This window comes from Microcaecilia unicolor, chromosome 3 (assembly GCF_901765095.1).
Source record: "Microcaecilia unicolor chromosome 3, aMicUni1.1, whole genome shotgun sequence".
NCBI classification, from domain to species: domain Eukaryota; kingdom Metazoa; phylum Chordata; class Amphibia; order Gymnophiona; family Siphonopidae; genus Microcaecilia; species Microcaecilia unicolor.
In genome coordinates this window covers 4,760,266-4,904,444 of record NC_044033.1, presented here as the reverse complement: position 1 = coordinate 4,904,444, position 144,179 = coordinate 4,760,266, and the positions used below count along the sequence as shown (strand labels likewise).

Below are 144,179 nucleotides of genomic sequence, written 5' to 3'. Positions count from 1 at the left end.
CATGTTCTAAGGATCAACATTATGTGCACTTTAAACAAAACTATACTTAACGCACTGCGTTAAAAAGTACTGACAGCACTTCCTTTTTATGTTTCAACGGTTTTTATTGATGACAAATCAGAAAATACAACTTTACTATAACACATTAATAACATGTTTAACGTGAACACCACAAGTATATAACTTTGTTGAAGGTCATCAATCCTTTACCTTAAACCCCTCCCCCTTCAACTATTTATTGATGACACGCCTGATTATACATGACATACTGTAGTCTCCCAACTCTAAAAGGCTAACAGTATATAACTTACACATTATAATCCATCATCAAGCTTCCCCATTCAGCCTACCCTCCTATACCCCCTCTCCCTTCCCCCCCCCCCCCCCCCCCCCCCATTAGAACCATATTACGATATAAGGACAGACAATGCTCTAGTGGCTTCAAGTCAGATGCATCTCATATCCATCTCAGTGTTCAGCTGCGATGAATACACAGCCCATAAGTAGTAAACTAGAGGCACCATCATTGGCTTTGAATTAGTACTAAGATATCCTAATACTCCACTCACCTCCCTGAGTCAGAGCAGAGGAGCCCGTGTTCTGATGGCCCCCTCTCTTACCCCCAAGGAGTCTCTTGTAATAAGTACTTTTAGAAATAATACAGATAAGTTTTAAATCCCTCCCCTCCCCCCCCCCCCCCTGCCTAAGCAACTCCTGTTCCCAAAAATCAGGGACGTCAATCTATTCATCACGTGCTGCTGAGGTGTGACTTGACAGTACACTGAGTTTATTAAGAATAAAATTTCGGGCTTTGGGAGACACCACATTGATATAACTTATCCACGTTAAGTAAAAATGTTTCTGTGTTTTTAAACTAATCAATGCGTCTTGAAGCTCCATCAAAAGCAAGGCGTGAAAGCGATTACGCTATTGCCAGTACGAGGGGGCCCCCTCAAGAGTCCAATTTGCCAGGACGCATTTCATACCGACCAAATAGGCCTTATGAGCAAGAGCACTCTGATGAGCTGTTCCTCCCACTACCGGTGCTTGGCAGCCTAGTAATATACATTTTGGCAATTGCCTTACCTGAAAGCTCCCAGACCGTCCCAAAAACCTAGTTATCTTAGTCCAAAAGGCCTTGATAGCCGAACATCGCCAAAAGGCGTGAAAGAAATCATTTTGGGACGCCCCACAATGAGTACAGCAAGCTGACTCCAAATACCCCATGTGACAAAGGCGTGCTTGCGAGGTGTATGCTCTATAAATCACTCTTGCCTGACATTCCCTAAGTTCTACACTCCGTACCCATTTCCCAACCCCTCTCAGACCCATCAAAAGCTCCTGGATCGAAACCTCCCTCTGTATGACAGCACTTCCTTTTTAAGAAAACTTCACACTTAACAAAATTATGCGTTTTCACACAAAGTACTGCATTTTTAAAATCAATACTGCACGCACTTTAAAGCAAAGCAATGTGTACTAACGCAATCAAAGTATGTTCAACATGTGCTCAGAATATGTAGTTAAACAATACCATCCAGGTTTGGACGGCTTCCTAAAGGAAAAGTCCATAGACCGTTATTAAATGGACTTGGGGAAAATCCACTATTTCTGGGATAAGCAGTATAAAATGTTTTGTACATTTTTGGAATCTTGCCGGGTATTTGTGACCTGGATTGTCCACTGTTGGAAACAGGATGCTGGGCTTGATGGACCTCTGGTCTTTCCCAGTATGGCAGTACTTATGTACTTACCTATTAATGAGTTCATCCTAAAAGATTCTGCAGCTTGCAAATAAGTCTAGTGTTGCTCCAGTTGTAACAAGATCACCCCCGATCTCCTCCCTGCACATTCGGTACCCAGTCAATTGCAAAGCGTTTCAAACCTGTAAATATATGTTGATGAATAATACAATATGGTACTAAAGGTGCTTCAAGCTATATTGACGTTCTGCCAATCTAGTCTTCAAAGAATGTGACATGTTGCCCATATAGATCCCCTCACATGGACACAAGTTGATGTGCACCATAAATAAATTACAATTAGTAAAAAAATTGCAACTTCTATCTCTTCTGGTCATTTATAGAAGAAGATAACTCCAAGCTGCACTTCCTGTGGTCTTAAGTGTATTTTCATACTGCTTGACAATAAATAGAGAAAAAAAATCTTTATCAAACCAATGAAAGAAAATGTGAGCCTATAATTGTTCTATATAAGGCTTGACTTTTGAGGTTATTTTTTCCTCTTTTTTTTGTAGTAGTCAATTACTGTGATGCAATTCACAAAGTGAGCAGAGTTTTTACTATTGATTTGATTGCTCTGCCGAGCCTCTGGCTTTAATTTTATTAGTGTTGTGTATACCATGACCGTATTAAACCTCATTTCTAAGCCAGTCTAGGTGGCATTGAGAGATAAGCCTGGTTTCTGCAGAGAGAGAGCAAAAGACTTTGGGCCCAATATTGAAAAGCTCATGCAGCAATATTCAGTGGCACTTAAGTGGGTAGTGGTGTTGAATATTGCCTGTGCCTAAGCATCGTTGGTTAGTGCCAGGGTGGTCCGAGGTGCTTAGCAAAATATTCAGCCCAAACTGGCTAAGTACATAAAGTTTGGATAAGAAAAAGACTCCTAATTTTATCTGCTGAGTTAACCGGCAGTGGGCTGAATCTCAGCTAGTACCCAGTTAGCTTCTGAGAACCCATAACTAACCATAACACAACACCCTTCCGACCTTAGGCAGAATGTATCTCTTTACAACTACTTGATCAAATCCTATTGTCTTCCTTGACTACTTGTAACACCAAATTTATATTTATTTGTATCACCAAATGTATACTCCATCCTGTATGGCGATGCCACAACAGGTCTTTGTAAGCCACATTGAGCCTGCAAATAGGTGGGAAAATGTGGGATACAAGTGAAATAAATAAATAAATGATCGCACATACCTTGATGATGTGGTCCGGCATTGACTAGCTGGTATTAATTCAGCCTGCACCTTATAAGCAGCTTAAAAACCACTGAGCGCTGCAGTCTGCGTATCTTCCCCTTTCTCTTTTCTCGGCTTAGTGTTTATTTTAAGTCCAGTTCTGGGTAGAGAACCCCATAATCCAGTTGTAAGGACATGCTTAATATTTCTAGATGGAAGGGGATTTTCTGCTATCGACCAGGTGTCCTTGACTGGTCAAAAGACCTTGAAGACCAGAGAGTCTGATTATAATTCAATTACAATAGCAAGTACTATATTACTATAAATTGCGATTTTTAAAAATTGATTGACGAAAAGTATACCAGTTATAAAAAATGAAAAAAATTATTTGGAAGTATTTACTTATAAAATCTACAAATAAGTCAAAAACTGAGAAAGGAAAAAGCCTCAGTTCATATTTCTCTATCATAGGCATAAAAATCTCTCCAAAAGCTATATTTTAACATTTTTTTATCATTTTATTTTTCTCTATGTGCATCTCTTAAATAATGCCAATAAACATGGCTTTTATCTTCTATCTCTCTCCCAGTCTTTCCGACGATGGCCAGTGTGCTGTACTTCACACTGCTGCTTCAGGGAGGTATTGAGACTCCTGAAGAAACTTGTTCTCTTAGCAGAAATATAGCTGACACTTAACTGACATGTTAACTTCTCAGTCGTGGCATATAAGTAAAACAAAATGGCACAGCAGTTTAAAAGCTCTTCTCGTTAACAGCCAATCTCCACTTCTCCTGTATCCAGTTGGCTGTGTCTCCAGTTTAAAAACTATTGGCTGCAAGGGAATCATCCATACTTTAGTAACAATCAAACTAGGGCTTAGTTAGAGAAAAACCTGTCAACCTATGGATCTTTATTTTGCATACTTTAAAGCTTCTCACACTGAATAAGCTTTAAAGTATGCAAAATAAAGATCCAGAATTGTTTATACTGCTGTAGGATCTTTTTGCAATTACATAGTAGATGACGGCAGAAAAAGACCTGCACGGTCCATCCAGTCTGCCCACGAAGATAAATTCATATGTGCTACTTTTTTATTTGTACTGTCCTCTTCAGTGCACAGACCGTATAAGTCTGGCCAGCCCTATCCCCGCCTCCCAACCACCAGTCCCGCCTCCCACCACCGGTTCTGGCACAGACCGTATAAGTCTGCCCTATCCTCGCCTCCCAACTACCAGTCCCACCTCCCACCACCAGCTCTGGCACAGACCGTATAAGTCTACCCAGCACTATCCCCGCCGCCCAACCACCAGCCCCGGCACAGACCGTATAAGTCTGCCCAGCACTAGCCCCGCCTCCCAACCACCAGCTCTGCCACCCATTCTAGGCTAAGCTCCTGAGGATCCATTCCTTATGCACTTAGCTAATAGAACTCTCTTCCAAGAAAAAGCCACCTATGAATTTGTCTCCAGAAGGCCTGGACACCACTGCAACTCTAGAAGGCATGAAAAAAGGAACTGTCCTTCACCTGACATTTGGAACACTGTCCAAACAGCTTTAGAAGCCTGCAATTGTGATATATATGCTTTTTGGGCTATGCGGAATTGACTCTCCTGGAGCTCAGCACTAAAAACCTGCTTTCGGATGGCTGCAATTAATTTGGAAAAGTCCACCCCCCCTCCAGACCATACCCAAGGTCTCTGCTCCATGCCTCCCCAAGAGGGCCATACTCTTGCAGAGGGAGAAGAGAAACCAAAGCACAACTAAAAATGTTGCCTTTTTAAAATTCCCAAAGCTTCCGACTTAAACCCATTTGTAAGGCTGACTGATATATGCTGGCATAATAGTGGTGCAACTGCAGGTAAGCAAAGTAGCCTCTGTGAGTTAGAGACAGTCTACTGGAGCTCTAAAAAAGAACAGAGCTTGCCCTCATTGATGAGATGCTCAAATTCGACCAACCTCTAAAGAGGCCATACTCCATGCCCGGCGTGAAATCAGCATTGCCCCCACAAGGCACCAAGTCATTAAAAGTAGAGTTAGAGTCAGAGTTTTTTCTCAGTCTCCACCTGCTGGTAGGCGTGCACAACCCATCAGTCCAATCCTGGTCCGGTCCGGAGGGACGCTAAGGAAGTAGAGTTTTGATTCCAAAAACATAAAAGCTCTTTCCAGATGCTTCTTAAGGGTTGCAGCCCCGAGTTCCAGTTGTCTCCGCTCCCTCCGGAGACAAAATCCCTGCATTACTGGGTCCCATCGGATCTCCATGATAACAACACCGCCAAGTAGGAATGACACTGCTCACCGGAAAATCTCCTCAAAGCAAGTTTCTTCAACATCTGCTGGCGAGTCCATTATCGTCAGTTAATAGTAGCCTATAGTGGGAAGGGGCTGCTGGAGCTCAACACATTGCGGCCATCTTGGCCAGCAGCTCTACCAAAAGTCAGAAAAGTACGTATTTAAAAAACATAGTAACATAGTAAATGACGGCAGATAAAGACCAGTGCGGTCCATCCAGTCTGCCTAACAAGATAAACTCATTTTACATGGTATGTGATACTTTATACCCGAGTTTGATTTGTCCTTGCCATTCTCAGGGCACAGACCGTAGAAGTCTGCCCAGCACTGTTCTTGTACTAAACGTTCTGACGTCAAGATACATGATTATAACAAAGCACTGCTACTACTTAACATTTCTAGAGCGCTACTAGGGTTATGCAGCACTGTACAGTTTAACAAAGAAGGACAGTAATCTGTAAATTGATGTTGTTTGTCAATATAATGTTGTACTACATCAGATAAAACTCCTCCTATTAGCCTGACTATTTTGACTGAGATGAAACAAAATCGGTGTACAGTTGTCCCCTGTCTTATCTATAAGAACTTTCCCAAATTAGATCACAAAACAATAATGAGAATCTTCATCAGTGACTAAATATTCATAGGTATTTCCCAAAGCAGGCAAATTAGTAGACAAATAATAACATTTAGAAATAGAAGTAACATCACTATTAGTCAGTGATAGTACCTCCTTAAAATATTTGCAGAGCAAAATCTCTGCAGACAGAATGTGACATAGGAAAATTTAAAAAGTCTTAAGTTTTTAACTCTCATCTGATTGTCCAGTATCTCCAGTTTCAATGTGTAATATAACTGTTTTTACTGTGTTTACCCCAGTTGTCTGCATGATTGTCATCCATTTCTCTAACCAAGTAATATATCCTTCCATATCTCCCAGTCAACTATTCAAATCTAACAACTTACAGTGGGGGAAATAAGTATTTGATCCCTTGCTGATTTTGTAAGTTTGCCCACTGACAAAGACATGAGCAGCCCATAATTGAAGGGTAGGTTATTGGTAACAGTGAGAGATAGCACATCACAAATTAAATCCGGAAAATCACATTGTGGAAAGTATATGAATTTATTTGCATTCTGCAGAGGGAAATAAGTATTTAATCCCTCTGGCAAACAAGACCTAATACTTGGTGGCAAAACCCTTGTTGGCAAGCACAGCGGTCAGACGTCTTCTGTAGTTGATGATGAGGTTTGCACACATGTCAGGAGGAATTTTGGTCCACTCCTCTTTGCAGATCATCTCTAAATCATTAAGAGTTCTGGGCTGTCGCTTGGCAACTCGCAGCTTCAGCTCCCTCCATAAGTTTTCAATGGGATTAAGGTCTGGTGACTGGCTAGGCCACTCCATGACCCTAATGTGCTTCTTCCTGAGCCACTCCTTTGTTGCCTTGGCTGTATGTTTTGGGTCATTGTCGTGCTGGAAGACCCAGCCACAACCCATTTTTAAGGCCCTGGCGGAGGGAAGGAGGTTGTCACTCAGAATTGTACGGTACATGGCCCCATCCATTCTCCCATTGATGCGGTGAAGTAGTCCTGTGCCCTTAGCAGAGAAACACCCCCAAAACATAACATTTCCACCTCCATGCTTGACAGTGGGGACGGTGTTCTTTGGGTCATAGGCAGCATTTCTCTTCCTCCAAACACGGCGAGTTGAGTTCATGCCAAAGAGCTCAATTTTTGTCTCATCTGACCACAGCACCTTCTCCCAATCACTCTCGGCATCATCCAGGTGTTCACTGGCAAACTTCAGACGGGCCGTCACATGTGCCTTCCGGAGCAGGGGGACCTTGCGGGCACTGCAGGATTGCAATCCGTTATGTCGTAATGTGTTACCAATGGTTTTCGTGGTGACAGTGGTCCCAGCTGCCTTGAGATCATTGACAAGTTCCCCCCTTGTAGTTGTAGGCTGATTTCTAACCTTCCTCATGATCAAGGATACCCCACGAGGTGAGATTTTGCGTGGAGCCCCAGATCTTTGTCGATTGACAGTCATTTTGTACTTCTTCCATTTTCTTACTATGGCACCAACAGTTGTCTCCTTCTCGCCCAGCGTCTTACTGATGGTTTTGTAGCCCATTCCAGCCTTGTGCAGGTGTATGATCTTGTCCCTGACATCCTTAGACAGCTCCTTGCTCTTGGCCATTTTGTAGAGGTTAGAGTCTGACTGATTCACTGAGTCTGTGGACAGGTGTCTTTCATACAGGTGACCATTGCCGACAGCTGTCTGTCATGCAGGTAACGAGTTGATTTGGAGCATCTACCTGGTCTGTAGGGGCCAGATCTCTTACTGGTTGGTGGGGGATCAAATACTTATTTCCCTCTGCAGAATGCAAATAAATTCATATACTTTCCACAATGTGATTTTCCGGATTTAATTTGTGATGTGCTATCTCTCACTGTTACCAATAACCTACCCTTCAATTATGGGCTGCTCATGTCTTTGTCAGTGGGCAAACTTACAAAATCAGCAAGGGATCAAATACTTATTTCCCCCACTGTATCTGAAGTCAACAATCTGAACAACTGAGCTATGACCTCCAGTCTTGGCAGCCATTTTGAGATTGGAGTTGGCATGGGCAGGAGTGGCTGGGGATTGCTTCTGCCCCACTAGACCACCAGGGCTTCTAAGGTAGACCCAGGGAGGGCCTACGAGTGGTGGGAGGGAGGCACTTGTGCTTCAGAGCTCTCTGTCAAAGAGCCTGAGGGGGCCCACTTTTGGTTTCAGTTATTTTCTACTTCTGAATTCAAGAAAGCATGGGAGAGGCACAGAGGATCTCTAAGGGAGAGGAAAAAAATAGTAGAAATTAGTTTGTATGGATGGGCAGACTGGATAAGCCATATGGCTTTTATCTGCCTTCATTTTGTGTTTGTGTTCAGAAAATAGCAGAAACATGGGACATCCTAGTCCTTGACCTTCCCAAGAAAGTTGTGACAGTGCCTTTTAATATAACCTTAAAATACTCAGATGAAAGTGTAGGAGACTCCCCTGTCTTATATCCTATCAGTAAGAAGGTTTTTTTGTTTGTTTGTTACATTTGTACCCGCGCTTTCCTACTCATGGCAGGCTCAATGCGGCGGGCAATGGAGGGTTAAGTGACTTGCCCAGAGTCACAAGGAGCTGCCTGTGCCAGGAATCAAACTCAGTTCCTCAGTTCCCCAGGACCAAAGTCCACCATCCTAACCACTAGGCCACTCCTCTGCTCCAAAGGTTGAGTCCTTGTATAGAGTTCAGAAGGCAACAACTTCTTTACCATTCTGTGGCAGTTAAAATCAGTTCTCAAAAGATCTTATTTCCCACATAATGTTATACTAGCTTTTCATGAGCCAATAGATGCAAAGCATCGTGCACAAATTGGATGCGCTTGCAGAAATTTCTTGCAAAAATACCATGCAATTCCATTCCCTCCAATTTCTGCGCATCAGCTCTTCCTCTCTCTGATCATCACCTGATCACCTTCACACTTCATCGCCCTCCCCCTCAGTCCCGCCCAACTCTAACCACTACTTTCAGGAATCCTCCAGGCTGTCGACCCTCCCACCTTATCCTCTAGTATCTCTAATCTCATCCCTTCCATCATGTCCTCCGACTCTGTCAACAAGGCTGTCTCTGCTTACAATGCAACTCTTTCCTCTGCTCTGGACTCCCTTGCACCATCCACCTCCCGTCCTACAAAGCGTACTAATCCCCAGCTTTGGATGACCCCTTGCATCCGATACCTTCGCTCCTGTACCCGATCTGCTGAACGCCTCTGGAGGAAATCTCGCATCCATACCGACTTCATTCATTACAAATTCATGTTATCCTCCTTCCAGTCTTCCTTATTCCTTGCCAAACAGGACTATTACACCCAATTGACTAATTGTTTCGGCTCCAACCCTCGTCGCCTCTTCGCCACCCTGAACTCCTTCCTCAAAGTGCCCTCCGCTCCCACCCCCCTCTCACTCCTCAATCACTGGCTGACTATTTCCGCAACAAGGTGCAGAAGATCAACCTTGAATTTACTACCAAGCCACCTCCTCCTCTTCACCCCCTAACCCACTCCCTCAACCAACCAACCCAGGCCTCCTTCTCCTCTTTTCCTGATATTACCGAGGAGGAAACCGCCCACCTTCTCTCTACGAAATGTACCACCTGTCCCTCTGATCCCATCCCCACCAACTTACTAAACACCATCTCTCCTACTGTCACCCCCCCCTCCATCTGTCATATCCTCAGTCTCTCTCCACTGCAACCGTCCCCGACACCTTCAAACATGCTGTAGTCACACCACTCCTCAAAAAACCATCACTAGACCCTACCTGTCCTTCCAACTACCACCCCATCTCCCTCCTTCCCTTCCTCTCCAAGATACTTCAACGTGCTATCCACAGCCGTTGCCTTGATTTTCTCTCCTCTCATGCCATCCTCGATCCGCTTCAATCTGGTTTTCGCCCTCTACACTCGACAGAAACAGCACTCACTAAAGTCTGTAATGACCTGTTCCTCACCAAATCCAAAGGTCACTACTCCATCCTCATCCTCCTCGACCTGTCCGCCGCTTTTGACACTGTCAATTACAATTTACTCCTTACCACACTATCCTCATTTGGATTCCAGGGCTCTGTACTCTCCTGGTTCTCCTCTTATCTCTCCCACCGTACCTTCAGAGTTCACTCTCATGGATCTTCCTCTACCTCCATCCCGCTCTCTGTTGGAGTTCCTCAAGGGTCTGTCCTTGGACCCCTTCTCTTCTCAATCTACACCTCTTCCCTGGGCTCACTGATCTCATCTCATGGTTTCCAATATCATCTCTATGCTGACGACACCCAACTCTATCTCTCCACACCTGACATCACTGTGGAAACCCAGGCCAAAGTATCGGCCTGCTTATCTGACACTGCTGCCTGGATGTCCAACCGCCACCTGAAACTGAACATGGCCAAGACCGAGCTCATTGTCTTTCCACCCAAACCCACTTCTCCTCTCCCTCCACTCTCTATCTCAGTCGATAACACCCTAATCCTCCCCGTCTCATCTGCCCGCAACCTCGGAGTCATCTTTGACTCCTCCCTCTCCTTCTCTGCGCATATCCAACAGACAGCCAAGACCTGCCACTTCTTTCTGTATAACATCAGCAAAATTCGCCCCTTCCTTTCTGAGCACACCACCCGAAATCTCATCCACTGCCTCATTACCTCTCGCCTTGACTACTGTAACCTACTCCTCACTGGCCTCCCACTTAGCCATCTATCCCCCCTTCAATCCGTTCAGAACTCTGCTGCGCGTCTTATCTTCCGTCTGGACCGTTATACTCATATCACCCCTCTCCTCAAATCACTTCACTGGCTTCCGATCAGGTACCGCATACAGTTCAAGCTTCTCCTACTAACCTACAAATGCATTCAATCTGCAGCCCCTCATTACCTCTCTACCCTCATCTCCCCTTACGTTCCTACCCGAAACCTCCACTCACAGGACAAATCCCTCCTCTCGGTACCCTTCACCACCGCCAACTCCAGGCTCCGCCCTTTCTGCCTCGCCTCTCCCTATGCTTGGAATAAACTCCCTGAGCCCATACGCCAAGCCCCCTCCCTACCTATCTTCAAATCCCTACTCAAAACCCACCTCTTCAATGTCTCATTCGGCACCTAACCATTATACCTCTATTCAAGAAATCTAGACTGCCCCAACTTGACATTTCATCCTTTAGATTGTAAGCTCCTTTGAGCAGGGACTATCCTTATTTGTAAAACTGTACAGCGCTGCGTAACCCTAGTAGCGCTTTAGAAATGTTAAGTAGTGGGCAAAGGGAAACAGTGTGGAAAACACATGGTTTCAGCAACCTATGATATTTCAATATGGCATTGAGAATTTCTGTGCTGTGTCGGAACTAGGAGACTCCCAAGTTACTTAACTGTAGCAGATCTTCTTGTGGACAGCAGGATAGAAGTATCTGCATACCTGCCCACCTCCCTGAGGAGCTATCTTCTGCTGTGAGCTGTGTTGATGAGTGGGGGAGAAGTGTCCTACACAACAGTGATGAGCAGGAAATAGCATGCATATGAGGTGAGACCTCTCAGAAACTTCCAGAATAAACTGAGCTGCAGAAGCATTTCCGCGTTGTTGAGCTCTGTCAGATGATGTCACTCGTTTGTGAGGATTGACATCTTACTGTCCACAGAGAACACCTGCTATAAGTAAGTATCTTGGTTTTCCTGTCCAAAAACCAGCACTGCCAAAGTGCCTAGACCGCTCCCTCCAAACTCTGCATTTGGATCTACAAGCTGTGGCTACTGACTCCCTTGCTCAAGCTAAGAAAATATCCAATTAAAATTGAAGATTTTAAAATTTAGGGAATGTACTGAAGAAGTAGAATTTTAAGCATTTTGAGTTTTCAAAAAAAAAAAAAAAAAAGGCCGTTTACCACCTTTTTGAAGAAATTCACTCAAGGAGAAGTGTACAGCAAGAACAAGTCAAACTTAGGCAATAAACAATTACAGCAATAAAAATATTAAAATTACAATACAAAGTATGGCACAGTATATATTATTACTTTGAAAATATTTTTATTCTCCGGAAAAACCCAGAAAACACACAATAGTCACCAGATGTATACAAATGCAACATATGGTATAATGATACAATGAAAGTATGCATTATTACAATGTCAACATAATATGTAATAAAACATTTTTAATAGGTAGTACAGGGTGTAAGCAAAGATGCATCATAGATAAGATAGAGTAACAGAAAATAAGGGGACTAATTTAAAGAAAGTTGCACACAAAGTCAGAAAGGTGCTTCAATATTAGCTAGGGTAGGAGTGGATAAACGTCCTAGAAACATGCAGAAACCATGCAGGTCTTTTTCTGCAGTCATCTACTATGTTACATTCTTGTATCCTTGGTGTTGGTGGCTGAAAGGGCTGCTGTTGACTGCTGAACTTTAGTGACTGGGGGCACAGGCCAGATATTTTCAGCTAGTAGGGCTCGGGGATCCCTGCCACTTCCGTGGGTGCTGTACCTAACTGTTGGATTGGCCCAGGCCACCCCTGGCTATGTCCATGAAGAGTGGACATCTTTAATTTAGAGGTGGTGGTGAAAGACGCATCTTCTGATTAGTGGAGACTGCAGGGGCGTAGCCAGACACCCAATTTTGGGTGGGCCTGGGCCCAAGATGGGTGGGCAGAAGAACTCTGCCCTGTCCCACAACTGATTAGGGGTCTCTCGCCTGCATGCCATATGGTCTCTCAAACATCCCCCCTCCCCCACATACCTTTTAAATAGAAGATTTTCACTGCTCATGTTGGTCCCCACAGCCTTCCCTGATGCAACTTCCTGTTTCCACATAGGCGGGAATACATCAGAGAGAAGGCTGTGGGGCCAGGGGCATAGCCAGACATCCAATTTTGGGTGGGCCTGGGCCCAAGATGGGTGGGCAGAAGAACCCCACCCCGTCCCACAGCTGATTTGGTCTCTCCTCTCGCCTGCATGCCATGTGGTCTGTCAAACATCCCCCTCTCCCGCATACCTTTTAAATAGCAGATTTTCACCGGCAGCGAGCAGCAACTAATATACACTGCTCGTGTTGGCCCCACAGCCTTCCCACTGATGCAACTTCCTGTTTCCGCATAGGCGGGAATAAGTCTGTGGGGCTGGAGTGAACGGTATGTATCAGTCGCTGCTTGCTGCAGGTGAAGATCTACTATTTACAAGGTATGCAGAAGGGACAGTTTTCAGCCGGTGGGACTTGGGAATCCCTGCCAGCCACATCATAGGTGTGCTGGTTCTGGGTGGGCCTGGGCCCACCCAGGCCCACCCTTGGCTACGCCACTGTGTGGGGCCGGTGCGAGCAGTATGTATCAGTCACTGCTCACTACAGGCAAAGATCTGCTGTTTACAAGGTACGCAGGAGGGACAGCTGTTGGGAGTTTTCAGCTGGTGGGGCTTGGGAATCCCTGCCAGCCACATCATAGGTATGCTGCTACTGGGTGGGCCTGAGCCCAAAGTTGGTGGGCCTGGGCCCACCTTTGGCTACGCCACTGGTGGAGAGATGTTATCCCCTGGATTTTAAGTCATGTTCTGGATCTGAACATACAACTTAGTTAAGCCAATCAGCGCTAACAATTGCCAATTAACAAGCAGTTATTGACACTGATATTTATTAGAATTTAAGCACATAACTGTCTAAGCATATTCTGTAATGCAATGCTCATAAATTCTAAGTTGCATAGTTGAAAACTGCCTGCAACTAAGTTTAGTCATGCAGATGAGTGCTCAGCCTAATCTATAAACCGCACAGAAATTTAAGCTTATTCTATAAAGTACGCCTAAATTTAGGCATACTTTATAGCATATGCCTAGATGTATTTAGTTTCTGTGCTGATTTTTTTAGTCATGATATATAGAATCTAGTTCTATGTAACTACAGTACAAAGCATGGTTGCCGTATCTAGAGTACTAGAAGATGCTGTGAGCTTTGGGACAGTATGAGTACATTAGTCCTTAATTCAGAATCTCGTTCAAAGCACACTAAGTACTATGTTGGACGAGAATGGACAGTATAAGAGATGCACCAGCAAATATGGAACAATTGTTTTTGACTGAGTAGACAGTTGAAGACTAGGTACAGCATAGTGGAATGAGCTAAGTATATACAGTATATTTTTAATAGCAGCATTGGAAAGTACTCTTAGAAAGCAAGAGGTAGAATTGAATGAATATTCATATGGACATTTGTATGAATACCTATCATTGATTTGGACTCATGGTAGTCATATGAGGAAGATGTGATATTGCCCTCCCTGGATTTACCATGGACCTATACTTGCAAGTATAACATTTATAGTAGCACATACTAACAGAGTATAGGGCTCGACCAATATTGTTTGAACCAATATTTGTAAAATGCCACAGGGATCCTTTATATTATCCACTGTCATTTAACTTTTTCACTAAAAAGCTGTCTTGCACAGTAGAGCATCTGCTAATCTTTTCTGAACATCCTTAGGAAGCCAGATGGTCTCAAATCAGGCCGATCTTCAAGATGCAGTTTCTAAAACATCATATGTGGACTGCATAAGCTGCTTTCTGCCCACCTCTGCCAACAGTAGAAGAGGAAAGGGGAGAGAGACAAAAGAAAATAGATACACAAAATTGGAGGTTGTCACTCCAGGATCAAGTTCCTCTGGTGCTTGTGACAGTTAAGGCTACCTTAAATAAATGGGCTTTTAGTAAGGCCTTCAAATGAGAGGGGGACCGATCGGAATGAAGAGGGCAGGGAAGAGCTTCCCAGAGGGATGGGACCAGACAGAAGAAAGCAGAGTGGTGGGTAGATTCTAGACTTTAGAAGTGAACAGAAGAAACAGAAATATGGAAAGCAGAGGAGGAACAGGAAGTAATATAAGGGAAGATCAGGGAGTTGAGGTAAGAGAGAACGAATATAAGGAGCCAGTGATGACATGCGAGGAAAGGAAAAACATGGTCAAAGTGGTAGGTGTGGCTAAGAAGGCGAATTGCAGTGTTGTCAGGGTGGCTTGGGGGTTCTAAATGTCAACTTTTTTCCATCACTAGTTGTCTGATAAGTGCTGTCCTCACTTGGATTCCAGGGCTCTGTCCTTTCCTGGTTCTCTTCCTACCTCTCCCTCCGCACCTTTAGTGTTCACTCTGGTGGATCCTCTTCTACTTCTATCCCTCTGCCTGTCGGCGTACCTCAGGGTTCTGTTCTTGGTCCCCTCCTCTTTTCTATCTACACTTCTTCCCTTGGTTCATTAATCTCATCCCATGGCTTTTCCTACCATTTCTATGCTGATGACTCCCAAATCTACCTTTCTACCCCTGATATCTCACCTTGCATCCAAACCAAAGTTTCAGCGTGCTTGTCTGACATTGCTGTCTGGATGTCTCAACGCCACCTGAAATTAAATATGACCAAAACCGAGCTTCTCATTTTCCCCCACAAACCCACCTCCCTGCTCCCCCCGTTTTCTATTCCTGTTGATGGCTCTCTCATTCTCCCTGTCTCCTCAGCTCGAAACCTTGGGGTCATCTTTGACTCTTCTCTCTCCTTCTCTGCTCATATCCAGCAGATTGCCAAGACCTGTCGTTTCTTTCTTTACAACATCCGTAAAATCCGCCCCTTTCTTTCCGAGCACTCTACTCATCCACACCCTTGTCACCTCTCGTTTAGACTACTGCAATCTGCTTCTTGCTGGCCTCCCACTTAGTCACCTCTCCCCTCTCCAGTCGGTTCAAAACTCTGCTGCCCGTCTCATCTTACGCCAGGGTCGCTGTACTCATACTACCCCTCTCCTCAAGACCCTTCACTAGCTCCCTATCCGTTTTCGCATCCTGTTCAAACTTCTTCTACTAACCTATAAATGTACTCACTCTGCTGCTCCCCAGTATCTCTCCACACTCGTCCTTTCCTACTCCCCTTCCCGTGCACTCCGCTCCATGGATAAATCCTTCTTATCTGTTCCCTTCTCCACTACTGCCAACTCCAGACTTCGCACCTTCTGTCTCGCTGCACCCTACACCTGGAATAAACTTCCTGAGCCCGTACGTCTTGCCCCATCCTTGGCCACCTTTAAATCTAGACTGAAAGCCCACCTCTTTAACATTGCTTTTGACTCGTAACCACTTGTAACCACTCGCCTCCACCTACCCTCCTCTTTTCCTTCCCGTTCACATTAATTGATTTGATTTGCTTACTTTATTTATTTTTTGTCTATTAGATTGTAAGCTCTTTGAGCAGGGACTGTCTTTCTTCTATGTTTGTGCAGCGCTGCGTACGCCTTGTAGCACTATAGAAATGCTAAATAGTAGTAGTAGTAGTAGTAGTAGTAGTAGTAATAAGGAAGGCTAAGAGGGACTTCGAAAAAAAGATTGCGTTGGAGGCAAAAACACTTTGAGGCATATTTTCAAAGCACTTAGCCTCCCAAAGTTCCATAGAAACCTATGGAACTTAGCCTCCCAAAGTGCTTTGAAAATATGCCTCATAGTATAAATATTCTTAGATATATTAAAAGCAGGGAGCCTGCAAAAGAATCGGTTGGACCATTAGATGACCGAGGAGTAAAAGGGGCGATCAGGGAAAGACAACATCATCATATAGCTGACAATTGATCATATACACTATCCACAGTTTTTCATAAGGTTAGTAGGTCCATTTATATGTATTTTATTTAGATATTTTATCTTATATTTAAAGTTTTTTTTAAATGTCCATATATATTTGTTTTTGCAACTATATATATATATATATATATATATATATATATATATATATATGGAAAATTTTTCTTTGCTTTCTGCGATATATTAAAATAAGTTTATTAATGTGAGTATACATGTTTTAAACTGCATACAACACTGTTCTGTGCATCATTGTTCAGAATTTCGTAAAGATATATACATATATCTATACAAAATTAATATGTTTATTTTAATAGTGACATCTTTTTGTAGTTTATATATATTTTTAGATATGTTTTTGTATGTGAAATTTTGTACATTTTTGCATTTTTATATGTGTATTCTTTTGTATACATGTGTTTACATAATTTTTATATAGTATATTTCATTTTATAAACTCCTGATGAAGGCGTGCTTTGGCGCCGAAACACAGCTGTGTCGAGTCAGAGTCAAGTTTGTCAGTGCTTAATTTGGAATAAAGATTTGATTTTTTTTTATATATGTCTCCTCCGGTTCTTTGGAAGAGCCTAACTTTCCTACTCCTTGCTTTGTGCATTTCCTTGTGTAGGAATTCGGTGTACCTCCACCCTTGTGGTGGTTCTTCTCCTTTAGAAATTCAAATAGCAACTACATTCCATGCTACCAATCCCAGGGCAAGCGGTGGCTTCCCCCATGTCTGTCTCAATAACAGGCTATGGACTTTTCCTCCAGGACTTGTCCAAACCTTTTCTAAACCCAGATAAGCTAACCGCTGTTACCATATTCTCCAGCAGTGAGTTCTAGAGCTTTTAACTATTCGTTGAGTGAAAAAAATATTTCCTCCTATTTGTTTTAAAAGTATTTCCATTTAATTTCATTGGGTGTACCCTAGTCTTTCTACTTTTTGAAACCTCCAGCCCTAATCAAAACACAATAATGAATAATACAAGAGGCTTTGACAACAGTTACAGTTAAGCCTCTCGGGTGCTGCTCTTATTGGTTAGTCTCAATGCTGAAAAAGCATTTGACTATGTGAATTGGGACTCTCTCTTTTTTTTGTGTTGAGTTATGTGGATGTTACGGGGTGGTTTCTACAAGCACTAAATGGCATTATATACCTCCCCTCAAGTGGCCATTGGTGAATGGAATGCACTCATCGTTCTTTCTGGTGGCCAGGGGTACGAGACAAGGTTGCCCCATTTCACCTTTACTGTTTTTACTATATTTAGAACTTCAATCCATTCTTAGAGACCCAGAGGTAATAGGTATTAATCTTCCCCATCTTTCAATTAAAGTTCTGGCATTCACAGACAACCTTTTGTATATGCTGGCGAACCCACAGCATTCTTTACCTAATATATTAGGAACTATGCAGGAGTTTGGATAATATTCAGTTTTCCATCTTAATTGGAAAAGTCAATGGCGCTGCCAATTCAGTCATCTTTATAGACTAATTGGGAGGGGGTGTTTCCTCTACAATGGGTGGATAGTCATTTGAAGTATTTGGGTATCTTTATTCCATCTAATTTGACTCTTTTGCTTATGGTTAATCTTGCCCCTCTCTGGGCTTCCATGAAATTGATGCTTTGGATGTGGCAGGACTTGCCCGTCTCTTTAATGGGCCCAGTATAATATGATTCTTGTCCCTAAGTGAACATATATAAATTGTAAATTCTTCCCCTATTCTTACTTCAGCAGGAAGAATGAACTTTGCATAAAATGGTCACCAAATTTCTGTAGCGGAGCCGTCGTCCCCAACTCCTGATGTCTCAGACCTATTTGCTTCATCCACAGGGTGGCTTGGGGGTTCTAAATGTCAACTTTTTTCCATCACTAGTTGTCTGACATCTCACAGATTGGTTTCATGGCACTACTTTTTTCTCATGTACGGCCGTGGAATGGATTCTTCTGGACAGCCACATCATTTGTTTGACTTCATGCATCACCCCGGCAGTGAAGACTCCATCCGCTTTTGCCCCTGTCTTAGTTCTGCTCCACCGAGCACGGCGATGACTGAGTAAATTCTTTCACTTGAACCCAACTGTATCCCTGTTTTTACCATTGTAAGGTAATTTAGCTTTTCCAGTGGGGAGTTCTTCCCCATCTTTTCTCTGGTGGAAGCGAGTGGGACTCTACTACCTCTTCCACATAATCGAGGAGGATAGTACACCTCGCCCCTTTGCCGACCTACCGGCTGACCATGGACTCCCTCTCACTGACCAATTTACATATATACAACTTAAACACTACACCACAACTCTCCCACGGTCTTCCCTATCAACTGCGGTGCGGGAAACACTGTGCCCAGTTGAAAACTTGTTTGTTGAGTGTTTACAAATTTACAGTTTACGTAGATATTAGGAAACTGCAATTTAAGTTCATAATGCAACTGCATATTTCTCCTCATAGAACATTTTGTGCCACATTGTGACCAGTGGATGATTGCCCTAAGTGTGCAGGTAGAGGTGCACATTTCGGCCATATGTTTTGGTCATGTCCAACCATACGGCGTTTTTGGATTTAGATATGTGCACGTGTGTTGCAATTTTGGCATGCAACCTGGACTCCTAGACCTCTTTTATTATTTCATGTGTTTCAGTTAGGGGGCCTGTGCCAGCTGGTATGAAAGCCTTCCTCAAACATGAAGTTCTTTGGGGAAAAAAACAATTCTGAAAGTATGGCTTTCCTCGACTCCACCGACTATTCAGTACTGGAGAGCGGGTCTGATTACTCTGAGTAAGCTCTTTGAGCAGGGACTGTCTTTCTTCTATGTTTGTGCAGCGCTGCATATGCCTTGTAGCGCTATAAAAATGCTAAATAGTAGTAGTAGTGTGCTGGAGCGCAAGGACATTAGGGACTTGGCTTCTGCTCGAGGTGACAGGTATCTTCAGTTGCGGTCACCCTTTTGGGACACTCTAATGTCATTGGCCCGGAGCCATATATTGAATGGCTAAACCACCAGACAGAACTGCAACTGAACGGTTTTATGTTGGGGGGGGGGGGGTAGAGGATTGGGTATCTGGGAGGGGATTTTGTTGATAGTATCTTGTCGTCAATTTTTGCATTTTACAATAAGAATGATTGCATTTCTTCATATCTCGTTATAGCAAATTCAGATTAGCTCCATTTCCAAATATTTATCCATAATAAGCTAAATTTGGCCCATGATGTGTCCAATACCAGTAGCTGAGCTGATAAAATACTCCTGGAAGAAGAATCAGGCTGTTCCTGTTACACAAAGACAATCTGAAGGTATGAACAGGCTGAAGCCTGGAATAAACTTATAAAAAAAGGTACCGATTGGAAACACTTCATTATATCTGAATATTGCTCGCAGCACTGTCAGCTCCATCACTGTATAATGGAAGGAGCTTAGCACATGTATCTGTACAGATGGGCTCGCAGCCTCGTCCCTCTCTGTGTACCATGCGATGTGCTCCCTCTAGTGTCCTATGGCAGAATTGCTTTTCCTATCATAGCTTTTCATAAGTGCTATATAAATATATAGAAATAAACGTACAGTGTCAGTCCTCGGCTCACAAAGTAAACAGGATGTACAGAACGACTGCGTCCACATTTTTTCTGTAACCCTTATGTGACAAATGTGTATCATTATTTCACCATTTACCTCACGATATATCTAATTATCCACATACAACAGGCCAGCAGTCAACAGAAATGATCTTGTGAGGCCAGGGAAGCATGATGTGTTTGGTTTAGTTACTGACCACTGAAGAAATGTTGATATATGTAACGTATGCTACTGGTTTTTCCTGGTCATTTAAAGGGCTTGTAAAAGAAGTTTCACATCCTTGCACATTTTAAAGTTCTATTGTCTAAAAAATACAATTAAAAATGCATTAAAGTGGGAGTTTGTGTCACTGATCTTACCATAGACTGTACACTTTCACTGTGAACAAAACAATTGCAGAAATATTCAGAAAGGAATGACTACGTGTTTCCGCTTCTTCCCATAACAAACACAAATTAGCTCCATTTCTACAAACTGCATTAACAAGACCCAGGATCATGTTAGAGGCCACTTATATCTAATCTATTTATTTCTTCAACAAAGCTTACAACGAAAACCCCGAACTGTACTAATCCACCTCTGAAAACCCATTGTTTAATATTCCTACTAAATTCCTTCCTTCTACTTCTTCCCCTAATTAATATCTGCACAACAATAATTGTACCTGACATCCAGGATTAACTGTTTATAACAAAACTATGTAAGCCACTTTAAGCCTTTATTTATTTATTTTATTTATTTTTTGTCTATTAGATTGTAAGCTCTTTGAGCAGGGACTGTCTTTCTTCTATGTTTGTGCAGCACTGCGTACGCCTTGTAGCGCTATAGAAATGCTAAATAGTAGTAGTAGTAGTAGCCTGCAAATAGGTGGGATAAGGTGGGATACAAACGCAATCAATAATAATCACAGCAGCTAAGCCGATCTGAATACCTGCTATGGATGAAGAATCAATATGTTTGTGTTGTATGAAGTGAATGTGAAGCAAAGGTCTAAATATACCAAACAAGGAGTAAATGAGAACATCTCAGTGTGTTTGAAACCGAGAAAATGATGGCAGGTAGAGACCAAATGGCCTGTCAAGTCTGTTCATCCATACCAATGACTAATCGCTACAATCCCTTCCTCTCCCTTAGAGATATTCTGTGTTTGCCCCATGCTTGCTTGAATTCAGGTACCCTTTCCATAAAGAAGTATTTCTTAGATTAATCCTTTGTCCCCTTTCACCTCTATCCAGAGCTTCCTTTCAATTGAAAGAGATGCCTCCTGTGCGTTTATGCTTGTATGGTAAACGTCTCCATTATATATCCCTTTTCTCACCTTTTTTTCTACACATTAAGATCTTTAAGTCTGTCCTATTAGGCTTTGACAAAGACCATTGTAGTAGCAGCCCTCTGGACTGACTCCATCCTGCTTATATCCTTTTCAAGGTGAGGTCTCCAGAATTGTATACAATATTCTAAATGAGGTCTCACCAGTCTTTAACATCACCTCTTTTTTCCTACTGGCCATTCCTCTCCCTATGCACCCAAGCATCCTTCTAGCTTTCACAGTTAACTTTTCTACCTGTTTGGCCACCTTAAGATCATCAGACATTTGGTGTATGTAGTTGGCCGAGAAGCCAACGGGGCAAATTTCTGGAATTAATCAAAATCCCCCCTAAATGGGAGGGACGATACCAGGGAACATGAGCTGGGTTTAGAGTGTTGTGAGACACGTTAGTTTTACCCTAGTTATGATGTATTGGTGGTGGTGTTGCAGTCACATATGGTCACTCCCAGGTACCACTCTTCTTTTGTGCACAGAACTGTTGGGTTTCTGCAGCCCAAATACATGACCCTACATTTTTTTAGCATTAAATCTTAGCTATCAGATTCTAGACCCCCTTTCAAAAAACACAAAGACCAGGGAACACTCAATGAAATTACATGTAAATACTTTTAAAAACAGGAGGAAATATTTTTTTTACTCAGAGAATAATTAAGCTCTGGAACTCATTGGCAGAGGATGTGGTACCAGCAGTTAGTGTATGTGGGTTTAAAAAATGGTTTTGACAAGTTCCTGGAGGAAAAGTCTATAGTCTCTTATTGAGATGGACATGAAGGAAGCCAATGCTGGCCCTGGGATTGGTAGCATGGAATGTTGTTACCAATTGGGTTTCTATAAGAGGTCTTGTAGCTTTTTTTTTTTCATTTATATCTGATGCCTATTTGCCCTTTTATGAACATAAGTGATTTAGGATCTGCCACGAAGTCCACTTCTCCTTATTTCTACTCTTGATTTTTATGCTACTACTACTATTTAGCATTTCTATAGCGCTACAAGGCGTACGCAGCGCTGCACAAACATAGAAGAAAGACAGTCCCTGCTCAAAGAGCTTACAATCTAATAGACAAAAAATAAATAAAGTAAGCAAATCAAATCAATTAATGTGAACGGGAAGGAAGAGAGGAGGGTAGGTGGAGGCGAGTGGTTACAAGTGGTTACGAGTCAAAAGCAATGTTAAAGAGGTGGGCTTTCAGTCTAGATTTAAAGGTGGCCAAGGAAGGGGCAAGACGTAGGGGCTCAGGAAGTTTATTCCAGGCGTAGGGTGCAGCGAGACAGAAGGCGCGAAGTCTGGAGTTGGCAGTAGTGGAGAAGGGAACAGATTACTACTATTATTTAGCATTTCTATAGCGCTACAAGGCGTACGCAGCACTGCACAAACATAGAAGAAAGACAGTCCCTGCTCAAAGAGCTATGTAATAAAAGTGAGCCAAGTATAGGACAATCAAGCCATTGTGACATCACTGATGAGGTTGGCTCTTATTGGTGGCCTGAGGCATTATGACATCACAATATCACCTCTGATTACAAGAGACTACTACTACTACTATTTAGCATTTCTATAGCGCTACAAGGCGTACGCAGCGCTGCACAAACATAGAAGAAAGACAGTCCCTGCTCAAAGAGCTTACAATAGACAAAAAATAAATAAAGTAAGCAAATCAACTCAATTAATGTGAACGGGAAGGAAGAGAGGAGGGTAGGTGGAGGCGAGTGGTTACAAGTGGTTACGAGTCAAAAGCAATGTTAAAGAGGTGGGCTTTCAGTCTAGATTTAAAGGTGGCCAAGGATGGGGCAAGACGTAGGGGCTCAGGAAGTTTATTCCAGGCGTAGGGTGCAGCGAGACAGAAGGCGCGAAGTCTGGAGTTGGCAGTAGTGGAGAAGGGAACAGATAAGAAGGATTTATCCATGGATCGGAGTGCACGGGAAGGGGTGTAGGGAAGGACGAGAGTGGAGAGATACTGGGGAGCAGCAGAGTGAATACATTTATAGGTTAGTAGAAGAAGTTTGAACAGGATGCGAAAACGGATAGGGAGCCAGTGAAGGGTCTTGAGGAGAGGGGTAGTATGAGTAAAGCGACCCTGGCGGCAGATGAGACGGGCAGCAGAGTTTTGAACCGACTGGAGAGGGGAGAGGTGACTAAGTGGGAGGCCAGCAAGAAGCAGATTGCAGTAGTCTAAACGAGAGGTGACAAGGGTGTGGATGAGGGTTTTGGTAGAGTGCTCCGAAAGAAAGGGGCGGATTTTACGGATGTTGTAAAGAAAGAAACGACAGGTCTTGGCGGTCTGCTGGATATGAGCAGAGAAGGAGAGAGAAGAGTCAAAGATGACCCCAAGGTTTCAAGCTGAGGAGACAGGGAGAATGAGAGAGCCATCAACAGAAATAGAAAACGGGGGGAGCGGGGAGGTGGGTTTGTGGGGGAAAATGAGAAGCTCGGTTTTGGTCATATTTAATTTCAGGTGGCGTTGAGACATCCAGGCAGCAATGTCAGACAAGCACGCTGAAACTTTGGTTTGGATGCAAGGTGAGATATCAGGGGTAGAAAGGTAGATTTGGGAGTCATCAGCATAGAGATGGTAGGAAAAGCCATGGGATGAGATTAATGAACCAAGGGAAGAAGTGTAGATAGAAAAGAGGAGGGGACCAAGAACAGAACCCTGAGGTACGCCGACAGGCAGAGGGATAGAAGTAGAAGAGGATCCACCAGAGTGAACACTAAAGGTGCGGAGGGAGAGGTAGGAAGAGAACCAGGAAAGGACAGAGCCCTGGAATCCAAGTGAGGACAGGGTATCGAGAAGTATGCTGTGATCGACAGTGTCAAAAGCAGCGGAAAGATCAAGAAGAATGAGGATGGAATATTGACCTCTGGATTTAGCCAGTAATAGGTCATTGGAGACTTTAGTAAGCGCAGTTTCGGTTGAGTGGAGAGGGCGAAAACCAGATTGTAATGGGTCAAGAATAGCATGTGAGGAGAGAAAATCAAGGCAGCGGCGGTGAACAGCACGCTCAAGTAATTTGGAGAGAAAAGGAAGGAGGGAGATGGGTCGGTAATTAGAGGGACAAGTAGGGTCAAGTGAAGGTTTCTTAAGGAGAGGTGTGACCACAGCATGTTTAAAGGCAGCAGGGACAGTCGCAGTGGAAAGTGAGAGGTTGAGAATGTGACAGATAAAAGGAATAAGAGTAGGAGAGATGGCATTAAGAAGGTGGGTGGGAATGGGATCAGAGGAACAGGTGGTACATTTTGAGGAAGAAAGGAGAAGTGTAGTTTCCTCAATAGTAACTTCAGGAAAGGAGGAAAGGGAGTGAGGGGAAGGAGAGAGAAGGGAACGGACTAGTGGAGGGAGAGCTGGTGAGGTAGAGAAAGCAAGGTTTATCTTTTGAACCTTGTCGTGAAAGAATTCAGCAAGGGTCTGAGGAGATAATGAAGGGGGAGTTGGGGGAGGGGGCACCTTGAGGAGAGAGTTCAATGTGGTGAAGAGAAGTCGAGGATTAGAGCCAAGAGAGTTGGTCAGTTGGATATAATAATCCTGTTTGGCACGTAAAAGAGCAGATTGGAAGGAGGTCAGCATGAACTTAAAGTGTAAGAAATCAGCAAGGGCCCGAGATTTCCGCCAGAGGCGTTCGGCGGAGCGGGTACAGGAACGTAGGTAGCGGATATTAGAAGTCAGCCAAGGTTGGGGTTTTGTACGCCTTACAGGGCGGGTCATCAAAGGTGCAAGAGTGTCTAAGGCAGAGGATAGAGTATTGTTGTAAGAAGAAACAGCATCGTTGATAGACGTGGATGGTGCCACAGTAGAGAGGAGGTTTGAAACATGGGAGGATAGAGATGAAGGGTCAATATCCTGAAGATTCCTAGATAAATTAGATAGGATAGGACGGGACTTGGAGGGAGGAGATTTAAGTGTGAAAGTTATAAGATGGTGATCAGAGGAGGGATGATCAGAGGCAAGGAAACTAGAAGGTGAACAGTTGGAGGAGAAGATGAGATCAAGACAGTGACCATTTTGATGAGTGGGGGAGGTGGAGCATAGTTGGAGATTAAAGGACGACGTTAAAGCGAGTAACTTGGAAATATAAGAGTTGAAAGGATCATTAGCAGGAATATTAAAGTCACCAAGGGTGAGAGAGGGGGAGGAAGGATCATGGAAGAAGGCAAGCCAGGCGTCAAAGTCACTGAGAAAGGATGAAAGGGACTTATCGGGGGGACGATAAATGACCGCTATTCGAAGAGGCAGAGGAGAGAAAAGGCGGATAGAGTGGACTTCAAAGGAGGAAAAACAGTGAGATTGAGGTGGAAGAAGGGGTTGAAATCTGGAGGAGGGAGAGAGAAGTAGTCCAACACCGCCCCCACGGCCAGCAGGGCGAGGAGTATGTGAAAATAGATAACCGCCATGGCACAGGGCTGCGACTGAAGCAGAGTCATCAGGGCAGAGCCAGGTTTCTGTTATGGTGAGCAGATGGAGGTGACGCGAGATAAAGAGGTCCTGGATATAGGGGAGTTTGTTACAGATAGAGCGGGCATTCCATAGGGCGCAAGAGAAGGGCAGAGAAGAGGAGGGGAGTAGAGGAATAGAGATGAGGTTAGAGAGGTCACGGTGAGATCTGTAGCGTTTGGATAATACTTGGTGAGGAGGGCCAGGATTGGGATTGATGTCACCAGCTGAGAGTAAGAGAAGGAGTAAAAGAGAGCGGAGGAGAGTAGGAGAGGTGTGGCCACGAAGGCGTCGAAGGCGAGAGGTATTTAGGTGGAATGGGGAAGGCAAAATGGAGGGAAGAATGAGACGGAGATTAAAAGCCAAGAGGGAGGAAGAGGGTAGGAGAGAAGGTGAGGTGATGAAGTCAATGGATGGGAAGTGAGTTCCTGTAGCGGAGAGAGGTAGGGGGTGAGGGAAAAGATTAGGAAGGGACAGAGCTAGGAAGAGAATGTGAATAGGGGCCATGCAGAATAAAGTGCATGTTTTCTATCCTCTTTTTCTCCCTTTTTCCTTAGTGTACTAATTGGGTTTCTGCCAGGTACTTGTGACCTGGATTGGCCACTGTTGAAAGCACGAAACTGGACTACATGGACCATTGGTCTGACCCAGTATGACTATTCTTATGTTCTTACCCAACAGCCCTTCCATAGTAATGTTCAAAAAAATGTATAAAAAAACCAAACAAACATAAGTACACAAGTATTGCCATACTGGGAAAGACCAAAGGTCAATCGAGCCCAGCATCCTATTTCCAACAGTGGCCAATCCAAGTCACAAATACCCGGCAAGATCCCAAAAATGTACAAAACATTTTATACTGCTTATCCCAGAAATAGTGGATTTTTCCCAAGTCCATTTAATAACGGTCTATGGACTTTTCCTTTAGAAAGCCGTCCAAACCTTTTGTAAACTCCGCTAAGCCTTTACCACATTCTCTGGCAACGAACTCCACAGTTTAATTACACGTTGAGTGAAGAAATATTTTCTCCGATTCGTTTTAAATTTATTACATTATAGCTTCACCGCATGCCCCCTAGTCCTAGTATTTCTGGAAAGCGTGAATAGACGCTTCACATCTACCCCTTCAACTCCACTCATTATTTTATAGACCTCTATCATATCTCCCCTCAGCCGCCTTTTCTCCAAGCTGAAGAGCCCTAGCCGTTTTAGCCTTTCCTCATAGGGAAGTTGTCCCATCCTCTTTATCATTTTCGTCGCCCTTCTCTGCACCTTTTCTAATTCCACTATATCTTTTTTGAGATGCAGCAACCAGAATTGAACACAATATTCAAGGTGCGGTCGCACCATGGAGCGATATAAAGGCATTATAACATCCTCATTTTTGTTTTCCATTCATAGTAACATAGTAGATGGCGGCAGAAAGAGACCTGCACAGTCCATCCAGTCTGCCCAACAAGATAAACTCATATGTGCTACTTTTAGTGTATACCTTACCTACATAAGTACATAAGTAATGCCACACTGGGAAAAGACCAAGGGTCCATCGAGCCCAGCATCCTTACATAGTAACATAGTAGATGACGGCAGAAAAAGACCTGCATGGTCCATCCAGTCTGCCCAAGACAAACTCATATGTGTATACCTTACCTTGAATTTGTACCTGTCCTTTTCAGGGCACAGACTATATAAGTCTGCCCAGCAGTATTTCCCACCTCCCAACCACCAGTCACGCCTCCCATTACCGGCTCTGGTACAGACCGTACAAGTCTGCCCTCCCCTATCCTCTCCTCCCAATCACCACCCCCTCTTCCCCCCACCTGCTCCGCCACCCAATTTCAGCTAAGCTTCTGAGGATCCATTCTTTCTGCACAGGATTCCTCTATGCATATCCCACGCATGTTTGAACTCCGTTACCGTTTTCATCTCCACCACTTCCTGCGGGAGGGCATTCCAAGTGTCCACCACCCTCTCCGTGAAAAAATACTTCCTGACATCTTTTCTGAGTCTGCCCCCCTTCAATCTCATTTCATGTCCTCTCGTTCTACCGCCTTCCCATCTCCGGAAAAGATTCGTTTGCGGATTAATACCTTTCAAATATTTGAACGTCTGTATCATATCACCCCTGTTCCTCCTTTCCTCCAGGGTGTACATGTTCAGGTCAGCAAGCCTCTCTTCATACGTCTTGGAACGTAAATCCCATACCATCCTCGTAGCTTTTCTTTGCACCGCTTCCATTTTTTTTTAACATCCTTCGCAAGGTACGGCCTCCAAAACTGAACACAATACTCCAGGTGGGGCCTCACCAACGTCTTATACAGGGGCATGAAAACCTCCTTTCTTCTGCTGGTCACTCCTCTCCCTATACAGCCTAGCAATCTTCTAGCTACGGCCACCGCCTTGTCGCACTGTTTCGTCGCCTTCAGGTCCTCAGATACTATCACCCCAAGATCCCTCTCCCCGTCCGTGCCTATCAGACTCTCCCCGCCTAACACATACGTCTCCCTTGGATTTCTACTCCCTAAGTGCATCACTTTGCATTTCTTCGCATTGAATTTTAATTGCCAAACGTTAGACCATTCTTCTAGCTTCTTCAGATCTTTTTTCATGTTTTCCACTCCCTCCGGGGTGTCCACTCTGTTGGAAATCTTGGTGTCATCTGCAAAAAGGCAAACTTTACCTTGTAACCCTTCGGCAATGTCACTCACAAATATATTGAACAGAATCGGCCCCAGCACCGATCCCCGAGGCACTCCACTACTCACCTTTCCCTCCTCCGAGCGAACTCCATTCACCACCACCCTCTGGCATCTGTCCGTCAACCAGTTCCTAATCCAGTTCACCACTTCGGGTCCTATCTTCAGGCCGTCTAGTTTATTCAAGAGCCTCCTGTGGGGAACTGTGTCAAAAGCCTTGCTGAAATCTAAGTAGATGACGTCCATAGCACGTCCTTGATTTAATTCTCCTGTCACCCAGTCAAAGAATTCAATGAGATTCGTTTGGCACGATTTCCCTTTGGTGAAACCATGTTGTCTTGGATCTTGCAACTTATTGGCTTCCAGGAAATTCACTATCCTTTCCTTCAGCATCGCTTCCATTACTTTTCCAATAACCGAAGTGAGGCTTACAGGCCTGTAGTTTCCAGCTTCTTCCCTATCACCACTTTTGTGAAGAGGGACCACCTCCGCCGTTCTCCAATCCCTCGGAACCTCTCCCGTCTCCAAGGATTTATTAAACAAGTCTTTAAGAGGACCCGCCAGAACCTCTCTGAGCTCCCTCAGTATTCTGGGGTGGATCCCGTCCGGCCTCATGGCTTTGTCCACCTTTAGCTTTCCAAGTTGTTGATACACACTCTCTTCCATGAACGGCGCTTTATCCACCTCATTCTCAGGTGTACTTTTGCCAGTCCATCTCGGTCCTTCCCCAGGGTTTTCTTCAGTGAAAACAGAACAAAAGTATCTATTTAGCAAATTGGCTTTTTCGTCATCATTTTCTACATAGCGTTTTGTTGTATCTTTTAGTCTCACAATTCCCTTTATAGTCTTTCTCCTTTCACTAATATACCTGAAGAAGTTTTTGTCTCCCCTCCTTACATTTCTAGCCATTTGTTCTTCCGCTTGCGCCTTCGCCAGACGTACCTCTCTCTTGGCTTCTTTCAGTTTCATCCGGTATTCCTCCCCGTGTTCCTCCTCGAGATTTTCTATATTTCTGGAACGCTAACTCTTTAATCTTTATTTTCTCAGCCACTTGCTTTGAGAACCATATCGGTTTCCTTTTTCTCTTGCTTTTATTTACTCTCCTTACATAAAGGTCTGTGGCCCTGTTTATTACTTCTTTTAGCCTGGACCACTGTCCTTCCACTTTTCGTATGTCCTCCCAGCCCATCAGCTCCTTCCTCAGGTATTCTCCCATTTTGTTAAAGTCAGCTCGCTTGAAATCCAGGACGTTGAGTTTAGAGTGGCTGCTATCCACATGAGCCGTTACATCAAAACAAACCGTTTGATGGTCACTGTTTCCCAGGTGTGCAGCCACTTGGACATTTGACACACTATCCCCATTGGTGAGCACCAGATCCAACGTGGCTCCCTCCCTCGTGGGTTCGGTCACCATTTGTCTGAGCAGAGCACTTTGGAAAGCATCCACAATCTCTCTACTTCTTTCCAATTTTGATTTGTATCTGCCATTTTCAGGGCACAGACCGTAGAAGTCTTGCCCAACACTAGCCCCACCTCCCAAACACCAGCCCTGCCTCCCAATCTCGGCTAAGCTTCTGAGGATCCACTCCTTCTGAACAGGATTCTTTTATGTTTATCGTTTTCATCTCCACCACCTCCCGTATCTACCACTCTCTCCGTGAAAAAATACTTCCTGACATTTTTCTTGAGTCTGCTCCCCTTCGATATCATTTCATGTCCTCTAGTCCTACTGCCTTCCCATCTCCGGAAATGGTTCGTTTGCGGATTAATACCTTTCAAATATTTGAACGTCTGTATCATATCACCCCTGTTTCTCCTTTCCTCCAGGGTATACATGTTCAGGTCCGCAAGTCTCTCCTCATACGTCTTGTAACGCAAATCCCATACCATTCTTGTAGCTTTTCTTTGCACCGCTTCAATTCTTTTTACATCTTTAGCAAGATACGGCCTCCAAAACTGAACACAATACTCCAGGTGGGGCCTCACCAACGACTTATACAGCGGCATTAAAACCTCTTTTCTTCTGCTGGTCACACCTCTCTCTATACAGCCTAGCAACCTTCTCGCTACAGCCATCGCCTTGTCATACTGTTTCGTTGCCTTCAGATCCTCAGATCCTATCACCCCAAGATTCCTCTCCCTGTCCGCACCTATCAGACTCTCCCCACCTAACACATACGTCTCCTGTGGATTTGTACTCCCTAAGTGCATCACCTTGCATTGAATTTTAATTGCCAAACCTTTCCTAATAATACCTAACATTCTATTTGCTTTCTTAGCTACAGCACCACACTGAGCAGAAGGTTTCAACGTATCATCAACGACGACACCTAGATCCCTTTCTTGGTCCGTGACTCCTAACGTGGAACCTTGCATGACATAGCTATAATTCGGGTTCCTCTTTCTCACATGCATCACTTTGCACTTGCTCACATTAAACGTCATCTGCCATTTAGACGCCCAGTCTCCCAGTCTCGTAAGGTCCGCTTGTAATTTTTCACAATCCTCCTGCGATTTAACGACTTTGAATAACTTTGTGTCATCAGCAAATGTAATTACCTCACTAGTTACTCCCATCTCTAGGTCATTTATAAATATGTTAAAAAGCAGCGGTCCCAGCACAGAGCCCTCGGGAACCCCACTAACTACCCTTCTCCATTGAGAATACTGTCCATTTAACTCTACTCTCTGTTTTCTATCTTTTAACCAGTTTTTAATCCACAATAGAACACTACCTCCTATGCCATGCAATATTCTGGCAGGGGCTTCAGAGAGGGTCCAGCACTTGTCTTCCTTCCCTCACAGCATCATGTGACTCTTGTAGAACCCTTTAAAGAAAATGCTCAGATTAGGCTTTGGATTTACTAGGGAAGTGACTTACTGTGAACTTTTTTCCCTGGATACTGCTGTGATCATAAGCTGAGCAGTCTCAAGAAACAAAAGTAGGAAAAAAAAATGTCAAATGCCAGTCAGGATATTTCTGACTTCCAAAAAATAAGCCTTTTCCTATGGCTCAGTGCACTCTGTGGAAGGGTCACCATCAGGGAGCTGGTGTATGATGTAGCCAGGCGTGAAAGCACCACTGGCAGAAGGATGTGTTCAGCAGCTGTGATCACCACAGGCAGCAGTGCTTGCAGGGTCAGAACTCACAACGCAGTCTGGACCAGCTGTTCACACTGCTGGCAGCGATGGAGAAGAACTGCAGAAATTCAGCCTCTGAATAAGCAGATGCAGAACTCTGACAGGAAGACTTTTGGGGTTTTTTAACTTAGACTTCTAGCCTCATTTACTAAGTTCTCTCCCCCATTCATCAGAGAATTGGATAAAAGTCCTACTAAATCTTGCTCTCTATCTGTGACTGGTGATAGCCAATGTGAAAGAATCGGAAGTCTGAAAAGAAACCAGAGCATATGGAGATCAGCAGCAGTCTGAGAGTTCAGAGAACTACACCCAGATCCCAGGAGATGAATTCTTATTGCAGGGCTGAACCAAAAAGAAGGAACCTAAATCCTGCTGTTCAGGCTGGCATGTCTGACTGCCACAGAATCTGATTATTTCTGAAATATCACATCACCAACCTAGTTTTCAAAGCTTGCCTTCCTACATGCTCCTACCTAAGGGTGCTGTGAGATACTGGATAAATGCAGGTTTGCATGAATATCACTGTTCAATCTCTTGGTACATCTAGAGATTGGCCACTGTTGGAAGCAGGAGACATGGGCTAGATTGAGCATCGGTCTGGTCTGATCCAGGAGGGCTCCATTCTTTCACTATTCCCCTAAGTATAGATGTAAGTGAATGGAGGACACAGTAAAGAATTAACTTTAAAAGCTGTGACAGGCTACAATATATTAATTGTAAAGAAAGTAGAGCTGCATTTTGATTAAAAATTTTAATCACACAATTAAAGGTATTTTATTTATTTCCCACTGCAGCTCATTGTGACTCTGGGCAAGTCACTTAACCTTCCATTACCCCAGGCACAAAATAAGTACTTGTATATAATATGTAAACCACTTTGATTATAACCACAGACAGGCGGCATATCAAATCCCATCCCTCACTCCTACCCCCAGATCCAACATCTGTCCGTTTCCTTCCTCTCTTCTTGCTCCTCCCCTCATGACAGAGACACAAACTTGGTGGTGAACACACCAACTCTTCTTGTGGCTTTTAATTTAATTTTAGGCATTTATAATTCATCAAGTTCAAGGTACTTTCTCTGCCCCTAGAGGGCTCACAATCTTGTTTTTTTATACCTGAGGCAATTGAGGGTTAAGTGACTTGCCCAGGGTCACAAGGAGCTGCAGCGGGAACTGAACCCAGGACGCACTAACCATTAGGCCACTCCTTTGGAAGCTCACTGCCTCAGTCTTAACGTCCATCAGTGTTCAGACTTCTCCCCCCACCTAGGGTTCAGCATCTACCCCCCCCCCCCCCTCTCAATACCCTACCTTAAAGGTGGTCTTCTGCTGTTCCTGGGAGTGGCAGCGCTGCACATATGCTGCCCAAGAAGGTTTAATTATAGGAGATGGCATGAGCCTATCTGGGCTGAATGCAATCAGCGGAGTTTGCCGCCATGTTGGTTTGTCCAAAACAATAGCAAACTTGTGAGGTTTATATTGTTTTATTAAACCTCCTTGGTTTTGCATGCTCTGTGTTAGGAGGGGATGTAAGAGGAGTTGGGGGGGGGGGGAGTTTTTGAAGGGTCTGTGAATGGAGGGGTTTGATGTTTTTGTCAGTGCTCCAGAGCTTGCCTTGTTGTTTGCAATGCTAAATTGTTGATTTCAGTGCTGCACTATATTCCTTTATTTTTGTTAAATCTCAAAAAGACATTTATTAGAGAATGCAAATTGCAAATTATATGAAAAGTTGATACACATATGCAAGTTACAAAATTGGTTTCCTTCTAACATTTAGCATCTAGCACATAATGAACATTCATTCCTGTCCATCTGATGTGATTAGACTCCAACCGTCAGATGCAAAGCAATTTAACCAGGCAGGAAACGCTCCTGCCTGGTTAAATCACTTGTGGGCAGACTCAGGACTAATGTCAGGAAGTATTTTTTCACAGAGAGGGTGGTGGATATGTGGAATGCCCTCACGCGGGAGGTGGTGGAGATGAAAACGGTAATGGAATTCAAACATGCATGGGATAAACACAAAGGAATCCTGTTTAGAAGGAATGGTTCCGTGGAATCTTAGCAGAGATTAGGTGGCGACGCCGGTAATTGGGAAACAAAACTGGAGCTGGGCAGACTTCTACAGTCTACGCCCAGATCGTGACTGAATAGATAGGGATGGGCTGGAGTGTAAATTTTAAGGGGTTTCGATGTTAGCTTCAGAACTTAGTACAAGAACAGTGCTAGTCAGATTCTACGGTCTGTGCCCTGAGAAAGGCAGGGACAAATCAAACTCTGGTATATATATATATAAAGTATCACATACCATGTAAAATGAGTTTATCTTGTTGGGCAGACTGGATGGAACGTACAGGTCTTTATCTGCTGTCATTTACTATGTTACATATAGACAAATCCTCCTGTCCATGCCTAGCCTGGTAGCTCGATGTCGATTTACAAGGGCTATCTTTTTCCTGCTCCCAATCTCTTCTCTTCCATCGGGCACAAACCCCTTTAGGGCTGTCCTCTTTCTATGAGTGCACCTTGCTGGGTCACATCCCAGCCTTCAGCAGACGCTTTCCTGCTCTAAGTCCTGCTCCTGGATAGGACTCCCCAATCCAGGGGCATAGCCAGACAGCAGATTTTGGGTGGGCCTAGGCAAGAAGTGGGTGGGCACCACCTCCCCCCACCCCCAAAAAAAATATCTCAGCTGGTCTGGTGGGAAAATGCTTCTCTCCACCTTGGCAGTCTGCAGCAGGCATGCGCTGAAAACTGAGCATGTGCAGGTGCCAGTATCGTGGAGAGCAGCGTTCGTTACTATCAGGGGGAAGTCTTCAGCTGGCAGAGCTTGGGATCCCCACCAGCTACCGCTAAATGTGTGCTACTGTTGGGTGGGCCTACAGTGGTGGAAATAAGTATTTGATCCCTTGCTGATTTTGTAAGTTTGCCCACTGACAAAGACATGAGCAGCCCATAATTGAAGGGTAGGTTATTGGTAACAGTGAGAGATAGCACATCACAAATTAAATCCGGAAAATCACATTGTGGAAAGTATATGAATTTATTTGCATTCTGCAGAGGGAAATAAGTATTTAATCCCTCTGGCAAACAAGACCTAATACTTGGTGGCAAAACCCTTGTTGGCAAGCACAGCGGTCAGACGTCTTCTGTAGTTGATGATGAGGTTTGCACACATGTCAGGAGGAATTTTGGTCCACTCCTCTTTGCAGATCATCTCTAAATCATTAAGAGTTCTGGGCTGTCGCTTGGCAACTCGCAGCTTCAGCTCCCTCCATAAGTTTTCAATGGGATTAAGGTCTGGTGACTGGCTAGGCCACTCCATGACCCTAATGTGCTTCTTCCTGAGCCACTCCTTTGTTGCCTTGGCTGTATGTTTTGGGTCATTGTCGTGCTGGAAGACCCAGCCACGACCCATTTTTAAGGCCCTGGCGGAGGGAAGGAGGTTGTCACTCAGAATTGTACGGTACATGGCCCCATCCATTCTCCCATTGATGCGGTGAAGTAGTCCTGTGCCCTTAGCAGAGAAACACCCCCAAAACATAACATTTCCACCTCCATGCTTGACAGTGGGGACGGTGTTCTTTGGGTCATAGGCAGCATTTCTCTTCCTCCAAACACGGCGAGTTGAGTTCATGCCAAAGAGCTCAATTTTTGTCTCATCTGACCACAGCACCTTCTCCCAATCACTCTCGGCATCATCCAGGTGTTCACTGGCAAACTTCAGACGGGCCGTCACATGTGCCTTCCGGAGCAGGGGGACCTTGCGGGCACTGCAGGATTGCAATCCGTTATGTCGTAATGTGTTACCAATGGTTTTCGTGGTGACAGTGGTCCCAGCTGCCTTGAGATCATTGACAAGTTCCCCCCTTGTAGTTGTAGGCTGATTTCTAACCTTCCTCATGATCAAGGATACCCCACGAGGTGAGATTTTGCGTGGAGCCCCAGATCTTTGTCGATTGACAGTCATTTTGTACTTCTTCCATTTTCTTACTATGGCACCAACAGTTGTCTCCTTCTCGCCCAGCGTCTTACTGATGGTTTTGTAGCCCATTCCAGCCTTGTGCAGGTGTATGATCTTGTCCCTGACATCCTTAGACAGCTCCTTGCTCTTGGCCATTTTGTAGAGGTTAGAGTCTGACTGATTCACTGAGTCTGTGGACAGGTGTCTTTCATACAGGTGACCATTGCCGACAGCTGTCTGTCATGCAGGTAACGAGTTGATTTGGAGCATCTACCTGGTCTGTAAGGGCCAGATCTCTTACTGGTTGGTGGGGGATCAAATACTTATTTCCCTCTGCAGAATGCAAATAAATTCATATACTTTCCACAATGTGATTTTCCGGATTTAATTTGTGATGTGCTATCTCTCACTGTTACCAATAACCTACCCTTCAATTATGGGCTGCTCATGTCTTTGTCAGTGGGCAAACTTACAAAATCAGCAAGGGATCAAATACTTATTTCCACCACTGTAAGTGGGTGGGCCCTGGCCCACCTGTGGCTACGCCACTGCCCCAATCCCACCAGAGCTCTTGCTCCGTCTCCAATTATTATGAGAACGGCAATAACTGCTCCTTAATTTCTGCCCAATTGTAAATGGTGTTCCAGGATCCACCCTTCTCCCTCCTGGTCACTTGGCAGGGGCTTTCAGGCAACCAGCGAGAGATCACTAGGTACCCTTAGCAGAGGCAAAACCAAGGACCTCTTCCCCCTCAAAATCTCCTCTTTTATTATCCCTTAACTCCACCTCCCTTGTCACTCTTCTCTCCAGGGGCACTTCTCTGCATTTTGTTTCATAAACCCTTCCATGGGCTGCGTGTCCTCCCACCCACGGACTTCCCAGTCACTCCCCTCAGTGACTTTACCTTTTCAGTAATCACAATTCAACAGGGGATTACACTAAGAACCACTGGCATCAGCAGGGATTCACATCCATATCCTGTGCCAGTCCTGCGTCTCTCCCTCTGCCGTAATCCACCCTCACAATGTCACTTCCTCTTTCCTCTCTGAAGGGATGTGGCAGAGGAAAGCCTGTTCTGAATCACTGCTGCTGCCTGCAGTTCTCAGGTAGAGCAGAGAGGGCAGGGGAGAGGGCTCAGAGAGAGGGGGAATTGCAGGGTCATGGGCGGAGAAGGGACAGATGCCAGATCTGGGGGTGGAGGAGAGGGAGAGAAATGCAGGAGAAAAAAAAGGGGGGGCCTTGGAAGGACCCACCCATGTTAATCTGGACCCACTCAAAATGGCAGGTCTGGTTACATCACTGCTCTGAGCCACTAGCCTGCTGAGCACTGAAGCACAAGGAGCTGCTGGAATCATAATGTAACCAGAAAATAAATATTTTAAAAAAACTTAACTGTTAGGGAGTATCAGTGAGTCTGTTCTGCAATAGTGTCACGCGCACATCCACAGTGGGAAAAAATCCTGATGGCTCCAGGGTTCTGGAGCTTCAGGAACACTGTACCACCAATTCTTTAATTATTAAAAAAAAAAAGGGACACTTGTTTTGATCCAGGAAGGGTCTTAAAACAAGTGGCAGCATTTTTAAAAAATTAGTGCAATCGTGCATGCACGAATCGCGTACATATGGTGCACTTTGAATTTAATTAAGCCCAAAGTACGCTGGGAAGTGAGGGGAAGCTCTCTGGTGACCTTATTGACACCCTAGTGGTGCAAAAAACCATGCACGTGCAGTGAGGTAACTGGAGACTCTACACTGACACTTGCAGCTTAAAACAAGTAATGTTAAGCTTTGAAAAGTGTTTGCAAAGTTAGGAAATCAGGCCTTTTTCAGTCTGTGATGGAAGTTTACTTCCGATTAGCTTGTGTTTTAAGTTGGGTGGTCAGTCCTTCTGACAACCACCCAACTTAAAACACAAGCTAATCAGAAGTAAACTTCCATCACAGACTGAAAAGGAACAGAAGGGCACACGTCCCTGTAATTTATCCAGTTGCAAACTATGCCAAAATATTTCACAGGACCCCACAGTTACCCACAAAGGAAAAATATTCAACATAAAGGGATCTTTCACTTGCTCATCTTCCAATGTGGTATATATCATTCAGTGTAAAAAATGTAACGAAGGATGCTATATTGGAGAAACAGGCCAGATGCTTAAGACAAGATTCAATTTACATAGACATCACATGAACAATACTGGTGCCAGTAGGGCTCCCACCCCTGTTGGTCGGCATTTTACAGGACCAGGACACTGTACCAGTGACTTCACAGTGAGAATCCTGAAAGGTAACTTTAAAACCATACAAGAACATAAGACCTTTGAAGTCAGAATGATTGAATATTTTAACACCCAACAGAAAGGACTTAACAAGGATCTGGGGTTCCTAGCCCATTATAAACCATAAAGCTGTATGTCTCTGTTGATCACCCCACCCCTCACCTATCCACACCCATCCTGTTAGAATATCAATGATATGCTTTGATGTCCCCTTGCATACCTCCGACCCACCCCCATCCTCCCACCCTGTCAGACTGTCATAGTAATGCTTGAGTGTTTTCACTTATATACACTGTCAGCTAGCACATTTGCTTATTTCTGATCTGAGGAAGAAGGGCAACCTTCGAAAGCTAATCAAGAAATGTATTAAGTTATGTCCAATAAAAAAGGTATCATCTTATCCATGTTTTATTTTGTTTGATTTCTATTGATAACCTGTTTTAAACCCCAAATCTTTAAGTCACCAAAACACAGAGCAAAAATAATGTTCACTTACCAGAGAAATGTCTTCTCTCAGAACTCCTGCAGGGCCATGGCATACATTACTGTCTCTCAGCAGAGCAGTATACTTTACTTGTTTCTGGTCTGGTTCCCAGGGCTACAAATGTAGTTTCTAACAGCTACTTGGGTCAACAATAAATTGAGCTTGGCTTACCAGACTGTAACAGTACCAGTTGGACATGACTGTTTCCCTCTGGGCCTCCTTAACCTAACAGTGCCCCTGGCTTTTATACTTCCTGGGCCATGCCCTTATGGCTTCACCCGTCCTCTGTCACTTCCTTCTTGGGTGGGACCACGGGTTTTAAGGTGGCTGCGACACTGTGAGGGAGTGCCAATAAGGGGAAGTGGCTGTGTTCTATAAATTCCCTCACAAGTGGTCATATTTATATTTTGACAAAAATAATATTTATTTATGTATTTATTTTTTGTTGTTCATTATTATTTATTTATTTGGATTTGGCTCACATCTTTTTCAGTTGTAGCCCAAGGTAAGTTACATTCAGGTACAGTAGGAATTTTTCCCTGTCTGTGGAGGGCTCACATAGAATGTTCAAATATTGTGCAGAAATATATTTTACTTTTTATACAGATTTCCCCTAGGAGTAATTATTGTACCACAGTTCCCTTGCCTATTATATGCCTAAACTATATGCTTAAGGATTTGTCAGTACTCATAATATGTGCTTTCAGAAATATAATTGCTTGGCTTGTAAAATGAAATCAAATAAATAAAACAAATTATATTTTGCAGGTAATATTCAAATGATTTGTCCAAGTTAATTTTGGGAGTTACCCAGACAAATCGTTGGTTTTGAAATTACCCGCTGTTATAAATTTTGTTCAGCTAATAGGCTGGCCAGGCAAAATGTATCTGGATAAGCAGAGACGGCCCTGCTTTGATGTGGTGGTAGGAACAATAACTAGAGCGAGAATCTCAACACACAATATTCAAAGTGATTTAGGTTACATCGTGTTCAGTGGGCCGACCACTGATATTCAGCTGTACTTAACAGAGACGCGCTGATAAATATCAGCTAAGACTGCAGAAAGCAGATCGTGGCAGTGGCGTGGCATTCCAGGGATGAAGTGGGCGGAAGCAGGAGGTATGCAGGTACTGGCTCACGTAGCAAAGCAACCTGTTAGGACAGCTCAAAAGGAGGACCTAACTTTGGTCATTAAGGGGCCCCTAAAAAGTGGCCTGCGCTATCCCCAGCCCGGGTCTTTCCCAGGCTAAGGCCACTTTTAGCGCTGTCAGGAAATGGCCGATTTTTCTATTTCAGCAATAATGGCCAAGCACTAATTTTCCCATTAGAATGCGAAGCACTTACTGATATACCGATACATAGTAACATAGTAGATGATGGCAGAACAAGACCCGCACGGTCCATCCAGTCTGCCCAACAAGATAAACTCATGTGTATACCTTACCTTGATTTGTACCTGTCTTTTTCAGGGCACAGACCGTATAAGTCTGGCCAGCACTATCCCCTCCTCCCAACCACCAGCCCTGCCTCCCACCACCGGCTCTGGCACAGACCGTATAAGTCTACCCAGCACTATTCCCCACCTCCCAACAACCAGTGCCGCCTCCCACCACCGGATCTGGCACAGACCGTATAAGTCTGCCCACCACTATCTTCGCCTCCCCACCACCAAACCCCTCTTCCTCCCACCAGCTCCACCACCCAATTTTATAGGCAGTAAGGGCTGACGCGCTGATCATGTGCTAATCAGTGAAAGCAAGGCAGTGTTAACCGATTAACGCAGAACATACCAACTCTCCGCCCCCAGAGCCACCCCGGCGGACAAATAAATTGGATAATGAGTTTCAGTTTCGGCTTTGACCAAAACTAGTTGATAAGTTTCGGCTGTAGTTTTGGTTTCAGCTGAAAGCTTTCAGACCGTTCGGGTAGCAGTTTCAATTTTGGTTGGCCTCTAAAGAGAAATCAGGGCAGCTTCTTGGGCCCTGCGCTTTGAAGGGCCCCACATCACCACATTAGTCTGGGTTCTCTAATTTCGCTTCCTGAGAGCACCAGTGGGTTGGCATTTGCTACAGCTCAGACATTTGCAGCAGACTTGAGCTACAAAACCCCCTTCGCTCCCCCCCCCCCCCCACTCCCTCTGGCTCTTAGAATCTGAGGGAGGAGGTTTCTTGCTATTCAATCTGAGGGAGGCCCCACTCCTGCTGATTCTGCCTGGAACCTATGCTCTACTAGGGTCAGACCTGTTCAAGTTGCACTCCTGAATGCTTCTGCAGTCTTGTTTTCCCCTCAACAGACCTCTTGCTCTCTAGAGCTGCTAGTTATCTACCTATGCGCTGCTGTTAGCATCAGCTAGCCCTGAGTCGGAGAATCTCTGGTACCCAGTGGCATGTCTTGCTTCCATGGAAACTGGGTAACTGAATCCTCATTACCTCATTCCAAAGGGCAGACATAACTAGCAGGAGAATGAGCCCTGTGGGGCAGTTAATTGCCCACAGTGGTATGTAAAGTGCTTCGGGGAACCAGGGATTCACCAGTATGGCAGACTAAGAAATGATCTGTAGTACAGTGGGAATCATTCCCTGCTCTCTATCACAAAAAGAGTTTGATGCTTCTTAAAAACATGAGAAATATTTATTTTCTGTATTTATTTATATAGTAAGGTTCTTATATACTGCCTACATGCCTCCAGAGAAACAAACAAACCAACCCAGGAAAACAGCTGCAAAAGGAAATTCTTAAATTTGAAGGATCTGAAATGAAGAGGATGGCTATGACTAGACCATGAAGGGATTACGAATGAGCAGGGAGTATTTAAAAAGAAAGAGGGGGAGGGGAGGGGGGAATAATAGTAACAAGGGGTTCAATCACGGAATAACGTAAGGTGTTACTATTGGAAATTATGGTTTGAGTTTAACGTAACATGCTATTGTTTCTTTCAGTGTGCATGGCAAAAGTGAAGGTAGTAAGGGGGGGGAGGGGGGGGAGGGGGGATAAGAGAGGGTACTGTTATAAAAACAAAAACTGATGATAGCAACTTAAGATTAATGTACATAAGAACGACAGTTTTACAACTTATGTATGTTCTCTAATGGATGTGTTACCAGGTGAAATCATCAATAAAAAATGTTGACACATAAATCTGAAGGATCTGGCTGAGAAAACGTAACCTGCAACTACTTCTCTTTGTAATTCTATTTCTCACTGTACATATGGTTACGAACGTCTGTTCTCTGCTCTCACCTGACCTGCGTTCAGCAGCCAAGATGGGAAGAAGTACCTTTTAATTTTTTGTTTTGTTTTTAAGAATGAGCAAAGAGGAGCAGGTGATGATCACTGTAAGACTTCCCAGTGTTTCAGTATTATAGTCTCAGGTAACCCACCACAAAATACACAATTTAAAGCTTTTGCATTGAACTATTTGTTTCTCAAGGTGGGCTTACAATCTATGGGCATAATACTAAGCTGCATTATGGCAATAAGGTGTGTTAATGACCAATTAATAAGGGTAGATTAGCAATAACATGCATTATAATATAAGCCAATAATGCAGCTTGCATTAAACTTTGCAAGTTGTGTTTATTCATGGAAAGTTAACACCTCCTCCACAGATGTCATTAACTTCCCCCCAGGAGCACAGGAGTTCACTAGTGTACAAGCCATTGCTTCCAGGGATGGCCTTAAACGGGTCAGCATGGGAGCAAAAAATGCACCCTCCTCTCCTCTCCCCATAAAACAAGAGTTTCCCCTCTGTACCCCCTCCCTGCACACCTTGTGAAAGAAGAGTGTCCCTTTTGAGCTCCCCCTGGCACCCACAGTCTCTGAGAGCTAGACTGGGGCCAGATACCTGATCATTCATGCTAAGTGGCTGCATTTTCAAAAAATGGCAAACTGCCGAATAAGGGAGTGTCTGCTCCTACCTCTCACTGGACATTGGGGTACCCCATTAGAAGGCAGGGGAACCCACAGGGATAACTCATTTCTTTTACAAGGGTCAAGGGTGGGTGGTAGGCCTGGGGAGGTATAGAATGCAAGGGGGCAGAGGCTACTGTGGAAATACAGGCAGATGTAAAAGATAATGAGCTGAGTTGGTCCTGATATTGTACGTACATCACTACAGGAGGGAACACACAGCACTGTCCAAATGGGGCAAAGAGATAACATAGTTACAGAGGCAGAACATACAGAGTACAACCCTCATATATTATTTCCCTCCCCATGTCAGATTTGCACACAGTAGACACGGGAACTAAATGCAGAAGATAATGATCTCAAGGGTCATATGTGCAGGTGGAAGTGTGTAATTTTTAAAGCCATATATCCAGGATATTGGTCTGTCTGAAATCTGGAAAAGAAAACCAAAGGGGCTAACTAATATAGTAACTGTACCTGATCCAAATTGAATTAATAAAGAAATAAATGTCCCGGTACTAGTTGATGTGGTCTAAATAACATATATTTTAATTAACACAAGAATCTGAGGGAACGGCACAATTTAGGGGGTGGGTGAAGTGCTTCTGTGTATGAAGGAAGAGAGGGACTTGGGGGTGATTGTGTCTGATGACCGTAAAGCTTCCAGTCATAGCCAGAAAGATAGATACTTGGGTGCATAAGGAGAGGAATGACCAGCAGAAAGAAAGAGGTGATGGTGCCCTTGTATGCTGCGACATCAGACTCCGAACTGGATTCAACAGCTTTCAACCGCAGCACGGCCACGGAGGATGAAGAAGAACTTTAAAGAACTCAGGTCGGCTGGCGGGGGTTGGGGTCCCCCGCCAGCTGAAGAAATATTTTTAAAGGCAGCGGCAGGTGGAAGCGGACCTCGGCTGGCGGGGGTTGGGGTCCCCCACCAGCAAAGGTAAGCAATGGCAGCGGGGGAGGGTTGACGGTGGTAGGGGGGTCCAGGGCAAAATCTGCGGGGTCATGAGGTCATCAAAGAATCTGACGATCTTCAGGATGAAGCTGATCTAAAGAATCTTGGGAGATCAGATTTGCCAGATTACTTTGAGGATGCTTAAAACTGGTCAAAAAAAATCGTAACGGCATATGAAGGCATCCACGTTTCCAACCAGATATGTGGAATGTGTAGGAAAGAACAGTTGACGGTATTCCGAGAACAAATAACAAGCTAGAAGAGTAGCACTGGGCATTCCAAACACAGATTGACAGTCCCCATCCATCTTCAGATTTCTTCTGGCTCTTCAACGTGAAGAAGGACTTCAATACACGTTGTATACAAGAGTTTATGAAGGCCATTCATACAGTCAAACATTAAAGAAATACAAAACCCCCTGATATTTAAAGCCACTTAACCGGCCAGGAACAGCTCTTTGGCCGGTTAAATGTCACCTAATCAGCTATCCAGCAATATTCAGCAGGAGATAGCCAGTTACCTCCCGCTGAATATTGCCAGTTAGCGCTTTGCGGATAACCAGTTATATCGCACAATATAACTATCCTCCAATATTCAACACATTGCCAGCTAAGTTTGACGGCCAAATTAGGCTGCCGATATAGCAGGAATATCTTTGGCTAGTTTAAAATTAACCAGCCAGTTCCGAATATTGGCTTGGCCAGTTAAATTTAAATCAGTCAGGAAACACCTGGATATTCAATACTGGTCACCGAAAATGGCCCGGTATTGAATATCCAGGCTGACCGCCAACCGCGGGAGTTAGGCTCCCTCCCGCGGTCTCAATATCGGGCCCTAAATGTGCAAATTATTAAACTGATTGAAAATTATTCTGTGAACAATACTGTCTGCAAATGTTTTTAGCTAGTGTTGTTTATAACATTAGTTTGAATGTGTAAAGTTAAGTAATGTATCACAATATTTTCAACATAGAGTCAGTTTTTGGAAATAAAGTTTTAACCGTACAGTAAAAATGTAGTGGATTATTCTGAATATTTGGGGGTAGTTTATTTGCTATACTTTTAAGCGCTTGCTAGTTTGGCATGTGATATTTGTGACCTCAGTGAAGTTTTACAGGCTTTACAGTGCGCAGTAAATAAGACACATGCTTAACTGCCGCAGTTGCAAAAGTTGACGCATGCTCAATTGACATGCACATAAATGGCACAGTTGTTTAAGTATCGCTCACATAAATGTTGCACACTAAAATGTTGGAAGCTTGTGTTGGACAATTGGAGGCATTCCTAGGAGTACACTAGGAGCACTGCCCACTCCTTGGATATGCATTTTCGGTATGCACTACAGCATGATGTGAATAAGTCTCCCAGGTGTTGATATCATCTGTCTATCAACAGCACTTCCAGGATGCTGTTTGTTCTTCCCGCACAGCTTGTGTGCATGTTTACATTCTGTTTTGCATTGTGCTGACAGCATACAAACTTAAAGCAAGCAGCAGCTTCCTGCCCAGGTTCCCGTAATCTTTGTTCTTATAAGTTATTTATTGAATGGGACCCATTCCCTCCAGGCTCCTTGAGACCTGCCTGGCTTCATGCCTCAGCCCAAGGTATGACCCTTGACCCTAATGGTCAATTCCAGAGCCCCTGGTCTTTTTGGCTATTCGTTGTACTTCTCCCTGTAGTGCAAAAATCTCCATCTTGGGTTCAGAAAGCAGAAAACTCAACAGCCTTTCTTTCCCTCTCTTCTCATGAAACTCACATCATTTTCTCAGCAGTTATTTCAACGGAGTACCTCAAGGATCACTATGATCACCAATACTCTTCAACATAATGATGATTCCACTGGCACAGTCCTTATCCAATCGAGGCCTTAACCCATTCATTTACGCAGATGTTACAATCTACATCCCCTTCAGACATGACTTGACAGAAATAACCAATAAAATCAACGATGGCCTGAACATCATGGACTCCTGGGCAAACTCATTCCAACTGAAACTGAACACTGAAAAAACACATTGCCTCATCCTCTCCTCTCAACATAACAAGTATAAACCCTCAACCATAAATACCCCAGGACACGCCCTCCCTACCTCAGACAGCTTGAAAATACTTGGCGTCACACTTGACCGCAACCTTACTCTCGAGAGCCAAGTAAACTCTGTAATAAAGAAAATGTTCTATTCAATGTGGAAGCTCAAACGACTAAAACCTTTCTTCCCATGAGAAACCTTTCCAAACTTAATACAATCAATGGTCCTAAGTCATGCAGACTATTGCAACGGAATCTACGTGGGATGCAAAGAACAACTCACAAAAAAACTCCAGACCGCCCAAAATACAGCAGCCAGATTGATATTCAGCAAAACACGATTCGAAAGTGCCAGACCCCTTCGAGAAAAGCTGCATTGGCTCCCTCTCAAAGAACGGATAATCTTCAAAATCTGCACTTTAGTCCACAAAATTATATACGGCGTAGTCCCACGATACATGATAGACCTTATAGATCTACAAGTAAGAAACAGAGTCGGATCGTCAAGATCATACCTAAACCTTCACTACCTAAATTGCAAAGGACTGAAATACAAAATAACTCACACATCCGGCTTCTCCTAGATAAGCGCACAACTATGGAATGGCCTCCCAAAAGTGGTGAAAACAATCCATGATCACCTGAACTTCAGGAAATCATTAAAAACCAACCTCTTAAAAAAGGCCTACCCCAACGACCTCACGTAAACCTTTTCACCCAGGAACATAACATGACTAATGATCGTACTGGACATCACGCAATCTTCATCCCTTCCGATCCTCCACATATACCTCATTCGATCACTATACAACCTTGCATTCGTTATCAACTGACTGGGCAAACGCCTTTGACAGTACTATGTAAGCCACATTGAGCCTGCAAATAGGTGGGAAAATGTGGGGTACAAATGTAACAAATAAATAAAATAAATAAACATACATCTGTTCAGTCATTCAGCATCCAGCCACAGTCAGTCAGCCGCTGAACAGCATTCATTTATCTGTTCTGCAGAAATAATTTATTATTTGTATTGAACCAGAATCAGTGCTGCACTCTTGGAGTCATTTATTTACAATGTTCCTTGTTTATATATTTATAATAAACAGTTGGAAATTAAGGGACCTTTTTACAAAGCATCAGTAAGGCCAAAGCGGGCTTACCACACAATAACCCAGAACTATTGCTGGCCCAAAGCGGCCGCCGGCAATAGTTCCGGCTTGAGCGTGTGCTGGAAATTGTTTTTTTTATATAGCGCGGCACTAACCCGGTGGAAATCGGGTATCATGCGCATTGCCCAGTTACCACCGGGTTACCATGGGAACCCTTATTGCCACCTCAATGGGTAGTAGTAAGTGCTCCTGCCGTATTGTCACACAATAAGAGTTATCTTGCCACATAGCCATTTTTTTAAGGGGCTTTTTATCTGCTGCGGTAAAAAGGGCCCCCCCCCCACTACCATAGGGCACTTTTCCCGGCAGCTTATTTATTTATTTATTACATTTGTACCCCGCACTTTCCCACACATTGCAGGCTCAATACGGCTTACATAGTAAATTACAATTACAAGCAGAAAGTTTTTAAAGAGAATATATGAACTATAGTAAATGTAGTGAGAGTGGGGTTTTGAGGAATAAGTGAATTAAGTGTGTCAGGGCAAACAATGTAGGAAAAGCAAAAGGGGATTGGGAGGAGTAGGAAAAGATAAAGGAAGAAGAGATTGGGAAATATAGTCAAGGTGTAAAAATCATAGATCGAAGTTAGGAGGAAGAGTTTAAAGTTAAGTAGGGTCAGCCGGGTAGGCTGTCTTGAAGAGATGGGTCTTGAGCATTTTCCTAAAGGATAGATGGATATAAAAGTTAAACACAGTGGAGCCGCAAGGACTCAACAGGAGTGTGGAATACAATGCTTATTTCTAGTGGTTTCTTTGGTACTGGGGGGTTTGGACCCGTTCCTTGTTTTTGTGAATGGAAGCTCCCCTGAGTTATGGGATGGTCTCGTTGTATGTACGTGATCGATCAGCTGGGTTCGACTGGCTCTTTAAATTGCAGGCATCTTTTAAGTTCCCAGCACCCTCTTTGAGCCAGTGATGGTGGAGTGTAAATCCTTGCATATATTTTGATTCTTCCTGAAGCAGCATTGACAGTAGCGAAACAAGGCGCTCTTGTTGAAGAAATGCTAAGAATGATCAAGGGGAACCAGCAGTGCACTGCTTTCTGTCAGATGGTGAAGTTTGTGTTGAGCAGGGCTGGTCAAACCCAGTAAGCGGGGTAAGCACTGCAGGGGGGCGCCTGCCTTCAAGGGCGCTGCTGCGCCGCCATACCGCACCACCCTTGGGGGTTTAAATCTTTTATTTACCTCTGTCCCAGCGGCTGCGTCATTTCAAAGCCCTGCGGGAACGAACTCACAAAGGGAGGGAAGGCTACAGACCGGCAGGGCTTTGAAATGACGCGGCCGCTGGGATGGAGGTAAATTAAAAAAGACTTAAACCACGCAGGGTGGCAAGAAGAAAAAGGGGGATGGGGGAGAAGAGGGTGGGCAGGTGGCCATAAATGGGAGGGGGATGGGGGTGAAGTAGAATCGCTGGACAGGGCAGGGTGGGAGAAGAGAGAAAGGGGGGGCGCCAGAGACCCTAGGACCGGCCCTGGTGTTGAGCTACATCGGGAGATGCATGGAGAGGTATAGGAGCAGCAGTGATAAGTAGTAGTAGTAGTAGTTTCAGCTAACTGTTTTTTTTTTGGGGGGGGGGGGGGCTGGCCATGCTCTTTTGCTTTTTCATACATGTTCCTTTGATTTGCTACATTTGACATTATTAGCAGTTAGCGTTCTTGCTATGTTCTAGCTTGATATTCATATTTAGATTTAAGGATTAGTGGTATTTGTCAATAATTCTTTGTATGTTCATGGAATCCTGTTCAGAAGGAATGGATCCTCAGAAGCTTAGCCAAGATTGGGTGGCAGAGCCGGTGGTGGGAGGCGGGGCTGGTGGTTGGGAGGCGGGGCTAGTGCTGGGCAGACTTCTATGGTCTGTGCCCTGAAAAGGGCAGATACAAATCAAGGTAACGTATACACAAAAAAAAGTAACACATTCACTTTGTTCTATTGTAGTGCAAGAGGGTTGTATTTGTTTTTTTAAATCAGTAGATTCTCTCCACTATTTGGGAATTTTTTATGCTGATTCTTTCCCCCCCCCCCCCCCCCCCTTCTTGGTGTTTTAAAAGCTGACCAATGATAATATCCTACTCCCATGTAAGATAGTGATTGTTGCCGTAACTTGTGTATTTGTCCCTATCGGGAGATTTGAGGTCTTTTTGTTCAAAGTTAAGTTTGATCTGAACAAGTGAATGTGATACAAAGGTTCAAACTATTTTTATGTAGCTTTTTCAATATACAGATATGTAATATTCCATAAAACAAACAAATGCAGCCGTTTCTTCTCAATATATCTTACATTTAATAAAACCAATTCAATCCAAACACGCTTCCAATTATGCTTTACAAGCAACTAGCCATATTGCAAAGATCTTTTAAGCAACGTCTTTAGTTATCATGACAAAATGCAATATTCAAACAGTAGTAAAAGAAAGGGAAACATCATAGTCTTGTCTTTACTATTGTCTATCTCCACTCTACACCTTGTGTATAAGAGGTGACCAGATGGATACAAACATGTCTTGCTTCTCTCTCAGCGTCCTTGTGGTTTATTTTTTACATATCATACTCTCCCTGGTTTAGCTATCCCATCATAACTTGCATCCTCTCATAATGTCCATATGTCTTGCATGCATCACTCTGGCTGCTAGGAATAAACATATTGTTAATTTCCTTCCCCTCCCCCCTTTAAGATCCCATCTTCTGCCTATCCCAGGAGGGATAAACTAAGGGCTTAATAGAATTTCAGAGTCAATAATCCACTCTATCCCTTGGTGCATCTTAGCCCAAGAATCTATAATGATGGCACACTCCCACTGCATATGAACAGAATTCTCATCCACTTTTTCTCCAGAATAACGGAGTATTTAAACAATCCATAGAAAATAGTAACATAGTAACATAGTAGATGACGGCAGAAAAAGACCTGCACGGTCCATCCAGTCTGCCCAAGATAAACTCATGTGTATACCTTACCTTGATTTGTACCTGTCTTTCTCAGGGCACAGACCGTATAAGTCCGCCCAGCAGTTTTTCCCGCCTCCCAACCACCTGTCCCGCCTTCCATCACTGGCTCCGGCACAGACCGTATAAAAGTCTGCCCTCCCCTATCCTCGCCTCCCAACCACCACCCCTCTTCCCCCCACCTGCTCTGCCACCCAATTGTAGCTAAGCTTCTGAGGATCCATTCCTTCTGCATAGGATTCCTTTATGCACATCCCACGCATGTTTGAATTCCGTTACCGTTTTCATCGCCACCACCTCCCGCGGGAGGGCATTCCAAGCATCCACCACCCTCTCTGTGAAAAAATACTTCCTGACATCTTTTCTGAGTCTGCCCCCCAATAGCTTTGTAGGGCTTAAATATAATCTACAGACTAATTTATATTGTGTTTGCCTATAATCTCTCACAAATGAGGAAATATATGCATAGTTGTATATTCTTTCCCAAGGGTCTGACCTAGCTTGTCTCTCAGCCTTTATATGTGCGTAGTGACTGCAGCCAAATTTGACTAATAGTAACTTACACAGTTTTAGTGACAGTCCTTTTGTGAGCACTGGCTGCCTGGATGTCTTACCACCATCTGAAACTAAACATGGCCAAGACTGAGCTTCTTATCTTTCCCCCTAAACCACCTCTCCCCTTCCTCCATTTTTTATCTCTGTGGATAACACTCTTATCCTCCCTGTCTCATCAGCTCGTAACCTTGGGGTCATCTTTGACTCCTCTCTCTCTCTCTGCAAGTATCCAATGGACTGCTAAAACCTGTCATTTCTTTCTCTATAACATCACCAAAATTCATCCCTTCCTTTCTGAGCACACTACCAAAACTCTTATCCACACTCTTCTCACCTCTCGCTTAGACTACTGCAACTTGCTTCTCACAGATCTCCCATTAAGCCATCTCTCTTCCCTTCAATCTGTTCAAAATTCTGCTATATAACGTATTCCACCAGTGTTGCTATGCTCATATTAGCCCTCTCCCTCAAGTAACTTCATTGGCTCCCTATCCATTTCAGCATACAATTCAAACTCCTCTTATTGACTTACAAATGCGTTCACTCTGCAGCTTCTCAGTACCTCTCCACTCTTATCTTTCCCTACATTTCTCCCCGGGAACTCCATTCATCGGGTAAATCTCTCTCATCTGTACCCTTCTCTACTGTCAACTCCAGAATCCGTTCCTTTTATTTTGCTGCACCATCTGCATGGAATAGACTTCCTAAATCAATATGTCAAGCTCCAGCTCTGGCCTTCTTCAAATGTAGGCTAAAAGTCTACCTTTTTGAAGCTGCTTTTAACTCCTATTCACTTGTTTAGTACTCATGTCAAATGAATTGAAGCGGTGCAAAGAAAAGCTACGAGAATGGTATGAGATTTGCGTTATAAGATGTATGAGGAGAGACTTGAGGACCTGAACATGTATACCCTGGAAAAAAGGAGAAACAGGGGTGATATGATACAGACATTCAAATATTTGAAAGGTATTAATCCACAAACAAACCTATTCCGTAGATGGGAAGGCGGTAGAACTAGAGGACATGAAATGAGATTGAAGGGGGGAAGACTAAAGAAAAATGTCAGGAAGTATTTTTTCACAGAGAGAGTGGTGGATACTTGGAATGTCCTCCCGCGGGAGGTGGTGATGAAAACGGTAACGGAATTCATAGTAACATAGTAGATGATGGCAGAAAAAGACCTGCATGGTCCATCCAGTCAGTCTGCCCAACAAGATAAACTCATGTGTATACCTTACCTTGATTTGTACCTTACCTTTTTCAGGGCACAGACCGTACAAGTCTGCCCAGCAGTATTTCTCACCTCCCTACCACCAGTCCCGCCTCCCATCACCGGCTCTGGCACGGACCTTATAAGTCTGCCCTCCACTATCCTCGCCTCCCAACCACCAACCTCTCTTCCCCCACCTGCTCCGCCACCCAATTTCGGCTAAGCTTCTGAGGATCCATTCCTGCTGCACAGGATTCCTTTATGCACATCCCACGCATGTTTGAATTCCGTTACCGTTTTCATCTCCACCACCTCCCGCGGGAGGGCATTCCAAGCATCCACCACCCTCTCTGTGAAGAAATACTTCCTGACATCTTTTTTGAGTCTGCCCCCCTTCAATCTCATTTCATGTCCTCTCGTTCTACCGCCTTCCCATCTCCGGAAAAGATTTTTTTGCGGATTAATACCTTTCAAGTATTTGAACGTTTGTACCATATCACCCCTGTTCCTCCTATCCTCCAGGGTATACACGTTCAGGTCAGCAAGTCTCTGCTCATACGTCTTGGAACGCAAATCCCATACCATTCTTGTAGCTTTTCTTTGCACCGCTTCCATTTTTTTAACATCCTTCGCAAGGTACGGCCTCCAAAACTGAACACAATACTCCAGGTGGGGCCTCACCAAGGACTTGTACAGGGGCATCAACACTTCCTTTCTTCTGCTGATCACACCTCTCTCTATACAGCCTAGCAACCTTCTCGCTACGGCCACCGCCTTGTCACACTGTTTCGTCGCTTTCAGATCCTCGGATACTATCACCCCAAGATCCCTCTCCCCTCAGTACCTATCAGACTCTCACCGCCTAACACATACGTCTCTCGTGGGTTTCTACTCCCTAAATGCATCACTTTGCATTGAATTTTAATTGCCAAACCTTAGACCATTCAAACATGCATGGGATAAACATAAAGGAATCCTGTTGAGAAGGAATGGATCCTCAGAAGCTTTGTGGAGATTAGGTGGCAGAGCTGGTGGTGGGAGGCAGGGCTGGTGGTTGGGAGGCGGGGCTAGTGCTGGGCAGACTTCTACAGTCTGTGCCCTGAATATGGCAGATACAAATCAAGGTAAGGTATACACAAAAAGTAGCACATATGAATTTATCTTGTTGGGCAGACTGGATGGACCATGCAGGTCTTTTTCTGCCGTCATCTACTATGTTACTATCCAGCTTATAATCGAAAGTGATCGCTGGCCATCTTCCGACACAAATCGGGAGATGGCCGGCGATTTCTTAAAAGCGGCGAAATCGGTATAATCGAAAAGGCATTTTTGACAGCATCGCCACTTTCCCGTCACTTCGCCGGCGAAAGTTCAAGGGGGCGTGTCAGTAGATTAGCGAAGGCGGGACATGGGCGGGCATGGGCGTGGCTGCCAGATGGCCGGCTTTCGCAAATAATGGAAAAAAAAAAGCAGTCTTAAGCAGTATTTCGCCGGGTTTACTTGGTCCTTTTATTTTCACGACCAAACCTCAAAAAGGTGCCCTAACTGACCAGATGATCACTGGAGGGAATGGGGGATGACCTCCTCATACTCCCCCAGTGGTCACCAACCCCCTTCTATACTAAAAAAATAAAACTAAAAACGTTTTTTGCCAGCCTGTATGCCAGCCTCAAATGCCGTACCTACCTCCATGACAGCAGAATGTGTTGTATCCTCCGACAGCCTTTCCCTGGTTGCGATGTGGCTCTCGGGTGAGTGTGACACCTTTTCTGTTAGGTGCTCTGCAGAGTCACATTAGCAATGCATTGTGGTGGGTGTAGGGTACTGGGCTCTACTCCCATGGTGCTTTTCCCCCCTGCTAACTGGGTCAGAGTGTGCCCTGTTTTGTTTCCTGTTGTAGTCCATGCGGTAGTGGCCATTTTTGTAAGCCAGTTTTAGTTCCCTTTCCTGTGTTACCCACGTTACAGAATGTAGTTCTTACATGAATGGTGCTGAAAGAGGGCATTGTACACCATTGTGCCAGCTCTGACCTACTGCTAATCTTAGTACCAGGGGACTCTTTGCCAGTGAGGCACAACCTTATTAGGAAAAGTATGGAAAACAGGTGTGAGGATGTTATAATGCCGTTGTATCGCTCCATGGTGCGACCGCACCTTGAGTATTGTGTTCAATTCTGGTCGCCGCATCTCAAGAAAGATATAGTAGAATTGGAAAAGGTGCAGCGAAGGGCGACTAAAATGATAGCGGGGATGGGACGACTTCCCTATGAAGAAAGACTAAGGAGGCTAGGGCTATACAGCTTGGAGAAGAGACAGCTGAGGGGAGACATGATAGAGGTATATAAAATAATGAGTGGAGTGGAACAGGTGGATGTGAAGCGTCTGTTCACGCTTTCCAAAAATACTAGGACTAGGGGGCATGCAATGAAACTACAGTGTAGTAAATTTAAAACAAATCGGAGAAAATTTTTCTTCACCCAACGTGTAATTAAACTCTGGAATTCGTTGCCGGAGAAAGTGGTGAAGGCGGTTAGCTTAGCAGAGTTTAAAAAGGGGTTGGACGGTTTCCTAAAGGACAAGTCCATAAACCGCTACTAAACGGACTTGGAAAAATCCAAAATCCCAGGAATAACATGTATAGAATGTTTGTATGTTTGGGAAGCTTGCCAGGTGCCCTTGGCCTGGATTGGCTGCTGTCGTGGACAAGATGCTGGGCTCAATGGATCCTTGGTCTTTTCCCAGTATGGCATTACTTATGTACTCTGATCTGCAGTTAACTGTGAGTAAACATGGTTATTTCAAGAAAGGACTTTTTCAGAGAGATTAGTCTTCAGGTGTGAACTGCTGTGCCAAAGTTATACAGCAGCAATAAGTCCTAGAGGCTGTATGCAGGTCCCTGGAGCAAATTTAGTGGGTGCAGTACATTTGTGGGTCGTGGGTTTGGGGGGCTCAGCTCCCAAAGTAAGGGAGCTATGCACGTGGGAGCTTTTCTGAAGTCCACCGCAGTGACCCCTAGGGTGGCTGGTTGGTGTCCTGGCATGTCAGGGGGGCCAGTGCACTAAAAATGCTGGCTCCTCCCACAGCCAAATGCCTTGAATTTGGCCAGGGTTTGAGATGGCCGACATAACTTTCCATTATCGCTGAAAAACAAACCCGGCCATCTCAAACCCGGCGAACTCCACGGCATTTGGCCGGGCTAAACCATATTATCGACAAAAAAAGATGGCCGGCCATCTTTTTCGATAATACGGTTCCGGCCAGCTGTAGCGCCTCCGCCACAATAGATTGCCGGCGAACTATTTGGCCGGCGACGTTCGATTATGCCCCTCCACGTCTGTTTTATAATTCCCACCTTGAGTAATTCCCTTATCCCTTATTTGTCCTGTTTGTCTGTCCTAATTAGATTGTAAGCTCTGTCAAGCAGGGACTGTCTCTTCATGTTCAAGTGTACAGTGCTGCGTACGTCTAGTAGCACTATAGATATGATAAGTAGTAGTAGTAGATGCAAGAGCACTGAACAATATTTATTTTCTCAGAGTAGATGTATGCTGTATAGTAGCCTTATTGATAAGGAATTGTCAAAGTTAAAAATAGCCAAAAATATGTAAAAGAATACCCATTTTCTCCTTTTGTTCACTGTTAAAGACAAGAATGTATTATGAACAAACAGAAAGAATTCTTGTACTTCCCAATTTTTTCCTGACTGCCCGTAATATATTTAGAAGGAGAGAAAGAAAAGGATGCTTATCTGCCATGAAGGAATTTCCATTAAGGGGGTATCAGCAGATCAAGTGTTTAGAGGAAAATTTACTAATTTAGATCTGTTAGGGTCTAATTCATTTTGACCGATTTAAAGTGACAAAGACAGAAAATAATTAACTCTTGACAGATCAGTAACTTGATTTAATGTTTAGAGCTCCCGCTTTATATCCCAGAGGTTACTGTGGGTAATAGAAAGAGGTGGTTATTTCTTAGTTCATGTCACGTTTTCACAACAGGAAACGGGGTTATGAGCCCTTGGGCCACTAGCGAGGAGTGGCAGTGGCAGGCAAAACCACCCCACACCGAAGACTAGGCAAATCTCAGGCAAGCAGTTAGGCTTCACCTGCACTTGGCCACTTTTCACCCAGAGTTGAGCTCTGGACTTCAGGTGGCCGGCAGGACTTGCTGGACAGGGCAGGACTGGATAACAGCAAGCAAGGCAGCACAGGGACTGAGGGTCAGAGGGGAAAGGGAGGAACATGGGCAGCAACGCAGGAGACTGGGCAAGGAAGGGAAAGCTAAAGGGCAGAACAGAAAGCTGCAGAACAGCCACTAAACAGGGAACAAACACTGACTAACAAGACACAGAACTAAGAGCTGCAAGCAGCCCCAAAGCCAGAACACAGACAAACAGAAACTAAACATAGAATTACAAACAAGAAACCAGGCAAGGAAAGCAAGCAAACCTAAACACAGACTAACTAGAAACAGGCAAGAATCTCAGGCAACAACCGGACTAGCAGAAGTGCAACAAGCACCAACATACCAGGGCCTTAGACGCAATGCAAAGGCAGAGAGGATTCAAATGGCTAATAAGCCCAGCAGGCAGCTGAGACTCAGGTGCAACAATCACCAGGCAACTAAGGGTCGGGCAGCCTGGAAGATCCGGACTGGACTGAGCTGAAATCTGGAACGGGAGACAGCACACCAACAATCTAATACAGCCAGCACACAGAGACAGAGACAGAACTAGCTCACAAAGAACAGACTGAAGCCAGTTCAGAAGCTGACCACAGGAAAAGGTGAGTCTGAGAGGGGTCACGGCCACCGACGTGACAGTTCAGCTAGAAGTAGGAAATGTACAGAGAATTTAAGTGCCATAATGCATGATGTCATTAGCAAGGTTGAGTATGATTTTCTTTTTATAGAGAGTTTCTATGTAAATGCTCAACCTTTATTTAACAAATCTCAAATTTGAAATGATTTGATAGGTAATTCCCAGATGGAGTTGATGCTTGTTATAGAAACTTGGGTCCTAGATTTTAGTTCCCTACATATTATGCACTGCCATCCATTCGGTTATAAAGTAATTAATTGCCCAGGCAAGGTAAAAAGGGGGGAGGGCTGGCTTTGATCTATAGGAATTTTTTCAGTATCAAACTGGGTCAAAAGGTTTAATGATCAGAATTTAGAATTTATGTTTTGCCAATTACAGGGAAATATATGTAGAGATATTCTGGGGTTACTTTTAATCTAATGTCTGCCAAGTAATTTGAATCAAGTGCAACAAAAACATTTTGAGGTTATTTCACATTATACTACTGAGAATCAGTTGGTATTATATTAGGGGATCTGAATTTACATCTAGAAGATCAAGCTGATCCAGTAGCACGCTCTTTTGTTAAGTTTTTAGTTACTGCTAATTTAGCTTTAGGACCAATTAATTCCGCCCATGGTAAGGGCCATGCCTTAAATTTTACTGCTTTTTATCTAGCTTTTCCAAGGAACCCTTAGTGGACCATTATCTTTTGAATTTTTTTTGTGAAGATTCCTAAAGTTCTTAAAGCCTGCGTTTGCTGTATGTAGTTTGCCAGAACCCCAGAAATTCTGGTAAAAAATGGATTGTATATTAAATAATCAAATTACAGATCCTATATTAAAGCTACAGAATTGGAATTTGGAATAATCTTCCATTTCAGTTCCGAACATTGCCATCCTGTTATCTTTTCATAAAGCTTTAAAAACATACCCTGTTTCCCCGAAAGTAAGACATCCCCCGAAAATAAGACCTAGTAGAGGTTTTTCTGAATTGGTAGATTTAAGGCCTCCCCCGAAAGTAAGACCTAGCAAATTTTTGTTTGAAAGCAGGGCCGCCGAGAGCCGGACAAGGCTGCCCCCAGGCCGCCCCCCACCCACCCTCCGTCGCTCCCGGAACTAACCTTAAACGCCTCCTTTCACCTTCGCAGCAAGCAGCAGCAGGGCAGACCTCTCCTTCCTTCCATGCCCCGCCCTCGCGGACGTTACATCAGGCGAGGGCGGGACATGGAAGGAAGGAGTGGCCTGCCGTGCAGCTGCTTGCTGCGAAGGTGAAAGGAGGCGTTTAAGGTTAGTTCCGAGAGCGACGGAGGAAGGGCGGGCCAACCCCGATGTTTTCCCGAAAAATAAGACAGCCCCTGAAAATAAGACCTAGTGCATTTTTGGGGGCAAAAATTAATATAAGACAGTGTCTTATTTTCAGGGAAACATGGTACATGTTTTCTAAGACTTAATTGTGGCCAATAAACGTACTTGTTATTGTTTTAAAATTATGTACTATGACCCCATCCCTTGTATGTAGTATGGCTCCATAAGCTTGTATGTAGTATAGTATGTGTAGTACAGTACAGTATACAATCCATTTTTTTACCAGAATTTCTGGGGTTTTGGCAAACTACATATGTGGCTGATGATCACTATCTGGGCAACCACCCAGACATTGGAAACACTTCCTCCGCTTGTGAGCACTCATCCAGAGTGACCCTTCCCCCATGGGTTCTGTCATCATTTGTCTGAGCAAGGCACTTTGACAGGTGTCCACAATCTCTCTACCTTTCTCCAATTCTGCCAACGGGACATTGCAATCTACGTCAGGCAAGTTGAAATCTCCCAGCAATAGCACCTTCCCTTTCATTCCAAGCTTATGATCTCTTCTATCAGATCCTTGTCCAGCTTCTCCATTTGTACCAGAGGGTCTGTAGATAACACTGTATAGATACAGGCTCCATCTTCTCTTTCCAGGATGATCCATATAGCTTCTTCCTTTTCCCAGGTTTCCTGTATTTTAACTGCTCTGATATTGTTTTTCATATACAGTGTCACTCCTCCACCTCTTCGGCCCTCCCTATCCTTCCTAAAAAGATTATAGCCCGTTATGGTTGCATCCATCTGAACACTTCCTTCTAAACACTTCCTTCTTTCTTCCCTTATCCAATTTCAATACTTTACTAATCGTACCTAATATCTTGTAATGACAATATCATAACAAAATTATGTAAGCCACATTGAGCCTGCAAATAGGTGGGATAATGTGGGATACAAGTGCAATAAATAAAATAAATAAATCCCATTTAGGAGAATCATTGAACCATTTCTCAGTAATAGCAACAATATCCAAGTTTTCCTCAAACATCAGGACTTGCAAATCTTGAACATTTTTACTTAGACTACGAGCATTTGTGCTCTTTGCTTTCCATGTGATAACTCAGTTTGGATGTTTTTCTATATTTATATGACCTTTCCCTCTGCCATCATGTTTTTTTTCTGGGGGTGACATTCTGAATTCCCTTGTTTCCTTTGTCATCCCCACCCTCTAGTTTAAATGTCTAGAAACATACTATTTGAATTTGTCCCCAAGGATCCTTTTTCCTGTTGCAGAAATATGTAGCCCATCATTACAGTACAGCCTATTATTTTTCCATGTACTGCCCCATCCGTCTATATATCTAAAACCTTTTCAAGCCACTTATTGAACTCCTCTGTCTTATGTAGTCTTTCCTCTCCCTTCCCATATGTAGGAATTACTTCAGCTGCAGTTCGTCCCTTCCGAAGCTGCTGGAACGCTCTCTGTGCTCTAAACTTGCTATTGTTGGCCAGGTCATTTGTCCCCAGATGGATTACAACATCAGTATTAGTATCCTTTCTCTCTTCTCGGATCACGTTCAGTATTTGGTGGGTACTTCTGGTAGCTGAGGATCCTGGAAGGCATTTCACTAGGTTGGGTCCTTTGAACTGTGTTCCTAAGTTAATGCCTATATAATACAGTATAATATAGTACATATTACAGCACTGTATATTGTATGCTACAGTATAATATATAGTACAATATAGTAAAATATAGAATACATTATATAGTATAGTACAGTATATTGTATGCTTATAGTATAGTACAATATATTATACTACACTATAGGATAATACAATATATAATAAAGTACATTAAGGTGCAATACAGTATAGTGTAGTATATACCGCATTCAGTTCAAGCTTCTCCTTCATACCTACAAATGCACTCAGTCTGCTGCCCCTCATTACCTCTCTACCCTCATCTCCCCTTACATTCCCACCCGAAACCTCTGTTCACAGGACAAATCCCTCCTCTCAGTACCCTTCTCCACCACCGCCAACTCCAGGCTCCGCTCATTCTGCCTCGCCTCACCCTATGCTTGGAACAACCTTCCCGAGCCCTTACGCCAAACCCCCTCCCTGCCCATCTTCAAGTCTTTGCTTAAAGCCCACCTCTTCAATGCTGCGTTCGGCACCTAACTCTTTCAGGAAATCCAGAATGCCCCAATTTGACTGCCCCTATCAGACTGACTGTTCACGTGTCCTTTAGATTGTAAGCTCTTTGAGCAGGGACTGTCCTTCTATGTTAAATTGTACAGCGCTGCGTAACCCTAGTAGCGCTTTAGAAATGTTAAGTAGTAGTAGTATATAGTACAGTACAATATACTGTACGTTACAGTATAGCATATTATATAGTATTGTATAGTATGGTACAGTATACTTTAATAAAATACAGTATATCAAGTAGTATCATATAGTATAGTACAGTATATAATATAAGATAGTACAATATAGTATGGTAGAATAGGTATAGTCCAGTGTATTCTATGATACAGAACAGTAGAGTAATATAGTATAGCATTGTACAGTATAGTATAGTATATGCTACAGTATATATTATAGTACTGTATAGTATATAGTATTGTAGCAGTACAGTATAGCATATTGTAAAGGGGGGTCCGCTTCCTCTTCTTGGGTGCAGCCAGCAAGCCTGCGGGGCTCCCAAGGTTCCAGGACAGAATACTGGGATTCAGGGCCAAAGTATTTTATTATCAAGGCAATTTCATACCAAAAATCATAATATATTCTTCAAAAGAAAAAGGTGCAGTCCTCATAAGATAATCTTCAAAAGAAAAAAAGATACAGTCCAGGTCCCCAAATCCCTCAGCAAACACTTAGCTCCTCAAGACCTCAGGGCATTAGTTTTCCCTTCCCCCTCCTTCAGAAGGGTTTAGTAAGAGTTCAGCACACTTCCAATACAGCACAACAGTTCAGAACAAATCCTCATGGACAGTCTTTGCACATCAAACCAATACCACAAATCACCTGCCTTTTCACAGCACAGAGGGAACCCTGTAAGGAGCAGGGTTGGCAGTTTCTCCCGCATCCCAGTGTGGCCTCCTCCACTGCCTTCAAGTGCTGGGCAGGGCAACACTTGAATTATCCCACTCCATGGTAGCTGGCTCCTCTCCCTTAGGCAGCCCTAGTGGCAAGCTACTTCCTTCCTCCACATACTCCATGGAATCTCTCTCTCTCTGCATCTCTCCTCCCTTCTGCTGACTGAGAGCCTCCAGGAAATCTGCTCTCCCCTTCTCACAGCTGGGGGGAATTATATACTGACGGCGATGCCACGGAAACAGAGCTGCATCCTTCCCTCTTCCTCTAGTGGGGAAGGGAGTAAAAGGCTCACCCTACCTCCAGTCATTGCTCCCCCTGCTGGGGCTGGGAATCCATTCCATCTTTTTAGGACTACTCTCATTCTTGCAATGACTTCTGGGACCCGTAATTCTGGGCTCAACTGCTTCACTGAGGAATCTCTAGGGCTTGCCTTGTCACAATATACAGTAAAGTACATTATGATATGGTATGGTACAGCATGTAGTGTACCATAGTATAGTGTAGTACAGTATATTATCCAGCTTATTTTTGAAAGAGAAAGACGCCCATATTTCGACCCAAATCGGGAGATGGGCGCCTTTCTCTCATGGGCGCCCAAATCGGTATAATCAAAAGCCGATTTTGGGCACCTCCAATGAACAAAGTTGACGGGGGCGTGTTGGAGGCGTGGTGAAGGTGGGACTGGGGTGTGTTAATCAGCCGAGGAGAGATGGGCACGCTCGGCCGATAACGGAAAAAAAAGGGTGCCAGAAGGGAGAATTTGGGTCACTTTTTTTGGACCCTTTTTTGTCACGAACAAGTCCCCAAAAAGTGCCCCAACTGCCCAGATGACCACCGGAGGGAATCGGGGATGACCTCCCCTGACTCCCCCAGTAGTCACTAACCCCCTCCCACCAAAAAAAAAAAGAACTTTAAAAACTTTTTTTCCCAGCCTCAAATGTCATAGCCAGCTCCATCACAGCAGTATGCAGGTCCCTGGAGCAGTTGTTAGTGGGTGCAGTGGACTTCAGGCAGGTAGACCCAGGCCCATCCCCCCCCCCCCCCCCCCCCCACCTGTTACACTTGTGCTGCTAAATGGGAGCGCTCCAAACCGCCCCCAAAACCCACTGTACCCACATCTAGGTGCCCCCCTTCAGCCATAAGTGCTATGGTAATGGTGTAGAGTTGTGGGCAGTGGGTTTTGGGGGGATTTGGGAGGCTCAGTACCCAAGGGAAGGGAGCTATGCACCTGGGAGGTATTTTAAATTTTTTTTTTTACTTTTTACAAGTGCCCTCTAGGGTGCCCTGTTGGTGTCCTGGCATGTGAGAGGGACCAGTGCACTACGAATCCTGGTCCCTCCCATGACCAAATGCCTTGGATTTGTTGCTGAAAACCGATACCGCCCAGCTCAAATCTGCCCAAATGTGATGCATTTGCCCGGCACAAACCGTATTATTGAAACATAAGATGGACGCCCATCTTTTTTTAAAATACGGTCTGTCCCACTCCTTCGCATACCCATCCTCAGAGATAGGTGCCCATGGAGATGGGTGTTCACATTTGATTATGCCCCTCCACATGATATAGCATATAGTATAATACAGAACAGTATATTACATGCTATAGTACAGTATAGTAAGGTAACAGTATAGTATGGTACAGTATACAGTATAATATAACATGATACAGTAAGTTATTGTCAAGATGAGGCTATTGTGAAGATGAAGCTCCCACCTCAGGATCCCACGTCCCTCTTTCACTCAGGGTGAGCTGGTTCTCAGTATGCAGATTTTATGCAAATTATTCTACTACCCCTTTCTGCTCAGGGTGACCTGCTTCTCAAAGGCAAACACAATCAGGTCTCACCAACAGGATATTCTCTTACAAATCTTTTATTCCCCCTTCCTGGGGCACACTTCTTCCAGCTTAAAACACTTTTACAAGCTTAAACAGTCCTTCCAGCTTAAACATTTCTTCCTAGTCAGTTCAATCTTCCAGCTTAAGCACCTGGACACTCAGTCCTTCCTTGTAACATGAACACCCCAGTCCTTCCTTATAACCCGGACACACAGTCCGTCCTTGTAACCCACAGTTCTTATACCTGGCACTCTAGGGCCTTCTTACCCCAGCCAGCTTCCCTGCTTTGCACACAGTTCACCACCAGTCCAAAGGGCTCAGCCAGTACTTCTCATGGGGATCTCCTGCTTCAGCTACCAGCTCTCTTCTTCAGCTGCTAGCTCCCCTCTCCCCCTCACCACTCAGGTGGGGTATTAAGTGTTTAATGGCCAAACAGGACCCAGCCCATAACCTGCTGCACCTGTTTCCACCTCCAGGACCCTCCCCGGTCCTAGCGACCTCCAGCTATACCTCCCCTTACTGGCTCCCTTCAGTGACTCACCCAGCCCTTCTCCCTGGACATTTTAGGGGAACAGCGCCCTCGAGGGGCCTAACCAGGGTAGGACAGCCTCTCCCTTCTCACAGTATGTAGTATAGCTTAATACAGTATAGTACGTATGGTACAGTATAGTACAATATAGTACAGTATAATATAGTACCATAGAAAAAATGTAAAAGAATACATGCAGTAGCCCCCTCCTGTGGTCTAGTGGCCTAGTCAGGACAAAAGCGATGTCCCCATGTTGAGAGCAGTGTCAGAATGGGTATGAGAAACTGGGGGCTGCTCCTGTCCCAACTGTACCCCTAGACCACCAGGGATTGTAAAATAGTCCCAGAGGGCAACTCCTGTTCAGGAGAGGAGGGAGGGATGGAGACAAATGGGACAGAGCACGCATTTTTGGCTTTCACTGAAAATATATGGTCATTTTCAACCATGGCCAAAAATTAAAATAATTTTTTGGTTGAAACCAAAACCAGGCAGAAAAAGGTTTTGGACTGGTTTCGGAGCTATAACTGAAATTTGGTCTGCCTCTAATTTGAATATATATATATATATATGCATGATGTGCCTTAAGTGCCCAGGCACCTTTTATAAGATTACTTGTTTATGTATCAAGCCAGGATCCCATCTGAAGTTCACTTCGTTCCTGCAGCAGTGGCTCACAGAAAAATACTTTGCTACCCTAAGTATGGCAGTCTTCTGATGCATCTCCAAATGTGAACATGTTTGTTCTGCTTCCCCTACAGGCATCACCAGCCTTAACTTAATCCTACCTTCCTTGTCTTCCCAAGTATATTGCTTCAACTATTTATTCAATTTAATAATATATATGGATTGAACCCTTACAGAAAAACAAATAAATCAGTTTAAGAAGAATTACCATTCTTATTGCTGCTATCGTCCCCAATCAACTTACTATTAAAATTACCCAGCCTTTAAAACTCATTCCTAATCACTTTACTAACAGTTTATAACTTCATTTATACAACTGCTGTACAAGGATCATTATATCATCCATGTACATGGATATTTTATGGTCTCTGATCCACTGGGATTATATCTTTATTACTATGTACTCTACACGCACATGGCTGAACACAGCTGGTCAGGCAAAAATAAAACTAAGTAAAAAAAATAATACAAGAAGCAGTGAAGGGAAGAACACAGAGGCAATACTGCGTGGGAAAGGCAAAAGCCAACTATGAAAATACTATTACTACTACTACTACTACTACTATTTAACATTTCTAAAGCACTACTAGGGTTAAGCAGCGCTGTACAATTTAACACAGAAGGACAGTCCCTGCTCAAGGAGCTTACAATCTAAAGGACAAATGTGCAGTCAGTCAAATAGGGGCAGTCTAGATTTCCTGAAAGGTATAAAGGTTAGGTGCTGAAAGCAACATTGAAGAGGTGGGCTTTGAGCAAAGATTTGAAGATGGGTAGGGAGGGGTCTTGGCGTAAGGGCTCAGGAAGTTTATTCCAAGCATAGGGTGAGGCGAGGCAGAATGAGCGGAGCCTGGAGTTGGCGGTGGTGGAGAAGGGTACTGAGAGGAGGGATTTGTCCTGTGAGCGGAAGTTACGGGCGGGAACGTAAGGGGAAATGAGGGTAGAGAGGTAATGAGGGGCTGCACACTGAGTGCAATTGTTGGTAAGAAGGAGAAGCTTGAACTGTATGCGGTATTTGATTGGAAGCCAGTGAAGTGACCTGAGGAGAGGGGTGATATGAGTATGGAGAGTAGGGTTAAATGGTCAGTATTCTCAATGGAAAGGAATGGAAATGAGGATGTTATAATGCCTTTGTATCGTTCCATGGTGCGACCGCACCTCAAATATTGTGTTCAATTCTGGTTGCCGCATCTCAAAAAAGATATAGTGGAATTAGAAAAGGTGCAGAGAAGGGCAACAAAAATGATAAAGGGGATGGGACGACTTCCCTATGAGGAAAGGGTGGCTGAGGGGAGATATGATAGAGGTCTATAAAATAATGAGTGGAGTTGAATGGGTAGATGTGAAGCGTCTGTTTACGCTTTCCAAAAATACTAGGGGGCACGCGACTTTATATTTAAACGATTTTTATTAGATTTGCAACAAATATAATCAAAGCCATACAAGGCTCTGCAGTTAACCTTTAACATATCTCAAACTGATTATACAACCATTTGTCAATAAACTTATGGCATTTATACATGTTATGATACAGCCTTTATTTTATTGCTCTTATCCCATTTATCCTTCCCCTCCCTCTCCCTCCCTTCCTCCCACCCCCCTCACGACCTGGGAGTTATTCATTGTAATCTATGGATTATCCTTCATTTAAGAGCAAACTTCGACCTCTCTGGCTTAGATTTTTCAGATAAGGCCCCCAAACAGCCAAGAACGTGACTCTCTTGTTCTTTGAGAGCCGGGCTTCCCTAGTCTCCCAAGAAGCCATCTGGTGCAATTGATTCCTCCAGTGCCAATATGCTGGAGGATCTTTGCTTGTCCAGGACTGTAAAATACATTTCCTGGCTAGTAAACTCATCTTTCTGAGCAATATTGTTTCAAATTTATTTTGCCCTCTGAAGGCCCCGGGGATGTCCAAAATCAACTGCTCCGCTGTCCCCAAAATCCAAAGCCCCAGTCGCTCCTTCCAAAACCTTCGGACCTGTGCCCAAAATCTTTTTAAGGTGGGGCATCTCCAAAACATATGCAACATTGTGCCAAGGTCTTTTCCACATTTAAGACACATTGGTCTCCGATTCTCTCCCATATGGGCTAATTGGACTGCAGTTATATATCCCCTGTGAATACAACGATAGGCACATTCTCTTAAGCGAGCATCAGCTACTAGCAAAGGTATTCTTGCTATTGATTTAGTAATGTCCCATGAAACTACTCTAGTCCCTAGTTCTTTTTCCCATGCGCTCTTCAAATTGCTATAATCTCTGGGGGGTCGCCATCCTGATATTGTTTTATGGAGCAGGGATATCGTTGGTTCATTTTCACCCAAAGAGTGAAAAAAATTTATTACCCTATCCCCCATCCGAGTTCTCAATGGGTCTCCCGGGAGAGAGGCCACATAATGTCGCACCTGTCTTAAGGCAAATTTATTACCCCAGGAATCCCCCACTTTCTCCAGTATTTCTTCTTCTGTAAGGGGCTGCCCACCTCCATCCGCCAGATGTGCCAGATTGGAAATCCCCTTCTTTGCCCAAGCTACAAAGTATCGGCTCGACAAGCCTGGTAAGAATTCACAGTTTCCACGTATGGTTAATAGATCTGTTACTTTAGGGTCTCCCCCTAGGTGTCGTATAAGTACTTTCCACATCTCCCTGAGCGGTCGCAACAGCACACACCTACTGAGCCCTTCTGGTAAATCCCCTGCTTTGTGATGTAAGAGTGAGAATAATTGATAAGGTTCCCAGAGTGCCGCCTCCAGCACAGTGGGGGTGTATCGTTGTGTGTCCAAGCACCAATCTCCCAGATAGCGCAATTGGCATGCCTGGTTATATAGTTCTAGATCTGGCATACCCACCCCTCCTCGACTCCAAGTACCTACTAAGGTCGTGAAGCGAATTCTTGGTTTTTTGCCCCTCCAGCAAAACTTTGATGCTAATTTATAGAAATTCTGTAAGTCTTTTCTTCTAAGCCACATCGGGATGGTTTGCATTACGTAAAGCCACCTAGGAAATAACACCATTTTAATCAAATTCACTCTACCTAGCATTGATAGTGGTAGATCCAGCCATCCTTGTAACACCTTCTGAGTTTCCTGCAGCAGCCTATTGATGTTAAGGTCATACAGCCTTGCTGGATTTATGGGCATCAGGATTCCTAAATATTTGAAAAAAGTTTGTGCTTTCCTCAAGGGAAACTCGCCTCTCCACTGTTGCCATACTTCCTCCGAAGAGGCCAGAGCCTCTGACTTCTCTAAATTTAAACTAAGGCCCGCATAATCTCCATATTCAGAGAAGATCTCCAGCAAAGCCTCCAGAGAGTTCTGGGGATCTGATAAGTGAACCAAAATATCATCGGCAAATGCTGCCGCCTTAAAGACCTCTCCCCCTATTGATATCCCCGCTACCGCCTGTTGCTCCTCAATGTCTCTCAGCAAAGGGTCCAAAGTTAAGACAAATAATAGAGGCGATAGAGGGCAACCTTGCCTAGTTCCCCGATTTATTTCAAAATCTCTAGTTGTTATTCCATTGACTGATATTCTGGCCTTCGGTTCTGCATATAAAGCTTTTATCCCTGACAAAAATCTATCCGTGATTCCATATTTCTGAAGAACCGCGTATAGAAACTTCCATTTTACTTTGTCAAAGGCTTTTTCAGCATCAAAGCTTATTAACAAAGACTGTTTCTTTCCTCGATTTCTGGCCTCTAATGATGCCAGGACTTTGCGGACATTCCTCGTAATTTTCCGTCCCCTCACAAACCCCACTTGGGAGTCATGTATAAGTTTCGGCAAGAATCTTGCTAATCGGTTTGCTAAAATCTTAGCCATCAATTTCACTTCATAATTCAGGAGCGAAATAGGTCTATATGACTCAGCTAGCTCCGGATCCTTCCCTTTTTTTGGAATTACTATAATACAAGCTGTATTTAGATCCGGAGGCATCCTTTCCTTCTCTATTAGAGTGTTAAACATTGCGGCCAAGGGTTCTGTTATTTCTTCTCCCATGATTTTATAAAATTCCGCTCGGTACCCATCTACTCCCGGCGCTTTAAGTAGTTCACTTTGGTTAATCGCCAGATACACCTCATCTGGCGTGATAAGTGTGTTAAGCCATTGCCCTTCTTGGGGAGATAATTTTGGCAATCTGATCTGATCTAGATATGAACCACCCTCTAGGCCATCATCAGGTGGGGCCTCATATAGCCGTTTGTAATATTGGTAGAAATTCTCACTTATTTCCTTATCCGTATGAATTTGTTCTCCCTGTCCCTTCTTCATAGTCAAGATCCTAGCTTTGCCCTGTTTAGCTGCAATCAAGCGCGCCATTAAACGACCGCACTTGTTTCCATGCTTATATAACTGATATTTGTAATATGTTTGCGATTTCGCAGCTTTATAATGAAGTATTTCATTTAATTTCGTCTGTAAAAGCATTAAGTGCTGTCTATTCTCGGTGGAGGCCTGTTGACCATACCTCCTCCGAGCTTTACACACCAATTGACTTAGTCTCAATATCTCTCTATTCTGAGTTTTGCGTTTATGTGCTGTGTAGCTGATAATCTCTCCTCGAAATACTGCCTTAGCCGCCTCCCAATACAAAACTGGATTTTCCGCATGTATGACATTATGTTGTTTATAGTCTTGCCAACTCTGCTGTATAACAGCCTTAAAACTCTGATCTCGGTATAGCTCTGCAGGAAAAACCCATCTCTTTTCCCCTCCCTTCTCCTCTTTGGGCGCCCAAATCATCTCCACCCAGGCGTGATCAGATATCACAGCTGCTCCTATAACCGACTTCGTCACTGAACTAAACATCTGTTCTGAGATCAACAGATAATCAATTCGTGCCTGTGTGCTGTGCGCCCGCGAAAGGTGTGTGTAGTCTTTCCCCTGTGGATTTAATATCCTCCATACATCTACCAGTCCCACCTGTCGGCAAAGATTAGGCAGCCCTCTGGATGTCTGATTAAGCTCTTGTCTCCTTATTCCCGTACAATCCATCAATGGGTCCATTACCATATTAAAATCCCCCCCTGTTATTATAGGTAACGAATTATTTGTTAATAATTTCGAGGTGATCATCTTGTAGAACTTCCTCTCATATTGGTTCGGGGCATATACATTACCAAACAGCACCATCTGGCGTTGGATATGAGCCTCACATAGTATGAATCTACCCCCAGGATCAGTAAATTGCACTTTAACTTTGTCTGCTATTCCCCTTCGGAACAAGATGGCGACCCCTCCTTTCTTCCCCTGTGCTGCTGCTGATACACATTCCCCCACCCACCAAGTTCGAAGTTTGGCATGTTCCTCTGTCGATAAGTGGGTTTCTTGTAGCATGGCTATATCAACTTTGTGTCTTTGCAAGTGTTGCAGGATTTTAGAGCGTTTTATAGGGGACGAGATCCCTCCCACATTCCATGTAACTACTTTTAGAGGTCCCATAACATATGTGTTCCCTGTTTCTGATATGTATACCACTTATTCAAGGATAAGGGGTGTCCCAGCCCCCACCCCTCCTCCCTTTCCATCCTAAGCCATATGTAATCCTTATTAGGTCTAATTAATCGTCTCTCCCAGGTCTCCCTTCCTCCCCGTCCCCTATTCCCTCCCGCTGCTCCCCTTCTACATTCCTCTACCCCCTTTAATCCCAACTTCCCTTCTACGGAGTCTAGGTCTCGACATAAGACCATCACGTATAACGCCTCCTACCCTCTCCCTCTTACAATCTAGGAGGCATGTATATACTCTTCCTTCCCCCCTCCTCCCTCCAGTATATCTTTCTCATATATGCGCTTAACATATCAACTTAATTCTGTTAACATCAGTAACAACTTCAAATAGAAACGAGAGAAAGAGGAAAGAAAGGAGAAAAGAAAAGAAAACTCTCATTTCAAAGTTTCCAGATGTCCCTCCAAACCAGAAGCTGGCTCCTCTGCGCCTCTCCTTAATGACACTTCTGGGTCTTTCTCCAGCCTTGTTACATTGCGATCATCCAGGGCTTTCTAGCAGATTATCCCAGTTCTACAATATAACTTTGTTACAGGTCTCTTGTACATTTATCTCAATCCTCAATAGCATTTTGTTCAATTATTCCGGCCTATCTTTCAAAATGCAATCCAACATAAAGTCTGGAGGGTTTGGTTATTCTTCGTGTTCTCCTAAGATTTTTCTCCAGATTTTGCCTCTCTTGCCAATCCAACAATTCTAAATCCTCATTCTGGATTCTGAGATCCTTCAGATTCACTTAAATCTTTATAATCCAACGCCTGTTGTGATTTACCTTCTTCTATCCGTCTTCCATAATATATCTATAGTTCCTGCATATGGCCTCCCAGTTATCGAAGTTCAACAGAGTTCAAAAATGCTTGCGCTTGCTCAACTGTATTATACACATGCGTGGCCGCCTGGTAAGTGACTCTTAATTTGGCTGGATACTGGAGTGCAAATCGAATTTTCTTTTCATAGAGTTTTGAGCATATGGGAGAAAATTTCCTTCTCTGCATCGCCACTGATGCAGAATAGTCTTGAAAGCATAAAATCTTCTTATTCCCATAGTGCAGTTCTTGTTCTTTCCGCAAAGCTTGTAGTATTGCTTCTTTGTGTGCAAAATTTAAGATGCGGCAAATTACCACTCTCGGGCGTGTTGCTTCTGCACTTTTAGGCCCTACTCGATGCGCTCTCTCTACCTGAAGGGCTCCAAGGCCTTCTGGGAGTTGTAGTTGTTCTGACAGCCATTTTTCTAAAAACACTCGCAAATTTGTTGTTTCTAGTGCTTCAGGCAGTCCCACAAATCTTAAGTTATTTCTGCGGGAACGGTTCTCAAGATCTTCAAGCTTCTCTTCATAGCCTTCCACCATGGTTCTGAGCTTCGTGTTTTCCTCCTCCATCTTGAGTACCTTGTCTTCCAGGGCCCCATGCCGTTGTTGATATTCCATCAGTTCTTTGGTTAGCTGCCCTAGATTTTCTTGTACTGCCGTTATTTTGTTATCTATTGGCCCTAATCGTCGCTCAAGTAAGGGTTCCATAGCGGCTGTCACCTCCGCCGCCACTTCCGCCACCCACACTGAGCTCATGGCAGTCGCAGTCGGGCTCGCCGGAGCCGCCATTTTTTCTTCACCGGCTCGCGTTTTTTCTCTTTCTTTTCTAACGTTCTTCGCCGCCATTGATTCTCTGTATGCTTCGCGCCGATTGTGTACCTTAACTTCTTGTGTGTGGTGGTGAGTTCAGCGATCTGTTTTCAGGTCAATTTCCGCGATTTCGAGGGTTTAACGGGCAGGTTAGTAGGAGCGGAGACTTTTTTCAACCGCTCCTAGTCATGACGTCACGTGATCTCCCCGGGGCACGCGACTTTATTGTTTTGCGAAAAACGTCCAAAATCCAAATTGGAAAGAAGGTCATTTTCAAAAGAGAAAAACGCCTATCTTCTGTTTTCGAAAATACGGTTCTGAACATTTTGTGATTTGGATGTTTTGTTTTTTTGGTCCATTTTGGAAAAAAAAAAAGTCCATGTGCAAAACGCACAAAATCAAGCCATTGGGATGTAGGAGGAGCCAACATTTTTAGTAGACTGGTCACCTCGACATCCCAGGAAAGCAATAGGGCACCTTAGGAGGCACTGCAGTGGACTTTGTAAAATGCTCCCAGGTACACATCTCACTATTGCTTCCTTACCTTGTCTGCTAAGCCCCCCAACCCACTACACACAACTGTATACTACTACCATAGCCCTTACGGGAGAAGGGGGCACTTATATGTGGGTACAGTGGGTTTCTGGTGAGTTTTAGAGGGTTCACAGTTTCTACAAGTGTAACAGGACTGATTCTACAGCACTTTGAACTTTGTTATCTTCTATGAATGCTTTCCTGTGACTGAAACTTTTCTTATGGTCGGTATCCTAATGACTTGATTTTGTGCGTTTTGCATTTGGACGTTTTTTTGTTTGAAAATGGACCGAAAAACAAAAACGTTCAACTCACAAAACGTTTCGAAAGAAAAAGATTTTTTTTTTTAATGACCTTCTTTCCTGTTCAGAATAAATTCAGATTTAGACTTCATATCGAAAATGCCCCTCCACGTCTCATTAATCCAGGCTTTTGAATATGTTCTGTAACTTTGTCCTTTATAATAAGCAAGTGGCGGAGAAAATAAAGGCTAAAGAGTTGACGTTCCAGAAATACAGAAGAACTCAAGAAGAGGAACATGGAGAGGAATACCGGATGAAACTGAAAGAAGCCAAGAGAGAGGTACGTCTGGCGAAAGCGCAAGCAGAACAAATGGCTAGAAAGGTAAGGAGGGGTGACAAAAATTTCTACTGAAAGAAAAATGACTAAAAAGGGAATTGTGAGACTGAAAGATGTTGTGAACCGCTATGTAGAAAATGATGAAGAAAAGGCAAATTTGCTAAATAGATACTTTTGTTCTGTTTTCACAGAAGAAAATCCTGGAGAAGGACCGCGATTGACTGGCAAAAGTACATATGAGAATGGCACCGTTCACGGAAGAGAGTGTGTTTGAACTAGGAAACCTAAAGTCCCTCTTTGCCTTCCTTATCAGCATTTTCCATTTGACTTGATATAACTTATGCTGTTTCTTATTATTTTCACTTGGATCCTTTTTCCATTTTCTGAAGGATTTTCTTTTAGCTCTAATAGCTTCCTTCACCTCACTTTTTAACCATGCCGGCTGTTGTTTGTTCTTCCGTCCTCCTTTTTTAATACATGGAATATATTTGGCCTGGGCTTCCAGGATGGTGTTTTTGAACAGCATCCACGCCTGATGTAAATTTTTGACCTTCGCAGCAGCTCCTCTATGTTTTTTTTTCACCGTTCTTCTCATTTTATCATAGTCTCATTTTTTGAAAGTTAAACGCTAACATATTGGATTTCCTGTGTGTACTTACTCCAAAGCCAGTATCAAATCTGATCATATTATAATCACTGTTATCAAGTGGCCCCATCACCATTACCTCCCGCTCCAGATCATGTGCTCCACTAAGGACTAGGTCTAGAATTTTCCTTCTCGTCAGCTCCTGTACCAGCTGCTCCATAAAGCATTCCTTGATTTCATCAAGGAATTTTACCTCCCTAGCATGCCCTGTTATATTTATCCAGTCAATATTGGGGTAATTGAAATGATCCCCATGGAAATGCTGTCTGCATCTTAGTATTAGAAAGTTGTTTAATTAAAACTTCTTAAGGTATTAGGGATATCAGATGAATATAAAGAGCCTTATGATTGGTGTAATTTGTAATTTATTAAGGGTTTGCCTAATAGGAACTAATTAAATATAATTAAATCTCTAATGAAAACTCCCCTCTTTTTGTCCTAATTAGAGTAATTGCATATAAATGGTCGAGCTAGGGGTGGGTGGGAGTTGGGGACGGTGGGTTGGAATGAGGACTGAACTGAGCCCTTCTGTGCCATCTAGAGACTATCTGTTAATGCTGTGGCAGAAAACTCAAGTTTTAAAACTATGGGGAACTTTCTTTTAGGACAGTTTAAGCTTTGCTACTATCCTGTTTATACTCTTGGGTGTTAAGTTTCTAACTGTAAAGGACATTTCACTTTAAAACTATAAGGAAAAGAGATTGTACACTATTATTAGTTAATAATGCTGGCTTTTCTCTCTTTTATTTATTTATTTTCTAAGACTGAAATGGGCCCTACTGTGCCTTCTACAGACTATCCGTTAATGCTGTGGCAGAAAATTCAACTTTTAAAACTATGGGGAGAAATATCCTACCTGTTTATATTTAACTCATAAGAACTGCTATACTGTGTCAGACCAAAGGTCCTTGAAACATTTAAGTTATGTTTATAGTATAAAAAATATTCCTTATTGTTTTAATGTTTCATGTATGTTGATATCATTATCATTAAATCAGTGCATATATAAGTAATGCCACACTGGGAAAAGACCAAGGGTCCGTCGAGCCCAGCATCCTGTCCATGACAGCGGCCAATCCAGGCCAAGGGCACCTGGCGAGCTTCCCAAACGTACAAATCATTCTATACATGTTATTCCTGGAATTGTGGATTTTTCCCAAGTCCATTTAGTAGTGGTTTATGGACTTGTCCTTTAGGAAACCGTCTAACCCCTTTTTAAACTCTGCCAAGCTAACCGCCTTCACCATGTTCTCCGGCAACGAATCATAAATCACACAATTTTTGCTGTGGATTACGCGTTTACTTTAAATGTCTATCCAGCTTATTTTCAAAAGAGAAAGATGCCCATATTTCAACCCAAATCGGGAGATGGGCGTCCGTTTCCCGTGGGCGCACAAATCGGTATAATCAAAACCTGATTTTTGGCGTCCTCAACTGCAGTCCGTCACGGAGATGAACAAAGTTCACGGGGGAGTGTCAGAGGCGTGGCAAAGGCGGGACTGGGGCGTAGTTATCGGCCAAGGAGAGATGGGCGTCTTTAGCTGATAATCGAAACAAGAAGGGCGTTTTTGACGAGAATTTGGTCCGCTTTATTTGGACCCTTTTTTTTCAGGTCCAAGTCCCAAAAAAGTGCCCCAACTGACCAGATGACCACTGGAGGGAATCGGGGATGACCTCCCCTGACTCCCTCAGTGGTCACTAACCCCCTCCCACCAAAAAAAACCCACTTTACAAAAATTTTTTCCCAGCCTGTATGCCAGCCTCAAATGCTGTACCCACCTCCATGACAGCAGAATGTGTTCTATCCTCTGACAGCCTTTCCCTGGTTCTGATGTGGGTCTCGGGTGAGTGTGACACCTTTTCTGTTAAGGGCACTGCAGAGTCACATCAGCAATGCATTGTGGTGGGTGTAGGGTATTGGGCTCCATGATTCCACTAGCTTGTGTTAAATGCTCACGATGTTGGTAGTTGGTAGGCTCTACTCCCATGGTGATTTTCCCTCTGCTTACTGGGTCAGAGTGTGCCCTGTTTTGTTTCCGGTAGTCCATGAGGTAGTGGCCATTTGTGTAAGACACTTTTAGATCCCCTTCATGTGTTAGCCACGTTACAGCACTTAGTTCTTACCTTGAATGTTGCTGAAAGAGGGCATTGTACACTATTCTGCCAGTTCGGACCTACTGCTAATCTCAGTACCAGCGAGACTCGTTGCCAGTGGGGCACAACCTCTGATCTGCAGTTAACTGTGAGTAAAGGTGCTTATTCAAATAAAGGACGTTTTCAGTGAGATTCATCTTCAGATGTCAACTGCTGTGCCAAGGTTATACACCAGCAACAAGTCCTGTCTCTGGAGCACTTTTAGTGGGTACTGCAATGTACTTCAGGCAGGCAGACCCAGGCCCATCCCCCCCCCCCCTGTAACACTTGTGGTGGTAAATGGGAGGCCTCTAAAACCCACTGTACTCACATGTAGGTGCCCCCTTCACCCCTAAGAGCTATGGTAGTGTTGTACATTTGTCCCTCCCACGACCAAATGGCTTGGATTGGGACGTTTCTGAGCTGGGCGTTTCTGGTTTCCATTATCGCAAAAAAAAAAAAAAAAAAAGTCCATCTCAGAAGGGACCAAATCCATGGCATTTGGTCTTTCCAAACCGTATTTTCAAAACGAAAGATGGACGCCCATCTTTTTCGATAATACGGTCTGTCCCGCCTCTTCACATACCCGTTTTCGGACATAGACGCCCATGGAGATGGGCGTTCGTGTTCGATTATGCCCCTCCACGTGTTTGCAGAGATAGAGAGGTTGGGGAAGAAAAGAGAGGTGCTGTTGTTGGGAGATTTTAATCTGCCGGATGTAGATTGGAAGGTTCCGTCTGCAAAATCGGAAAGAAGTAGAGAGATTGTGGATGCTTTCCAAAGTGCTCTACTCAGACAAATGGTGAACGAACCCACGAGGGAGGGAGCCACGTTGGATCTGGTGCTCACGAATGGGGATAGTGTGTCAAATGTCCGAGTGGCTGCGCACCTGGGAAACAGTGACCATCAAACGGTTTGTTTTGATGTAACGGCTCATGTGGATGGCGGCCACTCTAAAATCAAAGTCCTGGATTTCAAGCGAGCTGACTTTAACAAAATGGGAGAATACCTGAGGAATGAGCTGATGGGCTGGGAGGACATAAGAGAAGTGGAAGGACAGTGGTCCAGGCTAAAAGAAGTAATAAACAGGGCCACAGACCTTTATGTAAGGAGAGTAAATAAAAGCAAGAGAAAAAGGAAACCGATATGGTTCTCAAAGCAAGTGGCTGAGAAAATAAAGATTAAAGAGTTAGCGTTCCAGAAATATAGAAAATCTCAAGAGGAGGAACACGGGGAGGAATACCGGATGAAACTGAAAGAAGCCAAGAGAGAGGTACGTCTGGCGAAGGCGCAAGCGGAAGAACAAATGGCTAGAAATGTAAGGAGAGGAGACAAAAACTTCTTCAGGTATATTAGTGAAAGGAGAAAGACTATAAAGGGAATTGTGAGACTAAAAGATACAACGAAACGCTATGTAGAAAATGATGAAGAAAAAGCCAATTTGCTAAATAGATACTTTTGTTCTGTTTTCACTGAAGAAAACCCTGGGGAAGGACCGAGAGGGACTGGCAAAAGTACACCTGAAAATGAGGTGGATAGAGCGCCATTCACGGAAGAGAGTGTGTATCAACAACTTGGAAAGCTAAAGGTGGACAAAGCCATGGGGCCGGACGGGATCCACCCCAGAATACTGAGGGAGCTCAAAGAGGTTCTGGCGGGTCCTCTTAAAGACTTGTTTAATAAATCCTTGGAGGCGGGAGAGGTTCCGAGGGATTGGAGAACGGCGGAGGTGGTCCCTCTTCACAAAAGTGGGGATAGGGAAGAAGTTGGAAACTACAGGCCGGTAAGCCTCACTTCGGTTATTGGAAAAGTAATGGAAGCGATGCTGAAGGAAAGGATAGTGAATTTCCTGGAAGCCAATAAGTTGCAAGATCCGAGACAACATGGTTTCACCAAAGGGAAATCGTGCCAAACGAATCTCATTGAATTCTTTGACTGGGTGACGGGAGAATTAAATCAAGGACGTGCTATGGACGTCATCTACTTAGATTTCAGCAAGGCTGTCGACACGGTTCCCCACAGGAGGCTCTTAAATAAACTAGATGGCCTGAAGATAGGACCCGAAGTGGTGAACTGGATTAGGAACTGGTTGACGGACAAACACCAGAGGGTGGTGGTGAATGGAGTTCGCTCGGAGGAAGGAAAGGTGAGTAGTGGAGTGCTTCAGGGATCAGTGCTGGGGCCGATTCTGTTCAATATATTTGTGAGTGACATTGCCGAAGGGTTACAAGGTAAAGTTTGCCTTTTTGCGGATGACACCAAGATTTGCAACAGAGTGGACACCCCGGAGGGAGTGGAAAACATGAAAAAAGATCTGAAGAAGCTAGAAGAATGGTCTAACGTTTGGCAATTAAAATTCAATGCGAAGAAATGCAAAGTGATGCACATAGGGAGTAGAAATCCAAGGGAGACGTATGTGTTAGGCGGGGAGAGTCTGATAGGCACGGACGGGGAGAGGGATCTTGGGGTGATAGTATCTGAGGATCTGAAGGCGACGAAACAGTGCGACAAGGCGGTGGCAGTAGCTAGAAGATTGCTAGGCTGTATAGAGAGAGGAGTGACCAGCAGAAGAAAGGAGGTTTTAATGCCCCTGTATAAGACGTTGGTGAGGCCCCACCTGCAGTATTGTGTTCAGTTTTGGAGGCCGTATCTTGCGAAGGATGTTAAAAAAATGGAAGCGGTGCAAAGAAAAGCTACGAGGATGGTATGGGATTTACGTTCCAAGACGTATGAAGAGAGGCTTGCTGACCTGAACATGTACACCCTGGAGGAAAGGAGGAACAGGGGTGATATGATACAGACGTTCAAATATTTGAAAGGTATTAATCCGCAAAAGAATCTTTTCCGGAGATGGGAAGGCGGTAGAAGGTAAAATTATGTATCATACCTGATAATTTTCTTTCCATTAATCATAGCTGATCAATCCATAGACTGGTGGGTTGTGTCCATCTACCAGCAGGTGGAGATAGAGAGCAATCCTTTTGCCTCCCTATATGTGGTCATGTGCTGCCGGAAACTCCTCAGTATGTCGATATCCAAGCTCCATCCGCAGGACTCAGCACTTAGAGAATTACACCCACAAAGGGACACTCTGCCCAGCTCACCACCGCCGAAACGGGGGAGGGGAATTAACCCAGTTCATCCCCACACGTGGGGGAGGGGAATCCATCCAGCTCATCCCCGCGGAGCGATGCGGGGGGATCTGGCTTATCCTGCAACCGCAACCGTGGGAGGAGCTGACTGACCCTAACACCGCCAAAGCGGGAGGGGTACAAAGCTGCCCTACAGCCGCACGAAGCGGGAGGGAGCGCCAGCAGAATTTATGTCTCAATCCAGCCCCGTAAAACGGAGGGGAGAGGAATGCAGCAGCTCACTGTAACACAAACTCGTCTCAACTCTTGAAGAATCCAATTGAAAAAACTTGAACACGAAGTCCTCCTGAACAGGAACTGAAGACTAAACTTGAACCTGAAATGCAACCAGAATATAAACAGTACAGATATCTGGGAGGGGCTATGGATTGATCAGCTATGATTAATGGAAAGAAAATTATCAGGTATGATACATAATTTTACCTTCCATATCATCATGCTGATCAATCCATAGACTGGTGGGATGTACCGAAGCAGTACTCACCCAGGGCGGGACATTGAAATCCCTGACCGCAACACTGAAGCTCCAAACCGGGCCTCCGCCCGAGCAGCCACAGTAAAGCGGTAATGCCTGGAGAAGGTATGGGCAGATGCCCAAGTTGCCGCCTTGCAAATCTCTTCCAAGGAGACGGACCCGGCCTCTGCCATCGAGGCCGCCTGAGCTCTAGTGGAGTGAGCCTTCAGCTGGATAGGCGGCACCTTCCCCGCGGCCACATAAGCCGCTGCAATGGCTTCCTTGACCCATCTTGCCACTGTAGGCTTAGCAGCCTGCAGACCCTTACGAGGACCTGCAAACAGGACAAACAGATGATCCGATTTCCGGAAATCATTGGTCACTTCCAAGTATCTGATGATGACTCGTCTCACATCCAGATATTTGAGAGCAGAGTATTCCTCTGGGTAGTCCTCCCTACGAAAGGAAGGGAGACACAGCTGCTGATTCACATGGAAGCGAGAAACAATCTTGGGCAGGAAAGAAGGCACTCTGCGAATAGTCACTCCTGCCTCAGTGAACTGCAGAAAAGGCTCTCGACATGAGAGTGCCTGGAGCTCGGAAACTCTTCTGGCTGAAGTGATAGCCACCAAAAAGACTGCTTTCAACGTCAGGTCTTTCAGAGATGCCCTCGACAAGGGTTCAAAAGGCGGCTTCTGCAAGGCTCTTAGCACCAGGTTGAGATTCCACGCAGGCACCACTGAGTGCAGAGGAGGGCGCAGGTGATTAACTCCCTTGAGAAAACGTACCACATCTGGCTGCGAAGCCAGGGAAGCACCCTTCAGGCGGCCCCTGAAGCAAGCCAGAGCCGCTACCTGGACTTTAAGGGAACTGAGCGACAGGCCTTTCTCCAGACCTTCTTGCAGGAATGCCAGCACTGAAGAAATTGGAGCAGAGAAGGGAGAAAGTGAGCCTGCTTCACACCACGCTGCAAAGGTACGCCAAACCCTGGCGTAAGCAGTAGAAGTAGAGCGCTTCCTCGCTGTCAGCATAGTGGCGATGACCTTGTCTGAGAAGCCCTTCTTCCTCAGACGCTGCCGCTCAATAGCCAGGCCGTAAGACCAAAGGGGGAGGGATCCTCCATCACCACGGGACCCTGATCAACAGGCCCTGCTCCACTGGCAGCCGCAGAGGGTCGTCCACTGAGAGCCTGATCAAGTCCGCATACCAGGGACGTCTGGGCCAGTCCGGACCCACCAGGATTATCCGGCCCGGATGCTTTGCCACCCGGTCTAGTACCCTGCCCAACATGGGCCAGGGCGGGAACACATAGAGAAGCTCTTGTGTCGGCCACTGTTGGAGAAGAGCATCTACTCCCAGAGATCGAGGGTCCCGTCCTCTGCTGAAAAAGCGCGGCACCTGGCAATTGGCCGATGACGCCATCAGATCTAGGCTCGGCTGGCCCCAGCGCTTCATGATGTCCAAGAACGCCTGAGCCGATAACTGCCACTCTCCGGGATCCAAGGTATGGCGACTGAGAAAGTCCGCCTTGACATTCATGACTACGGCAATGTGGGCCGCTGACAGCTGTTCCAGGTTCGCTTCCGCCCACTGGCATAGATTCATGGCTTCCTTGGCTAGAGGGGCGCTCTTGGTACCTCCCTGGCGGTTGACATAGGCCACAGCCGTGGCATTGTCCGACAGGACCCGTACTGGCTTCAACGCCAGTACCGGGAGGAACTCCAAAGGGCCAACCGAATGGCTCTGAGTTCCAGGAGGTTGATAGACCACTTTGCCTCTGCAGGAGACCAGAGCCCCTGCGCTGTCCTTCCCATGCAGTGGGCTCCCCAGCCCGTCAAAGAGGCATCTGTCGTGACGACAATCCACTCCGGGGTCACCAGAGGCATCCCTGCAGACAACTTGTCTGTCTTCAGCCACCAGCTCAGCGCCTTGCGCACTGCTGGGTCCAAGGGAAGGCGCACAGCATAATTCTCCGACACCGGAGTCCAGCGCTGCAGCAGAGAGTGTTGTAGTGGTCTCATATGAGCCCTGGCCCAGGGCACTACTTCCATCGTGGCCGTCATAGAGTACATAAGTACATAAGTACATAAGTAGTGCCATACTGGGAAAGACCAAAGGTCCATCTAGCCCAGCATCCTGTCACCGACAGTGGCCAATCCAGGTCAAGGGCACCTGGCACGCTCCCCAAACGTAAAAACATTCCAGACAAGTTATACCTAAAAATGCGGAATTTTTCCAAGTCCATTTAATAGCGGTCTATGGACTTGTCCTTTAGGAATCTATCTAACCCCTTTTTAAACTCCGTCAAGCTAACCGCCCGTACCACGTTCTCCGGCAACGAATTCCAGAGTCTAATTACACGTTGGGTGAAGAAAAATTTTCTCCGATTCGTTTTAAATTTACCACACTGTAGCTTCAACTCATGCCCTCTAGTCCTATTATTTTTGGATAGCGTGAACAGTCGCTTCACATCCACCCGATCCATTCCACTCATTATTTTATACACTTCTATCATATCTCCCCTCAGCCGTCTCTTCTCCAAGCTGAAAAGCCCTAGCCTTCTCAGCCTCTCTTCATAGGAAAGTCGTCCCATCCCCATTATCATTTTCGTCGCCCTTCGCTGTACCTTTTCCAATTCTACTATATCTTTTTTGAGATACGGAGACCAGTACTGAACACAATACTCCAGGTGCGGTCGCACCATGGAGCGATACAACGGCATTATAACATCCGCACACCTGGACTCCATACCCTTCCTAATAACACCCAACATTCTATTTGCTTTCCTAGCCGCAGCAGCACACTGAGCAGAAGGTTTCAGCGTATCATCGACGACGACACCCAGATCCCTTTCTTGATCCGTAACTCCTAACGCGGAACCTTGCAAGAGCCCAACAGCGGAGAGGCTACTAGGAACTGGTCCACCTGAGCTTGAAGTTTGACAATCCGATTGTCCGGCAGGAACACTCTGCCCACTTGGGTGTCGAATCGAACTCCCAGATACTCCAGGGACTGAGTCGGGCGCAGCTGGCTTTTCTCCCAGTTGATGATCCACCCCAGGGAGCTCAAAAGAGCAATCACCCGGTCCACAGCCTTGCCGCACTCTGCATAAGAGGGGGCTCGGATCAACCAGTCGTCCAGATAAGGATGGACTTGTACTCCTTCCTTTCGCAGGAAGGCCGCGATGACCACCATTACTTTGGAGAAGGTCCGCGGAGCAGTAGCCAACCCGAACGGGAGGGCTCTGAACTGGAAGTGTCGGCCCAGGACTGCAAAACGCAGAAAGCGTTGATGAGGAGGCCAGATGGGAATATGCAAGTACGCTTCCTTGATGTCCAAGGATGCCAGGAATTCCCCTGCCTTCACTGCCGCTATAACAGAGCGGAGAGTCTCCATGCGAAAATGCCGAACTTTCAAGGCCCGATTGACCCCTTTGAGGTCGAGGATAGGCCGTACAGAACCTCCTTTCTTTGGTACCACAAAGTAAATGGAGTAACGTCCCTTGCCAAGCTGATTTTCTGGCACCGGAACAACCGCACCCAGGCAGATCAGATTGTCCAAGGTCTGCTGCACTGCCACAGCTTTGACCGGAGACTTGCAGGGAGAGAGTACAAACCCGTCTCTTAAGGTTCGGCAGAACTCTAGCTTGTAGCAGTCTCTGATGACTTCCAGCACCCAAGCGTCTGAAGTTACCCTGGTCCACTCGCCCAGAAACGAGGACAGGCATCCTCCAATCTGCACTGGGCCATGGACCAGGACCCCGTCATTGGGTACAAGACCCTGGGGGAGGACCGGAGGGCGCACCTCCGGGACGGCGGTCTCTGCGAAAGGAATGCTGCTTGGGGGAGAAGTTCCTCTTGAAGGAAGAGGGGGCAGAGGAGCCCGACTTGCCCGGGCGGTACCGACGGGCTTCCTGAAACCGTCCTCTGGAGTTACCGGGGCGAGCACTGGCCCGAGCCCTGACCTCTGGTAACCTCTTGCCGTTAGACGTGCCGAGATCGGTCACAATTTTGTCCAGCTCGACCCCAAAGAGCAGCTTGCCTTTAAAAGGCAACTTAGCCAGGCGGGACTTAGAGGCGTGGTCCGCAGACCAATGTTTCAGCCAAAGCCACCGCCACGCAGAAACTGTCTGAGCCATACCTTTAGCCGAGGCTCTCAAGACATCATACAGTAAGTCTGCCAAATAAGCCAAGCCCGATTCCAGGGCCGGCCAATCAGCCCTCAAGGAAGGATCCGAGGGGGAAGCCCGCTGCACAATCGTCAGGCACGCCCTGGCCACGTAGGAGCCGCAAACTGAGGCCTGCAAACTTAAGGCAGCCGCCTCAAAGGACGACCTTAAGGCCGTCTCCAATCTTCTGTCTTGGGCGTCCTTTAGGGCCGTGCCACCTTCCACCGGCAACGCCGTTTTCTTAGTCACCGCAGTGATTAAAGAATCCACGGTAGGCCAAAGAAGGGCCTCCCGTTCACTTTCAGGCAAAGGACAGAGGTGGGACATAGCCCTAGCCACTTTGAGGCTCGCTTCCGGGACATCCCATTGAGCCGAAATTAAGGTGTGCATGGAAGGTTCTAGGCGGGCGCTTCGTCCTCAGCATAATGGCGGAGCCAACAGGGGCTGAGGGAGAGACGTCCTCTGGAGAGGAAATCTTCAAAATGCTCATGGCCAGCACTAACAGGTTGGGCAAATCCAAAGGACCGTTGGAAGAACTCAGATACGCTGCCCTCATCTACATCAGAGGAAACAGAGTCCTCTAAGGCCTGGGAATCCACCCGAGGGCGTTTACTTCCGGGGGCCTCAACCCCTTTATCGGACAAGGGAGAAGGGGCAGCGTTTGCATAAGGAAGGCCTGATGCAGCAGCAAAATAAACTCGGGGGAGAAACCCCCCAGACTGTGCACTTCAGCAGCCTGGGCCACAGCCCTAGACGCACCCTCAACCGGCGCTCGCAAGAGAGGGGGAGAAACATGCTGTGCATCCAAGATGGCGTCCGGCGCGACACTCCGCGAAGGAGCCGCGCGGGAAGAACGGCGCTTTAGCCGCTTTTTTGCCGTCGCCCAAATCAAGGGCGGCCATGGCATTAACGTCTCCCAGCTCAAGGGCGGCCCAAGAAGAAGCCGTGCGAGCAGAGTGGCCGGCCAAGATGGCGGAGGCGAGCAGCGGGGGATGGGCGTTTATGGCGGGGAAAACCGCCGCACCGGAGGAAGACCCGGGACACTGACCGGCCTCCGAACTGACACCCAACAAGGGCGAATCAGACTTTAAGACCCCCGCATCCCCGCTAGAAGCGCACACGCGGTCCAGGGAGCGATTCTTCGCGCCCTCGCCCTCCGATGCCATAGGCCACGTGGAGATCGATCGGGGAACCCCCCTGCCCACTATAAAAAGGTAAAAATTACCTGCTTCTCGCTCCGAGCTGTAACGACCTGGTGTCCCAGTGAGTAGCTGCAATAAACGTTTAAATAAACGTCGAAATAAACGCCCTTAAGGACGCCCCAAATTTTTTTTTTTTTTTAACGGAGCCAGTGGGAGGGGGGAGAAAAGGAGGGACCTGGCGCCACCAGGTTTGCACTTGCTCAAGAACAGCCCTCAACCCCAGGTACTCAACAAAACCTAAAAATTAGGCTTGGAGACCTAGCCAGAGCTGCTGCTGTGTGTGACCACCACCTGCTGAGATAGAGAACATACTGGGGAGTTTCCGGCAGCACATGACCACATATAGGGAGGCAAAAGGATTGCTCTCTATCTCCACCTGCTGGTAGATGGACACAACCCACCAGTCTATGGATTGATCAGCATGATGATATGGAACGAGAGGACATGAAATGAGATTGAAGGGGGGCAGACTCAGGAAAGATGTCAGGAAGTATTTTTTCACGGAGAGGGTGGTGGACGCTTGGAATGCCCTCCCGCGGGAGGTGGTGGAGATGAAAACGGTAACGGAGTTCAAACATGCGTGGGATATGCATAGAGGAATCCTGTGCAGAAGGAATGGATCCTCAGAAGCTTAGCTGAAATTGGGTGGCGGAGCAGTTGGGGGGAAGAGGGGGTGGTGGTTGGGAGGCGAGGATAGGGGAGGGCAGACTTATACGGTCTGTACCAGAGCCGGTGATGGGAGGCGGGACTGGTGGTTGGGAGGCGGGAAATACTGCTGGGCAGACTTATATGGTCTGTGCCCTGAAAAGGACAGGTACAAATTCAAGGTAAGGTATACACATATGAGTTTGTCTTGGGCAGACTAGATGGACCATGCAGGTCTTTTTCTGCCATCATCTACTATGTTACTATGTATTTATAAATGACAGATAATTTTATAATACTGTGCAGTATTCCTTCATTCCTACCCAACTATTCCTTTATGCCACCAGGCTGCCAAAAATTTCTGGGGAGCACATTATTTTATCAAATGTGTAAATGTTGAGAAAAACATTGATTAGTTCAAGATTTTGTACGTAATGTTGCATAATTATATTGCTGTTGGTGATGTTTTTTTTAATTAGATATATTTTTCCCCAGTTTATGTACATAACTTTCTTTCTATCCACAAATGTAGTGAGTGTGTGTGTGTATGTCTGTAGGAGTAAATTCACTTCCAGTCCTGGCCCTGCCCCTAGTTCCACTTCCTCTTTGTCTACAAATTAAGCCCTGCTTCCACACAAGCACTCTTTAAAGGGAAGGAGGAAGGAATCTACCTTTAAAGAATTTCAGATTCAGGAAACTTTATTGACATGCCAATTTTACAAGTGTGTTACAAAGTGACACCTAAAACAATGAAAATAAATACAATGGGGTTGATATTCAAAACAACAACTGGGAGGAAATGTTCCTGCCCAGTTACATCATACTGCATCGGACAGGAACAGATATTCAGCGGCAGTTAACCAGGCAGTACTTGTGAATATCTGCTCTGCCCACTGGGGTGCTTACCACTCAGGGCCGCAGAGAAGGGGGGGGGGGCAAAATTCCCCGGGCCCGAGACTCCAAGTTAGCAACAACAGCCTGATTCCATCCTTGGGGTGGAGTTCATCCTTTTAGAATATTCTTCCCCTTTCCCAGAATGTTGCCCAGTTCCTAATAAATCTAAATCCCTCATTCCTGCAACATCATCTCAACCACGCATTGAGAGTTCGGAGTTCTGCCTGCCTCTTGGGTCCTGTGTGTGGAACGGGGAGCATCTCAGAAAATAGTACCCTAGAGGATCTGGATTTCAGCTTTTTACCTAAGAGCCTAAATTTGGCTTCCAGAACCTCCCTCCCATATTTTCCTATGTCATACCCACATGCTCCTCCCCTGCACTATCTAATATCCTATTTAGGTGACGCATGAGGTCCGCCACCTTCGCACCAGGCAGGCAAGTGACCAAGCGATCCTCACGTCTACCAGCTACTCAGATATCTAGATGCCTAATGATTGAATCACCAACTACACCATCTTTATAACACCAGGCTTCCCAAGGCAGATTACAACAATAGTTAAGCAGCTTTGTAAACAGGGGTGTTAATTATCTCACTAGTTACTCCCATCTCTAGATTGTTTATAAATATGTTAAAAAGCAGTGGTCCCAGCACAGGCCTCTAAGAAACCCTACTATCTCATCTTCTCAACTACTGACCATTTAACCCTACTTTCTGTTTTGTCTTTTAACTAGTTTTTAATCCACAATAGGACATTTCATTCTATCCTATGAGGTACTTTGTCAATGCCTTTTGAAAATCCAAATACACAATATCGACCACATGTTTATTCACCCCTTTAAAGAAATGTAATAGATTGGTGAGACAAGATTTCCCTTGACTATATCCATGTTGGCTTTGTCTCATTAATCCATGCGGTTGTATATGCTCTGTAATTTTCTTCTTTATAATAGTCTCTACAACTTTGCCCAGCACCAACATCAGGCTCACTGGTCTATAATTTCTCGGATCACCTCTGGAACCCTTTTTAAAAACTGGTGTTACTTTGGCCACCCTCTAATCTTCTGGTACCATGCTTGATTTTAAAGGTAAATCACATATAATTAACAGTAGTTCTGCAAGTTCATTTTTCAGTTCTTTTAGTTATCTGGGATGTATACAATCCAGTCCAGGTGATTTGCTACTCTTCTGTTTGTTAAACGGTTCCATTACATCTTCTTCCTTCATCAAAAGAAATTGTATGATGTGACACCTGCCAGTGAACCAGCATGTCTTGATTTAACCTGCAGGTCCTTCTCCTCTTGCAGGAGTGGCAGCGGACCTCTGGAGCTGCTGTGAAATACCTGGTACAATGAAGAACTGTCAGGACTGATAGCTCCAGACCCCCTGTTAACTTTTCCTTGGTAAAGGTAGGGGCTGCTTCTCTGCATCACTTTGCATGCACATTTGTATAGTATGTTTCTCTAATTAGCTGAGTTTGCATACAGTTTTCGTTAGCTGCTACTGTGACATCGCAGAGCCCTTTTGTGCATGTCTCGCTCAACTCCATGCTCGCTAAACTGGCTAGAACCAGTGTAAAACCCACATTGCTGGGTTGTTAGGTTTTGTGCATCTGGCTCTTAGTGTTTTTTAAGGGTCTATAATGTAAGGCTATGCACACTTGGTCCATTCCTTATCCAGAATTGAGAAATCGAATTTTATCACGGTGGAAGAGGGGTTGGTGGTTGAGAGGCTAGGATAGGGGAGGGCAGACATATATATGGGGTCTGTGCCAGAGCCGGTGATGGGAGGCGGGACTGGTGGTTGGGAGGTGGGAAATACTGCTGGACAGACTTATACGGTCTGTGCCCTGAAAAAGACATGTACAAATCAAGGTAAGGTATACACATATGAGTTTATCATGGGCAGACTAGATGGACCGTGCAGGTCTTTTTCTGCCGTCATCTACTATGTTACTATGAGGCATATTTTCAAAGCACTTAGCCTCCCAAAGTGCTTTATTTATTTATTTATTGCATTTGTATCCCACATTTTCCCACCTTTTTGCGGGCTCAGTGTGGCTTACAATAGGATATGAATAATAGAAATACATTTGTTACAATTTGGTTATAGCTACGTCTTGCAAGGTTCCGCGTTAGGAGTTACGGATCAAGAAAGGGATCTGGGTGTCGTCGTCGATGATAAGCTGAAACCTTCTGCTCAGTGTGCTGCTGCGGCTAGGAAAGCGAATAGAATGTTGGGTGTTATTAGGAAGGGTATGGAGTCCAGGTGTGCGGATGTTATAATGCCGTTGTATCGCTCCATGGTGCGACCGCACCTGGAGTATTGTGTTCAGTACTGGTCTCCGTATCTCAAAAAAGATATAGTAGAATTGGAAAAGGTACAGCGAAGGGCGACGAAAATGATAGTGGGGATGGGACGACTTTCCTATGAAGAGAGGCTGAGAAGGCTAGGGCTTTTCAGCTTGGAGAAGAGACGGCTGAGGGGAGATATGATAGAAGTGTATAAAATAATGAGTGGAATGGATCGGGTGGATGTGAAGCGACTGTTCACGCTATCCAAAAATACTAGGACTAGAGGGCATGAGTTGAAGCTACAGTGTGGTAAATTTAAAACGAATCGGAGAAAATTTTTCTTCACCCAACGTGTAATTAGACTCTGGAATTCGTTGCCGGAGAACGTGGTACGGGCGGTTAGCTTGACGGAGTTTAAAAAGGGGTTAGATAGATTCCTAAAGGACAAGTCCATAGACCGCTATTAAATGGACTTGGAAAAATTCCGCATTTTTAGGTATAACTTGTCTGGAATGTTTTTACGTTTGGGGAGCGTGCCAGGTGCCCTTGACCTGGATTGGCCACTGTCGGTGACAGGATGCTGGGCTAGATGGACCTTTGGTCTTTCCCAGTATGGCACTACTTATGTACTTATGTACTTATTACATTGTGCAAGGATATACGAGACATTCAAATATCAAATTAGGAATATGACAATGGGACATCAACATAGAAATAATTGGAAGGGGACAATGGGAAGCTAAAGGGTAGTGTTAGACAAAGACATATGGTGTCCATAGTTCTGTGGATAAGTGCATGATAGACTGGGGTGCGGGATGAGGGATCAAAGTGGATGTAAATTGCATTGATGAATAGTGAGTATGGACTAGAGAGCTGCACAGCTTCCGTCCCCGCGGGAATCCCGCGGAACCCGCGGGATTCCCGCAGGGACGGAGGCAGTTCCTGCGGGGTTCCCGCGGGGATGGAAGCCGTTCTGCGGGGTTCCCGCGGGGACGGAGTCAGTTCCTGCGGGGTTCCCGCGGGGATGGAACCAGTTCTGTGGGTTTCCCGTGGAATTGTAAGCTCCACCTGCACCAGCCTCTCATCTACCGATTACCAATTTCTTTGAGTGCTGTCTCCTCCTCCTCCTCCTCTTCCTCCTTGCTTTAACAGCATAAATGTGGAAAGTCTTCCATTAAGGAGGTGGTAGAGTCACAAATGATGACGGAATTCAAAAAGGCATGGGATGAACACAGAGGATCTCTAATTAGAAAATGGAAGTTATAAAAAACCTAACCTTAAATGGCTGCATGTGTGTGGATGTGTCAAGTGACGCTTAGATGGCGACTCTGGCTGTGATGAACTAGGGCTGATACCTGGCAGACTTGTATGGTCTGTGTCTCATACATGGCAATCTGGTGTAGGATGGGCTGGAAAGGGCTTAGACAGCAACTTCAGTGGCTGGAACATGAGGACAGTGCTGGACAGACTTTTATGGTCTGTGTCCCACAAATGAGAACATGAATAGGCTGGAGTGGGCTTCGATGGCAACTCCAGCAGTTGGAACATAAGGATGGGGCTAGATAGACTTGTGTGGTCTTTGTTCCAGAAACACGAAAGAAAGACCATAATCAAGTATATAATATCACACTCGTTGATTTAATGATGAATTGATCATGAGTGTGACTATTGGCAGAGTGGATGGACCGTTCAGGTCTATTTGCTGTCACTTACTATGTTACTATTAATCCTCTTTGCTACCAGGCTGGTGCACAGACCTCAGCTCTGACACAGGCACGAGAATCAGATGTCACCTGACCTACTGGCGCGTGCATGTGGCGACCTCTCAGCACAGAGTGCAAGTGAATTGGAGACAAGTCTTACATGTGCGCACCAGAGTGTTCCAAGTTTCAACTTCCGTTCCTTCCTTGCCTACAGTGCTGTGGCTCAAATCCAGAGAGAGACTGAGGGAGCTGACTGGAACTTTCTTTTATGTACTATTAAATTCTTACGGGGATGGGTTAAATTCTTACGGGGATGGGTGGGGATGGGTTAAATTCTTGCGGGGACGGGTGGGGACGGGTTGGGATGGTTTAAATTTTTGCGGGGATGGGTGGGGATGGGTAAGATTCCAGTGGGGATGGGTGGGGACGGGTAAGATTCCAGTGGGGACGGGCGGGGATGGGTAAGATTTCTGTCCCCGTGCAACTCTCTAGTATGGACTCTATGTGAGTTGGCTCTTTCCGTAAGTTTGTTCAAACAGGTGAGTCTTTAGTAGTTTACGGAAGGAAGCTTGATCGTCAATCATTCTCAGGTTGCGCGGTAGTGTATTCCAAGCCTGCGTGCTCTTGTGGGAAAAGGTTGATGCGTGCAGCGTCTTGTATTTCATGCCTTTGCAAGTGGGGAAGTGGAGGTTTAGGTGTGTTCGGGATGATCTTTTAGCATTTCTGGGTGGTAGGTCTATTAGATCAGACATGTACGCTGGGGCTTCGCCGTAGATGATCTTATGGACTAGTGTACAAACTTTAAAAGTAACGCGTTCCTTAAGTGAAAGCCAATGTAGTTTCTCTCGTAGTGGTTTTACCCTTTCATATCTTGGTTTTCCGAAGATGAGCCTGGCTGCTGTGTTTTGGGCTGTTTGAAGTTTCCTTAGTATTTGCTCTTTGCAGCCCGCGTATAGTGAGTTGCAGTAGTCCAGGTGGCTGAGGACGAGGGATTGCACTAGGCTGCGGAAGACGTATCTTGGGAAGAATGGTCTTATCCTTTTCAATTTCCACATGCAGTAGAACATCTTCTTGGTTGTGTTGTTTGCGTGGGTTTCGAGTGTTAAGTGGCGGTCGATGGTGACTCCAAGGATTTTTTGCGTTTCTGAGACTGGGAGGTTTAGGGTTGGTGTGTTTATTGCATTGAATTCATTTGTGTTGTATTGGGAGGTGAGTATCAGGCATTGGGTTTTTTCTGCGTTTAGTTTCAGGCGGAATGCATCTGCCCATGTGTTCATGATGTGTAGACTTTGATTGATTTCGTTGGCGATTTCTTTGGCATCTTGTTTGAATGGGATGTATATTGTCACATCGTCGGCGTATATGTATGGGTTGAGGTTGTGGTTTGATAGGAGTTTTGCTAAAGGGATCATCATTAGGTTGAATATAGTTGGTGAGAGAGGCGATCCTTGTGGGACTCCACATTCAGGTGTCCATGCTTTGGACGTGGTTGAATTTGATGTGACTTGATACGAACGCATGGTTAAGAACCCCTTGAACCATTTCAGGACATTTCCTCCTATGCCAAAGTATTCAAGTATGTGTAGTAGGAAAATATGCCTCTATGTAATTCAGAAAATTAAAAAACTGTAATTAGAAATGTGAGAACATAGGTTGAAATATTGAGTTTATTTCATATTATGATTTTATATCCTGAGGTTTAGGTGGAATATAACAAGCCTTTGTAATCATAATTAGCAGAATGGGGTGGGCCACTGGGGCCATGGCCCCACCCATATTTTGCCCCCCCCCCCCCCCAAACATCAATAACTAGAGAACTTGCTGGTGACGAGACTGGTTGTCTGTCCCCCTCCAACCAAAAAGATGTTGCTCTGTGCCTGTTTGGAAATGTATCATAGCTACAGTATCTGAATATAGTTTCCTTGCTGCTTATTTTGATTTGTATCATTTGTGCTCTGTTAGCAGGTGTTTTATTATATAATTGTAGTTTGCTGTTTCTAGGATTCGATCTGCCATCTGCAAGTTCACCTCATTTGACTGCAGTGGGCCACAGTAGCTCAGGACTTCCACTATATAGAGAGCCCCCCCCCCCCCCCGGATATTTATGCTTACTAATGGTTTCAGTGTAAGGTTAGCATTTGGCTCTTATGCTGTTTACAATATTTTGAGTTTTAGGTCAGGCCCTACCTGCTGTTACCTCGCCGTGGTGGACGAACGTCTTCCTCAGGGGAGGAGGACGGAGCAGCGCCCCCATTCGGCGGGCTCCCTCCGGCCGCGAGGCAGGCGCACGCCGTTCCTGTTTGTATACAGAGCCGCGCGAGCTGGGCCCAGCCTCCTCGGTGCCGGCGCCTGATTGGCCGCCGCGAGGGCAGGAGGCGGGAGCGAGCGCGCGTTCAGTCTCGCGCACGGGAAAAAAAAAGGGCGCGCGCGCGCGCGCGGAGGGGTTTATGGGATAGCTCAGTCAGCCATCTTTCAATTGTGTGTTTGCAGCCTGCGTGTAGCAGCAGCAGCAACAGAAGAGGCACCGCCGCCGCAGCAGCAGCTCGCGCTCTCCCCAGCCAGCGCGCGAGGTGAGCGAGTGTCCCCCGCACCGGTAACTCCCCCCTTCTTCGCTGTGTCCCGCGCGAGCCGCGCCACGCGCCTCTCTCAGCCCTTCCCGCCAACTTTTTTTTGTTGTTGTTGTTGTTTTGTCTCGCCGGAGAAAGTGCTGAGGAGAAGCGGGTGGCGGCAGCTGAGCGGCCGGTCCCCCGTCGCTTCCTTCCCCTCCGCCGCCTCCTCTCCCGGGAAGGCGGGCTGTCTTTCACTCGATGAAAAGCCCGGTAAAGCCCCGCTTTCCCCCCTCTCCGCCGACACCGTGTTGAAGGGGAGTGTTTGAGGTAGAAAGTGAAGTGAGCGGCGTGGGGTTGGCAGTTGGGGGAAGTGGGGAAAAGCGGGTTTGAAAGGCGGCCCCTGGTCCTCCTCTGCTTCTCCTGCTCCTCAGTCCTTGTTCAGCTTCACCATCTTGGCTTTTTTTTTTTTTTTTTTTTTCTCTTTCTTTCTTCTCAGCCTCACCGACCATATTTATTTCTCTGGCCCGAGTTGTCAGTGCCAGACGGGAGCAAATGCAGTGGGAGGGTCGGTAAACTAAAGCCCTTTTCCCCGCTCCCTCTCCCACAACTTTTTTTTTATTCCTGGAAGTGGCGTCAAGGAAAATCATTTGTCAGAGGGAATTGCATTTTTGCTCTCATTTTGTTGTTTTTTTTTGTCCTACCCCGGCCGGGGCTACGTTGGCTGCTGCTTCCAAGTCTTACAATGTGTTGTTGGCCAGCGCGAGGCGCTTCGGTGCAGAGCAATTGGGGGGGGGGGGGGCAACGAATACCGGCAAAAGAAGGGTCGGGGGGGGGGGGGGCAGCAGCCAAATCTCTCCACCGAAACTTAAAAGAAAAGTTTTTTTAGCGGCGTCCGGGGTTGAACAAAACAGCGCGCGCGATGCTTCCAGGGGCCACTGGAGCGCGAGGGGTGGCTGCAGCCAGGGCTCGTGCGTTTCAGGGACACAGGGCTCCAGCCCAGAACCCCAATAATTCCTTTTTAGGGGGGGGGGGGTAAAGGGACAGGGTTTCAGGCGCTGTTGCCGCATCCTCCTTTCCTTGCGCGTTTCTTGTGGATTCCGTGCAGCCGAATGTTTGCAGATGTTTTCTCGTTTTTTTTTTTGTTCTTGGGGGGTTTATGAGATGCATTTACAGAGACACAGATGCATTTTTTTTTTTTAAGCTGGTTTCTGGGCAACTTGTGCAGCGCACGGAGATGTTGGCGAATGAGAGGCAGGACTGACTCTGTGTCTAGCGCCACCGTTTCAAACCACCAGCCTTGCTTATAGGCTTCACAATCCTATCAATCCCTGCGCCCCCTTTTTTTACATTCTTTTACTGGTTTATGCTTTCTTTTTTGGGGGGGTTTCTGAACTTTCAAACTAGGTTTTTTTTTTCTCCTCCTATTGGTTTACTTTTGATCATGTGGCTTTTTTTATGTTATTTATTTCTCTTAATGGCTAGATCTGAGAGAAAGCAGCTCGTAGGGAGATGGCTCGTACCAAGCAAACTGCCCGCAAGTCCACCGGTGGGAAGGCACCAAGGAAGCAACTGGCCACGAAAGCCGCCAGGAAGAGTGCGCCCTCTACTGGCGGGGTCAAGAAACCACATCGTTACAGGTATGAAAATAAATTCAGAAACGTCATTTGGGGGGGCGGGGGGAATCGTGTAAGCATTTAATTGAATATTTTTATACATTGTGGCATGTTTTGCTTTCCTTGCATACAAAATAAACTTCAACAGATATTTCCTAAATTGTGCCTATATATATATATATATTTTTTTTTTTTAAATAATTGGTTGGAATTGGGATGTAATCTGTATGCAGCAATAAGCAGTTTGGCAGTTAATATTTATTTCCCACAAAATAGATTCTTGTGGGAGGATGTTTTGATTTTACAGCAGATCTTTTTCTTTTGTGAAATATAAAAACAAATCCTGCCACTTTTATGCGCCTTAATACAATATCATTTCTAATTCTCTACCCGGAAATGACAGTCGCCATTACGGCATAATGTAAGCCACATTGAGCCTGCAAATTGGTGGGAAAATGTGGGCTACAAATGCTACAAATAAATAAATCTTGAATTAGAGATACATGTAGGATATTCAATAGACCGGTTGGTGCTTCTCCTGCTGTATTGTTTACATGGAGGCTGATGTCATTGTGCTGCCCGGGACTGCTCTGAACATGCTGCATTTACTGGCTCGGTGCCGGCTGTCCGGGACTTCTCTGGAGGCTTAACGTGTGTCGGTGCAGTTGAGGTCGTCCACCATAGGAGGGCCTAGTGGCAGCGTGTATGCAAAATCTATAGTGTTAAGTTCATTCTAACACAAAGTAGGTTGTATATAGGGAGGGATGGGTTGCAGCCAGCTCTTTTTTTTTTTTTTTTTTTTAAATCTCGTTTATAACATACTCAAAGTTTAAAGGGCTTGCTTTGTCTCAGATTTAATTCCACAATTCTATCACTTTTTCTAAAATAAGCTTAATGCAGTAAATTAAAGGCAAAAACAAATTGAATGCTTCTGCCCCCCCCCCCTTTTTCTGTATGTGGGTGGGGGGGGGGATGGAATTGGTACTACTAATTTCTGTTGTGCTATTAGGTCTCCACGTTTGTATTAGAATTGTCAACCTTAGTGGTAACTGTTGCCTTGGCCAGATTAATTTTGTATTTTTATATTTCACAAAAAAAAAAACAGTTGCCCCAACAAAGTAAAATTAAAAACAGCAGTTTTTGACAATAGAGTAGAAACCTAGTGGTTAGGAAGCAGCTGGCTGAAAAATAGGAAAGCCCAGGTTCAAATCTACTGACTCCTGAACTTTAAAGCAAGATTACGTCATTTCCCCAACTACAAACTTAAGGGTCCTTTTTACTAAGCTGTGGCAAAATTAGGTTAGCATGCCTTTGCACAGGTTTTTTTTCCTTGCACTAAACTAAGGCTGTCTTTACTGCAGCAGTAAAAAAAAAATGGCCTTTTTCTATTTTCTGGATCAACTGTAGGCACTGTTTTTTTTTTTTTTATCCCACGTGTTGAATTAGCACCATCTAACAGTGAACTGCCATTTACACAATGTAGAAAACAATTTCCCTTGAAACTGGCTTTTGCAATGACAATAAATCACAAGGACAAACATTTGAAAAAGTAGGCATTTTCCTACCAGAACCAGTATTCACACATGGACAACTGTATGTTGCATTTTCAAGAGTATGTAACTCCTCCGATGCAATTGTTATAGATGGTCCTGAACAAGGAAAGCTTTTCCCTCATTGTGACAAAGTTTACACACAACATATTGTTTAATGAAATTTTAACAATGTAAACCAACATTACGTTTGTAATAAAAGTTGCTTACATTATGCTTACTGTCCATTTAAAAAATATATATACATATATTAAAAAAAAACACATAACTCATTGTACAACCTGATTTTGGGTAATGGTTCTGTTTCAATAATAATTTCAAGTACATCATCATTATTCTAGTGCCCATTTCATTTCTGTAAGAAACGGGCCTTTTTTACTAGTTAGAATAATTTTTGTCAGTGACAATAATAAAATTCTAATTTGTGAAGTGGATCTTCATAATAAAATTCTAATTTGTGAAGTGGATCTTCATAATAAAACTATACCACTAACTGTATGAGTATCTGATGGAAGCAATTTTTAGACAACTATGCTTTATAATATCAGCAACCCTTATCAATAACTAATTTTCTCAGCAATCCTCCAGACCGTTCAAGACGCTTGGGTTATGCATTCCTACCTAGCTACTTTACATGCAGGATAGGTCAGATATCGCTTTTAATGGACACTGTAGTGTTGTGTATTTGCATATTTTTTAGTTGTACACCTTTATGCACTTTGCTATCATTGATGGAATATTGAAGTGTTGATAGTTGTGATTTTAGGCAATCGTACTTTATATCAGCTCTATTGTAGCCACTTATAAAGTTAGTCGTATGGTTTTATTCTGAAGATCCACCTCACAAATTTTCATATCTGTGACAATTCTAATGATTTTGATTTTTCTGTGCCACAGAGGTCCTATCACGTAGGGTTGTGGTTCCCAAGCCTGGTCCTGGAGGTACCCCGGCCAGTCAAGTTTTCAGGATACCCACAATGAACATTCGAGAGAGATTTGCATGCAGTTATTCTTCCCAATGTGCATCACTTCAACTAAAACTCAACACAGAAAACACACACACTCATCGCAATACAATACATACAAACCCACAAACATCGACACCCTCCCAATCTCAGACAGCTGAAAATTCTCGGAGTAACACTAGAGACCCAAGCAAAATCCACTATAAAGAAAATGTTTTTCTCAAAGTGGAAATGCGTGAAACCATTCTTCCCGAGGGAAATATTTTGTAACCTGATACAGTCAATGGTACTAAGCCACACAGACTACTGTAATGGAATCTATGTGGGATGCTAAGACCAAATCATAAAGAAACTTCAGACCGCCCAAAACACAGCAGCCAGGCTTATATTTGGAAAAACACGCGTTTTGACAGCGCCAAACCACTCCGAGAAAAACTGCATTGGTTACCAATCAAGGAATGCATCACTTTCAAAATCTGCATGACTGTTCACAAAATTATCTACGGTGAGGCACTGGGATACATGACAGACCTCAGACTTGCCAACTAGAAACAGCACAAAATCTGCACGATCATACCTAAATCTCCACTACCCGAGCAACAAAGGACTCAAATACAAATCCACCTATGCATCCAGTTTTGGGTGGTGGACTTTGGTCCTGAGGAACTGAGTTAGATTCCCACTTCAGGCACAGGCAGCTCCTTGTGACTCTGGGCAAGTCACTTAACCCTCCATTGCCCCATGTAAGCCACATTGAGCCTGCCATGAGTGGGAAAGCGCGGGGTACAAATGTAACAAAAAAAAAAAGCACACAACTGTGGAATGCACTGCCAAAAGCAGTAAAAACTATGCTCGACCAACTAAATTTCCGGAAAGCACTAAAGACAGAACTGTTAGCATACCCCACCAATCCAACATAAAATAACTGGACATCTGCGACACAATGTAACCAAAGACCGTAATGGACATTACATGACTCTTCCTCCCCTCTCCCTATCTTGTTCCTCCCAACTGTACCTACCATATATGTACCTCATTCTACCACAATATCGCTTTGAATTAATCCAAACCGTGTATTTGTTCAGACCGGAATTGGCTAATGCCGTTTATGGTAACATGTAAGCCGCATTGAGCCTGCAAAATGGTGGGAAAATGTGGGATACGAATGCTACAAATAATAATAATAATCACTTTGCATCTGTCCACATTAAATTTTATCTGTCATTTGGATGCCCAGTCTTGGGTCTTTCTGCAATTTTTCATCTGCATGTGCTTTGTCATCTGCAGATTTAATAACATCACTCGTTCGTTTTCCAGATCATTTATAAATATTAAATAGCACTGGTTCCAGTACAGATCCCTGCAGCACTCTGCTATTCACCCTCCTCCATTGCTTCCTATCCCATGACTTTCTAATTTTCTCATGAGGAACTTTCCCAAAAGCTTTCTGAAATTGTAGATACACACCACATTAACCGACTCACCTTTATCCACATGTTTGTTCACACTTTCAGACAATTGAAGTAAATAGGTGAGGCAAGACTTCCCTTGGCTGAACCTATGCTGACTCTGTCCCATTAAACCATGTTTGCCTATGTATTCTGTAATGTTATTCTTTATAATAGTTTCTACTATTTCACCCGGTACTGAAGTCAGGCTTGCCAGTCTGTAATTTCCCAGATCACCCCAGAAACCTTTTTTTTTTTTTTTTTTAAATCAGCATTACATGGGGCCAGTCTTCAGGTACTACAAAAGATTTTGACAGGTTACAGGTCACTAACAGCAGATCAGTACCCTTGGATGCATGCCATCCGGTCGTTTGATTTGGCTCCGTATGTCTTCAGGTTCACTGAGATTTCTTTTAGTTCCTCTGCGTCGTCACCCTTGAAAACCATTTCCGGTACAAGTAGATCTCTTAATATCTTTTTCTGTAAAGACTGAAGCAAAGAATTCATTGTCTCTCCTCTATGGCCTTGTTCTCCTTGAGTACCCTTTCTGTTCCTTCATGATCTAATGGTCCCACGGATTCCCTCTGAGGCTTTCTACTTCTGATGATGTACCTGTAAAAGTTGTTACTGAGAGTTTTGCATGTGTATTTACTGTTGCTTAGTAAAAGGACTCCAAAGAAATGTAACCCATCGTGTTCTGTATCAAGTTCTGCTCCAGTTGGGTCCTGTAAGCAGTTTACTGCTATTTGTTGCATTTGTATCCCACCTATCAAAGTGAGCCAACGTGAGGAGAGTTAACAGACAGCAAAGAGGTAATGGGGCAGACTGGATAGGCCATAGGGTCTTTATCTGCCTTCATTTGTCTCTTTCTATGTTTGACATTGTAAAAACCTAAATGTTTTGCTTAAGGGTAAAAACTGATGAATACGCAAAAAAAATCATTTCAAAACCCCCCTATTTAAAAAGAACAATGATTATGGTTAGGTTCTTTAATATCCTTCTGCTAGGAGGGAAAACATGTATTAGGGAAAGGATTTTGGAAGTTGGACCTTAGCACATTAGAAATTATGGAGAGTTATCTGACTGCTTTCCTTCTTAAGCTTTAACTTGGGAAGATGCAAAGTCAGCCCAGCATTTTATGTTAAATAGCACATGTGACTCATTGATTTTAAGAAATGTGCTAATGGTACCTGTTCTGATTTATGCGAAAATAACTTTTGGTTTTTTTCTCTTTTTAAACAGATTACCAAGTTGCTTGTATATTGTGTTTGGCTTGGGTAAACTAGCTTATATAATGGGGAAGTGTGCAAAAAAATATCTCGGTATTTAAATATAACTGTTTTTGCCAAGGAAATTAAATTGCTGTTTTTTAAACAGTTGATACTACAGTTATAACCTTTTTACAAGAAATGGTATTTTGATTTTCCAGTAACCTTAATGTAATTCTTTTCTTAAGGCCAGGTACAGTAGCCCTGCGTGAAATCAGGCGTTACCAGAAGTCCACTGAGCTGCTGATTCGTAAACTTCCCTTCCAGCGTCTGGTCCGTGAAATTGCTCAGGACTTCAAAACGGATTTGCGCTTCCAGAGCGCTGCTATTGGTGCTTTGCAGGTAACACTGAAAGGCTGGTCATTGAGATTTCATTGAGATTGGGGGGGGGGGGGGTTAATGGCTCCTATGAAAGGTGTAAGGCTAGTGCAGTAGTGACGGGAGAGACTTGAACTGCATGGTCCCAAGGCCTCAGCTGGCCTATTGGTCAGTATTTCCTTAAGGATGCAGTACAGATAGCAAGAAGCTGGGAATTCTGTGAAGCAAAATAGATCTGACATATCTCTAACTTGAGTTTCCTCAGCGACCCTCCAGACCGGTCAAGACGCGTGGGTTATGTCCTCCTACCAGCAGAGGGAGACTGAGAAAACACTAAGCTTTTGAAGCCTGTATATATAACCTGTGCAGAACCTCCACTAGCCAGTATTTTCTCAGTCTCAGCAGAGGTAGCAGTTGACAGCCTGTGCAGTCTCCAAGAGTCTGGTGAGGTAGTTAGTTTGTCATTGGGTCGTAGGATTTTTTTCCTTCCAAACTTTATTCTGTTGCAGTACCCTGTACGTGTGTGTGAAAAAAAAAAAAAGTGCTGTGGGGCCCAGTGTTTTCCCCCTGGGGTGTTACACCTATGTTTGGGTCCCTCCCCCTGTGCTGCTCTCTATTTCATTTTGCTTGCCAGCTTTGTGCCTCGGCTGCTTTCTCAGTATTGTAGCCTTGAGTGCCTTACAATTTCCAGATGCCAGAGTTGGAGTACTGTGCCTTTAAGGGCATTTATTTCTTTATTTTCAGCGGACCGAACGGGGGTTTCCTCCTCAACCCTCCAGACCGGTCAGGACGCTTGGGTTATGCTCGCCTACCAGCAGAGGGAGACTGAGAAAACTAACTTCAAACTATGTACATATAACCTGTGCCTAGCCACCTGTCGTCAGTATCTTCTCAGTCTCAGCAGAGGGTAGACAGGCAACCTGTGCAGCTTGTCTGGTCTGGTAGGATTCAGAGATTATTTAGGAGCTTCTTTTGGTCTGTTTTTCAGTTTTATCCCTGTGCCTGGAAGACTTTAGTGTGCTGGGGGTTGGTGGGGCCGGGTCCCTCCCCCTAACTGGCTCTCCCGTTTGGGCAGCTTTGTGCCTCGGCTGCAGTTCTGTGCTGCAGCCTTGAGTGCCGTTTAGTTTTAGCAGCAGCAGGGCTCAATTTCAGGCTGCAATAAAGTTTTGGAAAAAAAAAAAAAACTCAAAGATCGAAGGCCCAAGCGGTGTGGAGAGCTGAGTGAGCTGCAATCTGGGGTTCCGGAGTTGTTCAGCTGCTTTGGGGCGCTGTTTTGCAGGCTTCTGGTGAGTGGGCTGTCAGCTGTTTGTTTAGGCGCGATGGTGGGAAAGCCGCTGCGATGCAGATTTTGTGCGCGCCGGGGGGTTGAAGTGGTTGGCGGTTCCTGCCGTTTCTGTGGCGAACCGAAGTCTTCTTCCTCCGCTCCGCCGGTGTTAGCGGCGGAGGTTCCCGCGTCGGGCCCTCCAGAGCCGGCAGTGTCTCAGTCTGGCAGCGTGGCGGCGGTGCCGGTTTTGGCGGGAACCGCTGCCATTTTGGAATCGGCACCGCAAGGCCCGGAGTTGGTCAGAGGACCTTTAGGCAGTCAGTTGTCCGGTTTTTCTGGGGGGGACGGTCCTGGTCGGATGGGTTTCCCGCCGGATTTAGTTTGTTCCAGGCCTGGCAGGCGGGGCCGACGCGAGCAGAGCCCCCTAGTCTTGGGACGGGGGGTGCCAGTGTTAAGAGACCACGTTTGGAGTGGTCGGAGGACTTGGAAAGTTTTTCCCCTCCGGAGTCAGAGGGCGATTTTAGTCCCCTGGAGGAGGATGAGGGGCCGTTGGTTGGTTATGAGAAGGAGCTTGCTGTGCCTGGGGAGGACCCTTCGGTGGTCCGCATTTTTCACCGCGATGAGTTGGCAGAACTTATTGAGCAGGTGTCATCGACTCTCAAGTTTGAGGCGTCAGCTCCAGTGACAGCCGGATCGCAGGATCCTTTGGTGAAGGGGATTCGGCAGGTATCTCGCACTTTCCCTATGAACGCGGATCTGAGGGAAATGATTACCCAAGAGTGGCGTTCACCAGAAGATCAGTGTAAGGTGGCTCGGGCCATGGCTAAGTTGTACCCGCTTCCGCAGGAGGATAGAGATTCCCTCCGACCTTGGATGCCGTGGTGACGGCTGTGACTAAGGCTACGGCTACGGCTATTCCTGTGGATGGGGGGGCCGCGTTGCGGGACCCGCAGGACAGGAAATTGGAGACGTTTCTCAAGCGGAGTTTTGATTTGTCTGCTTTGGCGCTGCAGGCGTCGGTTTGTGGAGGCCTGGTGGCCCGGGCGTGGTTCCGCTGGGCGGAGCGGCTGCTGGATAGCCCGCCGGCTGATAGTGCCTCCTTAGTTCAAGATTTGGCAAGGTTGGAGATGGGGTCGTCCTTCATGGCTGATGCACTGTATGATTTGTTACGGGCTTCGGCTAAGAACATGACCCTGGTGGTGGCTGCTCGTCGGGCCCTGTGGTTGCGGGGCTGGATGGCTGATGCTGCTTCTAAGGCAAAGCTGTGTTCACTGCCGTTTAAAGGTTCTTTGCTTTTTGGGGAAGAGTTGGATAAGTTGGTGAGGGGTCTTGGTGATGCTAAGGTTCCTCGTCTTCCGGAGCTTCATCCTAAGGCTGCTAGGGGGTCCGCGGTGCGCGGACGGTTTCAGGAAGCTCGACGATATCGGCCTGGCAGGTCCTCCGGGGGGACTAGGGGTCGTTTTTTCCAAAGAACTCAGTCCTTTCGAGGTGGTCGCCGTGGAGGGCGAGGTTCCTCGTCGGGAATGCCCGGAGCGTCCCGTCCTTCGCAATGATGGTTTGGGGACCCAACCTCTGGTTCGCGTGGGGGCTCGTTTGCGCTTGTTTTACCAGAGGTGGGTCCAGATCACCTCAGATCTGCAGATTGTGCGAGACGGCTACGCGTTAGAGTTTGACGGTCCTCTGCCCGATTTCTTTCTCGTGTCTCCTTGTCATTCCAGGCGCAAGGCGAGAGCAGTGCGAGAGACCTTGGCGCGTCTGGTCGAGTTAGGAGCAGTAGTTCCGGTTCCTCCAGGAGAGTGAGGTACGGGTTGTTATTCCATCTACTTCGTAGTCCCCAAAAAGGAGGATGCTTTTCGGCCCATTTTGGACCTCAAGAAGGTCAATGCGGCTCTGAAGGTTCCTTCCTTTCGAATGGAGACGCTGCGCTCGGTCATTGTAGCGGTTCAGGAAGGAGAGTTTCTGACGTCTTTAGATCTGACGGAGGCTTACTTGCACATCCCCATCCTAGAGGCACACCAGCGTTTTCTTCGCTTTGTGGTGTTGGGGAGACATTTTCAATTTTGTGCTCTTCCGTTCGGCCTGGCGACAGCGCCTCACACCTTTTCCAAGGTCATGGTAGTGGTGGCGGCTGCGCTGCGTTTGCAGGGCATTTTGGTCCATCTGTACCTAGACGACTGGTTGATTCGAGCCAAATCAAAATCAGAGAGCGAGGAGGTCACCGGTCGGGTGGTGTCCTTTCTGCAGTCTCTCGGTTGGGTTGTCAATCTGGCCAAGAGTCACCTCGTTCCGTCGCAGTCCCTAGAGTATTTGGGAGTCCGTTTCGACATGAAGAGAGGCGTGTGTTTTTGACTGCTCCTCGCATCTCCAAGCTACGGTCTCAGATCTGGCAGCTCCAAGCTCAGAGGGCGCTGTCAGCGCGGGAGTATCTTCAGTTGCTGGGTCTGATGGCGGCATCAATAGAGGTGGTGCCCTGGGCCAGGGCCCACATGAGACCGTTACAGGTAGCGTTATTGTCTCGCTGGTCTCCTCAGTTTCAGAGTTTGGAGGAGAGGCTCTCACTGCCGGAGGTGGCTCGGTGCAGTCTTCGCTGGTGGCTCCACTCTCCGAATCTAGCGAAGGGCATGCCGTTGGACACTCCAGATTGGGTGGTGCTGACCACGGATGCGAGTCTGTCAGGATGGGGGGCACATTGTCTGGGTCAGGTGGCCCAAGGGCGTTGGACGTTGGAGGAGGCGAGTTGGTCCATCAATCGCCTGGAGACGCGAGCTATTCGGTTGGCTCTTCTGGCCTTTCAGGGTCTTCTGGACGGCAAGGCAGTCAGGGTTCTTTCAGACAATGCCATGGCCGTCGCTTATGTAAATCGACAGGGGGGAACGAAGAGTCCCGGGTTAGCGGTAGAGGCGACGGAGTTGCTGTCATGGGCAGAAGTTCATCTGCAGAGTCTGTCAGCGGGACACGTGGCAGGGGTGGACAACGTGAGTGCAGATTATCTGAGCAGGCATACGTTGGATCCCGGAGAGTGGGCTCTCCATCCCTCCGTGTTCGAGCAGATAGTGTTGCAGTGGGGTCGGCCAGTGTTGGATCTTATGGCGTCGGCCGACAATGCGCAGGTCTCTCGGTTCTTCAGTCGTCGAAGGGATGCTCGAGCCGAGGGCATCGACGCGTTGGTGCTTCCGTGGCCAACTCAGCAGCTGCTCTACGTGTTCCCGCCGTGGCCGCTGGTGGGCCGCGTGGTACAGCGGATCGGTCGTCACTCGGGGTTAGTGGTTCTGATAGCGCCCAATTGGCCCCGGCGTCCGTGGTACGGAGATCTGATGCGGTTGCTGGTGCAGGATCTGATTCCCTTGGGGCCTCGGGTGCGACTGGTTCAGGGTCCGATAGAGATGGCAGATCCCTCTCCGTTCTTGCTTACGGCTTGGCTCTTGAGAGGCACCGGTTGAGAAAGAAAGGGTTTTCGCCCAGAGTGGTTGATACGATGTTGTGGTCTCGCAAGAGGTCTACTTCTTTGGCGTATGTGCGAGTGTGGCGCACCTTCGAGAATTGGTGTCAAGGGCGGGCTTATGTCCCTTTGCGTGCCTCGGTGGTGGAAGTTTTGGATTTTCTGCAGGATGGCTTGGAGAGGGGGCTGTCGCTCTCTTCCCTGAAAGTGCAGGTTTCTGCCTTGTCTTGTTTTAGAGGTAAGATTCGGGAAGTTTCCTTGGCGGCTTCTCCTGATGTGGGGCGGTTCCTGAAGGCAGTGAAGTTGATTTGGCCGCCTCGTCGTCCGTTGGTTCTGCCTTGGGATTTAAATTTGGTTCTGTAGGCGTTGGTGGCACCTCCGTTTGAACCCGTGGCATCCATTACATGTAAGGATCTTACTTTGAAGGCGGTTTTTCTGGTGGCCATTTCTTCGGCGCGTAGGATTTCAGAGCTTCAGGCTCTGTCTTGCAGGGAGCCTTTTCTGTCGTTTGCTAAGGAGAAAGTGACTTTACGGACGGTTCCTTCCTTTGTGCCTAAGGTGGTGTCTGGTTTTCATGTCAGCCAGGTGATTTCCTTGCCTGTGTTGGGGGATCGCGCTCTGGCTAAGTTGGATGTACGGCGCAGAACGCAGGATTTTCGAGCATCGGATAGGTTGTTTGTGTTTGGAGGTCCCAAAAAAGGGGCAGCAGCTTCCAAGGCTACACTGGCTAGGTGGTTGAAGGAGACTATTGCGTCGGCGTACTTGTTGAAATGCCGTGCCCTCGGTGCTTAAGGCTCATTCTACTCGGGGGGGTAGCGGCTTCTTGGGCGGAAAGTAGTTTTATTCCTCCGCAGGATATTTGTAAGGCAGCGGCGTGGTCTTCCATCCATTCCTTTGTGAAGCATTACAGACTTGATGTTCAGGCAAAAGAGGATGCTCGGTTTGGAGCGGCTGTGTTGTCTTCTGCTTTTCGAGGGTCCCACCCTTAAGTTTCTACTGCTTTGGTACTTCCCAAGCGTCTTGACCGGTCTGGAGGGTTGAGGAGGAAGGTGAAATTAGGCCTTACCTGCTAATTTTCTTTCCTCTAGACCCTCCAGACCGGTCAAGAGCCCGCCCTGTGTATTATCAGAAGTGATTTTGAGCCGTGTTCTGCTATGTCTATTCTTTCAAGTTTAGTGTGGTCGGAGAGAATTTCTTTGACTCTAAAACAGTACAGAGCGGGACATTTGGACGTTCCGTCTGTGGAGGCACACTGTTGGTGTTTGACTATTGGTTTTCCAGGTACAGGGGTTTTGTTTCTCATTTTCAGGTTTTTTGGTTTTCTGCTTTGCTAAGTGGATACTGACGACAGGTGGCTAGGCACAGGTTATATGTACATAGTTTGAAGTTAGTGTTCTCAGTCTCCCTCTGCTGGTAGGCGAGCATAACCCAAGCGTCTTGACCGGTCTGGAGGGTCTAGAGGAAAGAAAATTAGCAGGTAAGGCCTAATTTCACCTTCGATTCCTTGCTGGAACGAGGGAGCAGCGCTTTCTTCAGTGCTTTTGCAGTGTGAGTGAGTTTTTGGTTTGGCGCGTTTGCGGAACAGCTTTTCCCTTCCCTCGTGGTTTATGGTGGCCCAGCTCCTCCGATGTCGCGCGTGCTCGTGGCGAGGGGTAGAGGCGCCGGGCGCTTAGTGTAAGCTTTGTGGTGCGCCTATAAAGGTGGCTGCGGCTCCCCCCGACTTGACCTCGGAGGGATCGATGGTGTTGGGAGTCTCCGGGTCAGCGGGAGCGTAGGCAGGGCCGCTGTCAGCGGGAACGGCCGCCATCTTGAGTCCGACGCGGCCCGTGGAGCCAGCTGTTTTTGGGCCTGCGGCCTCCGTTTTTGGCACAAAAGGGCCTAATGACGGTCCCGGAATGGTGGGCTTTCCTCCAGATTTTGTCTGGACGCGGTATCAGGCCTGGAGATCGGGACCCCCCCCCCCCCCCCCCCCCCCCCAATTGGAAGAGGGGGCTGTTTCCGTCTTTGCTGAGAGACCGCGGTTAGAGTGGTCAGAGGACAGGCATTGTTTTTCTCCTGTAGCTGCAGATGGAATTGACGGCTCTCAGGAGCAGGATTGTTGGATTCCTGGAGAGGATCCTTCAGTAGTGCGGATTTTCCATAGAGATGAGCTGTCAGAACTCATAGATCGGGTGTCGTCCACCCTTCAGTTTGGTCCTGAGGTGGCTTTGGGGGAAACTGGCCAGGATCCGTTCGTGAAGGGCATTCAGCGTCAGGCGTGATCCTTCCCTATGAACAAGGATCTCCTAGAGATGATTTCTCAGGAATGGGATTTGCCGTGTAAGGTGGCAAAGGCAATGGCGAGGCTTTATCCCCTCCCTCAGGAAGATAGGGATTCCTTTAAGGCTCCCACGGTAAATGCAGTAGTGACGGCAGTAATTATAGCTACGGCTATCCCGGTTGATGGAGGAACAGCCCTCCGTAATCCTCAGGATAGGAGGTTGGGATCTTTTCTCAAGCTTAGTTTTGTTTTGTCGGCTCTAGCCCTGCAGGCCTCGGTTTGTGGGGGTCTGGTAGCTCGGGCATGTTTTCGTTGGGCCGAGAAGCTCCTGGATGATTCCATAGATGTTGGTTCTTCTGGGGGTCAGGAGTTAGCCAACTTGGACATGGGTTCATCCTTTTTGTCAGGCATTTTATGATTTGTTGCGTACTTCAGACAAAAATATGGTTGTGGGAGCGCGTAGGGCCCTCGGTTTACAAGGTTGGGTCGCGGATGCGGCTTCTAAGGCTAAGTTGTGTTCTCTGCTACTTAAGGGAGCTATGCTCTTTGGAGAAGATTTGGACAAGTTAGTGTGAGGTCTTAGTGATACCAAGGTTCTATGGCTCCAGATTTTCGGTTCAAGGCAGGGGCCAGAACTAGTTCCTCTCGGGGACGGTTTAGGGAGGCTCAGCGGTATAGGCCGGGCAGATAGAGTGGGACCTACCCCTAGCTGTCTGTTCGTCTGTCCAATTTAGATTGTAAGCTCTGAGCAGGGACTGTCTTTTCATGTTAATTTGTACAGCGCTGCGTAAGTCTAGTAGCGCTATAGAAATGTTTAATAGTAGTAGTAGTAGGACCTCTAGGGGTCGGTTTTTCCAGCGCACACAGTTCTTTTGTGAGAGTCGTCGCGGAGGGCGTGGCTTTTCCGCGGGAGGTTAGTATTCAGGCCGCAATTCCCAATGAAGGTGTGCGGGCTCAGGCTCTGGTACATGTTGGGGCTCTGCTGAGTCTGTTTTACCAGAGCTGGGCCCAAATCAGGTCAGATCAGTGGGTTCTCGAGGTGTTTTGAGGCGGATATGCGCTGGAATTTGAAAGCTGTTCTCCCAAAGTGTATCTGGAATCCCTCTGTCGGTCTTGGAGCAAGAGGGCAGCAGTGAAGGACACTCTGCGGTGGCTGCTCGCGTTGGGAGCCGTGGTTCCTGTTCCTTCAGATCAGCAACGCTCGGGGTGCTATTTGATCTATTTTGTGGTCCACAAGAAAGAGGACACTTTTCGTCCCATTTTAGATCTCAAAAGGGTCAATGTGGCCAGGGCCGTGCTAACACGGTAAGCGAGGTAAGCGCCGCAGGGGGGCGCCTGCCTTCAAGGGCGCCGCGCTTACCCCGCTTACCATGTTAGCACTAGACTCCCGACGAAATCTGCCGCCGCCGCTGCTGTTGACCTATGCTGAGCCACTGCTGCCGCCGGCGCCGCTTCTTCCCACAGCCAGCAAAAGAAGAAAAAGAAGCGCGGGGCCGCCCGCAGCAGCCTTCAGACATGCTCTGCCGGTTCTCTGCCCCCTGACGTCAATTTCCTGTTTCGGAGCAGAGGATCGGCAGAGCCGACAGCGCATGTCTGAAGGCTGCTGCGGCCCCGCGCTGCTTTTTCTTCTTATGCTAGCGCCTTCCTCTGCCAGGTAGTGCCCCTCTGACACGATTTCCAGAGATTTGGACCAGCTACCGTAAAACACAAGGGTCTGGTGGTGTCAGGTAAATCAGTTTTTGCAGTGTAAAATGTATTGTTTCATTTGTTTAGCATTTAGGTTCCATTAGTGGTAATTCCTAACAGAATCATTGCAATGGACAGCGATTAAAGGAAGGTGGGAGTGGTGACTGATGGATGTTGTAACTGATTTTGAAGGTTTTGAATGAGAACTGCAGTGAAAAAAAATGCTTGCTGCTGGTAATGGATGAGTGGAGCTCAACCTTACAGAAGGATGGAACTGTCAGAAGTCCTTGGGCAGCAGACTGCAGGGCCCTTGCAGGAGAAAGGGAACCAACAGACTAGCTAAGAAAGAGGGCAGGCCCGAAGATTAAGAGAATATTAAGTTTAAAAGAGATCCTATAAGATATTGGGAGCATATGTTCTGAAATCAAAAGAGGGGTAACGTGATCAAATTTCCTACAGGCATGTAGAAGCTTAACTACAGTGTATTGGATTTGCAAAATGCTGGAAGGAGGGGGCAGAATGAGGGAAGATGCTGGTAGGGAGGGAAAGAGGATAGACACTGGAAGGATGGGGTGAGAGAGACATGCTGAATGGAAAAGGGTTAAGATAGAGGGAGACAATGGACGGAAGGATTGGGAGAGGGTAGTGGGTGGAAGGATGGAGAGAGAAAGAGGGATGACACTGGATGGAAGGGTAGGAGAGAAACAGGGACGGTGCTGGACATGGATGGAGGGGAGGGAAGTATATGCACATGGATGGAGGGGAGTGAGGAGAAATGCTGGATATGGATGGAGGGAAAACTGCTGAATTTAAGAGCTGGATCGGGACAATGAAGGATAGGGACAGGGCTACAGATGGTAGGCAGTACGCATAAGGACACAGGAGGATGATGGACATGGTGAGAGAAAAAATATCAATGGAAAGAAGACACTGCATAAAACAGAAGACACTGGGACCAAAGCGAATAGAAAAACTGAATAATCAGACAACAAAGGTAGAAAAAAGTATTTTATTCAGAATTTATTAATTGGAATATGTCAGCTTTTGGAAATGTGCATCTGTGATATTTTGCATGTAAGTTTCAATTTTTCTAGTATTGCTGCATGCTGAGTCTGTATTTTGCGTTCATATCTGTTGTCATGTGTTTTCATGTGCGATCAAGGTGCAGTATTCTGCTAGCGTGTAGCATTTTCAGCCCTTTTTGGTGTTGGTTTTTTTTTTTTTTTTTGTTTCACTAGGTTGTGTACTCGTGTTTTAGAGCCCGGTGTAATTACAGTTCTGCCTTTTCACGCATAAGGTTGTAGCTCGTCCTATCCTTGGAATTAGTGCTGTTATGGTTTGGTGAGGTTATGAGTGTGTTTTTGCACAAGTTTGTGTATAGTGTTTTGCAGGGGGGCGCCAACTGATAGTCTGCAGGGGGGCGCCAGAGACCCTAGGCACGGCCCTGAATGTGGCACTCAAGGTGCCCTCTTTCCGGATGGAGACGTTGCGGTCGGGCACTGGTGCGGTCCGGAAAGGAGAGTTTCTCACTTCCCTAGATTCGACGGAAGCTTATCTTCACTTTCCTTCGTGCGGCCTTTTGGTTCCAAGTTGCAGGGTCCGATTCGTCGGTTCCTTGCAGAGAAGGCACCGACGGCCCGTACTTATCGTCAGGTCCTGGGCCTGATGGCGGCAACCATAGAGGTAGTTCCGTGGGCCAGGGCGCACATGCGTCAGGTACAGTCAGCTCTGCTCAGTCGTTGGTCCCCTCTGTCGCAGGACTTGGAGATGTGTTTTCCGCACTGGTGGCTCAACCCTCGCAATTTGGGAAAAGGAATGCCGTTGGAGTCCCCACAGGGGCTGGTAATGGTCACGGATGCCAGTCTGCAAGGTTGGGGGGCACATTGTCTCGGTCAGGTAGCTCAAGGCAGGTGGTCTTGGGCAGAAGCAGAGTGGTCCATCAACTCGGCCATTCGGGTGGCGCTCCAGGCCTTGCCATTGGTAGTTCGCCACAAGGCAGTCCCGAGTGCTCTGCGACAACGCCATGGCAGTAGCGTATGTCAACCGTCAAGGGGGGACGAAGAGCCTTGGCGGCGCAGTTGAACTCATCTTCAGGCTCTCTTGGCAGCGCATGTGGCCGGGGTAGGTCACATAGATGCAGATTATCGCAGCAGGCACACTCTAGATCCCAGAGAGTGGTCTTTTCTTCGGTCAGTGTTCCAGCGAGTTGTTGGTCTGGGGACTTTCGGTGATAGATCTTAGGGCAACGGCTTGCTATGCGCAAGTTCAAAGATTTTTTCAGTCGCTGAAGAGACCCTCGAGCGGAGGGAATCGATGCTCTTCTGTTGCCTTGGCCTCAGGAGTGGCTGTATGTGTTTCCTCCGTGGCTGTTAGTCGGTCAAGTAATATAGCGCATTGAACATCACTCCGGTCGGGTGATTCTGGTGGCTCCAGATTGGCAGCGTCGACCATGGTACGGAGACCTGGTGCGGTTGGCAGGGGCGCGGCGGCCCTGCCTTTGTTGGGATCAGTTCTGTGTCAAGGCCCGATAATCATGCCGGATCCGGCTCTGTTTTCGCTTATGGCTTGGCTCTTGAGCGGCACAAGTTGAAGAAAGGGCTTTCGTCCAGTGGCTTTGCTACGATGTTGAGTTCCCGTAGATGATCCACTTCCTTGGCGTATGTCCGGGTTTGGAGAATCTTTGAGCACTGGTGTGAAGACCATCGAGTTCGGCCGTTTTGCTCTTCGGTGGCGGAAGTTTTGGAATTTTTGCACGATGGTGTTGATAGGGGTCTGGCCTTGTCTACACTGAAGGTTCAGGTGGCAGCTTTGTCATGTGTTCGTGGGAAGCTTCAGTGAAAGTCCTTCGCTTCTGTGCCTGAGGTAGTGCGTTTTTTGAAGGGTGTTAAGTTGCTGCGTCCGCCTCAGTGACGGATGGTGCCTCCGTGGGATTTGAAGCTAGTTTTGGATGCTTTGATCAGGCCTCCGTTTGGGCCTCTGGTATCGGCATCTTGTAAGGATTTATCTTTAAAGACGGTCTTGTTGGTGGCGATTACTTCAGCACGGAGGGTTTCAGAGCTTCAGGCTTTGTCTTGTAGGGAACCATTTTTGTCCTTTCTGAGGGAAAGGTTTCGTTGCGGACGGTGCTTTCCTTTTTTGCCCAAGGTGGTTCTGAGTTCCATGTTAATCAGGTCATCTCTCTGCCAGTGTTGGGTGATATGGCTGGAGATTCGGACCAGCGTGGTATTGCCAAGCTGGATGTCAGGAGAGTTTTGAGTTCTCTCTGGAACTCAGGACTTCAGAGCCTCTGACTGTTTGTTCGTTCTTCATGGTGGCCCAAAGAAGGGTGCAGCGGCTCCTAAGGTGACCATAGCACGGTGGTTGAAGGAGGCGGTTGCATCTGCTTACTTGAAGGGTCCTGTTGTGCCTAGGGGCTGGTCTGCTCATTCCACTAGGGGAATGGCAGCCTCGTGGGCGGAGAATAGTATGATTTCTCCGTTAGATATTTGACGGGCTGCGGTTTGGTTTTCGTTGCATTCCTGTGTGAAGCATTATAGGATTCCTGTGCATGCAAAGGACGAGGTGCACTTTGGGGCAGCATTTTTGACCTCTGGCCTTAGTAGGTCCCTCCCATAAGTTAGTTACTGCTCTGGTACGTCCCACGCGTCTTGACCGGTCTGGAGGGTCGCTGAGGAAGATGAAATTAGATCTTACCTGCTAATTTTCTTTCCTCTAGACCCTCCAGACCGGTCAAGAGCCTGCCCTGTCTGTATTGGAGGCCAGGAGGTGTGTTTGTTGGATAATTCTTGGCAGCTGTAGATTGTTTTCTCTAATTGCAGACTGTTTATTTCTGTTTTGTGATAGGAGTCTGGGACAGGTGGGGCTCTTCTTTGATAGTCCACCTGTAGAAGCCCAACTGTTTTATCAAAGGCAAAGGAACATGTTTCCGTAAGAGCAAGCGGAAGATGTTTCTTGTTTTTGCAGTTTACTGTGACCACGTACAGGGTTGCTAGTTTAGTGTTTTTTGTTTCTCTGCTTTGTCAGGGTTATACTGGCTAGTGGAGGTTCTGCACAGGTTATATATACAGGCTTCAAAAGCTTAGTGTTTTCTCAGTCTCCCTCTGCTGGTAGGAGGACATAACCCACGCGTCTTGACCGGTCTGGAGGGTCTAGAGGAAAGAAAATTAGCAGGTAAGATCTAATTTCACCGTTGTGCTCCCCTGCACAGATTAACAAGTAGGAAAAAAAAATTCCATAACACAATTTTGAGAATCTCTCAACTCTTCTCCTTGACAACCTTTATAAATTCGATATGCTAGTCAACAAATTGTTAGATGTCCAGCTTTTATATTAGTACATAAGACTGGAGTGCAACAGTTGCCTAGTGGTTAGAGCAATGGGCTGAGAACCAGAGAAGTCAAATTAACTCGACTGTTGCTCTTTGATACTGGTTAAATCACTTAACCCTCCATTTATTTTGTTACATTTGTATCCCACATTTTCCCACCTTTTGCAGGCTCAGTGTGGCTTACATAATACCGTTAGGCAGTCTCCAATTCAGGTATGAACAAAATACAGAGTGAAGTTGTAGTAGAGTAGAGTTCATGTGTGACAAAAACATTTGGGGATCATAGAGAAGGGTAGAGTTCATACAGTAAGTCCCCTGGAGGCAGGGAAATAACCTATACATCTTGCTAAAAATTGCGTAAGCCGGTGGTTCCCAAACCTGGTCCTGGAAGCACCCTAGCCAGTCAGGTTTTCAGGATATCCCCAATGAATATTCATGAGATTTTGCTACTACTGGAATAAGCTAACTCCTCCAGTCCTACCATCACCACTAATCCACATGCATGACTTTGTACTCCCCATACCAACAGGTGGAGACGGAACAAACTTTGACATCATCACCCTTGCATATCCTGGTGCAGCAGAGCACTTTGCCAGTAACTTCTGTAATTTTTCTATATGCACTCCTTAATGAGGCAGCTTGTGCTAAAGTAGAGGGACCTCGAGGGTGCTGGCTGATTTTTCCCTTTGGGAAACAGATCCTATGGGGCTGAGAATTCTCCCAAGCAGATGAGAGCACATCTACGATGGCATTACTGTTAGTCTCTGGGCTAGACAGGCTTCCTGTCCAGTACAGTTGGTAAAGTAAAAAAAAAAAAAAAAAAAACAGCTGCCCCTGGTGTGGAAATAAGTAGTAGTCTGCATCAGCCCAAACAGAGCAGCTGGGGAAGCCTGACTGAAAAGGTAAAATGGGCTGCAGGCTAGGGTTGCTGACGTAGAGTAGCATGACTAGATCCCATTGCTGTACTGTGGTGGGGATTTCACTGGGATGCAGGCATTCTTACACATTTGCAGAGGATTGTTTGCCAGATTGCAAAACTGCTTTCCCAATCTCGCCCTGGATCCTAGTGTGCTGCCCCAAGAGAAAAAATTATTTTGGCAGCCATCTTTCCTGCACAGCATACCTAGTACATAAGTAATGCCACACTGGGAAAAGACCAAGGGTCCATCGAGCCCAGCATCCTGTCCACGACAGCGGCCAATCCAGGCCAAGGGCACCTGGCAAGCTTCCCAAACGTACAAACATTCTATACGTGTTGTTCCTGGAATTGTGGATTTTTCCCCAAGTCCATATAGTAACGGTTTATGGACTTGTCCTTTAGGAAACCGTCTAACCCCTTTTTAAACTCTGCCAAGCTAACCGCCTTCACCACGTTCTCCGGCAACGAATTCCAGAGTTTAATTACGCGTTGGGTGAAGAAAACTTTTCTCCGATTTGTTTTAAATTTACTACACTGTAGTTTCATCGCATGCCCCCTACTCCTAGTATTTTTGGAAGGCGTGAACAGATGCTTCACATCCACCTGTTCCACTCCACTCATTATTTTATATACCTCTATCATGTCTCCCCTCAGCCGTCTCTTCTCTAAGCTGAAAAGCCCTAGCCTCCTTAATCTTTCTTCATAGGGAAGTCGTCCCATCCCCGCTATCATTTTAGTCGCCCTTCGCCCTACCTCTACCACAACAGCCATGATTCGTTCAGGTCATGCATCTCAACCTTCAGGCAGAGCCCTGCACGGGTCAGCAGGACCTGTCTGTGCCACAGTCGTAGATTTAGGGTCCATTTCACAAGCGTTTATTTGGCATGAAGTAATAGCAATGCTTCTGTGTATGGTTGGGGGGGGGGGGGGGTCTAAGCTCTCCTTATTCTTTCCCATCCCTGTCTCAAACTGGGCATGCAAAGACCATGTTCCTCCAGAAGCTAAATCTGATGAGGTCCATGTGGGTCCAGATCAGGGAGGGCTCCTTTTATGGGCTGGTAACTGAAGGAAGAGGAATTTCTAGCTCTGATAATGCAAGTGTTACTAAAAGTATCAAGCAATGAGACGGGTCACCTCAGTTCCAGGAGATCAATTCTAGTAGTAAGCCAAAAGCCTCTTGGGACCTGGCAAAGCAGGAAGGACTAACTGTATCATAGTGAGAAATGCTTGAAGGTAGTAAGATCCTTTTTGGGGGGCTGCAATGCATCCCTGCTATAAGCAAAAAAGAGCCTGTTTTGATTGGGGGGGGGGGGGGGGGTAATGTTTGTCTTAGCAGTGACCTGCAAGTCCATCATTCCAGTAAAGTGTTTGGGGGTGGGGGAGGGAATTTTAAGGCATTGCTTTTCAAGACGGTCTGAGAAACTCGCATAGCAAGGTTTTCTGACTGGAGATAAGTACATAAGTAATGCCATACTGGGAAAAGACCAAGGGTACATCAAGCCCAGCATCTTGTCCACAACAGCGGCCAATCCAGGCCAAGGGCACCTGGCAAGCTTCCCAAACGTACAAACATTCTATACATGTTATTCCTGGGATTTTGGATTTTTCCAAAGTCCGTTTAGTAGCGGTTTATGGACTTGTCCTTTAGGAAACTGTCCAACCCCTTTTTAAACTCTGCTAAGCTAACCGCCTTCACCACATTTTCCGGCAATGAATTCCAGAGTTTAATTACACGTTGGGTGAAGAAAAATTTTCTCTGATTTGTTTTAAATTTACTACACTGTAGTTTAATCGCATGCCACCTAGTCCTAGTATTTTTGGAAAGCGTGAACAGACGCTTCACATCCACCTATTCCACTCCACTCATTAATTTATATACCTCTATCATGTCTCCCCTCAGTCGTCTCTTCTCCAAGCTGAATAGCCCTAGCCTCCTTAGTCTTTCTTCATAGGGAAGTCGTCCCATCCCCGCTATCATTTTAGTCGCCCTTCGCTGCACCTTTTCCAATTCTACTATATTTCTTGAGATGCGGCGACCAGAATTGAACACAATACTCACGGTCGCACCATGGAGCGATACAACGGCATTATAACATCCTCACACCTGTTTTCCATACCTTTCCTAATAATACCCAACATTCTATTCGCTTTCCTAGCCGCAGCAGCACACTGAGCAGAAGGTTTCAGTGTCTTGACGACGACGACACCCAGATCCCTTTCTTGGTCCGTAACTCCTAACGTGGAACCTTGCATGACATAGCTATAATTCGGGTTCTTTTTTCCCACATGAATCACCTTGCACTTGCTCACATTAAACGTCATCTGCCATTTAGCCGCCCAGTCTCGTAAGGTCCTCTTGTAATTTTTCACAATCCTGTCGCAAGATAACGACTTTGAATAACTTTGTGTCATCAGCAAATTTAATTACCTCGCTAGTTACTCCCATCTAGCACAGACCCCTGAGGAACCCCACTAACTACCCTTCTCCATTGTGAATACTACCCATTTAACCCCACTCTGTTTCCTATCCTTCAACCAGTTTTTAATCCACAATAGGACATTTCCTCCTATCCCATGACCCTCCAATTTCCTCTGTAGCCTTTCATGAGGTACCTTGTCAAACGCCTTTTGAAAATCCAGATGGCACAACATCAAAAAGATGAAACCATCTCCCTTGTGCAGATGCAATATTGTGTGACTAAACTTTTGCAGGCGCTGTTGAAAATCAATAGCAAACTCGTGAAGTTTTGGGTGAATTAAAAAAAAAACCTCAAGTTGGAGTGCACCCCCAGCAGAACTGTGGCTCACACCCCAGGACCCCTCCCCTCTCCTCCCAGTTTAAAAAAAAAAAAACACCTCTGGATCACATATGAAAAAACTAACTCCAAAAACAACACATGTTGGCAGTCAGTCATAAACCTCACAAGTTTGCTATTTTCAATAGTGTCTGCAATTGTTTTGAGGTGACAATGTGGTGGCAAGCTCCGTCCACACAGTGGGCCAGATAGGCTTATCTATCTCCTGTCACAAAACTCCTTGCCCCCTAGCAAACTAGTTTTCTGGATAAGCAGAGATCTTCAGTACATGCCAATTTCTCATATGTATGTATGGTGTCTGTCCTGAAAACCAAACTGGCTGGAGTTGGGCTGTTCTAAGGGATCCACTGGACAGCACGACACAAGCCTTTTTAAGCAGGTGTTTTAAACTTCCTGGGCCTCATTGTAGGCTGTCATTTTAGAGTCTGTGGCCAGGGTCCTTGTGTTGAATCTAGTTGCTCTCTGGGGGAGCGAATCACAGCTGGCCCTTGGAGATGTGGCTCAGATACAGTGGTCTTGGAGTAGTCGTACAGGGTAAGAATGTGGTTAAAGTAGCAATGGCTACAAGCCATTAAGCTTTACCACTGGTTGGCAGATCTGGGTCTGCGATTGAGCAGGTTGATTTTCAAGGGCAAGCTATTTGGAACTTGCAAAGCTGGTAAAAGATTTGGGAGTAAGTCCCCAAATCTGGAAGATATACGCAAGAGGTTTCCAATAAGGTGCAGACAAAATACGTTCTTGGACAGGATTAAGGAAAGTAAAGAAACTAGTGTTGTCTTATGCCCAGGTAGCAGGGTCCATGGTGACGTTTCTGGAACAAGTGTCCTTGAGTTCAGTCACACGTGGCTGTTGCAGAGGATGCTGCTTTCAAGGTGGAATAGAATGGTGATTCCCCTGCTCATGCTAGTTTTCTGAAACCAGTCTGGGATCACTCCCTCAACGGAGATGCTGGACTCGATTGTTCTCGTAATGGATGCCAGATTAGGTTGCTGCACCTGCAGTAGAGAAACAGTAACACAGGAACTTTGGTCCAGTGCAGAAACCAGTTGGCACCTGGCTCTCAAGGTTAAAATAGTGGCTTTGGAGGTTATATTCCAAACACGTGGATAGATTACATTTTGTGGAGGCACTTGAAACTGCCATTAACACCTGGAAACTCAAGTTGGTGGTGATGGTACTGGCATTGTCCTCCCTTTTCCCTCCCTTGAGTCTTTTAAAACAGTCCCCTAGTGCGGACTTTCATGTGCAGAGATCCCTACCCAGAGGGGAGTGACACTATATCAGTTTCCATCCAAATTGGTTTTCTTGCCCTTTTTAAGAAGCTACAATGTTCAGAAAAGGAGCTGTGTAGGCTAGATTTTAGCAGAGTTTTGTAGGTACCTGAAAGTCACAACCTTTTTATCCAAAAATCAGGTCTTGGGCCTTTTGAAGGGAGAAGCATCTTCTAAGGCATCTATTGTCAGATGGATCAAGATGTGAAGTAAATATATTAGAAGGGGAAATTGAGTCTTAGATGGGTTGTGGCCACATTCTGCAAGAGCTCAGATGGCTTTATCCCTCTAGAGGACATTTTCAAGACAGCAACTTTGTCCTCTTAGCATTTATTTTCAAGATGATGCTCCCTGTAGTATTTTCAGCCAGCTTTCGCTTCCTCTCTGTTTAGAGGAAGCTTGTGTATGTGTTCTGTGTCTGGACTGGTCTGGCTAGACAACGAGGAGAAATTTATCCATAACTGATAACTTTACTATGTAAGCCACATTGAGCCTGCACATAGGTGGGGAAATGTGGGATACAAATGTAACAAATAAATTCCGTAAGTTTTGCCAAATCAGTCCAGAACCCATCCTGAAAATTAGGAGCCTTTAGAAGGTAGGGCCAGCAGTCTGCTAAGAAGAATTGGGATATTCAAGCTCCAGTTTAACCTGCTATCTGTGAGAATGAAGAGTGTTTGTTGTTACCAGCTTTGATGTATGCCTATAATAGTGGAAGGGATGCAGCAACTTTGCATTGATGGTGGTTTTGGCAAATGTGTGCTGTAGTGGGATTTAGGGCAGATGTCAGCAGAGATGTTTGTCTCCGTCTGCTGGTAGGGGAGCATAACTCACTCTGGGAAGACTTCTCCATATGTGCTTACTTTCTGCTGATGGTGTGCAGGCTGGAATTCCTCTCCTGAAAGTGGTTAGAACTATATCTCTTCATATGACCCAGTAGAGTGTATAAATTAACTGAATCTTTGCCTAGTGATAAGTGGGATTCTTTTTACAAAAAAAAAAAAAAATTGTCCTGGCTAGATCTAACTAAGCATTTGGCCTCCTTTTATAGCTCCATTACAAAAAAAATAAAAATTCCCACCACCTTTTTGGCCACACGAGATCTGGTGTATGTGTAGCCTTTCAATTCCAAAGGCTTCAGTATTCCGGGCGTCTTATGGTTTAAGGTAATTGAAGCACGTTTGGCTTCATTCATACTGACAGTACAAGTTTCCAATTTTATTGGGATTTACTTTTTTTTTTTTTTTTTTTTTTAAGGAATTCACTCAAGGTGTTGTACTACTACTACTTCTACTTTCTATAGCACTACTAGACATATGCAGTGCTGTACACTGAGCATGTTAAAGACTGTCCCAGCTCGACAGTTTACAGTCTAATCAAGACAGTCAAACAGCATAAGTATAATTACTCTTAATGTTCAAGTGTACAGCGCTGCGTACGTCTAGTAGCGCTATAGAAATTAGTATGGTGGGCCTGATAAAACAGACATGGACAAGTGAATAGGAGCTAGGAATTAAAAGCAGCCTCAAAAAGGTGGGCTTTTAGCCTAGATTTGAAGACAGCCAGAGATGGAGCTTGACATACTGATTCAGGAAGTCTTATTTCAGGCATATGGTGCAGCAAGATAAAAGGAACAAGAGTCTGGAGTTGGCAGTGGAGGAGATAAAGGGTACAGATAAGACTTACCCGATGAGTGGAGTTCCCGGAGAGGAGTGGAGAGGTACTGAGGAGCTGCAGAGTGAATGCACTTGTAAGTCAAGAGGAGTTTGAATTGTATACCGGAACAGGTAGGGAGCCAATGAAGTGGCTGGAGGAGAGGGCTAATACGAGCATGACAACACTGGCAGAATATAAGTCGTGCAGCAGAGTTTTGAACAGTTTGAAGGGGAGAGAGATGGCTTAGTGGGAAACACCTGTGAGGTGATGAGTTGTGGATAAGGGTTTTGGTAGTGTGCTCAGAAAGGAAGTTTTAATAGTCTGTTGGATATGTGCAGAGAAAGAGGAGTCAAAGATGACCCCAAGGTTATGAGCTTATGAGACAGAGAGGATGTGTGTTATCCACAGAGATAGAGGAGAGGTGAATTTAGGGGGAAAGATAACTTGGCCACGTTTTAGTTTTAGATGGTGGAGAGACATCCAGCCACAGACAGGTTGAGACTTGGGCCTGGATTCATGCTGAAATTTCTGGTATGGAGAGGTAGATTTGGGGGTCAACAACACACATATACTGAAAAACATGAGATCAGACCACCAAAGGATTAAGTATAGATAGAGAAGTCACATAAGCAGTAGACAATTGCAGCAATAAAAATATTCAAATACAAAGTATGGCACAGTATGGTACTTACAATGTCAACACAATAGGTAATAAAACATTTTAATTGATGGCTTAGGGTGTAAGCAAAAATGGAACATATAGATAAGAGTAACGAGTAAGAAAATAAGATGATTAACTTAAAAGCTGCACATGTCAGGTGCTTGAATATTATCTTAGCTAGGGTAGGAGTGGATAAATATGTCCTGCTATAGTACATACAGCCCATGTGACTCCGTGTGTGTTGAGACTAGCAAATTAGTTATTTCTTCCATTAATGTCCTGGTTGACGAGCCAAGCTCTCACCTGCTTCTTGAAGTAGAGATAGTCTTGTGTTAAGCAAAGCTTTTCAGAGTGTGCATTCCAGAGTGTGGGGGGGTTGCTTGTGGGTATCGTATAGTATGATGTCCTTTGGAGAGGGTGTGGTTAGGGAAACTCCTTGGGAGAACCTTAGTGTCCTTGGAGGTGTGTAGAGCAAGGTCCTGTTTTTCAAGTACTTGAGGCCATTTCCTTTACAGAAATTGTACTGTTAGCCAGTGAATCAGTTGGAGCTGGTGCAGACCCTTTGTAGTCAGACCATTGTAGAGTGTATTCTCCGAGGACAAGCAGGCTGCTTGTTCTCACTGATGGGTGACGTCCACGGCAGCCCCTCCAATCGGAAACTTCACTAGCAAAGTCCTTTGCTAGCCCTCGCGCGCCCGCGCGCACCGCGCATGCGCGGCCGTCTTCCCGCCCGAAACCGGCTCGAGCCGGCCAGTCTTCTTTTGTCCGCACTCGGTACGGTCGTGTTTTCGCCGTGTCGAGCCCCGGAAAGTCGACCTCGCGCGTCCAATTTATTTTGAGCGTGTTTTTTTCCTTCGGGAAAGTTTTCTCTTAGTCGGGAAGTGCTCCGGAAACCCCCCGCCGGGTTTCGTGTAAATCCTCCCCGTACTTCCAGCTTTTTGCCCCGGTAAGTTTTCTTTCGTCGTCGGGGTAGGCCTCTTTTTGGCCTCGGTCGAGATTTTTCTCCCTCTAAATTTTGGTGCTTCAAATTTCGCCATTTCGGCTTTGATTTCGCCGGCGTGATTTTTCCGCCCATGACATCGAAGCCTTCCAGCGGCTTCAAGAAGTGCACCCAGTGCGCCCGGGTTATCTCGCTCACTGATCGACACTCGTCGTGTCTTCAGTGTCTGGGGGCCGAGCACCGCCCTCAGAACTGCAGTCTGTGTTCCCTGCTTCAAAGGCGGACTCAGGTAGCAAGACTAGCCCAGTGGAACGTGTTGTTCTCGGGCTCTTCGTCGGCATCGGCACCGGGATCTTCGAGTGCATCGACGTCGTCAGCGTCCAGACCATCTTCCTCGGCCGCCCCTGCATCGAGTGCATCGAGGCATCGGGCCTCTGCATCGGCGCTGAGACATCGGATAGCTGCATCGACGTCGGTGGTACCAGGACCTCGTCTGCTGATGTCGTCGGACGGTGGTGCATCGGGTGGAGTGCAGGTGAGGGCTGTCCATTCCCCTGCTGGTGGCGGTGAGCCCTCGGGTGGGTCTCCGCCTACCCTGAGGGCTCCTGCGGTACAGCCCCCCCGAGATCGACCTTCTTCAGTCTCGGCCCCGAGGAAGCGACGGATGGATTCGACGTCCTCCTTGTCGGTGCCGGGGAGCTCCGGTGACATGCTTCGGAAGAAATCGAAGAAGCATCGACACCGGTCTCCTCCCCGTGTCGGCACTGAGAGCTCTGGGTCGCCGAGGGATTCGGCACCCAGCAGGCATCGGCACCGAGAGGACCGCTCACCCTCTGTTCAAGAGGTGTCGATGCGCTCCGCTCTGGACAGCCCGGAACAGCCTCCACGCCCGGAACAGGTACTGACGTCGACGCCTGCATCGACCTCTCAGCCTTTCTCTGCAGTCACTCTAAACGAGAGCCTCCGGGCCGTTCTCCCAGAGATTCTGGGAGAGCTGTTGCGCCCTACCCCTCCGGTACCGGCGGTGCTTGCGCCTCCGGTACCGTCGAGCGTGGCGCCGGCTGGCCCATCGCCCAGGTTGAGGTCCCCGACGTCGGTACCCGCGTGCGGTGCCGACCGCGGCCACCTCCCAGGAAGGCTCCCCGACCACGTCGGCGGAGGGAGCTTCGCCGATGCGGGCAAGGGAGTCTACCTCTCGACGCCCCCATCGTGGACGGGGTTCCACGGAGTCGAGCAGGGCGAGGTTGCAGACACAGGTCCTGGAACTTGTGTCTGACACCGAGGGTGAGGCCTCGTGGGAGGAAGAGGAAGATCCCAGATATTTCTCTGACGAGGAGTCTGAGGGTCTTCCGTCTGATCCCACTCCCTCTCCTGAGAGACAGCTTTCTCCTCCCGAGAGTCTGTCTTTCGCTTCCTTTGTCCGGGAGATGTCTACGGCCATCCCCTTCCCGGTGGTTGTGGAGGACGAGCCCAGGGCTGAAATGTTTGAGCTCCTGGACTATCCTTCTCCACCTAAGGAAGCGTCCACTGTTCCCTTGCACCATGTCCTGAAGAAGACATTGCTTGCGAACTGGACCAAGCCATTAACTAATCCCCACATTCCCAAGAAGATCGAGTCCCAGTACCGGATCCATGGGGACCCAGAGCTGATGCGCACTCAGTTGCCTCATGACTCTGGAGTTGTGGATTTGGCCCTAAAGAAGGCTAAGAGTTCTAGGGAACATGCTTCGGCGCCCCCGGGCAAGGACGCTAGAACCTTAGACTCCTTTGGGAGGAAGGCCTACCATTCCTCTATGCTCGTGTCCAAGATCCAGTCCTACCAGCTCTACACGAGCATACACATGCGGAACAATGTGCGGCAGTTGGCGGGCTTGGTTGATGCTCTTCCCCCTGAGCAAGCCAAGCCTTTTCAGGAGGTGGTCAGGCAGCTGAAGGCGTGCAGAAAATTCCTGGCCAGAGGAGTTTATGACACTTTTGATGTTGCGTCCAGGGCCGCTGCTCAAGGTGTGGTGATGCGCAGGCTCTCATGGCTGCGTGCCGCCGACCTGGAGAATAGACTCCAGCAGCGGATTGCGGACATCGCCTTGCCGTGCGGATAACATTTTTGGCGAAAAAGTCGAACAGGTGGTAGAGTCTCTCCACCAGCGGGACACCGCATTCGACAAGTTCGCCCGCCGGCAGCCTTCAGCTTCTACCTCTACAGGTAGACGATTTTTCGGGGGAAGGAAGACTGTTCCCTATACTTCTGGCAAGCGTAGGTACAATCCTCCTTCCCGACAGCCTGCGGCCCAGGCTAAGCCCCAGCGCGCTCGCTCTCGTCAGCAGCGTGCGACTCAGCAAGGCCCCGCGGCTCCCCAGCAAAAGCAAGGGGCGAGCTTTTGACTGGCTCCAGCAGAGCATAGCCGACATCCAAGTGTCAGTGCCGGGCGACCTGCCTGTCGGAGGGAGGTTGAAAGCTTTTCACCAAAGGTGGCCTCTCATAACCTCCGATCAGTGGGTTCTCCAAATAGTCCGGCAAGGATACACCCTCAATTTGGCCTCAAAACCTCCAAATTGTCCTCCGGGAGCTCAGTCCTACAGCTTCCAGCACAAGCAGGTACTTGCAGAGGAACTCTCCGCCCTTCTCAGCGCCAATGCGGTCGAGCCCGTGCCATCCGGGCAAGAAGGGCTGGGATTCTATTCCAGGTACTTCCTTGTGGAAAAGAAAACAGGGGGGATGCGTCCCATCCTAGACCTAAGGGCCCTGAACAAATATCTCGTAAAAGAAAAGTTCAGGATGCTTTCCCTGGGCACCCTTCTCCCCATGATTCAGCAAAACGATTGGCTATGCTCTCTGGACTTGAAGGATGCCTACACACACATCCCGATACTGCCAGCTCACAGACAGTATCTGCGATTTCAGCTGGGCACACGCCACTTCCAGTACTGTGTGCTACCCTTTGGGCTCGCCTCCGCGCCCAGGGTGTTCACAAAGTGCCTAGCTGTGGTAGCAGCGGCGCTTCGCAGGCTGGGGGTGCACGTGTTCCCATATCTCGACGATTGGCTGGTGAAGAACACATCCGAGGCAGGAGCCCTGCAGTCCATGCAGATGACTATTCGCCTCCTGGAGCTACTGGGGTTTGTGATAAATTACCCAAAGTCCCATCTTCTCCCAGTGCAGAAACTCGAATTCATCGGAGCCCTGCTGGATTCTCGGACGGCTCGCGCCTATCTCCCAGAGGCGAGGGCCAACAACTTGTTGTCCCTCGTCTCGCGCGTGCGAGCGTCCCAGCAGATCACAGCTCGGCAGATGTTGAGATTGTTGGGCCACATGGCCTCCACAGTTCATGTGACTCCCATGGCCCGCCTTCACATGAGATCTGCTCAATGGACCCTAGCCTCCCAGTGGTATCAGGCCGCTGGGGGACTAGAGGACGTGATCCACCTGTCCACGAGTTTTCTCGAATCCCTGTATTGGTGGACGATTTGCTCCAATTTGACTCTGGGACGTCCCTTCCAAATTCCTCAGCCACAAAAAGTGCTGACCACGGATGCGTCTCTCCTGGGATGGGGAGCTCATGTCGATGGGCTTCACACCCAAGGAAGGTGGTCCCTCCAAGAAAGCGATCTACAGATCAATCTTCTGGAGTTGCGAGCGATCTGGAACGCTCTGAAGGCTTTCAGAGATCGGCTGTCCCACCAAATTATCCAAATTCAGACAGACAATCAGGTTGCCATGTACTATGTCAACAAGCAGGGGGGCACCGGATCTCACCCCCTGTGTCAGGAAGCCGTCAGCATGTGGCTCTGGGCTCGCCGTCAAGGCATGGTGCTCCAAGCCACATATCTGGCAGGCGTAAACAACAGTCTGGCCGACAGGTTGAGCAGGATTATGCAACCTCACGAGTGGTCGCTCAATTCCAGTGTGGTGCGACAGATCTTCCAGGCGTGGGGCACCCCCCTGGTGGATCTCTTCGCATCTCAAGTAAACCACAAGGTCCCTCAGTTCTGTTCCAGGCTTCAGGCCCACGGCAGACTGGCGTCGGATGCCTTCCTCCTGGATTGGGGGGAGGGACTGCTGTATGCTTATCCTCCCATCCCTCTGGTGGGGAAGACTTTGTTGAAACTCAAGCAAGACCGAGGCACCATGATTCTGATCGCTCCTTTTTGGCCGCGTCAGATCTGGTTCCCTCTTCTTCTGGAGTTATCCTCCGAAGAACCGTGGAGATTGGAGTGTTTTCCGACCCTCATCACGCAGGACGAAGGGGCCCTTCTGCATCCCAACCTCCAGTCTCTGGCTCTCACGGCCTGGATGTTGAGGGCGTAGATTTTGCCTCTTTGGGTCTGCCAGAGGGTGTCTCCCGTATCTTGCTTGCTTCCAGGAAAGACTCCACCAAGAGAAGTTACTTCTTTCATTGGAGGAGGTTTGCCGTCTGGTGTGACAGCAAGGCCCTAGATCCTCGCTCTTGTCCTACACAGACCCTGCTTGAATACCTTCTGCACTTGTCTGAGTCTGGTCTTAAGACTAACTCCGTAAGGGTTCACCTTAGTGCAATCAGTGCATACCATTACCAAGTGGAAGGTAAGCCGATCTCAGGACAGCCTTTAGTTGTTCGCTTCATGAGAGGTTTGCTTTTGTCAAAGCCCCCTGTCAAGCCTCCTACAGTGTCATGGGATCTCAATGTCGTTCTCACCCAGCTGATGAAACCTCCTTTCGAGCCACTGAATTCCTGCCATCCGAAATACTTGACCTGGAAGGTCATTTTCTTGGTGGCAGTTACTTCGGCTCGTAGGGTCAGTGAGCTTCAGGCCCTGGTAGCCCAGGCCCCTTACACCAAATTTCATCACAACAGAGTAGTCCTCCGCACTCACCCTAAGTTTCTGCCAAAGGTCGTGTCGGAGTTCCATCTGAACCAGTCAATTGTCTTGCCAACATTCTTTCCCCGTCCTCATTCCTGCCCTGCTGAACGTCAGCTGCACACTTTGGACTGCAAGAGAGCATTGGCCTTCTACCTGGAGCGGACACAGCCCCACAGACGTCCGCCCAATTGTTTGTTTCTTTTGATCCCAATAGGAGGGGAGTGGCTGTAGGGAAACGCACCATATCCAATTGGCTAGCAGATTGCATTTCCTTCACTTACGCCCAGGCGGGGCTGGCTCTTGAGGGTCATGTCACGGCTCATAATGTTAGAGCCATGGCTGCGTCGGTAGCCCACTTGAAGTCAGCCTCCATTGAAGAAATTTGCAAAGCTGCGACGTGGTCATCTGTCCACACATTCACATCTCATTACTGCCTGCAGCAGGATACCCGACGCGACAGTCGGTTCGGGCAGTCAGTTCTTCAGAACCTGTTTGGGCTTTAGGATCCAACTCCACCCCCCGAGGGCCCTGTTTGTTCTGTTCCAGGCTACACTCTCAGTTAGTTGGTAAATTTTTTAGGTCAATCCCAGTTATGTCCTCGCCGTTGCGAGGCCCAATTGACCAATGTTGTTGTTTTGAGTGAGCCTGGGGGCTAGGGATACCCCATCAGTGAGAACAAGCAGCCTGCTTGTCCTCGGAGAAAGCGAATGCTACATACCTGTAGAAGGTATTCTCCGAGGACAGCAGGCTGATTGTTCTCACAAACCCGCCCGCCTCCCCTTTGGAGTTGTGTCTTCCCTCGAAGTGTATTGTCTTGCTACATACTGGACTGGCCGGCTCGAGCCGGTTTCGGGCGGGAAGACGGCCGCGCATGCGCGGTGCGCGCGGGCGCGCGAGGGCTAGCAAAGGACTTTGCTAGTGAAGTTTCCGATTGGAGGGGCTGCCGTGGACGTCACCCATCAGTGAGAACAATCAGCCTGCTGTCCTCGGAGAATACCTTCTACAGGTATGTAGCATTCGCTTTATAGTAATTTAGTCTTGATGTTATCATGGTGTGCGCAACTGGGATAAGATTTGCCTTCTGAATATAAGGAGGAAGTTAGCGTAGTTGTTGCAAATGGTAGAAGCAGCTCTTGAAGGTTGCCTGGATTTGGAGGATCAGAGTAAGGGTTTTGTTCTATGGAGTTCATACTTCCCAAAAGAAATTTTTGATGTCTGGTATGTGCCCACTTGTGTTAGGGACCCAGAGAAGCTCGGTTTTACTGGGGTTCAGGCAAAGTTTTACTCCATCCTTGAATTGATGACAATTTTACTTGTATTATGTACATAGGAACCCTTTGGGTGGTAACATGTGCCTAACGCAGGATGGGCTAAAGCATTCTGCGTTGTAGTTTTTGTCATCTAAACGCCTACAGGTTTTGTTTTTTGGAGAGGGTATGCATCCATGCACTGTCAGCTTGTGCACTGACATTGCCATCACAGTAACAGGTTAGCACATCCATAAGTGCTCCTGCAGCAGCATATATTTGAAAGGTAGTAATCTACAAACCTTTTCCAGAGACAGGAAAGTGGTAGAAATAGAAGACGTGAATTGAGGTTGAAGAGGGGCCGACTCAGGAATATTAGGAAGTACTTTTTCACCGAGAGGGTGGTAGATGCCTGGAATGCCCTCCCACGGCAGGTAGTAGAGATGAAAACAGCAACAGAATTTTAAAATGTGTGGGATAAAACTCAAACGAATTCTGCTTGGAAAGAAAATAGAATCAAGAAAACATAGTGGGTGATTAGATGGCAGGCCAAGTAATTGTGAATGAAAGCTATTGCTGGGCAGACTTCTGCAGTCTGTGTCCTGATTATGCCTGGACAGATTTGGATGGGCTGGAGTGGGACTTCAGTGACCGCTTCAGTAGTTGGAGAACAAGGTCTGTGCCCTGAGAACAAATCAAGTGTAGTATGAGATCACACCTTTATGCTATGAGTTTCTTTTTGAGCAGACTGAATAGACTGTACCGGTCTTTATTTGCCATCATCTATTCTGTTATGTTACTGTTTGAAAATTCCAATTTTATAGTTCAATAGTTTTTATTAAAGAAGTTGCGATTTAACATTGTAATTGAGTCTTATGTACAATCCTCTTTATCATATTTCTTGTTAACTTTAACCAATTCTAACACCAACAACAATGCACTTTTATTATTATTATTCTCCCCTCTTTTCTTCCCCTCCCTCCCGTCCTCCCTTCCCAATCTACCCCCCCCACCTAACCCCTCCCCCCTCCCTCTCCCTCTTCTCTTTCTAATATATTTAACACCTTTCAGTCATCTGGTTATTGATTATACATTTGTAACGTATTCAGTATTAAACTGCGGGCTCTACCCCCCATCGATTGAATATAAGGTTCCCAAATTGCCAAAAACTCCTTTTTCTTTTTGGGGGTATCTCTCGCATCTCTGGCCTCCCACGCAGCGAGCCTCTGCAGCCCGCTACGCCAGTGCCAATACGAGGGAGCTTCTTCCATTATCCAATATTGCATTATACACATTTTCCCAATGATACTGACTTTATACATAAATTGGCGTTCTGCTTTTCTCAAGTTTGTCCTGCTTCCTTTATACCCCAGTATACACCTCTGGGGCGTTAGCATAACTGACTTATGTAAAATATATGTACAATATTGTTTTATTCTCATCCAGAATCTCTGTATAGAAACACAGTCCCATAGCATATGTAAAAGCGACGGATCCGTGTCTCCACATTTATAGCATTTACTCTCTGTTATACGTCCCGCATAATATGCTTGTTTAGGTGTGTAATACCCCCGCATGATTATACGATACTGAGTTTCCCTATGTCTGGCATAATATAGGTTATCTTTAATCTCTGTCATGTGTGTTAAGATGTCAGCTTCTGTAACTGTCTGTCCTAGATCATGCGTCCATTTTAGGGCCACTCCTGTGAGTGACTGAGGTACTTTCAGCTGCATTATGGCTATATGCATCCCCGATACCGTAACTCTTTCTATCCCTGGGGGTAGAAAAAAGTGCTCCAACAGAGGGTACAGCTCTCTAGTACACCCCTCTCTCATCAATCTAGCCATATACATTTTCATCTGCAGATATGAGTACCAATCTACGTTGTCCTCCCCAACTATCCGTCCCAATTCACCTTGTGTCAATATCCGCCCTGTATTGTGTAATACATCCGCCACTACCACCACCCCTTCTGTTGCCCATCTGTAGTGTCTAATCGATTGAATCCCCGATTGGAAGTCAGCATTCCCCATTATTGGTATCATGTCAGTACATCTAGGATTCTTCCCCAAAAGGCGAATTACATAGTCCCATGTCTTTCTCATTGGGGCTAATAAAAGATGTTGCCTCCACTCTGTAGGGATCTTATGTGCAGGAGCATGTAATAAGTAATAGGGGTGATATGGTTTAAATAAGCTTCTTTCCATCTCCCATGGGGTATATTCCTCCGTTCCTATTATCCAATCTGCCATATGCCTTAATAAACATGCCCAATTATAGTCTCGTAAATTAGGTAGCCCCAATCCTCCTTTCTGCAATTTCCCACTCAGATTTTCAAATTTAATTTTTGGTTTCTTGCCCCCCCAGCAGAAGTAGGATAACATTCTCTTTAATTGTTTAACATCTTTCTGTTGTAGGTATAATGGTAGCTGTCGTAGTACATACAGCCATCGGGGAAATAGTACCATGCTATAAAGGCTAATTCTACCATGCAATGTCAACGGCAATGTATGCCAATGAGCCAATGTCTGCTTCGTCTGCCTCAGAAGATTATCTATATTTGTCCTATAGAGTTTACCTGGATCCGCTGTCAGAATTATTCCTAGATACTTAAATTCACCTGTGACCCATCGTAAGGGAAACTCCCCCCTCCACCCCGCCAGCATTGTATCTTGTGTTGGCATACTTTCTGATTTCTGCATATTTAATTTAAAGCCCGAAAATGAGCCATATTCTTTGAATCGTTCTAGTAATACCGGTAATGCCACCTGTGGTTTAGTAAGGTGGACCAAGAGGTCGTCAGCGAATGCCGAGATTTTAAATTCATGAGTTCCCATTCTCACCCCTGTGATCTCCTGGTCTTCCAGTATTGTCCGTATCAGCGGATCCAGGGTTAACGCGAACAACAAGGGGGATAAGGGGCATCCTTGTCGTGTGCCTCTACCAATCTCAAATGTTTCAGTATAGTCCCCATTGACATAAAGCCTGGCTAAGGGATTTTTATATAAAGCGGCTATAACGTTTACAAATGGCCCTGCAAACCCATATGCTTTCATTGTCCGAAACATAAATCCCCAGTCTACTCTATCGAACGCCTTTTCGGCGTCGAAGCTTATGAGTAAAGAATCTTCTTTCTTTCTTCTCACCCATTCTAATGAGGCTAATATCTGTCTAATATTTTTGACTATCTGTCTCCCTTTAATGAAGCCTCCTTGTGGTAAGGCTATGATGTCTGGTAATATCCTTGCTAGTCTATTAGCATAAATACCCGCCAACAGCTTGGTTTCATAATTAATCAAGGAAATTGGCCTATAGGACTCTGGCCTGTTCAGGTCCTTTCCTGGTTTAGGAAATACCACAATGTCTGCCACTCGGAGTGTCTCTGGTAGACTTTCCTGATCTACTGCCCGCTGGAAGGCCATCATTATTGGGTTTCCAATCTCTGCCTCTAACAGTTTATAGAATTCAGCTCGATACCCATCAGGTCCCGGAGCTTTTTGTAAAGGGCTACTTTTGATGGCCCTGGTTATTTCATCTAAGTCTATGGGTTTATTAATTATTTCCCTCTGAGTTTCTGTTATCTGTGGTATTACTATATTATCTAGATATAGCTCTGGCTCTAACTGATCTTCTGTATTCGCCTGATAGAGCTGGGTATAGTATTTAAGGAATATTTGTCTAATTTTACTCTCTGAATGTGTTACCGTTCCTGAGGGGAGCTGTAAAGTAATCACCTTTTGTGGGCCAGTCTTTTTCCTGATCAGCCCTGCTAGCATTTTGCCTTGCTTATTACCAAATTTATAAAGTTGATATCTATAGTATGTTGCTGATTTAATAGCTCTTTGATGGATTAAAGTATTTAAATTTATCTGTGTGGCTAGTAATTGCTCTCTTATTGTGGCTTGGGCTGTGTCTCCATATTGCTGTCGCAATTTAACTAATTGTTTCCCTAGCCTGAGTATTTCCTGTTCTCGTCTTTTTTTCTTTCGGCTGCAATAAGCTATTATTTCTCCTCGGAGTACAGCTTTCGCTGCCTCCCAGTATAATATAGGTTCTGATATATGCTTCTCGTTATGAATTTTATATTCCATCCATTTCTCTCTTATATATCTCAAAAATTCCTCATCATAATAAAGCTCAATTGGAAATATCCATTTCCGTCTCTTATATTGCGTGCCTTGGCTATTGATGTTAATATAGATTGGCGCATGATCAGATATTACAGTAGCATCTATGCCTGCCCCTTGCACATCTGGGAGAGCCCCCTCATTAATTAAAAGATAATCAATCCGGGATTGAGTATGATGCGCTCTTGAATAGTGTGTATAGTCTCTAAGATCTGGATTTAATATTCTCCACACATCTATAACTTCCAGTGCATCACACATCCAAGCAATGCCTTTCATATGATCCCCTTTTCCTCTCCCTTTGGTATAAGTCTTATCTATGGTTTCATCCGCCACAATGTTAAAGTCCCCCCCTATTACCGTCTGCACCTGCGGATCTTGTAATTTTATTGTTTGGATACGCTTAATTAAATTTTGAAAAAACTTTTTGCTGTACACATTCGGGGCATACACATTCACCAACAGCATTGGCCTTCCATCTATCTTTACCTTAGCTATGATAAATCGGCCCTCTGGGTCCACATACTTCTGGGTTACCTGGAGTGTTTTATGAATCAATATTGCTACTCCTGCTTTTTTCCCCACTGCTGGGGCCTCTAATATCGTTCCCACCCACCATGATTTTAGTTTTGCATGTTCCTGTGTTGTTAAATGTGTTTCTTGTAACATGGCTATCATTGCTCCCTTTTTGCGTAATTCCCCCATTATTTTTTTCCTCTTAATGGGCGAGCCTATACCTCCAACATTCCATGAGTATATTTTCATATCTTTCATGTTATTCCTCCATATTTTGCTTCTAATAGCTGGCTAAGGTCCTGCCAATTTCCGGGCTGCTGTCCCAGCTGCAGCAGTCCCTCATAATTACCACATGTCTTACATTGTGACTGAAAGTGTCTATAACCAAATGATTCCATCCCCTTTCCCCTTTGAGAAGAATTTAGCTGTATCTTTTCCTTTTGAATATTTTGCATCCCCTCCCCCTATCTCCTTTCCCCCCTTCCCTCCCTCCGTCCCTTAACATTAACCAAACTTTCCCCCCCGCTTGGCTGGTCACAACTAACCAATGCTTACCCCCCTCCCCGCTCTAGTCTTAGTCTAATATCTCTTTCCCCCTCCTCCAAAAAGGATAAGATATTATTAACATCATTCGCTCCCTTTCTTATGTGTATGTTAATTACTTCCCTACTGCATCCCCTATAAAGATTCCACCTATAGCATGTATCTTTGTACATTATCTTCTCCCCTCTTTTTTAACTTCATTTCAAGTCCAACTACAACATCTACCAAGTCCTGTTCTATGTATGCTTTAAGTTCTTACAAACTCTCCTGCCCTCGTCGTCTTCATTTTTCCCCCAAACTTCCTCATATCTTCGTTAATTCCGTACTTCCTGCTATCGACCGTTTCAAATTCACACAGGTCAGGTAGATCCAGTCTCTGCCGGCTCTAGTTCCGCTGCCCTCTCCAATTCGGCTACAAAGGCTCCCGCTTCTTTCTCCGATGTAAATATTTTTATATTTCCATTATGTGTCAGTTTCAAAGTGGCGGGATATTGCAATGAGAAGCGAATCTTCCTCTCAAATAGTTTTGAACACACTGATGAAAATGCCCGCCTTTTTGCTGATATTCCAGCCGAATAATCTTGGAAGCATAGGATCTTCTTGCCTTCATAAGTTAGAGTCGCTGCCGAGCGTGCTGTCTGTAGTATACACTGTTTATGCACAAAATTTAATATCTTGCAGATTACCACTCGCGATGTATTTTTCCCCATCTGGCGAGTTCCCAGACGATGAGCTCGCTCTATTCTCAATGGGCCTATTGACTCTGGAAAATCCACCTGTGTGTTTAACCATTGTTCCAGGGTTTTTTCCATCTGACGGGCCCCCAGCACCTCTGGCAGACCCACCAGGCGAATATTGTTCCGTCTGGAACGATTCTCTAAATCTTCGATTTTGTTTTCCATGTCTGCCACCCGTTTCTTCATGTTTTCCTGGTCTTTCTCCACTTCTGTTACGCGATCCTCAACCGCGCTGGTCCGTGTCTGGAATGCTATACATTCTTTAGTCAGTTCTCCGATTTTAGCGTTCAGCTGTTCCAGCTTACCGTCCAACTTTTGATCGATCGGGGCCAGACGCCGCTCAAGCAGATCCTCCATCACTACTGTTAGTTCTGACGTTATCTCCGCTATCCAAGCGGAGGAGACCGATGTTCCCGCCTCAGGAGGAGACGCCGCCATTTTGTATTCGGTCGTCTTTCCCCTCTGTTTGTCCCGCGCCGCTAATCTCGCTGTCATTTTCAGTTTTAACCAGCAGTACTGCCGACAGGAACGCTCCCCAAATGCTGTGCTACAATTTTATATTTTTTGGAGGGATCGATTCTTTTGCTGATTCGCGAGCGGGTAGGTTGGCGACGGAGAGAGATTCACCCGCGACCGCTCTCCATCACAGCATCACGTGACCGGGCTGAAAATTCCAATTTTAATGAGCCCTTATTTTGCAATATTTTCTTCTGCTAAAAGCCTGAGATTTATTAGGAAAGCACCAACATCTGTTCTAGTCACTTCCTATTCCCCCCTCTATCCTTGCTCCAGTGCTGCTGACCTTTAAGAAAGCCTTTAACTATCTGTATCTACTTGGAACCTTGAGAGGCTGCTGGAGTAAGTTTTCCTCCCTTGCCTGTGGGTTGTTTTGGGTTGTTTTTTTTTTTTTTTTTTGAGGGGGGGGGGTAGTATAGCAGAAATTAACCATCTCATTAATTGCAATAAGATGGGAGAGGGGTTAGACTGAATCTATTCTTCCACTGTTGCAAATAACCAAAGCCCGCAGGTTTTGAAGATCCTGGCCAGAGCATGGTCATACGGTAAGGTGGCATATCTTAAAAGAGAACAGGAAAAAAGTCCCGCTTCTTTACCATCCCTCCAGACCAGCTTAGATGGATGAGTTATGAAATCCTAGCAGCAGGTGGGTGGAGACTGTGAGCTACAGACTTGTGGAGCCTATAAGAGAGCTGTGCAGTCCTTCCCAGAGTCAGTATTCTCAGTCTCCCCATTCGAGCCTGCACAGGCTCACACCTCCATCGCCTGCAGGGAGACTGAGAAATACTGACTCTGGGAGGGCCTGCACAGCTAACTTGTATTACTGTAAATCGCTGAGACCTGCTACTTAGTATTAGCAGTATAGCAAATTTTAAATAAACTATAGTAGTAGCTCAAGGTGAGTTACATTCAGATACACTGGGTATTTCCCTGTCCCCAGAGGGCTTGGTCTGAGGCTGATATAAGTCGCTCTGTGGCATGGGGCGTTTTGCTTTTAGATTTCCCATGCTGATCTTGCTTCCAAAATAGTAAGATAAATGGGGAGTGGGGGAGCTGTGGCTCTGAGCTTCAAAATACTCCACAAACTGATATAGGCCAAGGATGTCAACATCTGCTGGACTTGAAGCACTGTAGCAATAGCTTGTGGACTGCTATAGTAGGACTTGTTTTCAAACCTGTCAAGGACAGAAAATGTTTTCCATTTAACTATTGTGTTTAAAGGATAGAGCAGTCTTTATGCAAACCTGCTGAATGGTAAAATCCCCATTTAGTTTTGGTGCATTTTTAAAATCCTTCCTCTCCGCGTAGTCTTCATCTCCAAGCTGAACTAACAATTCTACACAGGAGCACTTCATGGGACAGAGCCAGAAAGCCATTCCCACCTCCAGGCTGAATTAGGGCCATCTGGTCTGGGATTGGACACCTGGCTCAGAGAGGCCCTTGAACTCAAAGCCTATAATTGAGAACACTGCTGAACTGTGGAGCTTGTTGTAATAAACCATGTGTCCTGACTTACCGAGTTTGCAAAGAGTGTCTGGGGGATTTTAACCCTGACTTCCCTGATTCTCAGCCTGCTGCTCTAATTCTAGGGTGTTCCTTTTGCATAAGACTATGATTTGTGTTGCACTAATTAAGTCTTATTAAAATTGTTTATGGTAGGTCCTGCAAGGAGGAAGACAAGATGTTGTAGGTTGATTGCTGCAGCTCCTCTTCCCCCCCCCCTCCCCCCCCCCCCCCCCCCCCCCAGTGTTTGTCTGTATACAGATAGTATGGTTTTACTAGGGGGTTAAGGATGGAGGCATGCTTAGAGTTTGTAGGGTTAGCAGTAATGATCTGTACCATCGACTAAAGTATTTTATTTCTCCTGTATGCTGTATCTGTTTCTATGAACTGAAAGCAACAATATCAATTAGCTGAAAATGTATATCTATGCACACTGTGGCAAATGAGCCACATAATCCTATATAATTCTCACCTCCAACGTTCTATGCTTGGGACAGTGGCTCCCTGGCTGCAAGTGGTCTGCGAGGCAGACACGCACGGATGTCAGACGTCAACACAGCTGATTCCAAGGCAAGGAGTTCCCTACTCCTCCTACTGCCTCGGAATCAGCTGCCACCCCCTCCCGCGAACCTGTCGATTTCCCCCCCCCCCCCCCCCCCCCCGAACACCGAAAACTACCGCCGCCAGAAGCTGATGTCAGACGCACGGAGTTAAACTTTCTAAGAAGATGATTGAAGAACCGAAGGGAAGGTAGCAGCGGTGGCGGCAGTTTTTGCTGGCACGGGGGGGGGGGGGGGAACGACAGGTTCGTGGAAGGGGGGGGTTCGAGGGGACCGTAGCACGGGGGGGGGGGGGGAATTGCCTGCCTAAGGCCTGTTTCCTTGCCTACAGAAACGGGCCTTTTTTACTAGTTGCTCTATAATTTGCATTTGGGCTGCTCAGGGCTATACCTATAGTTTCAGAAAACAACAAGGCAGACTATCTGCAAAATCCAACGTGGAAAACAAAACAGATCAGTATAGTATCCAAAAAAGTTTATTGAAGATACCGTGTGTAAGACAATTGCCCAATTGGGCAATTGTCTTACGGTATCTTCAATAAACTTTTTTGGGATATTATACTGATCTGCTGTTTTGTATACCTATAGTTTGCCACGTGCCCACAGGGGCAGTCGCACAGAAAACTGAAGGCAGATAAATATAGCCTGTCCAGTCTGCCCATCCATTCTGCCTATCACCCCCTTGGAGATCTTGTGTACTTGTCCCAAGCTTCCTTGAATTCATCTCTCCATCTCTACCGGGGGGGAGGGGGAGGGGGGGTGGTTCATGACTTCATCCTTCACCACCCTTTCCTTGAAGTATTTCCTCAGGTTACTTCTGAGTCTGTCACATTGGCAGGTGTGTAACAAATGCCCAACATCTGACAGTATGTAAGAAACTAGAGGTAAACGTGAAGCTCTGTTGGAACAAACAGGGCCTCTCGGGGTCGCTCTGATTCACACTTAAGAACCTGATTTTATAACAGGGCATCTATGTAAAGTCGAGTAAGGTGCCTGCTTAAAACTTTCTTTTAAAATAAAACTCTCAGGAATAGGTTCAATAGTGCAGGAAATCCAACATGCATCACACCTCTTCTGAAGTTGGTGTAGATGTGTGCATGTGCCCATGAAATATGAACATTGTAAACACTGCCCCCCCATTCACTTAGTTTCAACAGTTTTTTATTGATGACACAACAATGAGCTGCAAAATCTACAAAATTCCAATAGGAAAACCACACAACAGGTTTGTTATCCATACAGTCTTTATCAAAGATTTTTCACCCCCAATCCAAGCAGAGCATGTGGAAACTAAACCCCTTCCCATACCCCCCACCCCAACAAATTGCCAGATACCCACAGAAATGCAAGGAACCTTACTCTTGTGGCCCAATGGTCAAACAAGATCAAAGCCCCTTCTAAATCCCCCCCCCCCCCCCCCCCATACACCCTACTTCAAAACAGGCATGTCCTTGAGTGTACTCCCCATCCTATCAACAAAACGAAAAAGGAATTAAGTACTGCACTCTCTTGGACTAAGACTATGCAGATAAGCTTCCTGCACCATTAAAAAGGTCATCTTCCGTTTCAGGGACCCCCTGGCTGCTCTTCTCACATGGCAAGTTGAATTTTTTTTTCTCCAATGCCAGTAGGACACAAGTGTTGCCATACTAGGAGAGACTGAAGGTCCATCAAGCCTAGCATCCTGTTTCTAACAGTGGCCAATCCAGGTCACAAGTACCTGGCAAGATCCCAAAACAGTACAATACGTTTTATGCTGTTTATCCTAGAAATACAGTGGATTTTCCCCAAGTCCATTTTAATAACGGCTTATGGCCTTTTCCTTTAGGAAGCTATCCAAACCATTTCTAAACCCTGCTAAGCTAACTGCTTTTATTATGTTCTCTAGCAACAAATTCCAGTGTTTAATTACAGCAGATGTGCAATACATTTTCACCCCTCCCCCATTCACTTAAACCACACCTGTGGGAACACCTTTCTGCATAGGAGTACATGCCATGTTACAACTTTAAGGGATTTCCTTTATGTAAAACCACATTAAAATTAACTCCCTTGAGGGTAGTTCACTTCCATAACCTGAACTGGTGTTAGCATTACCAAACCCTCTTAAAGTAATCAGAGAAAATTGTATTGGTGGCCTGGAAAGAGCCAAAAGAGGGCAGGATTTGTTTTTGTTCTACATTTTGTGCCTTGGTGGTAGTGAAATGGAGGTAGGCTAACCCCATGCAACAGTGGGAGGAGTGTTTCCTCACCCCCCCCCCCCCAAGTCACTTGTTGGAAAAACATTAATTTACCATACAAAGAACGCTTTATTTTCAAGCCTGCGTAACATAGTGTACTGATAGTTTATGGAAATTGTGGTGTGATTAAGCAGGAACATACATGCTTGTGTGAGAGGAGTTTAGTACACCCAAGTGAAGGGGAAACAAAACGGGGCAAAAAGGTAAAAGGAACATAATGTCTTCCAATGTAATAAAAACATATCTCATACTGCAGCTCTATACTCATTAAGTTTTGCAAACTATGATATCTTCAGCTTTGCTGTTTACATATTTATCTTTGTATTTCTAACACTCTGATCTTCCCATCCATGTCTCTAGGGCCTTGTCTCCTGTACTGTACTTGATTCACTGTCTATCACTATATGCATTCATGTACCTTCTCCCTCTACTACCCAAAAGGTTTCATAATATCCAATCTACACCAGCTGCAAAAGCTGTTTTCCCAGCTTTTAAGCATAAGGTAAAAACCACATCTAATGCACACATTTACTGCTTCATGTCTCAATATTGCTTATTACACAGCATCACAGGATCAGTGTTGTAAATAGCTTTTTCCTTATCAGCAGCAGATGGATCCATTAACTGATGGGTTGTATCCACCTACCAGCAGGTGGAGATAGAGAACACTGAAAAACCACAGTGACCCTTGGACGGCTAGCCCCAACTGCCTTCAGTATTTCTCTATCTCCCAGCAAATGTGGACGTAGCTTGATCAGCTTCTGGATTTCAGACTGCCTGGGGTGGCTCCTGTGCTTTGCCAGTTGAGCAGGGGTGTTGTGGCTGGTGGTGCCCACTTTAAAGGCATATAGGTTTGCCCTTTCCCTGCCTTATCCAGTCCTCCCGGAGTCCCTCTGTTGCTGCGTGCCTTCAACTTTCCTCACAGCGTTAAAAATAAAGTGCGCTTTACTGCGTGGCTGTTCGGAGGCTTTTTCCAGAGATTCTGGTTCAGAGCAGCTTGACCGGATCTCGTTGACTCTGTCTTTTGAGGTGAGTGGTGCCCAGCTCCTCCGAGGAGGTCCCACGGACACCGTTCCGAACGGGGTAAGTTTTGGCTCGAAGCCGCCATTTTATTGCTATATTTCCGTCCAGTCAGGCAATGGCTGCTAAGGCAGTAAGCGCTGCTCCCGTTGTGGTAAACGCAGACCGGTAGCAGGGATGTGCAAAACGTGCTCTTTAGACGCTTGCGCTAGTACGAGCATGGCGAGCGATGATTCTTCCTGCTCGATGGAGCTGGCAGCGGGCGCCGCATGTCTTGACCCTCACGGTTGCAGAGGAGTCTGAGTGCAGGGGCGCGCCTCGTTTAGAGGCTGCCAGAGGAGCTCCAACACCCGTTTCTCCTAATTCGGAGGCAGAGGGTTAGGGTGAGTTTTTCTTCCCTGAGTTTGTGCTTTTAATGCATAAAGCCTTCATGCTGAAAAGAGCTCGGCCGCAGGTGTCTGACACTGCTTTGCATTCTGGATCCCCTCCGGGTGTTGATGGCCCGGGGCTGGCTACAGAGGTTATTTCTTCCCCCGAGCGTTGGAAGGACACTAAACGTAGACGGGTAAATTCCCCGTCTGAAAGTGGCGCGCATCCCCCCCCCCCCCCCCCCCCCCCCCCCCCGTGGTCAGGCTGTGGGGAGTCTGAGGGATCTGGCAGGCCCTCATGGACGGATGATCCAGATGAGGGTGCCTGTTTGCCACTGGATTCGGATGATCCCAATGCGGTTTGGATTTTCGACTGCGACAAGCTTCCAGCTCTCATTACTGACGCCTTGCAGGCCCTCTCGATTGATGATCCTGCCGAGGTCGATGTCTTCTCTGTTAATCTTAGGATGGCGAGTACTAAGAAGCCTACTTGGGCCTTTCCTGTGCATGACTCCATCCAAGAGCTTAGCTCAATGGTGTGACCCCGATGGGCCTTTGAAAGTGGCCAGGGCTATGGGTCAGCTTTACCCTCTGAGTGAGGAGCACGTGGCCCCTTTGGGAATGCCTAAAGTGGATGTGTTGGTCACGGTGGTGACTAAAAAGACCACTCTCCCAGTAGAGGGAGGGGTCGCTTTGAAAGACATGCAGGATCGGCGGCTGGAATCCACGCTGAAGCGGTCCTTTGAAATTGCGGGCCTTGCCTTAAGGGCGTCTATTTGCAGTTCCTATGCAGCCCGGGCATGTCTTTCCTGGTTACAACAGGCGGTGGAACAGCCCGCAGATGGTGCGGGGTCCCTCTGAGGTTGCCCCACGGATGGAGTCGGCCCTGTCATTTTTTGCTGATGCCCTTTATGAACTGGTCAGAGCTTTGGCTAAACAGATGTCTGTGGCGGTTTCTGCCCGCCGCCTTCTTTGGCTACGGCATTGGGCGGCTGACATGGCTTCTAAGCAAAGGCTGGTGAGGTTACCCTTTTGGGGCCTCCTGTTTGGAGAGGAATTGGAGAAGATTGTGATAGACCTGTGGGACTCTAAGCCCCAGTGGTTACCTGAAGATGGGCCGAGGCCTTCTTCCAAGGGTCCTGTGTTTCCCTCCTCTTCCAGACCTCGCTTCCGTGAAGCTCGTAGGTATCGCCTGGGGCGCTCTGCTGGGTTTTCTCAACGTGCCCGTTTTCAGCAGAGGAACTCCTTTCACTCGGACAAACGTTCCGCAGAGTTCAGGGGCATCCTCCACAATGATGGGACGCCGGTCCACTCAATTCCTGCAGTAGGAGGACGTCTTTCCCTCTTTCTAGAGGAGTGGACCAAGATTACCTCAGATCAGTGGGTCCTGGACCTGATCAGAGAAGGTTACCGACTGGAATTCGGTGCCCCAGTGAGAGACGTGTTTGTGGAGTCCCGATGTGGCACTGCCGTAAAACAGGCGGCAGTAGAGGAGACCTTACAAGTCTTGCTGCGCCTCGGAGCGGTGATCCTGGTGCCCCTGGCCGCTATTCCATTAATTTTGTTGTGCCTCGAAAAGGTGGGTCTTTCAGACCAATCCTCGACTTACGAAGAGTCAATGAGGCCCTCGGAGTACGACACTTTTGCATGGAAACTTGGAGAGTGTCTCACGTCTCTGGACCTAAAAGAAGCATATTTGCACATTCATATTTGGCCCCCGCATCAGCGGTTTCTCCGGTTTGCGGTGTTGGGGCAACATTTCCAGTTTCAGACCTTGCCTTTCGGCCTAGCCACAGCTTCCTGTACCTTTTCCAAGGTAATGGTGGTCGTAGCTGCCTGTCTCAGGCGAGAGGGTATCAAGAGTTCACCCTTATCTCGACGACTGGCTCATCAGAGCGGATTCGGCAGCTGAAAGTCGTCTTGCCACAGCCAGAGTGAATACAGTCCTGCAGGCTCTAGACTAGAGAGCTGCACGGCTTCCGTCCCCGCGGGAATCCCGCGGAACCCGCAGGATTCCCGCGGGGACGGAGGCAGTTCCTGCGGGGTTCCTGCGGGGATGGAACCAGTTCTGTGGGCTTCCCGTGGAAGTGTAAGCTGCACCTGCACCAGCCTCTCATCTACTGAATACCAATTTATTTGAGTGCTGTCTCCTCCTCCTCTTCTTCCTTGCTTTAACAGCATAAATGTGGAAAGTCTTCCATTAAGGAGGTGGTAGAGTCACAAATGATGACGGAATTCAAAAAGGCGTGGGATGAACACAGAGGATCTCTAGTTAGAAAATGGAAGTTATATAAAAGCTAACCTTAAATGGCTGCATGTGTGTGGATGTGTCAAGTGACGCTTAGATGGCGACTCTGGCTGTGATGAACTAGAGCTGATACCTGGCAGACTTGTATGTTCTGTGTCTCATACATGGCAATCTGGTGTAGGATGGGCTGGAAAGGGCTTAGACAGCAACTTCAGTGGCTGGAACATGAGGACAGTGCTGGACAGACTTTTACGGTCTGTGTCCCACAAATGAGAACATGAATAGGCTGGAGTGGGCTTCGATGGCAACTCCAGCAGTTGGAACATAAGGATGGGGCCAGATAGACTCCTGTGGTCTTTGTTCCAGAAACACGAAAGAAAGACCATAATCAAGTATATAATATCACACTCGTTGATTTAATGATGAATTGATCATGAGTGTGACTATTGGGCAGAGTGGATGGACCGTTCAGGTCTATTTGCTATCACTTACTTTGTTACTATTAATCCTCTTTGCTCCCAGGCTGGTGCACAGACCTCAGCTCTGATACAGGCACGAGAATCAGATGTCACCTGACCTACTGGCGCGTGCATGTGGCGGCCTCTCAGCACACAATCCCAGTGAATCAGAGACAAATCTTACATGTGCGCACCAGAGTGTTCCAAGTTCCAACTTCCGTTCCGTCCTTGCCTACAGTGCTGTGGCTCAAATCCAGAAAGGGAGCTGACTGGAACTTTCTTTTATGTACTATTAAATTCTTACGGGGATGGGTGGGGATGGGTTAAATTCTTGCGGGGACGGGTGGGGACGGGTTGGGATGGTTTAAATTTTTGCTGGGATGGGTGGGTACGGGTAAGATTCCAGCGGGGATGGGTGGGGACGGGTAAGATTCCAGCAGGGACGGGCGGGGATGGGTAGGATTTCTGTCCCCGTGCAACTCTCTACTCTAGACTGGGTGGTCAATATACCCAAAAGTCACCTGACCCCCTCTGTCTCTCGAGTATTTGGGGGTCCAGTTCGACACGGCCTCGGGGTTTGTCTTTCTCCCAGACCAAAGACTCTGCAAGCTTCAGAATCAAGTCCGTCTGCTCCTGCGGATGCCTCGCCTGCAGAGGTGGTTCCTTGGGCAAGAGCGCATATGAGGCCTCTGCAGATTGCCCTGCTTCAACAATGGTCTCCGATTTCCCAGGAATATCAACGCAGACTAACGCGGCTCAGTATGGCGTGGTGGCTTTCCGACAGGATGTTGCGCCAAGGAATGCCGCTTGCACTTCCTCCTTGGTGCCTGGTGATAACAGATGCCAGCCTTTTGGACTGGGGAGCGCATTGCCAGGGAAGCTATGCTTAGGGTCAGTGGACAACCGTGGAAGCGGGGTGGTCCATCAATCGCTTGGAACTGAGAGCGATATTCCAGGCTCTTATGGCCATTCAAAAGACTCTGAAAGGGCTTGCTGTCTGGATTCTGTCAGACAACACGACAGCGGTGGCCTACATAAATCAGGGCGGCACTCAGTGCAGGGCCCTGGCTGCGGAGGCCACTCAGATTTGCCGCTGGGCCGAGCTCCACCTGCAGCTTGCCAGCAGCTCACATAGCAGGTCAGAGCAACGTGCAAGCCAATTTTCTCAGCAGGCATCAAATCGACCCGGCGGAATGGGCCTATCAAGGGCCAAGGAGGGAACACATACAGGAGGCCCGAGGCCCAGGGTTGAGCCACAGCATCCAACCCTGCCGAGTGAGGATCTCTCCTTCTGCTGAAAAAGCAAGGCACTTTGGCGTTTACCCTTGACGCCATTAGATCCAATCCGGGTGTCCCTCATTTGGCACAAATCTGAAGAAAAACTTCTGCCAGTTCCCATTCCGCCTGACCACGGGGGGGGGGGGGGGGGGGGATGCGCGCCACTTTCAGACGGGGAATTTACCCGTCTACGTTTAGCGTCCTTCCAACGCTCGGGGGGAAGAAATAACCTCTGTAGCCAGCCCCGGGCCATCAACACCCAGAGGGGATCCAGAATGCAAAGCAGTGTCAGACACCTGCGGCCGAGCTCTTTTCAGCATGAAGGCTTTATGCATTAAAAGCACAAACTCAGGGAAGAAAAACTCACTCTGACCCTCCGCCTCCGAATTAGGAGAAACGGGTGTTGGAGCTCCTCTGGCAGCCTCTAAACGAGGCGCCCCCCCTGCACTCAGACTCCTCTGCAACCGTGAGGGTCGAGACATGCGGCGCCCGCTGCCAGCTCCATCGAGCGGGAAGAATCATCTCTCGCCATGCTCGTACTAGCGCAAGCGTCTAAAGAGCACGTTTTGCAGAGCCCTGCTACCGGTCTGCGTTTACCACAACGGGAGCAGCGCTTACTGCCTTAGCAGCCATTGCCCGACTGGACGGAAATATAGCATTAAAATGGCGGCTTCGAGCCAAAACTTACCCCGTTCGGAACTGTGTCCGTGGGACCTCCCCGGAGGAGCTGGGCACCACTCTCACCTCAAAAGACAGAGTCAACGAGATCCGGTCAAGCTGCTCTGAACCAGAATCTCTGGAAAAAGCCTCCGAACAGCCACACAGTAAAGCGCACTTTATTTTTAACGCTGTGAGGAAAGTTGAAGGCAGGCAGCAACAGAGGGACTCCGGGAGGACTGGATAAGGCAGGGAAAGGGCAAACCTATATGCCTTTAAAGTGGGCACCACCAGCCACAACACCCCTGGCTCAACTGGCAAAGCACAGGAGCCACCCCAGGCAGTCTGAAATCCAGGAGCTGATCAAGCTACGTCCACATTTGCTGGGAGATAGAGAAATACTGAAGGCAGTTGGGGCTAGCCATCCAAGGGTCACTGTGGTTTTTCAGTGTTCTCTATCTCCACCTGCTGGTAGGCGGATACAATCCATCAGTTAATGGATTCATCTGCTGTGACTAAAGGAAAGAAAATTACCAAGGTAAGAACCTAATTTTCTCATTTGTTTTTTCTTTTAGGAGGCAAGTGAAGCCTACCTAGTCGGGCTGTTTGAAGATACCAATCTGTGTGCTATTCACGCCAAACGCGTCACAATCATGCCAAAAGATATCCAGCTAGCACGCCGCATACGTGGAGAACGTGCTTAGAACTCCACCATGATGGGAACACACTCATTCTTTAAACCAGAAAAAAAATCTCTTCCTGTTATTAGTAGTTATGAACGTTTAGATTTTTTTTTCACATGGGGGGGGGAGGGCTATGGGGAGAATAAGTTACTTTAAGTATAAGGTTGCAAACTTGGGGGTGGGTTGGGAGGGAGGGGATAAGAGAAGAGGTGTAATGGGGACAGAATCAGGTATTGATAAGGTTTTGGGATTTTTTTTTTTCCATTTTCATTTGTGTGTTTTTAATATAAATGCGGGGACATAAAGCATTAATGCAGTCAGTGTTTCAGCAATTCAACTTTATAATGATTATAAAAATCTTAATTTTTCTGGACAATGCCAGCATTTGGATTTTTTTAAAACAAGTAAATTTCTTATCAAAGGCAACTAAATGGTGTTTGTAGCATTTTTATCATACAGTAGATTCCATTCACTATATCCTTTTTTTTTTTCTGAGTTGTCCTACATGCAACTACATGTTTTTAATGTTGTCTGTCTTCTGTGCTGTTCCTGTAAGTTTGCTATTAAAATACATTAAACTAATTCAGTGTGGTCTCTGTGATTTAAGCCCCAGCATCTTGATTATTGCAGTATTGTTGTTTAATGGTGCTTGGCTATGTAATGCCACAGCATGATGTAGCATTACCCTTCCAAGAAATTTTAAGCCCAATGAATGATTTAAACCATTATTACAGTGTTTGTATAATGCTTTTATTTTTCTCTCTGAGGCCCTTGAGTTACTCCTCCATTCTCTCGCCTGTGCCCCCCCCCCCCCCCCCCCCCCCACAAAAAAAAAAAAACAACTAGAGCTGGCTA

At 46.1% G+C, this 144,179-nt stretch overlaps 1 protein-coding gene across 2 annotated transcripts; it reads left to right on the top strand.

Moving 5' to 3' along the window:
- Window positions 1-91,296: 91,296 nt before the first annotated feature.
- Window positions 91,297-143,906, top strand: LOC115465316 (histone H3.3). Of its 2 annotated transcripts, none has more exons than XM_030195719.1 (4): window positions 91,297-91,402; window positions 92,864-93,018; window positions 98,414-98,567; window positions 143,217-143,906. In XM_030195719.1, the coding sequence occupies exons 2-4, from the start codon at window positions 92,891-92,893 to the stop codon at window positions 143,343-143,345; spliced, it is 411 nt and encodes a 136-aa protein (XP_030051579.1). In that variant the 5' UTR covers window positions 91,297-91,402; window positions 92,864-92,890; the 3' UTR covers window positions 143,346-143,906. The 2 variants fall into 2 exon arrangements, with proteins under 2 accessions (XP_030051579.1, XP_030051580.1); XM_030195720.1 differs by having other exon boundaries at window positions 91,349-91,425.
- Window positions 143,907-144,179: the final 273 nt, after the last annotated feature.

Bases quoted from the DNA above. Each gene is read 5' to 3' on its own strand.
- LOC115465316 (XM_030195719.1), top strand. From the start codon at position 92,891: ATGGCTCGTACCAAGCAAACTGCCCGCAAGTCCACCGGTGGGAAGGCA. The intron at 93,019-98,413 runs GTATGAAAATAA...TCTTTTCTTAAG, and splicing joins AAGAAACCACATCGTTACAG to GCCAGGTACAGTAGCCCTGC. The intron at 98,568-143,216 runs GTAACACTGAAA...TTTTTCTTTTAG, and splicing joins CTGCTATTGGTGCTTTGCAG to GAGGCAAGTGAAGCCTACCT.